Raw genomic sequence first — 125,434 nt, forward strand, 5'->3', positions numbered from 1 at the left:
TGTAAGCCTGAGAAGAATAGTTCCCTCAGGTTCGCTGATTGAGTAGAAAAGGTAGCGATCACGGCAGTTTGGAGCTTTGAGCACTGCCCAGTCAGTGTTCAGGATTGATCAGCAAGAACAAATTAAAGGGAGGCAGGGGCAGTTGGAGCGGCCACTGTTGGAACAGCTATCGTTGGAGTGGACAGGGTTAGACTGGGGACTTTGAGGCTTTAGCACTTTGAGGTTCAGCAAGGAAAGGCTTCCATCAGAGAAGGCAAAAAAGCTGTAGGTAGAGTTCCCCCACCCACTACCACCACAGTTTATTGTTATTCCTTCTTTATATTTGCTCAGTTAGAATAGTAGAGTTGCCAGACAGGATAGTTGAACGCTTCTCTTGTGGGACGTGAGAAGACAGGAAGATGTCCAGTATCCCTGACGACCTCAACTTCAAGAAGTGCATCCAGCTGCTTCTAACAATCTGTGTTTAAGGAGTTGGAGCTGGAACTGGATGAACTCCAGATCATTTGGGAGGCTGAGGGGGTGATAAGACAATACAGAGAGGTAGTTACACTGACACAGGTAACTGGGTGACAGCCAGGAAGGGGAAAGGGGTTAAACAGCCAGAGCAGAGTACCACTACGGCCACCCCCTCAACAACAAGTATACCACTTTGGATATTGTTGGGGAGAATGAACTAGCATAGGAAAGTCACGGCAGTCCGGTCTTTGGCACGGAGTCTGACTCCAGGATTCAGATGGGAAGGAGGGGGGAGAAGAGGCGAGCTGTTGTGATAGAGGATTAATTAGTGAGGGAAACAGAAAGGAGATTCTGTGGACGAGAATGAGATCCCCAGATGGTACGTTGCCTCCTAGGTACCAGGGGCCAGGACATTTCAGATTGAGTCCTCAGCATTCTTAAGCGGGAGGGTGAACAGCCAGAGGTCATGGCCATGTAGGTACCAATAACATAGGTAGGAAGAGTTACGACGTTCTGCAAAATGAGTTCAGCAAGTTAGCAGATAAGTTAAAAGGAAGGACCTCCAGGGCTGTGATCTCAGGATCCCTAATTATGTCACGTGCTAGTGAGGCTGGAAATTACACATTTCGACGGAGACATAATGGAAAGATTTTTTCTCCTCATGTATATGAATGATGTAAGAAATAAAGTAAATTCAGTTCAATGCAATTCAAATAAGATGATTATACATTTTAACACGTGGCTAAGGAGTTGGTTAAGGATGGAGGGCATAAAATTTTTGTATCATTAGGTTCTCTTCAAAGGAAGGTGGAGCCTATACAGAAGAGACGGTTTGCACCTAAACTGTAAGGGGACTAATATCCTAGCAGGATGGTTTGCTAGTGCTTGCATGGTGAGGTTTAAACTAGAGTTGCAGCGGGATGGGAGCCAGAGTGCTAGAACAGTTAGTAGAGAGGTTGTGGAGACAGACATTGTTGAGACTTCAAGCAACTTCAGGAACCAAAAGACTGAGCATGGAGCGACTAAAGTCCTGAGCTGCTTATATTTCAATGTATTGTAGGAAAGGCAGATGAGCTCAGGGCATGGATCAACACCTGGAATTATGATATTGTAGCCATTAGTGAAACTTGGTTGCAGCAGGAGCAGAACTGGCAGCTCAAAATTCCAGGGCTCCATTGTTTGAGATGCGACAGAGTGGGAGGGGTTAAAGGAGGAGGGGTGGCGTTACTAGTCAGGGAAAATGACACGGCATTGTGCAGTCAGGACAAATTGGGGAGCTGGTCTAATAAGGCACTATGGATGAAACTGAGAAATAAGAAAGTTATGACCATGTTAATAGGTCTATATTACAGACCACCCACTGGTCCCAGGGATTTAGAGGAACAAATTTGTAGAGGGATCGCAGACAGTTGCAAGAAACATAATGTTGTTATAGTAAGTGATTTTAGCTTTCCACATATTGATTGGGACTCCCATACTGTAAAAGGATTAGATGGGATAGAGTTTGTCAAATATGTTCAGGAAAGTTTCCTTAATCAATATGTAGAACTCCCATTGCGAGAGTGTATGATACTTGATCTGCTCTGAGGGAATGAATCAGGGCAGGTGACAGAAGTTTGTGTTGTGGAACACTTTGCATTAGTGATTACAATGTCATTAGCTTCGAAGTAAATATGCCAAAAGATAATGGTCTGTGGATTGAGATTCTAAATTGGAGAAAGGCTAAAGCAAGCATGGATTGGGACAGGCTGTTTTCTGGCAAAGGTGTACTTGGTAAGTGGAAGGTCTTCAAAAGTGAATTTTTGAGAGTACAAAGCCTTTTAGAATAAAAGGTAAAAATAATAGGTATAGGGAACATGGTTTTCAAGAGATATTGAGGCTCTAGTTAAGGAAAGAAAAAGGAGATGCCTAGCAGGTATTGACAGGTAGGAACAAACAGGGTACTTACAGAGTATAAGAAATGCAAGACAACACTCAAGAATGAAATTAGGAGAGCCAAAAGAACACATGAGGTTGCCCTAGCAGACAAGGTGAAGGAGAATCCTAAGGCATTCTTCAGATATGTTAAGAGCTAAAGGATTGCAGGGAACAAAATCTGGGAGATCAGAATGGTAATCCATGTGTGGAGGCAATAGAGATAGGGGAGATCTTAACTAAATTTTTTGTATCATATTTACTCAGGACATGGGCACAGGATCTATAGAAGTGAGGCAAAGCTGCATCGACTTCATGGACCCTACACAGATTACAGAGGAGGAAGTGTTTGTTGTCCTAAGGCAAATTAAGGTGGATAAATTCCCAGGACCTGACGAAGTGTTCCCTCAGACCCTGCAGGAGGCAAATGCAGAAATTGTCAGGGTCCTATCGGAGATACTTAAATAATCCCTTGCGACAGGTGAGGTACCAGAGAATTGGTAATGTTGTTCTAATGTTCAGGAAAGGTTCTATATATAAACCAGGAAAGTATCGGCCAATGAGCTTGACATCAGTAGTGGGAAAGTTATCGGAAGGTATTCTGGGGAAGTGGATATATAAGTATTTGGATAGACATGGACTGACTAAGGATAGTCAGCATGGTTTTATGCATGGTGTGTCATGTCTGACCAATATTCTAGAGTTTTTCAAGGAAGATACCAGGAACATTGATGAAAGCAAGGAAGTGGATGTTGTTTATACGGACTTTAGTAAGGCATTTGACAGAATGGATGATTGGTCAAGAAGGTTCAATTGCTCAACATTCAAGATGAGGTAGTAAATTGGATTAGACACTGGCTTTGTGGGAGAAGCCAGAGAGTGGTAGTAGGTGGTTACCTCTGTGACTGGAGGCCTGTGACTAATGGAGTGCCGCAGTGATCGGTGCTGGGTCCATTGTTGTTTATTATCTATATCAACAACATGGATGATAATGTGGTTAACTGGATCAGCAAATTTGCAGATGGCACCAAGAATGAGGGTGTAGTGGACAGCGAGAAAGGCTTGCAGAGGGATCTGGACCAGCTGGGACAATGGGCTGATAAATGACAGACGGAAATTTATGTGGACCCAAGTGCAAGGTGTTGCACTTTGGTAAGATCAACCAGGTTAGGTCTTGCGCAGTAAGCAGAAAGATACTGTTAGAACAAATGGATCCAGGAATACAGATCGTAATTTGTTGAAAGAGGTGTCACAAGTAGAACGGGTCGTAAAGAAAGCTCCCATCGCATTGGCCTTCATAAATCAAAGTATTGAGTACAGGAGATGGGATGATATGTTGAAATTGTATCAGATAATGGTGAGGCCTAATTTGGAGTATTGTGTGCATTTCTGGTCACCTACCTACAGGAAAGATGTAAATAATGTTGAAAGAGTACAGGGAAAATTTACAAGGATGTTGCTGGTTCTAGAGGACCAGATTTATAAGGAAAGATTGGATAGGTTCAGACTTTATTCCTTGAAATATAAAAAAATGGGAGGAGATTTGAAAGAGGTATACAAAATTATGAGAGAATAGATAGGGTAAATGCAATCAGCCTTTTTCCACTGAGGTTGGATGGGACTACAACCAGAGGTCATGGGTTAAGGGTGAAAGGTGAAACGTTTAAGCGAACATGAGGGGAATCTTCTTCACTCAGAAGGTCGTGAGAGTGTGGAACAAGCTGCCAGCACAAATGGTGCATGCAAGCTTGGTTTCAATGTTTAAGTTAAGTTTGGATAGGTCAATGATTTGGATGATGGAATTAATGCCTATTTGGCCAGGTTTGCAGTTTTGCAAAGATAGGTGGAGGAATAGGTAGTGTTGAGGAAGCAGGAAGTCTGCAGAAGGAACTAGATTGGGAGAATAGTTGAAGAAATGGCAGATGGAATATAGTGAAGGGACGTGTATGGTCATGCACTTTGGCAGAAAGAATAAAGGCATTAACAATTTTCTAAACGGAGAACATTTTTTGAAAAAACAGAGGTGCAAAGGGACAAGGTTAACTTGCAATAGTAAGGAATGTAAGAATTCATTTGAGAGGAATAGAATATAGGAGCATGGATGTGATGTTGAGGCTTTATAAGGCATTAGTCAGACTGCACTTGGAGTATTGTGAGCAGTTTTGGGCCCCTTACCTAAGAAAAGATGTGCTGGCATTGGAGAAGATCAGGAGGTGGTTCACAAAAATGATTCCATGAATGAAAGGGTTAACATATGAGAAGTGTTTGAATGGCTCTGGGCCTATACCCACTGGAGTTTAGGAGAATGAGAGGAATCTCATGGAAACCTATTGAATATTGAAAGGCCTGGAGAGAGTGGATGTGGAGAAGATTTTTCCTACAGTGGGTGAGTGTAAGACCAGAGGGTATAGCCTCAGAATAGAGGAGCGTCCATTTTGAACAGGGATGAGGAGGAATTTCTTTAGCCAGAGTGTGGGGAATCCATGGATTTCATTGTCATGGATGGTTGTGGAGGCTAAATCCTTGAGCATATATGAAGTGGAGGTTCATAAGTTCTTGATTAGTCAGGGCATCAAAGGTTATGGGGAGAAGGTAGGAGACTGCAGTTGAGAGGGATAATTAATCAATCATGATGAGATAGCAGGCCAAATGGCCTAATTCTGCTCCTTTGTCTTTTGGCCTTATGGATGAGCGAGGCAGTAATAGTATTTTCCCCAGGGTTGGGGAGTACAAAACAAGAGGGCACAGACACAAGGTAAGAGAGAGGGAATTTAAAAGGGACCTGAGAAGTAACTTTGTTTATGTAGAGGGTAGTGAGTACCTGTAGTGAGCTGCCAGAGGAAGTGGTTGAGGCGGGTGCAATTTCAAATTTTAAGGGGCCTTTGGATGGGTACATTGAGGGGATGGGCATTGAAGGACTACGGTCTCAAAATGGGCAACTGGGATGAGCAAGGTGATTGCTGTGGCACACATTGGACCAGTTGAGCGAAAGGACCTATGTCTGTGTTGTAATACTCTTTGACCCTATGACTCCAACTCTCTTTTCAAAATAAATATAAGTTCAAAGTAAATTTATTATCAAAGTACATAATGTATATATCACCATATACAACCTTGAGATTCATTTTCTTGCAGGCATACGCAATAAATCTCATAACCATAATAAAATTATTGAAGGACCTCACCAAAAGGGCGGACAACCAGTACCTGTGAACAATTTTTCCTTTAGCTCCTCCCACTTTCTCCAAACTCGAGGGGTAGCCACGGGCACTCGCATGGACCCAGCTATGCCTGCCTCTTCGTCGGCTATGTGGAACAGTCTATGTTCAAAGCCTTCCCTTGTTATACTTCCCAACTCTTCCTTTGCTGCATTGACATCCTGGAATGGAAAGCCATATTCTGGGAATAGATGCAGCGGAGGCGAATAAACTGAGAAAAGGGAGTAACATTTTTAGAGGAGATAGGGTGGTAAGGGGTATAGTCGAATTATTAGGTTTATAAAAGATGTCGGTTGACAGTTTGTCTCGAGAGATGGAGACAGAGAAATCAAGGAAGGGGAGGGAGATGTCAGAGATGGACCATGAATTTAAGGGCAGGGTGGAAGTTAGAGACCAAATTGATAAAATTGACAAGCTCACCACGGGTACATGAAGCAATGCCAATGCAGTCATCAAGGTGATCCTACCACTAAACATATCTTTACCTTCCCCCCACCACACAGGGTTTGCTCCCCCCACGATTCCCTTGTCCATTCATCCCTCCCCACTAATTTCCCTCCAGGCACTTATCCCTGCAAGCAGCCTTAGCACTATACCTCCTCCCTCACCTCCAGTAAAGTCCCCAAACTCTTCACAAGCGAATCTGCTAGGGTCATCTATTGTATCCGGTGCTCCCAAAGCGGTGTCCTCTACATTGATGAGATCCACTGTAAGTGGGGGACCACTTCGTCAAGCACCTCTGCACCATCCGCCACAAGCATGACTTCCTGGTGGCCAAACCTTTTAATTGCAATTCCCTTTCCCATTCTGATGTGTCAATTCATGGCCTCCTCTTGTGCCAAGCTGAGGCCACCATCAGGGTGAAGGAGCAACACCTACTATTCTGCCTGGGTACCCCCCAACCTGAAGGCAAGATTTCCCCTTTTGGTGAACATATTTCCCCCTCCTCCCTTCTTCTATTCTGTGCTCTGACCTTTCACTTCTTCTCACCTGTCTGTTACTTCCTCTTCCTTCCTTTTCTCCTATTGTCCACTTTCTTCTCCTTTCAGTTTCTTTCTTCTCCTGCCCTTGACCTTTCCTGTTTGGGGTGAAGAGATTTGTTTGTTTACAGGCAGTTGCAAAGTAAGGAACCCAAAAGAACCCAATTAAAAAAAAGTAAGACCAATCCCCATTGCCCACAGAGAAAGAGAGAAAAAAAACCAAACAAATCATGCAAACAACAGAAGCGAGCAACAACAACAACAGCATTCCAAACCTTAGATCCAAATCCCCAGGGCATGCTGGAGTAGGCCCAAAGCCTCCAGGCAAATTGCTACAAAATTCGCAGACACGAAACACAGCAGCTGAGGGCAGTCTCACAGCCTTAGTGTCGCAGAGAGAGGAGCCTCCATACTATCTGGGCCGATTTTTAAATTGTCTAAACTGTGTGCTAGGACCTGGCTGCTCAGTGGCAAGTCACTCCAGGCCTAGATTTCACTGCTGGAGAAGCTATTCTTGACCTCTCCAAATTAGCTCGGCACCCTGCCTTCCAGTCTATCTGGGCTGACAATTAGATTGTCCAAACAGCGGATTCTACCTCGCACTAGGACCCGGGCCTCACCTTGAACATGCCTTGAACATGCAGCCCAGCAATTCATTTCGGACCTGGATTTCACTGCCAAAAAAGCTGTTCTCGACCCCTCCAAATTGGCTCAGCGCTGATTCTTTGAATCTTTGTTGTTCCTGAATCTGCATGTGTGAATCCTGAGGCTTCTGGACCTTCTTCCTAATGGCAGCAGCAAAAAGAGAGCATGACCTGGGAGGTTAGGGTCCGTGGTGATGGATACCGCTTTCTTGTGACCATGCTGCATACAAATGTGCTAAATGGTGGGGAGGGCTTTACCTGTGATGGACTAGGCTGAATCCACTACTTATTGCAGGATTTTCCGTTCAAGGGCATTGGCTGTGATACAGCAGTACTCTCCACCACACAGCTATAGGAGTTTGTCAAAGTTTTACATGTCATGCCGTATCTTCGTACTTCCTATGGATGTAGAGGCACTACCGTGCTTTCTTCATAATTGCAATTGCGGGCTGGGCCCAGGACACTTCCTGTGAAGTTATAACACTGAAGAATTTAAAGTAAGATGATTGGAAAGAAGAGGATTTATTCCACCCCAGACATACCTTTTATGAACCCAACTGTTAGCATCCTCTCTCAGCTGGCACTACTACCACCAGTCACATTACTCAGTTTCTCCTAATCTCCACTCCATATTAATTTCTTATATTTCTGCCCTTCAGTTTTTTGTTTGCAATTTTTAACTTCCTCCACTTAGTCATAGAGTCACAGAGTTGTGGAGTAATAGAAAAGTACAGAACAGAAACAGGATCTTCGGCCCATATGGTTCATGTTGAACCATTTAAACTGCCTACTCCCGTTGACCTGCACTGGGACCATAGCCCTCCCTACCCCTACCATATGTAGGCCTATCCAAACTTCTCTTAAATGTTGAAATTGAGCTCATATACACCACTTGCAGAGGCAGCTTGTTCCACAATCTCACAGCCCTCTGAGTGAAGAAGTTCCCCCATCATGTTCACCTTAAAGTTTTCACTTTTCACCCTTAACCCATGATCTCTGGTTGTAGTCCCACCCAACCTCAGTGGAAAAAACCTGCTTACATATACCCTATCTATACTTCTGATAATTTTGTATTATTCTACGTTCCAAGGAATAAAGTCCTAACATTCAATCTTTCCTTATTACTCAGGTCCTCCAGACCCAGCAACATTCTTGTAAATTTTCTCTGTATACTCTAAAGCTTATTTACATCTTTCCTTTTGGCAGGTGACCAAAACTGCATACTATACTCCAAATTAGGCATCACAAATGTCTTATACAACTTAAGCATAACATCCCATCTCCTGTACACTTCTAACTTTTCCCTGTTCCTCATCCAGAAACATTAGTTAGGTTTCCTTAAGAAAGATACTGCTGATCCGAGGGCCAGCTTCTTCACGTTAAGAGTATTGGGCGCATAGAATTAGCTGCAGAGAAAGTGGTCCGAAAACTGTATTTAAAAGACACTTGGATGGATAAGTGGAGAGGCAAGTGTTGTGTATTTAATATTTCAGTAGTATTTGAGCAATGTTGTAAATATATTGTTTGATTAAGCATTCTTGTTTATTTAAATAATTCATTATGGGTAATATGTAAAATTAAGTGAATAGCATACATCGTGACCCTACCATGTCATGCGTGCACAGCTCACTTAATGTCAAAAAACAAAACTAAGATACATTATTCTTGGCTCCATGTTTTTGCTTTCAATTAGTTTAATATTTTAGAGTTACAAAACTTAACAGTGGTGATGACTAAGTTTTAAATAAACCTGAGATGACTAACTACCTGTTGAAGCCTAGCGAGATATTCAAATTTTTAAAAAAGCAGCACAGTGTGTGTCTCTTCAGAAAAGGAGACAGAGATGATGGAGTTAAAAAAAAGCAGAAAATGGCCGAATTCACAGGTTCATAAACAGTGAGTACTGGTTGATAATTATCATATATAAAAAAGAGCAGAATTGGCTGGTGACCGAGGAAAGACAGATGTGTTTGATTGCACAAAAGATAACAAATTAATCAGTATTTTGAAGCAAATGAAATGGGCAATAAGAAGCAAGTGTCAATTTTACTGAGTGCATTAGATTTAGAGGCATACAGTTTGCTTAGAAGTTCAACTGCTCCAACCAAACCAGCCGAAATGAGTTTTGTTGATATTGTGAAAGTAATGCAGGAACATTTAGAACCATTGTTGATTGCAGAACACTTTTGTTTTGATAATGGAATCGAAAGGAAGGGGCATCCAGTTCAGCATTCATAGCTGAAATGAAGGGATTTTCTGAGTTCATTAATGGGCTTAATAATGCTCTGAGAGATCATTTAGTTTGTAGACTCTTACAAGAAAGCATTCAAAAATGGCTCCTGACCAACACACAATTTACATTTAAAAGAGCAGTTTAAATAGTTGTATCAATGGAAACAGCAGACAGAGATGTAATTGAGTTGCAGTCATTATTACCATTGTGGCAAGGGCTCACATATAGCAGACCATTGTAGCTTTAAGGGAGAAACTTGCAGAAAGTGCAACAAAATAGGAGATATACAAACAGCATGTTGGGCAGACAAACCTAAATGGATTGCACAGGGGAGAGAAAAAGATAAAAAGTTAAGTTGCAGTTTCAAAAAGATCCCTGATCTGCATGCTGTTGATGAAAAATCTGATTATGGTGAGAGTGACACAAGACTGATTCAGCTTGAGATTTACAATGTAAAAAACTAACAACAGAGCAGCAATATGACTTACACCAGAAGTAAATGATAAATTAATTAAATTGAATTGGACACAGGTTTGGCAGTTTCACTCAATCCAGAAAATGAGTTTGAATGGCATTTCAAAGATACTGAGCTAAAGCCTACAGATATCCAGCTAAAAACTTATACTGGAGAAAGGATAATTCCCGTGGAAATGATATCTGTAACACTGAAATGCAATAACCAACAAGCCACCTTGGGCTTATATGTGGTAAAAATGGGAGGCCCAGAATTATGGGAGTGTGATTTGCTGAGAGAACTACAACTTGATTGAAGAACCATCCATCACTTGCATGCCACAATAATCCTCTCCAATAATCAACAAAATGAATTTAAAAAGATACTGGATTGCGCCACAGCAGTGTTCAAGGATGGCATTGGAAAATTCAAACATATCAAGGATGAAATCATGTTAAATGAAAATATCACACCCGGATTTTACAAAGCCCATCCAGTTCCTTGTCATCTCTGATAAAGTAGCCAATGAGCTACATCACATGGAGGCCAAAGGAATACTTTCCAAGGTTAAATGGAGTCAATGGGCAATGCCATTAGGCCTAGTAGCCAAGAAGAATGAGTCTGTCAAGATCTATGGTGATTTTAAGGTTATAATCAACCCAGTACTGAAAGTAGTTCAATACCCACTGCCCAGGATAGAGATATCTTTATAACAATTCTGAAAGAAAACACTTCAGCAAAGTGGATTTAGCTGAGGCCTCCCTACAGATTAAGATGGAAGAAGAGTCCAAGGTATTTCTCACCATCAACACACACAAAGGGCTTTATTGCTATAATAGGCTTATTTCAGAGTAGCACTGCACCTGCACTCTGACAGAAAGCTGTGGACCAGGTGCCGCAAGGCTGTCCAGGCTCTCAGTGTTACCTGGATGACACCATTGTTACCGGTAAGGATAACAAGGAATATCTCCAAAATCTCAAGACAGTGTTAAAGAGATTAGAAGATTATAGGCTCAGAGATTGATGCAACAAGTGTGAATTCTTTAAACCAAGCACAACAGATTCCTGCCAAACCTGTCTTCTGTGCTTCACCCCTGGAACTCATTACTACAGATCACAGAGAAAAGGCAATGGACAAAGCAGTGTGAGGTGGTTTTGAAAAAGGTAAAGGAAATGGTGACGTCAGACACTGTTTTGACACGTTATGATCCAGATCGTCCAGTGAAGCTTGCCTGTGATGCCTCACCTTCTGGTATTGGTGCAGTCATATCACATGTTCTGAGTGATGGAAGTGAACGCCCCATAGCCTTTGCGTCACGTTTCCACACCACTGCAGAGAAAAGTTATGCACAAGTTGACAGAGAGGCCTGGAGTCTACTTTGGGATGTAGAACATATCAACCAGTACTTATATGGGGGAGAGTTTATCCTCATTTCTGATGATCAATCACTGGTGTCCATTTTCAATCCACAGAAGGGTGTTACCCTAACAACAGCAGCACAAATGCAAAGACAAGCTCTGTTTCTTGGAGCACAGAACTACAAGATCGAATTCAAGAAACCATAATCATAGAAATGCAGATGAATTGTCCCGTTTACCCTTGGAAAACAAAATACCTGAAACATTTTCAGTTATTCCTGAAACATTTACAGAAGAGGACACTCCTCTTGAGGTATTCTCCCTAATGCAAATTTGAAGTCTTCCAAAGGGAAACAAGAAAAGACTCCACACTGTCTCAGGTCTACATGGCCACCCAAAATGGCTGGAATATGCAGCGAAAATTCCAGTTCCCCCAATTTTACCAGCACCAGGATGAGTTAAGATGTTACAGGAGCTACCTGCCAGACTTCTAGGTGTAGTCAAAATGAAAGCATTGGCCTGAGATTTTGTCTGGTGGCCTGGGATAGGTCTGCAGATTGAGCACTGTTTGGGATGCCAATGCGTCCAGAAGATGACAAAAACCTAGCACCTCTTCATCCCTAGGAATGGCCTACTTTGCTCCGGCAGAGGATTCATTTAAATTTTGCTGGACCATTCATGGGCACGTATTTCTTGGCAGTGGTGGATGCAACTACACAGTGGCTGTAAGTGTTCCCAATTACCTGCATTACAGCCTCACACTCTTGTCGATGTGTTGAGAAGCTTCTTCTCAAGGACTGGAGTTCCAGCACACTTAGTCAGTGACATTGAACCACAGTTTGTTGTGGAACAGCTTCAGTCATTGCTGAAAATGAATGGAATAAGATTATATTATATTTGAATATTGAATGTTATTCTATTAATACACCAACACACTTTTAATTCACTTGCTTTTAAGATGCTATGTTGCAGTATAACACATTTTCTATTGTATTTGTTAAGTTTAAAGAGAGTGTAAGAAATAAACCCTGGTATGTTTTATGGGAACATGGGAAGAGTGAAAGAGATTATGGTATCCACATCCAGTGAGCTGGATGAATGGGATTTCCAAATTCGAACATAATGACAATACCAAAAAGTAATATTCAAACTGGCCAGGCAACATTTATGTGGGTGGAAGAAGAATCATTGTTTCAGGTCTCTGCTCATTGTTAGAATTGTGGAAGACCAAACTCCCCAGGAAATGTAACTTTGTTCCTCTTGCCATTAGAAACATCCAGCTTGGTACGCACATTTCACATGTCAGGTACCTCCTATTTTTTGTTTTTCTGTCATTTTTATGGCAATCTGAATTCAGTGTTGATGTCTGCTCTGAATGTTTGCAGAGATTTTGTTGCCTATGTTGGGGTTGGAGGTCAAAAGATGAGACGAACATGGAAAGGACAACTAATATACTAGTCTTTGCATCAGAAACTCACTACATAGTCTTGATCCCAAAAATGTAAACAGACTTCCTTGTTCTTACTGAAGTATATCACACAAGCAGCACATTTAGCTCATCATGGCTTCCATTGGATTAGTCTCATCACTCCCATTCTCAGCTTCTTATTTCCCTGGAACCTATTCTTTTCAACACCCACTTGATTGTTTTTGCACCTCATCTTCTCTGAGGGATAAGTTACACAAGTTCAAAGTAAATTTATTTTCAAATTACATAATATGTCACCATATACAACTCTGAAATTCCTTTTCTAGTGGGCAGTCACAGTAAATACAAGAAAGACTTGAATCAATGAAAGAGAACAGCCAATGGGTGGACAACAACCAGTGTGCAATAAAGATAACAAACCGTGCAAATACGTAAAGAAATGGAAAGAAAACAAATAATAATAATTAAAACAATAAGTGAATAGATAGATAGATAGATAGATATGCCACAAATATTGAGAACATGAGATGATGAGTCCTCGAAAGTGGGTCCAGCACAGTGGGAACAATTCAGTGATGAGGTGAGTGAAATTATCCCCTCTGGTTCAAGAGCCTGATGGTTGAAGGGTAAGAAATGTTCCTGAGCCTGATGGTGTGGGTCCTGAGGCTCCTATACCTTCTTCCTGATGGCAGCAGTGGGAAGGGAGCAAGCCCTGGATGTTGGAGGTCCTTGATGATGGATGCTGATTTCCTGCATAAGTGCTCCATGTAGATATGCTCATTGGTGAGGAGGGTTTTATCCGTGATGGATTGGGCCACACCAACTATTTTATGTAGTTTTTTCCATTCAAGGCATTGGTGTTTCCAAAATGGGTCATGATGCGACCAATCAATCTACTCTTCACCACACATGTATTGAAGTTGTCAAAGTTTTAAAGGACATGCTGAATCTTTGCAAACTTCTAAGAAAGTAAAGGCACTGCCACTCTTTATTCATAATGACACTTTCGTGCTGGACCCAGGACAGAATCTCAGAAATGATAATACCAAGGAAGTTAAACTTGCTGACCCTCTCCACCTCTGATCCTCTGATCCTCTGATGAGGACTGGCTCATCGTCCTCCGGTTTCCTCCTCCCGAAGTCAATAATCATCTCCCTGGTCTTGCTGACATTGAGTGAGAGGTTGTTGTGGCATCACTCAGGCAAATTTTCAATCTCCCTCATGCAGCCAGCAATTTCTGCTCTTTTATTTTGTTTATTATTATTATCATCACCCAGTACTCACTTTTTTGAACCCATAAATTCATCCATTTTGTGCCTCTTTTTAAAACTCGAACGTCTTGCTGCCCCTTTCTTAAAAACTCGAATGTGTTGCTGTGCTTCAATAAGTAGGTAGTTGTCTTGGGTTCACTTAAGACTTGCTCATTGCCACTGCTATGTTCTGTAACTTCAAAACATGAAACTAATAAAAAGAAAAACAAGAGAGCCTTCGAGTTGTTTTTACTTCTAGTGAGGCAAGTGCATATGATGCTGTGGCCTGATGACGTATGCCATTCACATACTTTTATGTTCAACCTGTATTTAAACAAACAAGGATGCATACTGTATAAAAAACAATATATTTGCTATATTGCTCAAACATTACTGAAGTATTAAATACATACTGTAACACTTTTGCCAATGAATCGTTCACTACCAGAATACTGGTAAAACTGCATAAATGAAACTATTATTAATTCTGAATATGCCTTATTCAGCATCCATGTTCTCTGATTTGTTGACAATACTTATTTTCACAGCTGAAATGGGTAAATTGGTTTATTAATGTCACAGGTAATGAGATGCACATTTTGCTTCCATCCATACTGATCATTTCATCACATCAGTATATCGAGGTAATGTGCAGGAAAAGCGAAACATGCATGCACAATTGCAGTGTTGCAGTTACAGAGGAAGTGCAATGGAGGCAAGAAATAAGGTGCAAAGCCTCTACTTTCTTAGGAGACTAAAGAAATTTTTCATATGTACGTTGACCCTTACCAATTTTTATCAATCCACCATAGAAAACATTCTTTCTGGATGCATAATGGCTTGGTATGGCAACTACTTAGTGCATGATTGCAAGAAACTGTAGAGTTGTGGACATTGCTCAGCATGATTTGGAAACCAGCCTCCCCTCTTTCTCACAGCCTCAACCAGCAAAATCAAAGACCACACCCACCCTGGACATTATCTCTTCTCCCTCCTTCCATTGGGCAAAAGATACAAAAGCTTGAAAGTACTTACCACAGGCTCAAGGACAGCTCCTTTCCTGCTATAATAAGATTATTAAAAGGTTTGCTGGTTCGATAAGATGGAAACTTGACCTCACAATCTACTTTGTTATGATCTTGCACTTTACTGTTCACCTGCTCTGTACTTTCTCTACGGCTGTTACACTTTATTCTGCATTGTTCTTGTTTTACTTTGTTCTATTTCAATACGCTGCATGGTGAATTGAACTGCATGAATGGTGTGAAATTCAAACTTTTAACTGTATCTCAGTACGTGTGACAAAAATAAACCAATACCAATAACAATGATGAGGTAGATGTGAGGTCAAGAGTCAACCTTATCGTCCGAGAGGTTCATTCTTATAACAGTATGATAGAAACTGTCCTTTATCTTCTGCCTGATGGGAGGACCTTAGCCGGAGAAGAGAGGGTGGGTCTTTGATAACGTGGCTACTTTCTGAGGCAGTGAGTTGTGTAAGCAGAGTCCACGGAAGGGAGACTGGTTTCCGTGATGTGCTGAACTGTGGTAAAGCCAATGAAAATTTTTTAGTTGGACTCTACTGCTGTTGCCTAGTTGTTTGATGGCACAAATATTGGTGGTTGGTTGTCGTATCCACGATGCCGGGAAACTTCCGCGGGAGAGTTTTTAAAGTGGAAAAGCCATTGAACTGGGGCAGGTACACTCCCTTGACCTCAGAGGTCTGGGTCCAGTGCTACAAGTAGTCATCACAACTGGGGTCTTTCTTGGTTGCAGTAGAGGATCATGACTTCTTCTGTGCCTCACCATGCCCTTCGTTCTCCACAAAGTGGTGCAAGACTGCCTTCCTGGCCGTTGGATCTCATTGTTGATCTCATGCACCCAGTCCACCAGAGGTGACTTTGCATTCTAGGACAGACATGTCCCCTTCTCACTTGGGTTTGAGGTCCCCCCACTATCTTCATCTGGTTTAACTTGCCTGTCAAAGCGATGTATTGGTGGCTGGCCACTGTCACATGGAAGCCTCTGCTTGGAGCCACAGGTGAGAGCTGAGTGTTCAGAGGGGACCAAAATGAACACGGCAAGCTCCTTCACCAGAGGTGCTACCCCTCCCTGGACACCCATACACCCCACCACAAATATTACCTGCTACTTATCAGCCTATGCCTGAAAGTTGTTGAGGTCTTTTCATGCAGACTTTGCAGCTTTGTTTGCTGATGTGTTGTAAATGGAACTGAACATTGTACAAATGGTGGCAGCCATCACCACTTCTTAGCCTATGATATATGGAATATCATTGATTAAACGACTGAAGACAGTGGGCCAAAGAACTCCTGCTGTAATATTCTGAGAATGGAACGAATGACATGCAGTCAAGAGAGCCATCTTGATTTGTGAGAAAAGTGACTCCAACAAATGGTGTATCTTCCTTTTGATGCCTAGTGTTCCTTGATTTTACAATCAGTTAAATGCTGCTTTGTTGTGAGGGGCTGTCACTTTCACTTCACCTTTAGGATTCTGTTCTTTGGCCCAAGTTTGGATTAAGGTTGTGTTAAAGGCTTGGGTGGAAAGATCCAGGCAGAACTCAAACTGAGCACTGACAAATAAATCGTTAATGAATAAGTATTGCTTTATTGTACCCTTGATCACCCCTTTCCTCACTTTGCTGATGATTTAGAGTCAATTTATTGGGCCATGAACAGGGCATACCTGACAATTTCTCAACGTGTCATATTGATACCACTACTGTAACAATACCGGAACAGCTTGGTTAGTGATGCAGGTGGTTCTGGAGTTCAAATATTTAGTCCAATAGCTGGTTTGAAAGTAATCATCACATGTTTAAATATAAAAGGACAGAAACCACTGTGGTCTGCTTGACATCCCACAAGTTAATTTGTTGCTGTCAGAAAAATACCCTTTTATATTTAAACAACTTGGATGGAAGAGCTCTCGGTGGTGTTGATTCTGGTGTTATTGTGATTTAGTGGTTCAGGAGTCAAGAATGACGCATAAAACTTACTGCTTATGGATGTTTCATTAAGTATTACAAGAACAAAGAATGAACAAAGAAAAAGCAGAGAACAAAGAAATTGTGGTCAGCTCATACAAAAATTAGCTGACTAAAAAGATAAGAATATTCCAGAGATTAAAATTAACCTACAAAATACCAAGCAACCTACAGAAAATCTAAGAAGCTTCTAGAAAATTTCAGGAGCAGCTGTATTAGTGGAAAGTTCACTGAATGTTTCGTATAAAGTTTACTGTGTTTAGATACAAGCAAGCATAGGAAATTTAAACTACAAGAAAAATAATATTTCTATACCCTAATCCAATGTGAAAACAGTTATTCTCACTGCAGGTTGATCCATCAAAATACTGTGTTAGGTCTATACAGGTAGGCCCCTCCCAGTCTCCACCCAGCTAACAAGAGTCACCTGCTACTCATTTCTAACTCATTACCAGGAGTAGATTTAAACCCAGCTCACATCCCCAGTCCTTGTTCACTCAGTTGAACCAACCAGCTGCTCCCAGCCTCCAGTTACTTTGTTGCCTTGTTGTGTTAACGATCTATTCTCTCTTGACTTGTGGCCCCTCGTGGATTATTATTTTGTAGGTTATTATTAAAGTGGTTACTCACTGCTAAACCATCGCTGCTGCTCTGTGTTTCTGTCAAGCCTCCTCTACATATCAAGCTTTAGTTTGAATGAATATACAGGAACTGCATGCTTTTAGACTGCTTTTCATTGTTGATTTCAGGGAAAAAAATCATCTTCATTAAGTAGGAAAATATTTAAGATAGCATCCCAATTGTTTCTGCGTTACTTTACAGTTCAAAATACACAAGTGCCATTTTTGATGTGTTAAAATCTCATACTCAGGAAACTCAGAATTCAACACTAACTAGAAATAGACATGACCATTGTGGAAGTCTGGTGCTGATTTATTCAAATAAATGTTATTATTTGATAAAAGAAGACGGGAAAGTACAGGCAGTACAGAGAAATTTCAGGTCATAGAAAAACATTTGCCTGCGAGATAGGCTGCACAAGGTTTAAGAAGAGCTCTTTGTCTTTCGGGGCTTTTTGGTGGGTGTCAGTCTTTGCAAGTACTCACTTGTGGGAGAGGTACTGCAAGTTTAATAAGAGTTGGGGCCTTGTGTGACTTTTCAGCGGGCTTCAAACATAACGATCTATTAAGCATTTGGCAAAGGTCATTAAACAGAAGCGAGGTTTAAGTGGAGTGGCCAGTGTGACAAATATTCACAAAAAGCTACCATTTATGAGTGGGTGCAGTAAGAGTCCTAAAATGTTGACCAGAGAGCGCAAAGAACAATTGCTGGGATCACAAACAAAAGAAAATCTGCAGATGCTGGAAATCCGAGCAACACACTCAAAGTGCTGGAGGAATTCAGCTGGCCAGGCAGCATCTATGGGGGGAAAAAAAAGTACAGTTGAAGTTTTGGCCTGGCCTGCTGAGTTCCTCCAGCGTTTTGTGTGTAATTGCTGGAATCAAATGTGTAATGTGCGGGGGAAGGGTGACCAGGATGTTAGGTGACCAAGATAATGTCTGTGTAGACCTGAGCATGTCATGCCCAAGGCAATGGTCATGTGATGGGTCAGCCTGGACAAAGGATTGACCCAGGTAGGGATGAGGAGAAGTGACCAGGGTATAAAAGAATGAGCACACTGGTGATGAGGGCTGCTGGATTTGGGCTCACCACAGTTTGGGTCGTGACTGACACTCTGAACTGATTGGAACAGGGCACTTCAGTTAAGTGGGCTCAGGCATGCTTCTGAGAGAAGTAGTACTTGTTGTAACTTCGCAGTAAAGTGCGTTGTGTATAGCATTGTGTGTGCAAGGCTATTTCTATAGGATCTGCGAACAGTACTTAACTTTTGGCAGAACAGTAGGCCAGTGTTAGTGGTCAGGCTTTGGCTCACTTAGGTGAGGAGAGGTGAAGGTTATAGAGCCAGAGTTTAGTAAGTTTTTTTTTATTAGTACATAGCTAGTGCAATGAGAATGGGTCCAGTGTTAATGGCATGTTCTTTGTGTGAGATGTGGGAACTCTAGGAGACTTCCAATCTCTCTGATAACTCCAACTGCAAGAGGTGCATTGAGCTGCAGTTCCTTGCAATTTGCGTTTGGGTACTGGAAATGAAGCTGTATGATCTTCGGCTCATATGGGAGAATGAGTAGTAGAGTACAGCAACTAGGACTTGATGTTTCAATCCCTACGGTAAGTCAGCATTCTCGATGTTGGCAGTGAGCTTGGGGCGGTGACAAGGAGGGTAGGTATGTCATTGGGGTCATCAGGTGGGCACCTTCCTTCTTTGACATTTCGTTGATAAGCCCACGACGTCTCCAGAGGGCTCAACGGTGCTACCTGGCGTCCCAGATACACCCCCCTCAGTTCCATACCCTCCTGTCTTCATCTTGCAGCCCAGTTGTTGTGTTTCCTTTTAATCCAAATCCAATTGCTGCTTTCTTCTGCTGCATTTGACAAGGACTTGATGGCTTGTTGGAGGGAGTGACCCCTCACCCCCAACTTCTTCAATAGACTGGTCGTAGATGTAGCAACGAATCCCCTGCATCCCACTTCTACAGGGAAAATCTTGGTCTTCCAGCCACTCTGGGCAGCTTCAGTTGCCGGTTCAGAGTACTTGGTCTTTTTCCTCTCATAAGCTTCTTCGACACCATCTTCCCATGGTACTGTCAATTCCACAACACCACAGGACCATGTCTGGACTGAGTGTTGTAGCCGCAATGTCTGGGGGAAACACAAGCTTTTTTTTCCCGAAGTCCATGTCCATTTTCCAATCCTGAGCAACCTGCAGAATGCTTACATCTTTTGCTGTTATATGGTGCTCTGGAGGTTGGCCTGCTGGCACAAATCGTGTGACGTGGACATTTCCTGCCGATGTTTGTGGGAGAGCATTTGTGGTGATTCGCCTCTGTTCGAAGATTGATACTAGCTGTCTGAGAACTTGGTTATGCTGCCAAGTGTACCGCCCCTGGGTGAGGCTTGTGGTGCATCCAGTTAAAATGTACCATAGTGATCCAGGTGCTTGACAAAGAGAGCAAGCGGGGTCTTCTCCCCACCACTGGTTCAGGTTCTGGGGTGTGGGTAGGCGGTCATAAGTGGCTCTGATGACAAAACTTAGTCGAGATCCCTCTATCTCTCAGATGTCACGCCAGCTAAGTTTCCTCTTTTCCAGGCTCTCCCAATTAGTCCATTGGCCCTGCTTGGCCATTGAGACGGCCCTGGTGTTTCGCTCTGACTTCTCCTGTTTTCTCAACTCCTCCACCCGGAGCCATCTCTTCTGCACTGATGTTGCCTTGTGCCACTGAGGAGCTCTTGGGATGAGCCCAGCTCTCCTACGTTGGACTTGGCCAACCACATCCCTGAAGCGAACAGCAGACTTAGCACTCTGAACGGCTTCAGATGGGGTCCACTTCCTCCCCGTTACCACATGGGGGGGAGGGGCCACTGTTCAAATAACAGTATCCTCAGATTCAGTGAGGGTCATGACCAACCTTGCTTTGGTGCATTTGAATTCTTCCACAAGACTCGCAATTGGTAATTCCAATTTGCTGTTCCCGTACAGTCCAACAGGACTTAAGCATCGCAGAAGTCCAAGCCACTGTTTTACACGTGTGCTGATCATTGCTGATGGGGATTTCATACACTGTTGAAGGCCACATGGGTCTTGGGAGTATGCTGAACTGGAAGCACCACAGCTTGAGTTTTCCTGGCAGCCAGGTCTTGTTGATGTGAGCTATGAACATGATGGTATCCCTTTTTAGTTGTGTACACTGCTCAGTGTCCTTGAGCTTAGCATCATACCATCAGCCTAAGCTCTTCACTGGCATTTCTGAAACAGTTGGGACAGGTGTTCTGTCAATACGAAATCTTTTATCGATGACTTGACCTTTGACAACGGAGATGTTCCTGCACTTGCTGGGCTTGATCTTCATCTTCGCCCATGTGATGTTTTGATGAAGCTTTTCCAGAAGGCTCTTGGTGCAGGGGACAGTTGTCGGAGGTATAGTAGGAGCTACAGGGAGGAGTCACTTTTAAGGTGCAGGAAGCAGGTAGCTGGATGACTGTTGGGAGAGTAAAAGGGAATAGGCAGCCAGTGTCTATGATGGCATTCCCCTCAAGCTGCATTGACTCTGTGGCACTGAGTCTGGTGCTGTGACTCAGAAAAGAAGGGAGGAAAAGAGGAACGTAGTAGTGATCGGGAATTCCATAGTTAAAGGAGCAGACAGAAGATTCTGTGGGTGTGAAAGAGTCACCGATTGGTGTATTGCCTCCCAGGTGCCAGGGTCAGGGATGTCTTGGATCAGCTCCACTGTATTCAAAGGGGGAGGGTGAATAGATTGAAGTTGTCATACATATTGGTATTAACGACAGAGGAAGGAAAAAGGTCTTGAAGAGAGAATATAGGGGGTTAGGTAGAAAGCTGAAAAGCAAGACCTTAAAGGTAGTAATTGCTGGATTGCTGCTTGTGCCTGTACCTGTGTCAGTGAGGATAAGAATAGTATGATTCGGCAGATGAAAGCGTGGCTGAGGAATTGGTGCAGGAGCAGGGTGCAGTGAGGATTGTTTCAAATTGATGACTTGTAAGCAATAGTGTGCCACAGGGATCAGTGCTAGATTGCCTAATGTGTGATATATATGTATCTTAATGGTGAGGACATAGGTGGCGTGATTAAAACATTTGTGGATGGCACTAAAATTGGTGGTGTGATGTACAGTGAAGAAGGTTGTCAAAGGTTCCAATAGAATTTCAATCAACTGGGATAGTGGACAAAGGAATGGAAAATAGAATTTAACTTAAACAAGTGCAAAGTGGAATTCATTTTTGGAAGTTAAACCAGGCACGGACATAAACAGGATATCAAAGGGTCCAGGGGAGTGATGTAGGATTGAAAACCCTAGTGGCATAAATTGCATGCTTCCTTGAAAGTGGTGATACTGATGGACAAGGTGATGAAGAAGGCTTATGGTACACTTTGATCGGATGGGGCATTGAGTAAAAGAGTTGGGATGTCATATTACAACTGTACACATGGTGAAGGTTGAACTGGACAATAGACTATAAGATATAAAAGCAGAAGTAGGCCATTCGGCCCATTGAATCTGCTCCGCCATTCAATCATGGGCTGATCCAATTCTTCCGGCCATCCCCACTCCCCTGCCTTCTCCCTATATCCTTTGATGTCCTGGCTAATCAAGAACCTTTCTATCTCTGCCTTAAATGCACCCAATGGCTTGGCCTCCACAGCCGGACGTGGCAACAAATTCCACAGATTTACCACCCTCTGACTAAAGTAATTTCTCCACATCTCTGTTCTAAGTGGACGTCCTTCAATCCTGAAGTCGTGCCTTCTTGTCCGAGACTCCCCTACCATGGGAAATAACTTTGCCATATCTAATCTGTTCAGGCCTTTTACCATTTGGAATGTTTCTATGAGATCCCCCCTCATTTTCTTGAACTCCAGGAAATACAGCCCAAGAGCTGCCAGATGATTCTCATACAGTAACACTTTCATTCCTGCAATCATTCTTGTGAATTTTCTCTGAATCCGCTCTGATGTCAGTATATCCGTTCTAAAATAAGGATCCCAAAACTGCACACAATATTCCAAGTGTGATCTCATGAGTGCCTTACAGAGCCTCAACATCACATCCCTGCTGTTATATTCTATACCCCTAGAAATGAATGCCAATATTGCATTCACCTTCTTTATCACTGACTCAATCTGAAGGTTAACCTTTAGTATATCCTGTACAAGGACTCCCAAGTCCCTTTGCATCTCTGCATTTTGAATTCTCCCCCTTCTAAATAATAGTCTGCCTGTTTAAGTCTCTCTGCAGGCTCTCTGTTTCCACAAAACTACCTGCTCCTCCACCTATCTTTGTATCATCAGCAAATTTAGCCACAAATCCTTTAATCCCATCGTCCAAATCATTGACATACATCGTAGAAAGCAATGGTCCCAACACCAACCCCTGTGGAACTCCACTCGTAACCGGCAGCCAGCCAGAATAGGATTCCTTTATTCCCATGCTCTGTTTTCTGCCGATCAGCCAATACTCCAGCCATACTTGTAACTCTCCTGTAATTCCATGGCTCTTATCTTGCTAAGCAGCCTCATGTGCAGCATCGTGTCAAAGGCCTTCTGAAAATCCAAGTACACCACATCTACTGCATCTCCTTTGTCTACCCTGCTTGTAATTTCCTCAAAATACAGGTTTCCCCCGCCATCCGAAGGTAGAGCATTCCTATGAAACGGTTCATAAGCCGGAATGTTGTAAAGCGAAGAAGCAATTACCATTTATTTATATGGGAAAAATTTGTGAGCTTTCGCAGACCCAAAAATAACCTACCAAATCATGCCAAATAACACATAAAACCTAATATAACAGTAACATACAGTAAAAGCAGGAATGATATGATAAATACACAGCCTATATAAAGTAGAAATACTTCTCTACAACGATTGTCTGCACAGATCTCCATAGCGAAAATCTCACGCAAGTGCTGTTGGCAAAAACACTCTCTCCAATAACCTTTAAACTATGAAGCTGCCAAATCATACCAAATAACATAAAAATACACAGCCTATATAAAGTAGAAATAATGTATGTACAGTGTAGTATCAGTTACTGGAATTGGGACAGTGCCGAGCACACTGATGATGGTTTGTTAGGCTGAGTCGTCGCAGGTTGGGGTGGTGCAGTGGTCCCCACCCTCTGGGCCGCCGACTGATACGGATCCGCGAAGCATGCAGGGGTCCAGCAGTAGCCGGGACACATCCAGCAAATCTTTAAGAAAAAAGCCAAAATAAACAGTCGCTGCAATCGCCTCTGATCTGGGCCGACATTTACGTGCCGAGTGGCACCTAATTAATTAGTATCTTTATTTCGGCTTTTTTCTTAAAGATGTGCTGGGTGCCTCCCGGCTACCACTGCATTCTTCGCGAATCGGTATCTGTTCGCGGCCTGGGGATTGGGGTGGTGGGACATGGGGGTGTCATCTCATTGTCGATCAGGGCAGGCAGCTCATCTTCTCCTATGACTGCCTGCCTCAATGTCAAAGGTCGAGGTTCGTCATCTGCTGTGGCTGATGTGGAAGGCTTGCTTGACTGCTGAGCCTCACGCATTTTTCTATCACACAGTTCTTTGTAAGCACTCAAACCATCCTACAAATATGCCCTAAACCGACGTACCCTTTCAAAATTAAAGTTGTAATTTATCATTGCAGCGAAAATCTCACGCAGGTGCTTCACATTCAGTTTCTGGACGACGGTCCATTTACTGCTGTATTCAGTTTCAATTTTTATCCTTTCCTCTTGCAATTGCATCGGCTCTTCATCTATCAGTTCTTGGCCATGGGACACCAAAACCTCTTCAACATCATCTTCATAAAAGTTGCTGGTGAACGCAGCAGGCCAGGCAGCATCTCTAGGAAGAGGTGCAGTCCACGTTTCAGGCCGAGACCCTTCGTCAGGACTAACTGAAGGAAGAGTGAGTAAGGGATTTGAAAGTTGGAGGGGGAGGGGGAGATCCAAATTGATAGGAGAAGACAGGAGGGGGAGGGATGGAGCCAAGAGCTGGACAGGTGATTGGCAAAAGGGATATGAGAGGATCATGGGACAGGAGGTCCGGGAAGAAAGACAAGGGTGGGGGGGACCCAGAGGATGGACGAGGGGTATATTCAGAGGGACAGAGGGAGAAAAAGGAGAGTGAGAGAAAGAATGTGTGTATAAAAATAAGTAACAGATGGGGTACGAGGGGGAGGTGGGGCATTAGCGGAAGTTAGAGAAGTCGATGTTCATGCCATCAGGTTGGAGGCTACCCAGACGGAATATAAGGTGTTGTTCCTCCAACCTGAGTGTGGCTTCATCTTTACAGTAGAGGAGGCCATGGATAGACATGTCAGAATGGGAATGGGATGTGGAATTAAAATGTGTGGCCACTGGGAGATCCTGCTTTCTCTGGCGGACAGAGCATAGGTGTTCCTGTTGTCAACCTCATCTTCGTCAACTTCCACAAGCCAAACTCACTTTGTCCTTACTTCGTTCACCACGATCGAAACGCTTAATTATGTCTAGTTTTAGCTAAGTGTAACACTCTTACGAGCTCTTTCAGGCTTTTCCGATACCTTGGAACTCATCTTGCTAACGGATGCTCACAGGCACGTGTTTAAGCAATGCCAGCGAGAATGCCGTTCCGAATCCGGGGGAGAGCGGCTGCTCGGGGCGCGCGCTGCTTTTTTTTTCATGCGCTGCTTTTTCTCGTAACAGTGAAAACACCTGTTAGCGAAAACAGGGATCTAATGTAGGTCTTTCGTAACAGTGAGGTTTCGTAAAGCGAACGTTTGAAAAGCGGGGGACACCTGTATTGCAGTAGGTTGGTCAGGCAGGATTTTCCTTTCAGGAAACTATGCTGGCTTTGGCCTATCTAGTTACGTGCCTCCAGGTACTCCATAATCTCATCCTTAACAATCGATTCCAACAACTTTCCAATCACTGATGTCAGGCTAACAGTTCTATAGTTTCCTTTCTGTTGCCTCCCACCCTTCCTAAATAGCGGAGTAACATTTGCAATTTTCCAGTCATCTGGTACAATGCCAGAATCTATCGATTCTTGAAAGATCATTATTAATGCCTCCACAATCTCTGCACCTACTTCCTTCAAAACCAGAGGGTGCATTCCATCAGGTCCAGGAGATTTATCCACTCTCAGACCATTAAGCGTCCTGAGCACCTTCTCAGTCGTAATTTTCACTGCACATACTTCACTTCCCTGACACTCTTGAATGTCTGGTACACTGCAGATGTCTTCCACTGTGAAGACTGATGCAAAATATGCATTCAGTTCATCTGCCATCTCTGCATCTCTCATTACAATATTTCCAGCATCATTTTCTATTGGTCCAGTATTTACCCTCAACTCTCTTTTATCCTTTATATGCCTACTTTTAGTATCTACTTTGATATTAGTCACTAGCTTCCTTTCATAATTCATATTTTCCTCCCTGCTGACCTTCTTAGTTTCCTTCTGCAGGTTTTTAAAAGGTTCCCAATCCTCTATCTTCCCTCTAACTTTGGCTTCCTTGTATGCCCTCTCTTTTGCTTTTACTTTGGCTCTGACTTCATTTGTCAGCCACGCCAGTGTCCTCTTCCATTCGAAAATTTCTTCCTATTTGGTATATATCTGTCTTGCATGTCCCTTATTTTTCGCAGAAACTCCAGCCATTGCTGCTGTGCTGTCCTTCAAGTTGGTGTCCCTTTCCAGTCAACTTTGACCAGTTCCCCTCATGCCATTGTAATTTCCTTTATTCCACTGAAATCTGACACATTGGAATTTAGATTCTCCTTCTCAAATTTCAAAGTGAACTCGATCATATTGTGATCACTATTCCCTCAGGGTTCCTTAACCTTAAGCTCTTTTATCACCTCCGGATCATTGCATAACACCAGGACCACATAACATCGGGAGCTTGAAAACTTGGACTGCCAGATTTAGGAACAGTTTCTTTCCAACTGTGATAAGACTGCTGAACAGATCTTGACCCAGACCTGGGCTGTACCCTCCAAATATCTGGACCTGCCTCTCGTTTTTTTTGCACTACCCTACTTTCCCTTTTCTATTTTCTATTTATGATTTATTATTTAAATTTTTAATATTTACTATCGATTTGTACTCCAGGGAGCGCGAAGTGCAGAATCAAATATCACTGTGATGATTGTACGCTCTATTATCAATTGTTTGGCGACAATGAAGTATAAAGTATAACACCCAATCCAGCACAGCTGATCCCCTAGTGGGCTCAACAACAAGCTGTTCTAAAAAGCCATTCCTTAGACATTCGACAAATTCTCTCTCTTGAGGTGCAGAACTGGCCTGGTTTTTCCAATCCACTTTCATGTTAAAATCCCCAACGATTATCATGACATTGCCCCTCTGACATGCCTTTTCTATCTCCTGCTGTAATTTGTAATCCACATCCCGACTGCTGTTTGGTGGCCTGTATACAACTGCTATTAGGGTCCTTTTACCCTTACCATTCTTAACTCAACCTATAGAGACTCTACACCTTCCAATCCTATGTCATCCCTTTCTAATGATTTAATATTATTTCCTATACACAGGGGCACACCACCCCCTCTGCCTACTAACCTATCATTCTGAAACACTGTATATACTTGGATGTTCAGCTCCCAATGGCAGACATCCTGTTTAGCCAAGTTTCAGAGATGGCTACAATGTCATACTTGCCAATCTGTAGCTGAATTTCAAGATTGTCCATTTTATTTCTTATGCTGTGTGCATTCAAGTACAGGTCAACCTTCACTAATCTGGCACCATTGGGACCGGAGAAGTGCTGGATTTGTGAAAATGCTGAATTACAGAAGGATCACATTAAGTATAATCAGTGCCGGATTATCGAAGGAACCGGTTTACAGGTAGTCGGATCAGTGAAGGTCGACCTGTACAACACTTTTGGTCCAGTATTTATTGTTTTCTGTTTTAACTGCACCACACCTCCATTGCCCTGTAACTCATCCCATTGGCTGTGATTATGCCTCATCTCCTGCCTGTCCTTTCTATCACCTCTGTTGTACTCTGTCTCTGATTTATTCCTCTTTCCCCCTTCCTCAGCCCGATCAGTCCGGATCCCATCCCACTGCTGTGTCCATTTCATGTCCCCATATGAAAGGAAGGATGTCATTAAGCTTGAGAGTGTAGAAAACATTCATAAGGATGTTGCCATGACTGGAGGACTTGAATTATAAGGAGATACTGGGTAGGATGGGAATGTTTTACCTTGAGTAAAAGGGGCTAAATGGTGATTTTGTAGAGGTATATACAGTAAAATCATTGGGGCCATAAATAAGTTGGATGGTCACAGTCCTTTTCCCACACAAGAGGAGTCCAGAACTAGATGGGCATGTTTAAAGTGAGAGGGGGAAAAAAACTAAGGGAGCAACTTTTAGAAACAGAATATGGTGGGTATATGAAACAAGCTACCAGAGGTAGAAGTAGGCAAAATTGAAATGCTTAAAAGACACTTGAACACACTCACATGTAGGAAATGTTTAAAGAGATATGAGCCAAATGTAGGCAACGAGGACAAGCTCAGGACGGCACCTTTATTGGCATGGACAAATGGGGCAGAAGGGCCTATTTCCATGCAGTATAACTTTCACTTTTAATCGTGTATTAGGTATTCCACAAAGCTGTCACATAATCTGCTCTTAGTTTGTTCAATGTGTAGAAGACTGCATTGCGAGCACTGAATACACTGCACTAGATTGGAAGAAGTGCACCTGAAAGGATTGTTTGGGTCTCTGGGAGGTGGAAAGGGAAGGTGTAAAGTTGCAGTTGTTGCACTTTCTAGGGTTGCATAGGAGTGTGGCATAAGAAGTGGAGTGGCTGGTGAATGTACAACACCAGATCAGTGAGTTGTAAGGGGAATAATCACTTCTGAATGCTGGAAGGGAAGGGAGGCAAAGTTAAAAGAAATGTTCTGGGGGGGGGGGAATTCTCATTGATGATAAAAGAAATGTTGCCACCGTTCTGACCTGCATTTCACTGTTTGAACACATCCAATTACCTGATGTGATGCAGGGTTTTGAGCTAAAATGTTGACACCTTCTTCCCTACCACAGATGCTGCTCAACCTTTTGAGTTCCTCAAGCAAATTGTTTGTTGCTCCAGATTCCAGTGTTGGCAGTTTCTGGTTTCACTTATATTTGTTTTCTCTCTTTCTAACTGTTCTCATTAAAACATCAGTTGAACATCTTTGTCGACACTCTGGCCTCATCATGTCAGATATTTACATTTGCCCAATGACACCTTGACCAAATTTATAGAATATCGGAAAATTAAAACAGAACATTAAGTTAATAGGCTTTTATTCTTTAGGGTAAAGGAGACCGAGAGGTAATCTTATAGAGATGTGTCATAACATGAGGGCATAGATAGAGTGAATATTTTCAGTATTTTTCGCAGTTTCAGTGTCAAAAATTAGGGAACATTGATTTAGGGTGAGACTGGAAAGTTTTGAAGAACTTGAGGAACAACTTTTTTTTTACACAAAGGGTGGTATCTATGTAGAATCAGCTGCCAGCGTAAATGGTTGATGTAGGTAAAACAACTTTTAAGACAGATGGACATGTACATGGATTGGAAAGCTTCAGGTTACTGTATGTGCCAAACGCCGGGAAATGGAACCGGATTAGATGGGAGAATCTTGATCTATTTTTAAGATTCGAGGATGACACCCCGCACGAACCTGAGATTTATTAATCCACCGTCCCAACGATTTGCCCTATAGCACGTCACTAGTGATCGCATCGGAGCAAGGGCCAGTCCCCGAGTCTCATTTTGAAAGTGAGTGGCCGAGTGTAGGTTGTTCCGGGAGATGAAGCTTCCGCGTCAGGCCCCGCCCACACACCCTCGCTGCTCGGGGGGGGGGCACAGCGCATGCGCGGGCGTCTAATGTCCGCGGAGTCGCGTCGCCGACAGTCGACGAGTTTCGTGACCTCAGGAGGAGTGGGGGGGAGGGGGAAAAGAAAAGTTTCCCTAGAGTAGAAGGAAAAGAAATAAAGCTTAAGCGCACAGAAAGTACCGCGGAATTCCTCTTCATCAAATCTACACCGGCTTACCAATATGGAAAAGAAATTTGCGGAGATAGACAGGGAAAACCGCTGGCCTCAGTCTTATCTGGTAAGTTGGTGTGTGAGGGGAAAGTGAAACCGGGCCCAGGCGGTTCAACTTTCTGTCAGACGCTGCCGGCCTCGGTCAACCCGGCACCAGGTCCCGCTCTTTCTGCTCGTTAAACAGAACCGGGGCCTGGCTGGAGGCACGAGCTTCCCGCCGCAGTGCGTCTGCGTGTCGTTAAGCCTTTTACTCTTTGCTTGCTGATGATTAATTTGGATTTAAAGGGGAGGCGAGGCCGTGACTGCCTCAGGTTGTAATTTACTTCTGGAGACTACAGACGCTGGAACATAGAACAACAAAACATACTGCTCGGCGGGTCGAACAGCAGCTGGGGTGGGGGGAAACGGAGAAGGAGTTTCAACTCCAATACAGGGCTTGGAAACGAACCGGTGACAATTCCTTCTTCCCTCGACTTCCACTCACTCCCCGCATCATCCGCTGAAGCAGCCCTAGCAGATTTTTTGTTGTAGCCAGTTCGGCCGTCTGCCAGTTTCACTGAGTATGACCTTCACTTGCATCTTTGTATTTAAGCACTCAGAGCCAAAGCTTTCCACAAATGAAGGAAAGGGAGCAGTATTGTGTCCATCTCTGCCGTTTATAGGCGATTTTTGCATTATAAAAATACGAAATTAGCAGGCCAGGCAGCATCTGTGAAGAGTAAAGTTAATGTCTAAGCTTCAGAGGCACAAGTTCTAACAAAGGGTCCTGATATGAAACATTACCTGTTTTTCTTTTGACGGCGCTGCTCGACCAACTTTAGTATTACCATAATTTTCTGTTTTTATTTTGGATTTCCAGAATCTGCAGATATGTATATACACGCACGTTTAAGTGTTCTTGCAGTGCAGTTATCGTAGTTATTATTTCAGAGTTGATTGAGTTGTCTAGGTAATTTGTATTTTTTATGTCACAATGTATGTTCATACTGTTCTTGACCAAATGACAATATAGGACACTTCTGAAAGGGATGGTTGTACTTCAATCAATAGAGGGAGATTATTGCCTTAGTACATAGGCACAAACATATTTATCTGTTCTGCCTACCAGTCCCTGGGAACCTGTGTCCTGGTTGTGGCTCGCCTTACATTCCTTCACATTGTTCCAGTACTTGTGAGCGCAGACAACTTTGGGATTTTCCATCTTCATTCATTTATCTTAATGCTGCTTTTTCTTACTTCCTTAAATAAGACAAGACTAACAGTGTTATGGGAACACAATTTTCTCATCTTCTCAAAATTCTGTGTTGTTTGACTTTGTTCTACACTGTTCTTGTTCAATGGTCCTATGTTTTGGTCTGATGAAGGCTTTATGACTTAGCAGAATTTGCCCAGTGAGGGTACTCTCCCATTCTATCATGGCTGATTTATTATCCCCCTCAGCCTTTATTCTGCCTTCTCCCTGTAACCTTTGACACCCTTAATAATATAAGATGAAATAAGCTAGTGTGGTGGAGCAGAACAAGGTGAGAAACACCTACAACAGCCTGTACATTACACTACAACACTGCCTTTACACTAGGGTCTTTTTTTTATTTAGTGATACGGCATGGTAACAGGCTCTTCCAAGCCAATGAGCCCTCATTGATCAATTAACCTACTAACTCGTACGCCTTTGGAATGTGGGAGTAAACTGGAGCACCTGGAGGAAACTCGCAGTCAAGGAGGGAATGCACAAACTCCTTACAGACTGGTGGGAATTAAATCTGGTGCTGTAACAGCACCACACTAACCGCTATGCTACCATGTCTTGTTTTTGCAGGATTTCCTCTATTTCATCATTTTGAATGGCAGCATGATAGCATGGTGGGAAGCACAATTCTATCACAGCATCCGCGATCAGGGTTCAACTCCCATAAGGAGTTTGCATGTTTTCCCCACGACCATGCAGGCCTCCTCTCACAGTCCAAAGATGAGCCAGTTAGGATTAGCAAGTTGTGGGCATGCTATGTTGGCGCTGTAAGCATGGTGGCACTTGTAGTCTGCCTTCACTGCATTCATGTGGTGTTACTCTTTGGCATATTTCACAGTATGTTTTGATATTTTGACGTACGTGTGATAAAGCTAATCTTTGTGCAGTTTATATTCTGTGTTGTATCACGTAGGTGCAGTTTAAGTATATGATTCCAGCTGTATCTTGCTGTGCTTGTGCATGTGACAATAAACTTTACTTCATAAACCTGATAAAATCAAACGTGTGTACACTCAATACTTGCTTACAGATCAGAGTTATGGGAAATGGTATACCATACAACTTCCCTTTTTAAAAAAAAATTTCCAAGTCTTCAGTCCCAGAACAATCACTCACCCAGGCCCAAAATACATTCATCATATACTTGTAATATGACAAGTAATTTCTCCCATGGAGGGAGTGTTCAAAGCAAGAGGGCATAACTTTATGGATAGAAGTGTGAGATTTAAAAATAATATTGAGGACAGCTTCTTCACCACTGAATTTGTTTATCTATGTAGGTGGTCTTTATTTGGAATGAGCTGCCAGAAATAATGTTTTGTGGTTGACTCATCAGTATTTAAAATCCATCTAGATATGTCCATAGATAGAGGTTTGGAGGGCTATGGGCCAAATGTGTACAAATGGGACTGGCTAGCTGGGCAAAACAGTCAGCATGGATGAGATGAGACAAGACAAAGGGTCCATTTCAGTGCTGTATGACTATGATGACGCCTAAGTACTGAATTGCATCAGAGGTGGTGCATCTGTCTTAAAAGACTCTTGCCACCTGGGATATGCCCTCTTAGCATTACTGCCATCAGGGAGGAGGTACAGACACTGAAGATCCGCACTCAATGTTTTAACAGCTTCTAGCCTGTGCGATCAGGTTTTCTGAGCTGTCAAGTTTCTGAATGGTCCACGAACAGTGCTATTCCTCTTTCACACACTATATATATTTTGTAATATAGCAGTTTTTAATGTCTTGCACTGTACTGCCGCCACAATACAAATGTAATAACATGCGTCAGTGATACCTGTTGAATACTGAATAGCTTAGAAAGAGTGGATGTGGAGAAGGTGTTTCTTTTCGTGGGGCAGCCAAGGACTGAAGATCAGAGACTCTGGTTACAGAGTGTCCATTTTGAACAGATAAGGAAGGATTTCTTTAGCCAGAGGTTGGTGAATCTGTGGACTTCGTTGCTTCAGGCAGCTGTAGAGGCCAGGTCATTGAGTATATATAAAGCGGAAGGTCGATAGATTCTTGATTAGAATTTGTGTCAAAGGTTACGGGGAGAAGGTAGGAGAATAGAATTGTGAGGGATAATAAATCATTAATGATGGAATGGTAAAGCAAACTCAATGGGCCAAATGGTCTAATTCTTCTCCTATGTTTTACGATAAATGTGATTCTGGGCACCACTGACCAAGGACTGGCCAGTTGTTGTGTAATATTTTCTGTCTTTGCAGATCCTCCGTGATGTGCTGGGCATTTCCAGGAGTGCTGTTTCAGTTTCGCCAACTGCTTTGACCTGCCTTTCATAGTTTTAACATTTTCCTTTGTTTTATCATTCTCTAATTGCCCTAATTTAAATTGTAAACATCAGGATCATCTGAGAAATGACCTAATGTCACTTTACCAATGAAATTGCCTTATCTGTTCTTCCCCACCCTCTTCGCAATTTAGCACTAAACTGTTTTCTCAAATTTCTAATCCTGGCAAAGGGTGATTGACTTGAAAGGTTAAACTAATTTCTCCTTCCACACTTCTTGCCTGACCTTAGTGTTCTCTTGATTTCAGATATCCAGCATTTGCAATTTATCTAAATTTTCAATTTATTTCTTTTCCTGGCTGACCTATTTTGTTCCATTTGAGATTCTGACCATACCTCACACACCATTTGATTTTTATCTTGATGTCTTCCATCCTATCTTAACTTTGTAAATGAAATGCACAGCTGAGCTTTGTTGCTTTCAGATGAGATTCCATTAATTTTCCTAGCTGTTCACTCTTTAGTTTTATACGAAATTCATTGAAAATTCAACCTACCTTTTCTTTACACCAGGTAAACTTTTCCTTGCCCATCATTCTTATTTATCTGAACTGCATTTGAATCTATACTTTAAGTCATTCATTATTTTGTACATGTTTCCTTTGTCCTTGTTAGGCCATACCCTAAATTTATGTTCCTTTTAGTTTGGCCTGTGTATTGGTCTCGGACAATACTTTCAAATCTTTAAGAATAATGAAAAGTCGCATTCTATCCCTGCTCATTTCCTTCCGGATAGTGTCAATTTCTTTGGTTATACTTGTAAAGCAATTTAAGTTGTTTTCTACAGTGATATTTTGATTATCTTGCAATTATATAGATGCAGGTTAGTGCAGTTACTATGGTAAATTAATTTCTAACATCACTTAAAAGTTAATAACTTCAGAGGATCATAGTCTTCTCTCATGATGTTATTCTTGATGCTTCTATAGATGATTCTTCATCCTATGTTATTGTTTTCAGTTGTTCTTCTGCTTCTGTTCATCCACCATGATTGTATTTTTTTCTGATCTTGCATTTTAATGTCCCCATCCTTCATTTCTTTTTCTGAATTTGTTGTGTTGTACTCTTTAATCCATTTAGAACAGACAAGCAGTCCAGTCAAGCAGTTTCATCACTCAATCAGATCATACCTGATTTATTAACTAATTTCGTCAGCCCTCCTCTCCATATCTCTTAAAATCTTTGATTATTAACATTTCTATCAGTCTCCTATTTAAAATTAGGAATTGACTTTGCATGAATTGTTGCCATTGAAAGAAACCTACAGTTAATGTCATCTGTTTATAAAAATAGTGTTTTAACAATAATCCATTAGACATTTTTGGTACTTGCTGTTGGGATTGATATTTTAAAAAGAATTTAGAATGACTGCAATTGCAGGCATGCCATCCAAAAATACACTTCCGTGCAGTTGCTGATTTAACCTGCATTTGTATTTTTTTGGAAAAATAATTGGCAGCTTATGAGTGTTTCTTTTGCTTATTGAGCATATTACTTTTATGAAAGGTAGTAGGTGATTATGTCATGGTATGTGAGGTTCATGGAGTAGCAAACTGTACCCTATACATACAGGCACAATCTTCCCCACTATTGGTAGTATCTACAGGAGGTGCATCTTTCATCAAAGATGCCTACCATCTGGGCCTTGCCATACTTTTGTAGCTATTATCAGACAGGAGTCTGAAATCCAGCTGCCAAGTTCACGAACAGCTACTGTCCTTCAATTATTTGGTTCTTGAACCAACCAGCAAAACCCTAATCGTGACTGCCTAATCCATGACCATTTTGACTATCTTGCACTAAAATGGATTTTTTTCTGTTCTAATGTGTTCTTTAAAAAATGCATAATATTTTTGTCAATGATTTCTTGTGAATGATGCTCATATAACAGTATGTGCCCATGGTGTTGCTGCAAATGTTTTTCATTGCACCTGTGCATACATGTACTGTGCATATGACAATAAACTCAATATTGACATTGATTTGGCTATGCTTGGTGAGTATTGTAGAATTAACCAGTGCAAGACCAATGTACCACTGAAATGCCGAGATCCACAGTTCCTGTCAAATCAGTAAACATGCTTGATAGTCCTAGATGCAGATAATTTAAGTCTTGCTTTCTGAACCTGACTGTGCTTGCAGTTGTCTGAATTGGATTTGGAGATGTGATCTTGCTGACTGTGCACCCTGAAGATGGGCAGTGCACCTGTATCTGAACTGCACGGGTCCTGTCCCTGAACTGCCTTTGACAGAAGGCAAAGTTGGGACTGCTTATTGTCCTCTGTCAGAACAGTCACTGATTTAAAGTTTTTAAATGTTTCTGACATTAAAAGTTCAAAGTAAAATTTATTATTGGAGTACATACATGTCACCACATGCAACCCTGAGATTCTTTTTCTGCGGGCATACTTGGCAAATCTACAGAACAGTAATTGTAAACATCAGGAACTATAAACTGTAAACAAACTCTGCAAAATGCAGATATAAATAAATAGCAATAAATGACAATTCCTGTTGTTTATAGTTATCCCCCCTTTTTTTTTCAAGAGCCTGATGGTTGAAGGGGTAGTAACTGTTCTTGAACCTGGTTGTGCGAGTCCTGAGGCTCTTGTACCTTCTACCTGATGGCAGCAGTGAGAAAAGAGCATGGCCTGGGTGGTGAGGATCTTTGATGGATGTTCCTTTTCTATGACAATGTTTCATGTAAATGTGCTCATTGGTTGGGAGGGTTTTATCCACTACCTTTTGGAGGATTTTTAAAGGTATATTTAATGTCAGAGAAGTGTATACAATATACATCCTGAAATGCTTTTTCTTCGCAACCATCCACGAAAACAGAGGAGTGCCCCAAGAAATGAATGACAGTTAATGTTAGAACCTCAAACCCCCCCCCACATGTACGCAGCAGCAAAGCAACGACCCCCTTTCCCCCACCAGCAAAAAAGCATCAGCGCCCCTCCACCAAGCACTCAAGCGTGCAGCCAAGCATCAATAAAGACACAGGCTTGCCATACCCCAAAGACTACTTGTTCACCCGTTAATTCGACATGCCACAGGCGCTCTCTCTCTCACCCTAATAAGGGAAAAAGAGGTCTCCGTTGCACAGTGAGAGGGGAGACATAACAAACAACTTGCTGATTTACTATGTTATAAGTCTATTGTGTCACTTTTTATGAGCTCTGACGCTCCATGTAAAGTCATTGGTGTTCCCGTACAGGTCATAATGCAGCCAGTCATCACATCTAAAGATGTTTGCTAAAGACATGCCAAGTGTCCACAGATTCCGAAGGAAGTCGAGGCACTATCATGCTTTCTTTACAATAATATTTATGTGATGGGTCCAGGATAGGTCCAGTGAGATAGTGACACCCAGAAATTTAACATTATTGACCATCTCCTCCTCTGATCCTTGAATGGTTACTGGCTCATGGATTTCTGGTTTCCCTCTCTTGAAGTCTACATCAGTTCCTTCATTGAGTGAGAGCTATGCTAATTCATCACCCCCTTTAATATAGCCTACAACAGTGGTGTCGTCAGCAAACTTGTATATGGTGTTCAAACTGTATTTGACCACAGATTTATAGGTGTAACGCGAGTAGAGTAGGGGGCTAAGTACACATCCCTGCAGTGTTCCTGTGCTGATGGAGATTGTGGAAGAGATGTTTATGCCAATCTGAACTGACTGGGGTCTGCAAATGTGGAAATCCAGGATCCAGTTGCGCAAAGGGGTTGAGCTGTAATTGATAAAGACATCCTGACATATGCATCTTTGCTGTCCAGTTGTTCCAGGGCTGTGTGAAGAGCCATTGAGATAGTATCTGCTGTAGTCCTGATGCTTCGGTGGGTGGATTGGAGCAGATCCAAATCACCATTCTGACAGGAGCTGATATGCTTCAACACTAATCTCTCAAAACACTTCATCATTGTGGATGTAAGTGCCGCTGGGCATTAGTTGTTTAGACAAGTTACCACGCTCTTTTTGGGTTCTGGTACGATTGAAGCATGCTTGAAGCGGATAGGTACCATATATTGCCAGAGCAAGAGGTTGAAGATATTTGAATAAATCAGCCAGATGGTCGGTACAGGTCTTCAGTACTAGGCCAGGTACTCTGTCCGGATTGGATGCTTTTCTTGGATTCATTCTCTTGAAGGCAACCTGCCCATCATCTTTAGATATTGAGGCCAAAAGATCATCGGGAGACATGGTTCCTCCCTGCTCTGGTGGTCAAAGTGAACATAGATGGCATTGAGCTTATTTGGAAGTGAAGCTCTGCCATCCTGTCTGTTGTAAGGTTTAACTTTGTAGGAGGTTATGGCATTCAAACCCTGCCATAGCTGTCAAACATCCCTCGTTGATTTTAGTCTAGTCTGGAATCTTCACTTCACCTGAGAGATGGCTTTCCAGAGATCATATCTGCACCTGTTGTAGCATTCCTGATATTCAGACTTGAATGCTTCTGATCTGGCTCTCGGTGGGGTATGGATTTTGTATAACTAAAACATATTATTAGGGCAGTTTAAATGTTTGTTTTGTCACAGCAGTTTTTGCTAATTCTTCAGTTTTCATGGGAATTAAAAATTGTGCAGACTCCAGATCCTCTGAAACGAAACTGAACAGTTAAAGGAAACTGGAGACTGTCATCTGGTACAAAAAATAGGAGAGTTACATGACAAATAAGTACATGAATGAATGATAAGTGTTAGGGAAGGGCTTTTGGTCAGGTTAAGAGTAGGCACAAATATTGTAGAATATGGAATAAATTCAAGATAGAGCATGGCCATTTAGAAGTACAGGGCAGCTCTCACCTGTGGCTCCAAGCTGTAACACGTGCAGTGGCCACACCCCAGTAAACCAGTGGTCCCCAACCACCGGGCCGCAAAGCATGTGCTACTGGACCGCGGGGAAACGATATGATTTGGCGATAGGAGTCAGCTGCACCTTTCCTCATTCCCAGTCACGCCCACTGTTGAACTTGAATGCACACAAGGTCATTACACACGCGTCATCCATGTCAGCGCAGGAAGGAGATCAACTCCTCGAGCTTGCAAATGACGGCGGGCTGAAAAGCATGTTTGACATAACATCTCTGCCGGCATTCCGGATCAAAGTCAAGGCTAAATATCCTGAGATAGCCACGAAAGCACTGAAAACGTTGCTTCCATTTCCAACACACCTCTGCAATGAAAACTAAATTGCGGAATAGACTGGCCATAAGGAACCTCCTTCGAGTATCGCTGTCTCCCATCACCCCTCGATAGGACCGTCTCGTTGCAGGAAAACAAGCCCAGGGTTCCCACTGATTCAGTGATATTGGTGTGTTGCAATGATTTTATATGTTCATAGGGGGAAAATATGTGCTGTGTGTTTAATATCCAAACGTTACTTAAAATGTTATGATGCTATTGACTTGTATAACCATATAACAATTACAGCATGGAAACAGGCAATCTCTGCCCTTCTAGTCCGTGCCGAACGCTACTCTCACCTAGTCCCATGACCTGCACTCAGCCCATAGCCCTCCATTCCTTTCCTGTCTATATACCTATCCAATTTTTCTTTAAATGATAATACCAAACCTGCCCCTACCACTTCTACTGGAAGTTCATTCAACACTTGCTTCAAGCTCCCCTGATAATTGACTTATCGCTATATTCATGCGAGGAAAATATGTGCTGTGTGCTTAATATTAAATTAGTTAGGTAAGCCCTTTTAGAAATGAAATTGAGTGTATTAGCCACTTATCACCTATATTGCATTCGTGATTAACACCCCCCTGAACAGAATCGCCAAAAATGAATTTGTAGTAAAAAAAATTGGCATGTACATGCATGCGCACTGGTGCCCGTGCAAGGCTTCATGGTCATTGTGGTCTTTCTTGGGGTAAACCCAATGTATTCGGCTGCTACTCTTGTTCGTTGGCAACCCTACCCGCCGCCCCCCCCCAGTTGGCTGGTCCCCTGCAGTAAACTGTCTCGGCGGACGGGTCAAACCAGGTGAGGGTAGCTGATGGGTCTTCAACCCTCGGTGAGGTAGGGGATCTGTCTATCCCAGGGCCAGTGTGTGAAGTCTGGCCCTCGAAGATTGAGCGGAGGAGACCGATTAATAGTCCAACGGTCAAGAAGGCAGGCCCAGCAGGCATTGCGGAGTGCTAAGAGCACGACAAGACACTTGGATGTCCTGGTCATCCACTGCAGCAGGAGAGGTCTCCAGCCGTAATGGTTGTCTGTGCCACTGGATCAAGGTCTCTTCTGCCGAGAGAGAGGGATTGCCCCTGTGCAATGGCTGTTCCACTTAAAACTCCATCACACATAGGTTTCTGTGTCTTTGAATCCGTAGGACTACCACTATAATTAATATTAGTGCAGATATAAGAGCAAAAGATATCGGAGCAGAATTAGGCCATTTGGCCATCAAGTTTGCTCTGCCATTTCATCGTGGCTGATCCAGTTTTACTCTCAGTCCCAATTTGCCTTCTCCTCATATCCTGTCATGCCCTTACTAATCAAGAATGTATCATCCTCTGCCTTAAATATACATAAAAACTTAGCCTCCATTGCTGCCTGTGGCAAAGAAATCCATAGATTCACCACTCTCTGGCTAAAGAATTTCCTACTCAACTCCATTCTAAAAGGACGCCTCTCTATTCTAAGGCTGTGTCCTCTGGTCTTAGACTCTCCCACCATAGGAAACATCCTCTCCACATCCGCTCTATTGATGCTTTTCACTATTTGATAGGTTTCAATGAGGTCACCACTCATTCTTCTGAATTCCAGCGAATGCAGGCCCAGAGCCATCAAACGTTGATCATATGACAGCCCATTCAATCCTGGAATCGTTTTCGTGAACCTCCTTTGACCCTCTCCTGTTTCAGTGCATCCTTTCTCAGGTAAAGGGGCCAGAACTTCTCACAGTACTCTTAAGTGAAGCCTCACCAGTGCTTTATAATGTATCAACATTCTATCCTTGCTTTTATATTCTAGTTCTCTTGAAATGAATGCTAATACTGTATTTGCTTTCCTTACCACAGACTCGACTTGCAAATTAACCTTTAGGGAATCCTGCACAAGGACTCTGAAGTCCCTTTTACCTCCTCAGTTTTTTATATATTCTCTCCATTTAGAAAATAGCCCTTTTTTGTAATTTATTTTTTATTGAAATTCAACATCATACAAACATTTCCATCAGGTGTATTTCAGATACTGTATGTATACAGGTTTCCCCCGCCATCCGAAGGTAGAGCGTTCCTATGAAATGGTTTGTGAGCTGGAATGTGGTAAAGCGAAGAAGCGATTACCATTTATTAATATGGGAAAAATTTGTGAGCATTCGCAGACCCAAAAATAACCTACCAAATCATGCCAAGTAACACGTAAAACCTAAAATAACAGTAACATATAGTAAAAGCAGGAATGATATGATAAATACACAGCCTATATAAAGTAGAAATAGTTTTTCACAATCATTGCCACACTGTTCTCCGTAGCGAAAATTTCATGCACGTGCTCTCAGCAGAAACACTTTCTCTCCAGTAACCTTTAAGCTATGAAGCTGCCAAATCATACCAAATAACGCATAAAAATACACAGCCTATATAAAGTAGAAATAATGTATGTACAGTGTAGTATCAGTTACTGGAATCGAGAAGTCAGCGCCGAGCACACTGATGATGGTGTGTTAGGCTGAGTTGTCGGAGGTCGGGGTGGTGCAGTGGACCCCAACCTCCGGGCAGCGGACTGAAACCAATCCGTGAAGAATTTATGTTTGCCGCAAGTCTCCACATAGTATTTATCTGAAGTATACACTTATAGAAAAGAAAAGAAAGAACAAACAAAAGGAAAACTATGTACAAGTAGGGAGTGATTTTTTTTTCAACATACTCACTGATTTGTGAGAATAAAATCAGACTTATGGGGTGTTAGGTAGTTAAGCCATTTTTCCCAGTATGAATCAAATTGTTCCAATTTATGATTGACATTTTATAAATGTCCATTGTAATTTCCATCCACATGTTTAAAGTTGGGCTCTCCTGTGATAACCATTTCCTGGTAAGAGTCTTTTTACCAGCCATCAGCAGTTATAGTCATTAAATATTTATCTCTTTTCAACCATTCTTGAGGTATATACCCAAAATATATGGTCTTACTTTCTAACGGTATTTCACATTTAAAAATGTCTTGTGTATCCCACTCCAATAGTCTTTGATAACGGGGCAATCCCAGAAAATATGGTTTGCATTTCGATTTTCACAATTTCTCCAGCAAACAGGGAGGTTACTATCATAATGGGATTTCTGAGAGGGTGTAATAAAATATCTTATCAGGTTTTTCCACCCCAGACTTCCTCCATTTCTGTGCACTGGTACACTTCCATTGATACCTCCATATTATTGTCCATTCTTCCTCAGAAATAGTTATCCTTCTTTCCTTCTCCAATTTTGTTTTAATGTATGAAGTGGAGTGTGTTTTAAGATTTGAGAGACCCTTATACACGCTTGAAATGATTCTACTACCGTTATCTGAATTGTATGCTTTTCTAAACAGTTCTATCGAACATGTACTTGCCTCGGTTACATTTTTCACCCTCTTATTAACATAATGTCGCATCTGCAAATATCAATAAAAGTCTTGCTTTTCTAATAAGTGTTTCTCTTTAAGCATTTCAAAACTGAACAGTGTTCCTTCTTTCATTATATTGCATAGAACTGTTATACCTTTAGCTGTCCAGTCCTTAAATCTAGCATCCAGTTTATTTGGTGTAAAATCCGAGTCATATGCACACCATTTAAGAATTACAATATCTCCCTCTAGTTCATATTCTTTTATAATATTTTTCCATATTTTAAGAGTCCATTTCACCCATGGGTTATCAATAGTTTTTATATAACTTTGAAGGTTGTTATCAGCCAAAATTGCCTGTATGGGGACGGAAGGTATCTTCTCAATGTTTTTCCATTGAGCGTGCCCTTTCTTTTACCGAAGTGCATGACGATACACTTCCTGAGACTCTATTCCATCTGCTATTTCTTTGTCCATTCTCATAATTGATTGAAGTCCTTCTGTAGCCTCCCTTCTTCCTCAACTTGCCACACCACCTATCTTCATATTGTCTGCAAACTTTGCACCAAAACCATCGATTTCATCAACCAAATACAATTGACATGTAAGTTAAAAAGAATTGGTCCCAACACAGACCCCTGTGAAATACCACTAGTCATTGGCAGCCAACTAGAAAAGGCTCCCTTTACTTGCACTCTTTGCATCCTGCCACTACTTTATCCATGCTGCTAGAATCTTTCCTGTAATACCATGGGCTCGTAGCTTGTTAAGCAGCCTCGTGTGGCACCTTGTCGAAGGCTTTCTGAAAATCCAAGTACACAACATCCACTGATTCTCCTTTGTCTATCCTGCTTGTTATTTCTGTTTTTTCTTCAAAGAATTCCAACAGATTTGTCAGGCTAGTGAGTGAGGCTACTAAGAGACCTATGATAACTCTGGAGGAGTTACAAGCTTCAGTGACTGAGATGGGAGAGACTTTGTATACAACAGCTGTTGCCCAGGTGCTTCACCAGTCACAGCTTTATGGGAGAGTGGCAAACAGAAAGCTATTGGTGGGAAAAAAAAACTCACATGAAGTCTCAGCTAGAGTTTATCAGAAGGCATGTGGGAGACTCTAAGGTCAGCTGGAAGAAGGTTCTATGGTCTGATGAAACCAAAATTGAGGTTTTTGGTCATCAGACTAAACGCTATGATTGGTGTAAGCGAAACACCATACATCATCAAAGACACACGATCCCTACCATGAAACATGGTGATGGCTGCCTCATGCTGTCGGGATGCTTCACTGCAGCAGGCCCTGGAAGGTTTGTGGAGGGTAAAATGAATGCAGCAAAATACAGGGAAATCCTGGAGGAAGACCTGATGAAGTCTGCAAGAGAACTACAACTTGAGAGAGGACTTGTATTCCAGCAAGACAATGACCCCAAGTATAAAGCCAATGCTACACATGAATGGCTTAAAAACAACTAAGTTAATGTCCTGGAGTGGCCAAGTCAGAGTCCAGACCTCAATCCAAGTGAGAATTTGTGGTTGGACTTGAAAAGGGCTGTTCACTCATGATCCCCATGCAATCTTGAGCAGTTTAGTAAAGAAGAATGGGGAAAATATCCAGTGTCCAGATGTGCAGAGCTGATAGGGACCTATCCACACAGACTCAATGCTGTAATTGCTGCCAAAGGTGCATCTACTAAATACTGACTTGAAATGGGTACATATGCAAGCAATTATTTTGTATTTTACATTTGTAATGAATTTAGATCATTTTGTAGAGAACTGTTTTAATTTTGACATGAAGTATCTTTTTCTGTTGATCAGTGTCCAAAAAAAGCCAATTTAAATCCACTGTGATTCAGTGTTGTAAAGTAATAAAACATGAAGGCTTCCAAATGGGGTTGAATAGTTTTATAGACACAACAATTTATTTCCAATTTTGAAATGTTCCTCCAACATTAGCTAGTTTTGATTTCATGAAATGGTCTCAACTGTGAAAGCTTGTTTAATTTTGTGGAGTGTTGTAGAATAAAACTAATATGATCAACATGTTGGAAAACTATATTGTTATTCAAGGCAAATTCCTCAGGTGAAATGCCAAAAGATTATACTGTAAAGTTTTGTTAATCTGGCCTTTTTTAAGATTTTGGTGGGTTTTCTAGACTATTGTGCGTTACTCCTATTAAAAACCTCATAAAATAGCATAATATGTTTTTCCAGTGAACCTGTTAGGTTTAAAGGGAGCAGGAAACAGAATACTGGTGAATTTTTAAGGCAGTGGGAAATTGAATATTTTGAGTTTCAGCTTAATGAATCAAACAAACAAAATCCCTGTGCACTCTGGTTCCAACTTCACACGTTGCATGTTCCTGACCTAAGGAACCTCTTAGTCAATGTCAGCAAGCCCAAGGAACTGATTTTTGACTTGGGAGGAGGAACCGGAGGTCCATTAGCTAGTCGTCATCGGAGGATTAGAGCTGGAGATGGGTCTGCAACTTTAAATTCCTCTCTATTATCATTTCAGAGGATCTGCCCTAGGTCCAGCACACAAGTGCTATTAGAAAGGAAGCACAACAGCGCTTCTACTTTCTTAGAAGTTTGAAGATTCAGCATGTCATCAAAAACTTGGACAAACTTCTGTCGATTTGTGTGGAGAGTATATTGAATGGCTGCATCACAGTCTGGTATAGAAGTACTAATGCCCTTGAACGAAAAATCCTGCAATAAGTAGTGGATATGGCTCAGTCCATCACGGGTAAAACCCTCCCACCATTGAGCACGTATACATGGAGCATTGCTGCAGAAACGCAGCACCCATCATCAGGGGCTCCCACCACCTACGTCATGCACTCTTCTTGCTGCTGCATGTCATGGAGAATATCAGGGAGAAGGTACAGGAACCTCAGGACTCACACCACCAGGTTCACACTCTTCTACCATTAGAGAGGGAGAAGGGAAACTCGGAAGTGTCAGTATTACAGTTGAACAAAGGGAACTATGGTGCTATGAGGGGGGAGCTGGCCAAAGTTCAATGGAACAATACCCTAGCAGGGATGACAGTGGAACAGCAATGGCAAGTGTTTCTGGGAATAATCGGAAGGTGCAGGATCAGTTCATTCCAAAGAGGAAGGAAGATCCTAAGGGGAGTTAAGGGGAGGCCGTGGCTGACAAGGGAAGTAATGGACAGTATAGAAATAAAAGAGAAGTATAACATAGCAAAGACGAGTGGGAAGCCAGAGGACTGGGAAACTTTTAAAGAGCAACAGAAGGTAACTAAAAAGGAGAGAAAATGAGGTACGAAGGTAAACTAGCCAAGAATATAAAGGAGGATAGTAAAAGCTTCTTTAGGTATGTGAAAAGGCAAAAAATATTTAAGACCAAAATTGGGCCCTTGAAGACAGAAGCGGGTGAATTTATTACGGGGAACAAGGAAATGGCAGACGAGTTGAACAGGTACTTTGGATCTGTCTTCACTAGGGAAGACGCAACCAATTCAGATGTAATAGTGGCCAAAGGACCTAGGGTAATGGATGAATTGAAGGAAATTTATATTAGGCAGGGAATGGTGTTGGATAGGCTGTTGGGTCTGAAGGCTGATAAGTCCCCAGGACCTGATGGTCTGCATCCCAGGGTACTTAAGGAGGTGGCTTTCGAAATTGTGGATCCATAGGTAATCATTTTCCAATGTTCTATAGATTCAGGATCAGTTCCTGTGGATTGGAGGGTGGCTAATGTTGTCCCTCTCTTCAAGAAGGGAGGAAGAGAGAAAACAGGGAATTATATCCGGTTACCCTGACGTCGGTGGTGGGAAAGATGCTGGAATCAATTATAAAAGATGAAGTTACGATACATCTGGATAGTAGTAACAGGATTGGTCTGAGTCAGTATGGATTTACGAAGGGGAAGTCGTGCTTGACTAAGCTTCTGGAATTTTTTGAGGATGTAACGATGAAAATGGACAAGGGAGAGCCAGTGGATGTAGTGTACCTGGACTTTCAGAAAGCCTTTGATAAAGTCCCACATAGGAGATTAGTGGGCAAAATTAGGGCACATGGTATTGGGGGCAGAGTACTGACATGGATTGAAAATTGGCTGGCTGACAGAAAACAAAGAGTAGCAATTAACGGGTCCCTTTTGGAATGGCAGGCGGTGACCAGTGGGGTACCGCAGGGTTCAGTGCTGGGACTGCAGCTGTTTACAATATATATTAATGATTTAGATGAGGGAATTAAAAGTAACATTAGCAAATTTGCCGATGACACAAAGCTGGGTGGCAGTGTGAAATGTGAGGAGGATGTAATGAGAATGCAGGGTGACTTGGACAGGCTGGGTGAGTGGGCAGATGCATGGCAGATGCAGATTAATGTGGATAAATGTGAGGTTATCCACTTTGGTGGTAAGAACAGGAAGGCAGATTATTATCTAAATGGAGTCAAGTTAGGAAAAGGGGAAGCACAACGAGATCTAGGTGTTCTTGTACATCAGTCACTGAAAGCAAGCATGCAAGTACAGCAGGCCGTGAAGAAAGTTAATGGCATGCTGGCCTTCATAACAAGGGGAATTGAGTATAAGAACAAAGAAGCCCTTCTGCAGCTGTACAGGTCCCTGGTGAGACCACACCTGCAGTATTGTGTGCAGTTTTGGTCTCCAAATTTGAGGAAGGACATTCTTGCTATTGAGGGAGTGCAGCGTAGGTTCACAAGGTTAATTCCCGGGATGGCGGGACTGTCATATGTCGTAAGATTGGAGCGACAGGGCTTGTATACTCTGGAATTTAGAAGACTGAGAGGGGATCTTACTGAAATATATAAGATTATTAAGGGATTAGACACGCTGGAGGCAAAAAGCATGTTCCTGCTGATGGGTGAGTCCAGAACCAGAGGCCACAGTTTAAGAATTAGGGGTAGGCCATTTAGAATTGAGTTGAGGAAAAACCTTTTCACCCAGAGAGTGGTGGATATGTGGAATGCTGTGCCCCAGAAGGCTGTGGAGGCCAAGTCTCTGGATGCTTTCAAAAAAGAGATGGATAGAGCTCTTAAAGATAGCGGAATCAAAGGTTATGGGGATAAGGCAGGAACTGGATACTGATTGTGAATGATCAGCCATGATCACAGTGAATGGCAGTGCTGGCTCGAAGGGCCGAATGGCCTACTCCTGCACCTATTGTCTATTAGGCTCTTGACTCAGAGGGGTTAACTCCACTTGCCCCATCACTGAACTATTCCCACAACCTATGCACTCACTTTCTTCTCACATTCTCAATATTCGTTGCTTATTATTAATGCTTTTATTTGTATTTGCACAGTTGTTGTCTTTGCACACTGGTTGTCCGCCATCTTGGGTGCAATCTTTTCAACGATTCAATTATGCCTATTCAATTAATTGATATGCCTACAAGCAAATAAATCTTAGGGTTGTATAAGGTGACATACAAGTACGTTGATAATAAATTTATGTTGAACTTTGAGGTATTTTGAGCCCTGTCCATATACCCAGATTGCATTCTGGCACCCTCCCTCTTCTCTCCACCCCCCCCCGCACCCCAACCTGCTTTCACTCTGGATTAATGGGGGGCCAGATAATGAATCACTGGAATTTTCAAACAATCAGTACTGGATTATTTGAGTTTTAATGTAATTTGTATGAATTCAGTAGAGATTTAAAAGATGCATTAATTGTACATTGAGTTTCATCTGCCACTGTTAACAATTTTTGCTTTTGATTGTAGGAAATTCGAAACGAGTCCCAGGACTTTCCCTATAAAGTAGCTAAGTATCCAGAAAATCAGAATCGAAACAGATACAGGGATGTCAGCCCTTGTAAGTTGTTATGTAAATTTTCTCTTACTAATATTAATAGTAATACTGCCATCTGATCATCTGTTTCTGTTTTAGTGTATGCAGATGAAAAATAGTACATTTTTTAATGTGAAGTAGCAGAACTGGACTGCTGCAGGATTCAGAGATGTACCTTTCTGCTATTTTAAGAGCAACAATAATTTATTACCTATTTCAAATTCTGTGCAAATTTATAATGGAAATTGCAAATATTTACTTATCCTGTTACAAACACATCGTTCTGCTAGTGCTACACAGCAATGTGTTGTCCAAGGAGTTCGGATACATGGGAAGGTTCAATTTTAGTATGGAAATGGGAATTTAAAATGGAGAAACTTTAGATTATGAGAACACTCAGTCCTCTTTTATTGTCATTTAGAAATGCATACATGCATTAAGAAATGATACAATGTTTCTCCGGAGTGATAGCACAGAAAACAGGACAAACCAAAGCCTAACTCTTGACAGAACCACATAATTATAACATATAGTTACAACAGTGCAAAGCAATATCATGATTTGATGAAGAACAAACCATGGGCACGGTAAACAAAGTCTCAAAAGTCCCCGAGTCAATTGACTCCTGAATCCCCGATAGCAGGCGGCAAAAGGGAGAAACTGCCTGCCATAAACCTCCAGGCACCGTCAGCTTGCTAGTGCCTTGGAAACAGCCGACACTGAGTCTGTCTGAAAACTTCGAGTCCTGAGTGCCATTGTCTGCCGAGCGCCTTCGACCTAGCCCTGGCCGCTGAAACAAGCAAAGCCGAGGATTCGGGGCCTTCTGCTGTGGAGATTCCGGTTACCACACAGTAGCAGTGGCAGCGAAGCGGGCATTTCAGAAGTTTTCCAGACGTTCCTCCGTACTCTCATGTCCATCTCCATCAAATCAGAATTGTGCAAGGTCCCCTACTTGACAGATTACAGATATCATTCACCAGAGAGGCCGCATGCGCTGTCGTCGCGCCGCCATCTTCTCCTCCTCAGGTCCTTGTCAGGTAGTAGATGCAGGATGCTATATTATTATCAATAGTTCCTCATTCTTCAAATATTCTTGAATGTTAATATAGGTATGTAATCCAAACTCTGGACAGTGTTACACTGAGTTTTGTTCTGTCCCGGTTGGATGTAAGAGGGTTTGGCTACAATTTGAGCAAGAACAAGGAAACTCTCATCAAGTGTAATATTTATCCTTTAACTTCACTCGTAATTTATATTTTTTGTGTGGCATATTTGCATAAGTTGTTATCTAAGTGAAAAGTACTTTGTAATTATTTGTTTAATTAGCACTGAAGTATTTCTGACATTGTAAGTTCATGAGAGGTAGGATATAAATACCTTGCTCTTTCATTTGGATGTCCCTGAGCATTGTTGGGGAAATCATGTGCTGTCTGTGGTTTTTCGAAAGAAATTGGTGTTGGAAAAACTTGTCTTTGAGAATGTAGTTCTAGTGAACAAGTGGGAACCAATAGATGAATTTCTGGAAGGAAGAATAACATTGGGATATTGTTTTAAGTGCAGTGGTAGCTCAGAATCCTGCAGTATGGAGGTATCTGGATGGCCTACATAAAACAAAGTTAGTATACTGGTACAGCAAGTTATTCTGGAAGGCAAATAGAATATTGCGCTTCATTTCAAGGGTTTCCAGTATTAAAATACAACTCTGTACAGCCTAGGTGAAACTGTATCTATAGTATGTTGAAGCATTTTGGTCTCCCTATTTAAGTATAGATGTATTTTCATTAGAAGCAACTTGAAGAATGTTCATTAGGTTGATACCTGGGCTGGAGAGGCTTTCTTGTGAACAATAATAGGTGATTTTCAGCCTTTTTACATTATTCATGATATTCAGTAGAATGGAAGGTAATAATTTGGAAGCAAATGATTTTCAGGGGGCTTCAGTGAATAAATGTTGTTTCCCAAGATCCATAGTTTCAGCAGAAGGGAACCAACAGTTTAAATGGAAGGTGAAGATTTTTTCCTTTGAGCTCACGTGGCATATGATACGTGACTGTCTTAGGTCTTTGACAAAAGTCAAAATTTAGGGGAACCAGAAGTTCAGGGGAACAGACAGGAAAATGGAGATGGGGCCAAGCTCAGATCAGTCATAATCTTACTGAATCATAGACAGGCTCAAACACCTGTATGATCTACTTCTTTATTACTAATAACACTGTATTGATCCCAAAGGAAGTTATGGAGTCACAGTAGCATTATAAGTGCACAGGTATACAAATATTAGAAGAGAAGTAAGGAAGAATTTTTAAAAAAGTTACCTCAATTAGCCTAACAGGTGGGGGTTATCACTCTCCAACTATCGGTTGACTCATTAGAGAGCCTAATGGCCGAGGGTAAGAATGACCTTGTATAGCGCTCTTTGGAGTAGTGCTGTTGCTAAAACTAAAACTGCTCCTCTGTTCAGCCAAAGTGGCATGCAGAGGGTGAAAAACCTTGTCCAGAATTGCCAGGATTTTTCGTAGGATCCTTTGTTCTATCATAGCCTCCAGTGTGTCCAGTTTGACTTCTATAACAGAGCCAGCCTTTCTACTCAGCTTATTGAGCCTGTTGGCATCACCTGTGTTGATGCCATTGCCCCAGCACACCACACATAGAAGGTTGTACTGGTAGAACATGTTAAGGAGAGGCCTCTGTACTCCAAAGGACCTCAATCTCCTCAGGAAGTAGAGGCTACTCTGGCCCTTTTTGTACACAACCTCTGTATTGATGCTCCACTTGTCTTTCATCAGGTGCACCCCTGGGTACTTGTAGATCGTCACCATATCCATGTTCTTACCATGAATAGTTACGGAGCAGTGCAGGCTTAATCTTCCTAAAGTCCCTCACCATCTCCTTTGTCTTACTAATGTTGAGCTGCAGGTGATTCAGCTTGAACCATTTGATCAAATCCTCCCATCCTCCCTTTATATACCCAACTATTGCTGAGTCATCAGAGAATGTCTGCAGGTAACATGATTCAGTGTTGTGTCTGAAGTCCGAGATATACAGGGTAAACAGGAGGGGAGCCAATACAGTCTCCTGTGGGGTCCCAGTGTTGCTTATAGCCATGTCTGACACACAGCTCTGAAGCTGCGCAAACTGGTCTACTTGTCAGGTAGTCCATTATCCAGGATACAATGGAAATATCCTGCATTGAATGGAGCCTCCAGCAATGAGGGCTGTATGGCATGGAAGAAATAACAAAAAACATGATACTCATGTGGGTATTACTGACAAAACCATTTGTTTATTGTCCATCTGTCACTACCTTTTCAGGGAAGGTGCAATTAACATTTGTACACAGTTGAAATCACTTGAAGCAAATTTAATTTTCTTACAAAGTTTTGGGTGATCCAGCAAGTTTCTTAAGATCTTGTAGCTTTGACAATTCTTTTTAGTGATACTATCTTCTTATTATAGATTTAATTAATTACTTGAACTCTAATTCTCATGCTGCAGTGTGATTTGTGTCTCGCAACTGCTGTGGATATTAGTCTGAAACTCAACCACAATGTTGCTGCAACAATCTGAGAATTCTTGGTCATTCATATACAACCCTGAGATTCATTTTCTTGCAGACATAATCAATTCATAATAGAGTCAATGAAAGACTGCACCAACTTGGGCGTTCAATCAGTGTGCAAAAGACAACAAACTGCAAATGCAAAAGGAAAGAAATAATAATAAATAAGCAATAAATATCAAAAACATGAGACGAAGATTCCTTGAAAGTCAGTACATAGATTCTGGGAGTATTTCAATGATGGGGCAAGTGAAATTGAGTGAAGTTGATTGAAATTATCCCCTTTGGTTCAAGACCATGATGGTTGAGAAGTAATAATTGTTCCTAAGCCTGGTGGTATTGGTTCTGAGGCTCCTGTATCACTTTCCTGATGGTAGCACTGAGAAGAGAGTATGTCCTGGGTGGTCAGGATCAGATGATGCTTTCATTCAAGAACACTTCATGCGGATGTGCTCAGTATTGGGGAGGGTTTTACCTGCGATGGACTGGCATATCCAGTACTTTTTGTAGGATTTTCCATTCAGCAGCATTGGTGTTTCCATATCAGGCTGTGATATGGAATCAATATACTCTCCACCACATACTTTGTCAAAGTTTTAGATGTCATGCTGAATTTTGGCAAACTGGTGGAAGTAGAGATGTTGCTGTACTTCATAATTGCACTTGTGAGCTGGGCCCAGGACAAGTCCTCCAAAATGATAACACTGAGGAATTTAAAGTTGTTGACCATCTCCACCGCTGTTCCTCCGATGCGGACTGACTGATGGACCTCTGATTTCCTCTTCCTGAAGTCACTAATCAGCTCCTTGGTTTTGCTGACATTGTGTAAGAGGTTGTTGTTATGGCACCAACCGTGTTGAATTTGGCACTGGAGCTGTGTTTAGCCACACAGTTATAAGTGTAAAGTGGGTAGAGCAGGGGGGCTAAGCACACAGCCCTGTGCATCTGTACTAATGGAGATTGTGGATGAGATATTGTTGCCAAACTGAACTGACTGGGATCTGTAAGTGAGGAAACTGAGGATCCATTTGCACAAGGAGGTGTTGAGGCCAAGGGCTTGAAGCTTAGTGATTAGTTTTGAGGGAATGATGGTATTGAATGCTGAGCTGTAGTTGATTGCTGTAGCTGTCTTGATTTGTGCATCTTTGCTGTCCAGATATTCCAGGGTTGAGTGAAGAGCCAGTGCAGTGGGATTTACTGTGGACCTGTTGTGCTGGTAGGCAAATTGGATTGGTCTAATTTGCTTCTCAGGAAGGAGCTGATATGGTTCATCACCAACTTCTCAAAACACTTCATGTAAGTGCTACTGGACGGTAGTCATTGAGGCAGGTTACCATGGTTTTCTTAGGCACCGGTATAAGTGAAGTCTGGTTGAAGGCAGGTGGGTACCACAGACTGCCTGATCAAGAGGTTAAAGATTTCAGTGAGCACTCCAGCCAGTTGATCAGCACAGATATATAGTACTTGGCCTTGTATCCCATCTGGGCCCAATGCTTTATGTGGATTTACCCTCCTGAAGACTGCTCAAACGTCAGCCTCAGAAACTGAAATTCCAGGGTGCTGCTGGAGTTTGTGATAGCTCTTCAGTGTTTTAACAGTCAAAGCTAGCATAGAAGGTACTGAGCTCATCTGGAGTGAAATGAAGCCCTGTTGTCACTTATGTCGCTTCATTTCAATTCATGTAAGGTGATAGCATTTAAGCCTTGCCACAATTCTCATCCATCCTTCATTGATTCAAGTTTGTTTGGAATTTCCACTTCGCCCATAAGATGACTTTTTGGAGATTGTACCTGGACCTTTTGTAACTTTTTTGGTCACCAGCCTTGAATGCCTCTGACCTGGCCCCTAGTAGATTGTGGATCTCATGGTTCATCCAGGGCTTCTCTGATTTTGTGAGGACCGAGTCATCTACAACTGTTTAAATAAAGTCCACTACAAGCATGGTTTATTCATTCAGATTCATAGATTGAGCTTTTGAACAGGGCCCATTCCACCAACTCAAAGCAATCCCATAGCCCCCACTCTGGCTCCCACGACCACTTCTTTGTTGTCGTAATCTCTGAAGCTTAGCTCTTCAGCCGCTACCTGAATATAGGTAGAAGGACAGACGAGATCAGATTTACTGAAATGCAGTCTGGGCATTCTTTATCTTAGTATAAAAGTGGTCTAATATGTTGGGACTTCTGGTGCTACAGGTTATATGCTGATTGTAATTGGGAAGAGAGATCTTCAAAAAAACCTGGTTATGACTTTGATTTGAAATAATGCTTCGGAGTGGACGGTTTCTTGTTTGGTGACAGCACCCATGCAGTATCTTAAGCACTTGATGATAGTCGGCAGCTGGTGGTTTGTAAAATGCAGTCTGGATTATGGAGGAGATCTCCCTGGATAAATAGAATAGACAGTCTTTCACAGTTAGATGTTCCAAGTCAGGGGAATATGAGTTCATCAAAACCGCCACATCGGAGCACCACTGAGAGTTTATAAAGAAGCATATACTTCCAGCTTTTGCCGTTTCCGAATCAGCTGTTCGGTCCATCTTTTGAATTGAGAAGCCTCCGGGTTTGATCACTGTATCTTGTGTGCTGGGAGTAAGCCATGTCTCGGTTACAATTAGAAAACAACAGTCTCTTATTTCCCTCTGATCAGCCATCTTGCCCTCAGGTCTTCAATTTTGTTCTTCAGTGACTGCACATTTGCCAAGATGCTGGATAGAAGGGATCCTATTCCTCTCTATTTCAGCCTGGTTTGGAGTACACTCACCCCTCCTCTCTTCTCCCCCCCCCCCCGCCTGCTTCTGGCTACTTAAAGATGCCGTACCTGCTTGCTTGAGAGTTAAGCCTACCGAGTCCTTCAGAAGATTGTGAAATCTGTAGTTTATAAAGTCAATTTAAAAGTATATAGCTTAAAAAGAAATTACGTGCTGCCGATTGCAGTGAGAGTAATTCAAAGAGGTATATCTAGAAGTGTTGTATGTAGCCTGCAGAAGGTTGCTGTTGTTCACTGGTGCCATCTTGCACCACCAAAATCCAGCACCAAGTTTTTGGTGTATTAAGTTGCCAAAATTCCTGTCCAGTATTGTGTTGGAGATATGACCCTTGTAATCAATATGACAATGCACCTGGCAAGTTGTGAAAGAATCACGGACTTGGTTCATTGGTCATTTTTTGTTTGGTTATACTGATATCTTGTTTAGTTTGCTTTATGTTCCCAAGAGCAAGTGTTCATGGAATTAGTGCTTAAAGGGTTTGTGATAGCATTTTTTTAGATGTATAACAAAACCACTGTGCTGAGAATCTGGAATAACTGTAGCCATGAATCAATCCCTGGCTCAGTATGGAGAGTGTGCCTGTGAAGGGTGGTGTTGGTCAGGCAGGGGTGAGCAGTGTGGCCTTGCAGAGTTGAGATGGGCATGTAGAACTGTAGGGTGCACTTGGACAGCAGTCACTGAGCTTGTTACTATAGAGCAGTCCCCAGGCTGCGGTGAGGTGTGCAGTTCAACAGAGCGGTGGCAACAGATTCTATCATGTCCAACTGAGAATTGGGGAATTTATAAAGTGCCAGTTGGTGTTTCATTGTGGTAGTGCTTATCTCAAGCAAATGTCTTTTTAAGTGTACGTACCTTGTGAATGTTCTGACATTAGGACCAATAAAGTTACAAAGAATTGGGAGCCTACAAGGTAATGCTAAACAGAGCATTGATGGGTTGTTTAAAATCTTATTTTGCATATAGATTCCAGTTACTGAACTGACAAACCAGTGAACAAAATGTATTCAAACAGCATTTTGAATAATTCAGCAAGTTTAAGTAGCTCTAGCATTTATAGATGTAAAGTGTTGCCTCCAAAAGGGCTTTTTAAATTTTGGATAGAAGAACATGCCATGTGCAATATCTTCAAAGATTTTTCTATGCATAAATAATAGCATAGTATTTTTGCTTGTTATTTTGGTTTCACAATTGGAAATGAGAAAGAAAGAATCCACTACCCAGGCCATGCTGTCTTCTCACTACTGCCACCAGGAAGAAGGTAAAGGTGTCTCAGGATCCACACCACCAGGTTCAGGAACAGTTATTACCCCTCAGCCATCAGGCTTTTGAACCGGGGGGATAACTTCACAGAGGGGGAACACTTCACAACAACCTATGGATTCACCTCATGTTCTCGATATTTATTGCTTATTTTTTGTTTTTTTTTCCTTCTGTATTTGCCCAGTTTGTCTTTTTCACATTGGATGTTTGTCTGTCCTGTTGGGTGAGGTCTTTCATTTATTCTATTATGTTTTTTGAAGTTACTGAGTATGCCTGCAAGAAAACAAATCTTGGGGTTGTATATGGTGACATATACAATGTACTTTGATAATAAATTTACTTTGCACTTTGAAGAATCTGCTGCATTGCAGTGCTGCATAATATCTTAAGGAATATTTCCTGTTCTAACAAACTCTGTTCTTTCTGAAGACTCATCAGTCCCATGGTTGATTTAAATATTTGCTCGCTGGAATTTTTCAAACTAGGCATTCTTTTTTGTTTGTAGCATTGATGCTGCCTTCAAGTCTGGTGATGGAAGAGCTCTCAGAGCAGACAGGACAAGCCTCATGAGGGCAAAGGCCGCCTGCGCACAAACAATCAACAACACTTGTCCAATAATGATCCCCAGTGTACGTGGCTGGCCATTGAGGGCATTACTGACTACTCAAGGAAAAACAATGTCAACTGTATCAGTGATGCCTCACTCCCCAACACTAAACAACTTTCAATTTTCCCCCACCCCCCAATTCAGGTGAGCAGCCACTGTCTGTAATAGCAACAGATGTGAGACAGACTCTGCAGAGTGTCAGCCCCCTCTGGGGCTGCTGGGCTGGACAGCATCACAGGCCGAATATTCAGGGAGCATGCACACCTGCTTACTGACGTCTTCTAGGACATTGTCAACACTTTTCTCACATGCTTCAAATCAGCCACCATCACTATACCACCAAACTCTACGACTTCAAAACTAAACAATTACCTCCTGCTGGCACTGATGCCAATCATCATAAAATGCTTAGAATGGCTGGTAAAGTCACATATCAGAAATTCCATCCCAGCCACACTGGACATTCACTACTACGTTTACTGACAGAACTGCTCTATGACACATACCACGGCATCTGTCATACACCAGGCACTGACACACCTAGAAAACCTTGACGCTGGTGGTCTCATTACCAACAACGATGATTTAGCCTACAAAGAAGAGGTGGAAGACTCTGTGCTGTCTGGTAAATAAACTCTCCCTCAATGCCAACAGGACCAAGGAGATGGATATTGACTTGCACCACTCATACCCCTCTTTACATTGGCGGCACAGCAGTGGAAACTGCGAGCATTTTCAAAATCCTGGGAGTGCACGTCTTTCTTGCACAACCTCTCACGGTCTCAGAACACATCCTACACAATCAAGAAAGCTCACCAACGCCTCTAGTTTATGAGGAAGCCGAAGAGAGCTGGACTATGCACATCAGTACTCACAGCCTTCTACAAATGCACAGTAGAGAGCATCGGAGGATCCTGCATCACTGCATGGCATGGAAACTGGATTGTGGTGGACAGGAAGGCTTTACTATGGGTCGTCAAAACTGTCTCAACACATCAGTAACATGAGCCTACCCACCATCAAAGACATGTATCCAGAAAAATCCCAGAAGAAGACCATCAATATCATGAAGGATTCCGCCCATCCTGCTATTGGACTTTGTCCCAGTCCTATCAGCGAGGATGCGTAGTATCCATGTCAGGACCAGCAGACTCAAAGGCAAGTTACTTCCCTCAAGCAGTAAGGCTGGTCAACTCCTCTACTCACTAACCCACTCCTCCACAATCCCCACTACCCCTACTTTATCATTTCTTGTCAGTCACCTTATGTACAGACACTCCAGTAAAGCGTCACTTTATGTACATGTAATCAATCTATGTATATAAGCTATCTTATGTATTGTTTTTATTTTAGTGTTCTTTATCTTGTACACTTTTTATATGCTGCATCAGATCCGGAGCAACAGTTATTTTGTTCTCTTTTATAGTGGAAATGACACTAAACAGTTTTGAATGTTGAATCTTGTACTGTGGTGCACTGTTCTGTTTTATGGACTCAAAAATGCATTTTAGTTAACATATTGTTAACATTATCAGAACAGCACAGGAACAAGTCTTTGATGTATGTTAAGCTAATGACATCACATGGTCCATATCACTCCATTCTCTGTGTATTCATCTGCCTATCTGCGAGCCTTTTAAGTCCCTTTATCAAATCTATTATTAAAAATGGCAAAAAGTAATCTGAAATGCTTTTCCAGCCACTTCTGCAGGCATCTGCTGCTATGTGGGAATTTGTTTCTTGGCTGCATTTCCAACTTGCAAACTGGGAACCCTGTGGTAACCTGGGGAGAACCTGCAACTTGACTAACAGTGCATTCAACCAATTGCTTACCAGATCAATAATTTTTCTTCAGTTCAATGAGCTTCAATGTTTTTCGATGGTCTTGATAAAGAATTGCATCAAATAACTTCTAGAAGTTCTGAATCATACGTAGATACTCCGCTGACTACACTGCACATAGTCTGATAGCATTTTGAGGTAAATGGATGACTTAATTCACTTTTTGCAGCAGTCATTGGGCCAATTGTGCTTGGGAATTCTGTGAAAAGCAGAAACTAAGATGTAATTAGACCTGTAACATCAGCCAAAACTCTTGCCAATCAAATTGTCTGAAGCCAGCAATTAACTCAGTGTAAGTGCTGAAAGGATCACAGACTTGGTTCATTGCTCATATTTTGCTTTGTAATTTGAGGAACAATGTGTAGGACATAAAACTACAGCAGAGGAACAGACCATTTGGCCAGTGATGTCTGTGCCGAGCATGATATGATATCAAACTAATACCTTCTGCGGCTCGTGATGCATATCCCTTCATTCCCTGTATATTTATGAATCTATCTTGCACTTGCATGGGAATGTAGAAATTGTTTGAAACGTAATTTAACTATCAATACATCTCAGCCATCTATATCCAAATCTAGATCAATACTTCATGCTTCTAAGTGATCTGTCAAAATAGATGTCTTCTTGTTTAAAGAATCTTCTTGTAACTTGATCCACATGGTACACAAGTAAAGCCATTGATCTCAATGCACATAATTGTTAGGCTTCTGTATGAATATAAGAGAATAAGATGAAACAAAATACAAATAGCACAAGTTTGGGATGTGCATAATATTTTCCTTGAGGAATCTGAAAATTGTGCCTCTAGTTTAAATTGATTGATTGAGCCAGAAGTGCCATTGATTTTGCCAGAAGAAACACTAATAGTAAGGTTATTCTTAGTTTTTTTTCTGTCACTTGTAATTTTTAAAAATAAAGTCAAATGATTTATCATTTGTGTTGTTACCTCCCTGTCAGATTTCAAGTTGCAGGTGTGCAACATTGCACTTAATTAAACTTAAGCAATACTGAAGTCTGGTGTTATGTTTTGTAACTCCAGAAATGATTGGAAGAAAAACAGAGGTCTGGGATCTTGTCTTAATCTTTCTTTAGTAAGGCGCTCACATGCGGTTTGGTGGCATAATGACGTATGCCATGCATGTACTACTTGCGTATAATCCTCAATGAAATTATGTTAACAAACAAAGAATGCTGAATGAAACAATACATTTACAATCTTAATTGTATGGCTGAAATTTTAAATGCACTATACTCCTCCCTGCGTGGCTATGAACTCCAACTCAATATAGAATGCACTCGACTCAAATATGTAATGTATTGCTGTCTGGAACTCAGCATCTGTGTAAAAGAGTACAGTTGACGTTTTAGGCCAAGACTCTTTAGCAGGGCTGGAGAAAAAAAGATGAGTTGAGTTAAAGGGGAGGGGAGGGAGAAACACAAGGTGATAGGTGATACCAGGGGGTGGGGGAAGAACAGGTGAAGTAAAGAGCTGGGAAGTTGATTGGTGAAAGAAATACAGGGCTGGAGAAGGCGGGGGGGGGGCAGAAGAGGACAGAAGGCCATTGAAGAAAAGAGGGGGGGAAGAGTACCAGAAGAAAGTGATGGGCAGGCGAGGAGATAAGGTGAGAGAGGGAAAAGGAGATGGGGAGTGGTGGGGGGGGGGGGGGCGGTTGGTATCCATTACCGGAAGTTTGAGAAATCAGTGTTTATGCCATCAAGTTGGAGGCTACCCAGACAGAATGTTAGGTGTTGTTCCTCCAACCTGAGTGTGGCCTCATCATGACAGTAGAGGAGGCCATGGATAGACACATTGAAATGGGAACGGGAAGTAGAATTAAAATGGGTGGCCACTGGGAGATCTCACTTTTTCTGGCAGATGGAGTGTAGCTGCCCAGAGAAGCAGTCTCTCAGTTTACGTTGGGTCTCACCGATATACAGGAGGCCACACTGGGAGCATCAGGCACAGTATATAATCCCAACAGATTCACAGGTGAAGTATCACCTCACCTGGAAGGACTGTTTGGGACCCTGAATCGCAGTGAGGGAGGAGTTGTAGGGGCAGGTGTAGCAGCTGTTCTGCTTGCAAGGATGAGTGCCAGGAGGGAGATCAGTGAGGAGGGATGAATGGACAAGGGAGTCGCCTAGGGAGTGATCCCTCAACAAAGCAGAAAGTGGAGGAGGGAAAGATGTGCTTGGTGGTGGAATCCCGTTTGAGATTGTGGAAGTTTCAGAGAATTATGTGCTGGACGTGGAGGCTGGTGGGGTGGTAGGTGAGGACAAGTGGAACCCTATCCCTGGTAGGGTTGCGGGAGGATGGGGTGAGAACAGAGGCAGTGGACTACCTATGCTCCGTCCACCAGAAAAAGTGGGATCACCCAGTGGCCATCCATTTTAATTCCACTTCCCATTCAGATATGTCTATCCATAGATTCTGCTAATGTGATGAAACCACACTCAGGTTGGACAAACAACACCTTGTATTCCGCCTGACTAGCCTCCAACCTGATGGCATGAACTTTGATTTCTTGGACTTTTGGTAATGCCCACCCACCCCCTTCAACATTCCTCATCCCCTTTTCCCTCTCTCACTTTATCTCCCTACCTGCCCATCACCTCCTGGTGCTCCTCACCCTTTCTTCCATGGCCTCCCATCCTTTCCTATTAGATTTCCCCCTTTTACAGCCCTGTATCCCTTTCACCAATCAACTTCTCAGCTCTTTACTTCACCCCTCTCCCTCCTGGTTTCACCTATCACCTTGTGTTTCTCCCACCCCTCCCTCTCCTTTTAACTCTACTCCTCATCTTTTTTTCACCAGTCCTGCTTGAAGGTTCTTGGCCTGAAATGTTGATTGTACTCTTTTCCATGGATGCTGCCTGGGCTGCTGATTTCCTCCAGCATTTTGTGTGTTGCTTGGATCACCAGCATGTGCAGATTTTCCCTTGTTTATGTACGCTCTTTCATTTTATTTATTGACTCTGCTCTCCTCGATGTATCGTCCTGAGATGACATCACCTTTGATCTCCTCTTTAGTCCCTTGTCAGGACTGCTTGTCCAGGTGTGAAACAATGAACTTCCTTGTTAGAGAAGCCAACAATTTGTCTCAACTGTTTCTTCTGTACACTCCTGAGATTGGGTTTGAGGAGATCCAAGCATGAACGCATGGATGAAGCAGGGACGGCACAGTTGTTGGTTGTAGATTGTGCTGCATTGCGGTATGCAAGGAGGAAATTGGTGAGCTTCTGATTCGGTGTCAGTGTAGTGTGTTCTGCTGACATTGCTTGCAGGGCGTTCTTTACACTCTGGGCAAACCTGTCTGTTAGATAGTACAGTGTAGATGTAAAATGTCTTATTCCATTGGTTTTCAGGAATGACAGAAACTGTTCCACAACAAAATGTGGTCCATTGTCACTAAGCGTCTGGAACACCAGTCCTTGAGAAGAGGCTTCTTAACACATCCACAGTGTGCCAGACTGTAGTGGAGGCTATTGGGGAACACTTCTGGCCAATTAGTAGCTGTATCCATTGCTACCAAAAAATTTGTGTGCATGAATGGTCTGGCAAAATCCATATGAATCCTCCACCAGGGTAATGCAGGTCATTCCGAGCGAAGGAGAGGCACTTCTCTTGGCATCTTCTGGATGTTTTGGCATCCCAAATAGAGCTGCCAACTGTGCGATCTGGCAAGCTGCTCAATCCCAGGCCTGCACACAAAGCTTCAAGCCGATGTTTTTATTTTGACTACGCCCAGACATCCAGCCTTTAGGTCCTCTAATACCTTACTCTCAGTTTAGATGGTACAACACCTCTTAATCCCTACATAAGGCGACCCCCATCAAGGGCAAGTTCATCTGATGTTGGTAAAAGTGATGGAACTAGGATTTCTGCTGCACATTCTAGCCATTGTGAGTAGCCATGTAGACCTGAGACAGTATGGGGTCTTTTCTGGTGTCCTTTTTGATAATCTCTGCCATAATAGGGAAACTTTCAATACGCATTCGGGTGAATACATCAAAAGGAATGTCCTCTTTGTTCATTTTTCAGTTATTATCTTTCCAAGGGTAAATGGGACAATTCATCAGCATTTCCATGATTAATTGTGCTCTTGAATTTGATCTTGTAATTGTGTCTTCCAAGAAACAGAGCCCATCTCTGCTGCTGCTGCTGTTAGTGGCTCACCCTTCTGTGGATTGAAAATGGCCATGAGTAGTTGGTGATTAGTTATGAAGGTAAAGTCTCTTCCATGCAGATACTGGTTGAAATGTTTTACACCCCAAACCAGACTCGAGGCCTCTCTGTCAAGCTGTGCATAATTTTTCTCTGCAGTGGTGTTGGAATGTGATGCAAAGATGGGGTGTTCACTTCCTACACTCAAAATGTGACATGACTACACCTATACCATAAGGCAAAGCATAGCAGGCAAGCAGCTGATGCTATTTGGCTTGAATACACTGAGCAAAGAAACTCCGCAGTGATCTCCTAGAGCTTGGGCTGTTTGGCAGCTAACAGTCATCCTTGTCTACCTTTTGATAAGATGCAATTTCAACTGAAGTATTTTTCTAATAATATACACAAATTGCTGGAGGAACTCTTCAGGCCTTATAGCATCTATGGAAAAGAGTAAACGGTTGATGTTTTGGGTCGAGACCCTTCATCAGGACTGAGGGGGAAGAGAGATCAACAGTCAGAGTAAGAAGGTGGAGGAAAAAGATGAAGAAGTCCAAGTCAGTAGATGATGGGTGAAACCAGGAGATTTGGGGGGGGGGGTTGAATTAAAGAGCTGGGAAGTTGATTGGTGAAAGAGATAAAGGGCTGGAGAAGGGGGAATCTGACAGGAGAGGACAGATAAGTATTTTCCCGTTTGTCTTGATGCAATGTTCAGTCAAATGCTACCTTGATGTAAAAGAGAGACTCCCATTTGGGAGTTGATTGATTGTGAGTTAGTGAACTATTATTTTACCATATCTTTTGTACTGGACTTACTACATTTTATATGTCAGTTTTATGACTGTAAAGAACAGCTCGGCTGGAGAGTAGCTAATTTTGAAGTATAGCCTTCAGTGTGAGAGTTTTTTTTGTTGTTTTTTTAGTTTTTCTGGCTTTTGCCGCAAACAGTGCTTCTTTCCATTTTTTATTATCATTTGGAGTCAATTTAATTGACTCAAGACTGGCTTCTTGATTGTGGCTTTTGAGGGGCATCTTGTGTAGATTGTCCTCACCATTTCTCAGTGATGATGCTTGTTATACTTTGGTTTTGGTAGATTATTCTCACAGGTACCAATGTACAGTGAAAAGCTTGTCTCGCATACTGTTTAGGCAGATCAAACATTACACAGCACATTGAGCTTTAATAAAGTAAAATAATAACAATGCAGAATAAAGTGTAAAAGCTACCAAAAGAATGCAGAGCAGGTAAAGATAAAGTGCAAGATCATAAAGAGGTGGATTTGGAGGCCCAGAGTCCACCTTCGTATATGATTGGCCTGATAATCATAGGCCTAAGAGTCTGATAACAGTGGGAAAGAAGCTGTCCTTGAGCTGTACATACTTCCAGGCTTTTGTGTTGCTGCCTGATGGGAGAGGGGAGAATGTCCAAGGTGGGTGAGATCTTTGTTTATTGTAGCTAAGCATTTCTCCATTCCACTTGCTAATGTTAACTGACCATTCTGATTGTATTCTGGCTGATATTCCATCAGGAAGCATCCAGTTAAAAAATACATAAACCTGCTACCTACTGGCCATAGTTGTGTAGCAATTTGTATAACACTTAACAGCAACAGTGATCACCGATCAGGATTCAATTCCAGCTGCTGTATGTGGGGTTTTTTTTGTACGTTCTCTCTGTGATCATGTAGATTGCCTCCAGCTACTCTGGTTTCCTCCCACATTCAAAGACCTACAGTTGAGGTTAGTGAGTTGTAGGTATGCTATGTTGGTGCTGGAAGTGTGGCGACACTTGTAGGCTGCCCCCAGCAAAATTCTCAGATGTGTTGGTCATAGGCGCAAACAACACATTTCACTGTATGTTTTGATGTGCATGTGACAAATAAAGCTAATCTTTAATCTCCTTCACTAAGAATGAGAGAAGGGTAGATGGAGTCCATAGAGGGGAGGCTGGTTCCTGTGATATGCTGAGCTGTGTCCACGACTTACTGCAATTTCTTGTAGTCAAGCACAGAGCAATTGCCATGCCAAGCCTTTGTGCATCTAGACAGAATGCTTTCTGTGGTGCATTGATTAAAAATTGGTAAGTGTTGACAGGGACATGCTGAATTTCTTTAGCCTCGTTGATGAGCTTTGTTGGCCAAGACATCAATGTAGTTGGATCTAGACAGGCCGTTGACGTTCACATGCAGATATACGTGGCTCTCAGCCCTCTCAACTTCAACCGCATTGATGTCGACAGAAACATGTGCACCAGTCCCTTTCTGAAGTCGTGGATCAGCTCTGTTGTTGACGTTGAGGGGCTGAGCACATCTTCAGTGCCATATTCAAGTTTGCTGATGGGCCAAATCACAGGTAGTGACGAATTGGCATACAGAAGGGAAATTGAAAATCTGGCTGAGTGGTGCCACAACAACAGCTGAATGTTAGCAAGGCCAAGAAGCTGATTATTGACTTCAGGAGGAGGAAACCAGAGGTCCATGAGCCAGTCTTCATTGGAAGATCAGAGATGGAGAAGGTCAGCAACTTTAAATTCCTTGGTGTTATTATTTTGGAGAACCTGGCTTGGGTCCTGCATGTAAGTGCAATTACGAGGAAAGCACTGCAGTGCCTCTGTTTCCTTTGGAGTTTGCTACGATTTGGCATGACATTTAAAACTTTGATAAACTATAGATGTGGAGTGGGGAGTATATTGAGTGGCTGCATCACAGCCTGGTGTGGAAACACCAATGCCCTTGAATAGAAAATCCTATAAAAAGTGGATACAACCCAGTCCATCATATGTAAAAACCCTTCCCAAGTTTCTGCGTTGTCGCAGGAAAGCAGCATCCGTCTTCAAGGGCCACCACCATCCAGGGCATGCTGTCTTCTCGCTGCTGCGCTCAGGAGGAAGGTACAGGAGCCTCTAGACTCACACGACCAAGTTCGGGAACAATTCAACTTTACTTGCGTCATCGTTGAAATGTTCCACCGACCAATGGACTCATTTTCAAGGATTCTTCATCTCGTTCTAGATATTTATTGCTTATTTTATTTATTATTATTTCTTTTTGTATTTTCACATTTGTCTTTTGCACACTAGGTAAACACCCAAGTTGGTGTGGTCTCTCCTTGATTCTATTATAAGTATTATTCTATTATGGATTTATTGAATATACCCACAAGAAAATGAATCTCAGGGTTCTATGTGGTGACACGTACTGCTCGTATTTTGATAAATTTACTTCGAACTTTGAAGGTGGCTATCATGACAACATGTCACTAAGTTCTATATCTCTGTATTCCGACTCATCGTTAGTTGAGATGTGGCTCCTTATAGTGACATCCTCTATAAACTTTTAGATGGAGTTAGAGCAGAACCTGGCCATGAGGAGTGTACAGGGAGTAGAATAATTGTGGTGGATGTGTTGCTGACTATCCTTACTAGTTACGGTGTGTTGGATACTTCGGTCTTCTCTGTACCGCTCAGCTGCTATGTTTTCCGTGGTGAATATTCTTGGGGCTTCCCCATTCTGTTAGTTGCTTAAATGTCCACCATCATTACTGATGTCCAATGCAAATTAGAGCAACAGCACTTTGTATTCTGCCTGGATGCTCTAAGACCCAATGATATGAACGTTTCAATATTCCAGTTTCATTTCAATTTTCCAATTTCAGGTAGCCCTCAACCTCTGTTTTTATCTCCCTCCCTCCATTGCCACACTATTCTCTTTTTCCTTCCAATCCTTCTCCATTCCACCCATTTCATCCCCCTTCTGAATGCTAAAAAGAGGGCGTTTAGAGATGGAACTGAGGGCAATACAGAGGGACCTGAAAGCCAGGATCAGGGAGGCTAAAGACAGGTACAGGAGGAAGCTTGAGTGGAAACTCCAGCAGAACAACATGAGAGAGGTCTGGAGGGGGATGAGAACCATCACTGGGTTCCGGCAAACTAGCAACAGAGGAGCTGAGGGCAGTGTGGACAGGGCCAACGAACTTAATCTGTTCTTTAACAGATTTGACATTGTGACCACTACCCATCTCCTACATGAACCATCTGTTGTCGGCCCCCAATCAACACATGTTCCACTCTCCCCTCCTACCCCTCCTCACAGTCCCCCACCCTGCTCTCATGACTATACCCCTCCCCCACACAAAACCACCACAGTGGGCTTCACGGCTGAACAGGTGAGAAGACAGCTGAAACGTCTCAGCCCAAGCAAGGCTGCAGGACCGAATGGTGTCAGTACCAGGGTGCTCAAAGCCTGTGCCCCTCAGCTATGTGGAGTACTTCGCCATGTATTCAACCTGAGCCTGAGGCTCCGGAGGGTTCCTGTACTGTGGAAAACGACCTGCCTCGTCCCTGTGCCGAAGATGCCACGCCTCAGTGGCCTCAATGACTACAGACCGGTGGCATTGACCTCCCACATCATGAAGACCCTGGAGAGACTTGTTCTGGAGCTGCTCCGGCCTATGGTCAGGCCACACTTAGATCCCCTCCAGTTCGCCTACCAGCCCCGACTAGGAATTGAGGATGCCATCGTCTACCTGCTGAACTGTGTCTACGCCCACCTGGACAAGCCAGCGAGCACTGTGAGGGTCATGTTTTTTTGACTTCTCCAGTGCATTCAACACCATCCGCCCTGCTCTGCTGGGGGAGAAGCTGACAGCGATGCAGGTGGATGCTCCCCTGGTGTCATGGATTCTTGATTACCTGACTGGCAGACCACAGTACGTGTGCTTGCAACACTGTGTGTCCGACAGAGTGATCAGCAACACTGGGGCTCCACAGGGGACTGTCTTGTCTCCCTTTCTCTTCACCATTTACACCTCAACTACTCCACAGAGTCTTGTCATCTTCAGAAGTTTTCAGATGACTCTGCCATAGTTGGATGCATCAGCAAGGGAGATGAGGTTGAGTACAGGGCTATTGTAGGAAACTTTGTCACATGGTGTGAGCAGAATTATCTGCAGCTTAATGTGAAAAAGACTAAGGAGCTGGTGGTAGACCTGAGGAGAGCTAAGGTACCGGTGACCCCTGTTTCCATCCAGGGGGTCAGTGTGGACATGGTGGAGGATTACAAATACCTGGGGATACGAATTGACGATAAACTGGACTGGTCAAAGAACACTGAGGCTGTCTACAAGAAGGGTCAGAGCCGATTCTATTTCCTGAGGAGACTGAGGTCCTTTAACATCTGCCGGATGATGCTGAGGATGTTTTACGAGTCTGTGGTGGCCAGTGCGATCATGTTTGCTGTTGTGTGCTGGGGCAGCAGGCTGAGGGTAGCAGACACCAACAGACTCAACAAACTCATTCGTAAAGTCAGTGATGTTGTGGGGATGGAACTGGACTCTCTGACGGTGGTGTCTGAAAAGAGGATGCTGTCCAAGTTGCATGCCATCTTGGACAATGTCTCCCATCCACTACATAATGTACTGGGTGGGCACAGGAGTACATTCAGCCAGAGGCTCATTCCTCCAAGATGCAACACAGAGCATCATAGGAAGTCATTCCTGCCTGTGGTCATCAAACTTTACAACTCCTCCCTCAGAGGGTCAGACACCCTGAGCCAATAGGCTGGTCCTGGGCTTATTTCATAATTTACTGGCATAATTTACATATTACTATTTAACTATTTATGATTCTATTACTATTTATTATTTATGGTGCAACTGTAACGAAAACCAATTTCCCCCTGGGATCAATAAAGTATGACTATTCTCCCAGCTACCTGCACCTACCCTATCCACACACTTGGCTCTTTGCTTTCTCTGCCCCCCCCCCCCGCCCAACATCTGTTCCTGCTTCCATTGCTTTCACCTCATCCCTACAAATGTCCATTCTACCTTAAAGCAGGTAAGTGAGTATGACATCTATGTATCTTGACATTATTTAAGAGTACTTTGGGGTGGTGTTGTAGTGAATAAAGAGTCTTGTGTTTCTTTTGCTCTTGGGGATGAACCTGGAGTTATGGGTATTTAATATGATAAATGAAGCAAGTATAGGTAAGTAATGCGTAAATCCTGCTTCCTATGACAATTGTAGTTTAAATAGCGAAACTGTTGTTATGCCAGCAGGGACTTTCCGCAGTGACTCACATAGTTAAAAAGAACAGTAATGAAAGTAATGGCAATTTCACTATTAATAAAGTTGAATCATGTTGTGATAAAGCATAGAAGCAGGGCCTTCAGCCTACCCTGTGCACACTGATTATGAAATGTCCATCTAACACTTTTTCCGTAGCCTTTTATGCCTTCGTGATTAAAGCACACCTTTAGATATTTAAATGTTGTGGGAGTTTCAGTCTCCACCACCACTCACACCACTTACAAACTCCAACCACCTTTTGAGTGAAAAAGATGTCATCTGCAGACTCACTAAACAGCCCACCTACATTTCTGTCCATATCGTCACTGACCCCCGTGGAACCTAACTGGTCACCGATCTCTAGTCAGTCCTACGCTCTAACTTATATGGCTAATCCTGTTTTAAATCATATCTACAAAGTCCTTGTGATCCCATGTGTCTTCACCTTCTGGATCTGCCTACCATGAGGAACCTTGTTGAATATTTTATTAAAGTCCATGTGGACCTTTACTACCCTACCATCATGATTCATTTCTGTCACCTTTTCAAAATGAGAGATGTTTACATGATGGTCTCTCCACAAAACCATGTTGATTAAGGGTAAGATGAGGGAACACACTCCAATTCTCAGAGGGATCAGAAGTGAGAGAGTGAGCAATTTCAAGTTCCTGGGTGTCAATATCTCTGAGGACCTAATCTGGTCCCAACATATCCATGCAGCTATAAAGAAGACAAGACAGCAGCTATATTTCTTTGAGTTTGAGGAGATTTGGTATGTCACCTAAAATTTCTACAGATTCTACATAGAAGGCATTCTTACAGGCTGCATTGCTGTCTGGTAGCGGGGTGGGCTACTGCATAGGATCGCAAGAAGCTACTGCAAGTTGTAAACTTAGCTCCATCATGGGTACTAGCCTCTGTAGTATTCAAGACATCTTTAAGGAGGGATGCCTCAGAAATGTGGCATCCATTATTAAGGATCCTTATCACCCAGGACGTGCCCTCTTCTCATTGCTACCGTCAGGAAGGAGGTATACACTCAGTGATTCAGGAACAGCTGCTTCTCCTCTGCCATCCAATTTCTGAATGACCATTGAACCCATGAACACCACCTCACTACTTTTTTATTTCTGTTTTTGCACGACTTATTTAACTATTAGATATACATTTATATTTGCTGTAATTCAGTTTTTTTTCTATATTATTGCATTGTACTGCTGCCACAAAGTTAACAAATTTCATGATATATGCATATGATATTAAATCAGATTCTGATTTTGATTACATTATGTACTTTGACTGATGAAGCCGAGTGTCCTGTATGTTGCCTTTGTCACTGTCTTCTACACTGCTACCTTGAGATTTTTTTTATCTTATCAAGGTCCCTCCGCTTTTCAGTTCTCCTTAGGGCTGAACTATTCATTATGTGCATAATACTTTATTAATTTCCCAAATTTAACTTAACTTTGTTTTAATAATTCACTTCTGATTATTTCCAATTTTCCAGTGTTCTATTTTCTTGTGCCATTAAGACTATCATTGTGGTACTGGTTGTACCATAATGTACTGGTTGGGCACAGGAGTACATTCAGCCAGAGACCCATTCCACCAAGATGCAACACTGAGCGTCATAGCAAGTCATTCCTGCCTGTGGCTATCAAACTTTACAACTCCTTCCTTGGAGGGTCAGACACCCTGAGCCAATAGGCTGGTCCTGGACTTACTTCTACCGGGCATAATTTACATATTAATTATTTATGGTTTTATATTGCTATATTTATACTCTATTCTTGGTTGGTGCAACTGTAACGAAACCCAATTTCCCTCGGGATCAATAAAGTATGTCTATCTATCTATTGTTTTATTAGTTGGACTGTTCTTTGCTCCAAAGTTAATTAATTGTATTAAATACATTTTTTAAAGGTCTATCTTTTTTTAAGATCTAGGGCAATTTGGTTTGCATTTTGGCAGATAACTTTTGAAAGATATCTGAAATGTTTGAGTGGTGTAATGATTCCCTCAACTATAAAGTGGACAAAGCAATAAATCCAGTAAACAACTCTAGTAACTGAGATTGCTGATACTTCTGTTATGGCTACAAGGATGGACAATAGACCAAGTATGTGGCAAGTTTTTCTTGCAACACTTAATTTTTTGTGTTGGGAGCAGGGACTTGGGAGTATAAGAGCATATTTAATTGAAAGCGGTGGTGAAGGTGTTTGGCATGCTGGGCTTCATCAGCCTGAGCACTGAGTTTAGAAGTTAAGATTTGTTGCAGTTATACAAGTTGGTGAGACTGCACTTGGAGTATTGCATACAGTTTTGGCCACCCTGCTTCCTGCTTTCGGACATTATCAAGCTAGAAAGGGGGCTGAAGAGATTTATGAGGATGCCATCTGGACTTGAGTTACAGGAAAGGTTGGCCACGTTGGGTTGTTATTCTGTGGAGCACAAGAGAATGAGAGGTAACCTCACAGATGATAAAATCAAGTGTATGGATAAGGAAACTGTCATAGTCTTTTCTCCATTGTTGGGGAGTCCAAAGCTAGGGGACACAGATACAAGATAAGTAGAGAGATTTAAGAGACCTTAGAGCTAACCTCTTTACATAGAAGGTAGTGAGTACTTGTAAAGAGCTGCTGGTGGAAGTGGTTCAGACTGATACAATGGCAACAATCAAGAGGCATTTGGGTCAGTACATGGAAAGGTAGGGCTTGGAGGGTTACAGGATTGCAGTGAGGATGCTGTGGTCAGCATGACCAGTTGGACCAAAGTGTCTGTTTGTATGCTGTATTACTCTGACTCTGGTTTACTTTTAAGCACGGAGGATGGAAAATAAATGATTTGGAGAACAAAAACAGTATTTAAGTAAACTTTTAGAGAATATTATATTGGTCTGTTAGCCCCTGTGGTTAGAAAGCGGGGAAATTCATATTAAGAAACTGCGAAATGTCAGCCTAATTAAACAAGTACTGTGTTTTTTTTTATTCTTAAGAGAAGCGGATGCAAATAACTTCACAGAAATGTTAGACTCTTGGTTCCTTAACAAAGGCAATGCCCTAAAGAAAATTCACATCTTTAAGAAAATAGTACTTGAGAAATTAGTGGCAAGAAATGTGCCTGAATTTGCATTACAGGATATTAAAAAAATAGCTAACCTTTGAAATAATGATTGCACTGCAATTTTTCTAATTCTGTGGCTTATTAAAATAGATCTGGCATATTGGAGGATGGCAAATGTAACCCCATCTTCTTTTGAAAATGGGAAACTGAAGATTATTTAGTCTTATCACAAAGAAGAGAAAATCTGCAGATGCTGGAAATCTAAGCCACAGGCACAAAATGCTGGAGGAACTCAGCAGGTCAGGTAGCAAATATAGTTAAAAAAAAAAGTGCAGTCAACGTTTCAGGCTGAAACCCCTTGACAGGACTGGAGGAAAAAAGCTGAGGAGGAGATTTAAAAGGTGGGGGGAGGGGAGAGAGAAACAAGGTGATAGGTGAAACCTGAAAGGGGAGGGCTGAAGAGCCAGGAAGTTGATTGGTGAAAGAGACAGAAGGCTATGGAAGAAAGAAAAGTGGGAAAGAGCATGAGACGGAAGCGATGGGCAGGCAAGGAGATGAGGTGAAAGAGGGAAAGGGGGGATGAGAAATGGTGAAGGAGAGGGGGTGGGGGGCATTACCGGTAGTTCGAGAAATCAATGTTTGTGCCATTAGGTTGGAGGCTACCCAGGTGGAATATAAGGTTTGTTCCTCCAATCGAACTGTGGCCTCATCACAACAGTGGAGAAGACCATCGAGAGCCATATCAGAATGGGAAATGGAATTAAAATGGGTGGCCGCTGGGAGATACTGCTTTTTCTGGCAGAGGGAGCACAGATGCTTGATGAAGTGGTGTCACTGTTACAGAAGGCCACACTGGGAGCACTGGACACAGTGTATGACCCCAACAGTCTCACAGGTACCTCACCTGGAAGGACTTTTTAGGGCCCTGATGATAGGGAGGTGGTGTAGGGGCAGGTGTAGCACTTGTTCCACTTGCAAGGATAAGTGCCAGGAGGGAGATCAGTGGGGAGGGACGAATGAAGGGAGGCATGTAAGGAGCGATCCCTGCAAAAGCAGAAAGTGGGGGTAGGGAAAGATGTGCTTGGTGGTGGGATTCCGTTGGAGATGGCGGAAGTTTTGGAGAATTATGTGCTGAACATGGAGCCTGGTGGGGTGGTAGGTGAAGACGAGGAACTCTATCCCTGCTAGGGTGGTGAGAAGATGAGATGAGAGCAGGCGTGAGTGAAATGGAAGAGATGCGGTTGAGGGCAGCGTTGATGGTAGAGGAAGAGAAGCCCCTTCCTTTGAAAAAGGAGGACATGTCCTTCGTTCTAGAATGAAAAGCCTCATCCTAAGAGCAGATGCAGTGGAGACAGAGGAATTGAGAGAAGGAGATAGTGTTTTTACAAGAAAAACAGGGGGAGAAGAGGTATAGTCTAGGTAGCTGTGAGAGTCCTTGGGTTTATAACAGACATCAAGTGAAAAGCTGTCTCCAGAGATGGAGACAGTGAGATAGAGACCATTTGTCTTATTTACTAAATTGAGAAAATGAGAAGAGATTTAATGGAATTCTGTCACAGCTAGACATTTTGAATGTGAAGATGTGTCGAATGAAGAATCACAGTTTCATGTCAGAGGCAAGAGGTTTTAAGAGGTGAAGTTCACTCGTTATGTGGTAAACCTGTGGAATTCTCTAACAGGATGCCTATAGAGACCAATTTTCTAAATATTTTTAAAAAAGGTAAATTTCCAGATACAAAGGGTATGTATGAAGGGAACAGGAATAGGATGTTGAAAGGGAAAACTGGCCATGATCCTATTGAATGTCACAGCAGTATCCAAAGGCCAACCGGCCTACTCTGTTCATATTTTCTGTGGTTTCAAAGTAGATGATTTAAGCACTGCCTGATGATCAGGACTATACACAGTCCTCAATGAGAATAGCCACAGGATATGTACTTGATTTAGTGATGATTAAAATGCATTAAATCTTTTGACTAACAATTTTTAAGGAAGTTATTCAAATTCATGAATGTGCTGTGTAGCCATGAAACAGTTAAATATATGTGTTCATGTGTAGGTTGCATCAGGAACTATTCATAGTATTACATTAGTTCGTTTTTTTAAGGAGTGATGTCATCTTTCCGAGAACACCAGAGCTTCAATTTACCAGAAAGTGTAGAACTTTTCCTGTCGACATCTGCAATGTAACCTTTGTAAACATGATTATGGAAATTTTATTGGCCTCTTAATGTATACTTTTTGTAAAACATAGGCTTAATTTATTTGGAAACAATAGATTATTTATGTAACTGGAGTATTGCTGTTTCATTTATAAAAACAACCTTTTTGTATAGTAAACAATGCTTAATAATTTTGTATTCTGCATTTAAAATAGGAAAACTTCCTTTTAAACTTAGTTTTGTAAGTATGTTCAAAATAAAATGAAAGAAAATATTACTTTTTTTCTGGAGTGGAAGCTAGCATAAGTATTTACGTAAATTCACTGAGAATCCAGTTTAAAGAAAATTGTTAAAGAGTATTCAGGTACTTATTCAAAATGAATTTCTGTTCAAGGAACTTGTTTACAGTGACCAATCATTTTTGACTTTGGGTAGAAAGATTCAATCTTTCTGTTTTCAACTTCATTTTGATTTTTTATTTTGCAAGGAAGTATATAATATAAAATGTATTTTGTTAGTTGCTTTTGTTAATTATAAAGTCAACTTTTGAGCTCCTATGTGTAATTGTTATTCATTGTGCACTCCATTAGTCCATTCAAGTCTATGTGTTCTAACAAGTTTTGGGATTTTCGCCAAATTAATTTTTCAGTTTTTATTCTGGTGGGATTGCTGATTTTGAGTTCAGACTTATTCTGTTTTCAAAATATTTTCAGTCTGGATTGTGTGTGTGTTTAGACAGATCCAGATGTCTGGAATAGGAAGTTAGCTTTTAGGGTTTTGTAATATGTTTTTAAGGGTGATACAGAATTCTGATAAATAAGTATTTGCTTAAGCAGGACCTGAGTGCAGAGGAATTATTGATGACGCGTCCCGCTTGCAAGTTCAAACCCATTTATGGACACTAAAATTATTCAAGATTTCATACGATGTTTCTATTGTCTATGCTGAAATTTTAATACAGTTATCCAGGAGTGTTGTATTGTTAAAAGCTCCACTTTCCAGTTTAGTTGGATGTATTTAGTGTTTATTGTTCACATTATGTGTTTGTTGGGTAGCAGTGCATTTTTAAAAAAAATAATCCCTGATAGTAAAGCATACACTTACTGTGAAATACCCTTTCTCCTTTGAATAACAGGAGAAAAAACTTGCAGTTTGGAGATAGCATCTGCAAATGTGAAATAACTCTTATTTTCTAATTTGTAGAAACTATCAAGTTGAGTGCACTTTAGTTGGGGATATATTTTGAGGACACCTGAATGATGGAGTGATTATGTCACTTGGCTCATTAACTGTAGCTAATCAAGTATCCTTGGATTGATGTTGAATGGAATGCTTGTCTCTTAATATGTAAATTGGATCTTGTGATGTGCACACAATATAGTTTATCATTTTAGGATTGTACCTCTGTGGTTTCTGCTGTATTAACTGAATATGTTAATACAGTTAACATATTCAAAAAGGATGCAGAGCAACTTTTCTGTACAATGGACTCAGGTTAGTTTGGTCATTGGTTAATGGGGACAGCTGCTGTTTGGGACAATGTTTAAAGAACAAAAACTAATGGTGAAAGTAGCCAGGATCCCCTTAGTTTATTTGGGACACTGATTGGGACAGGAAGCTTGCTAAACAGTTTCCAATTGGTGTCAGTTGCGTCCGCCTGTGTTCAAAAAGCAGTGATTGTCACTGATGGTTGGCGAGAAATAAGCAGAAAGACATTTCAGGACTGTTTTGCTTACTATGGTTTCAAGCATTGAGGCTTGGAGATGCCAGAAATGGCCAGGAGTGGAAATGAAATAATTTTATTAATTTAAATTAGGAACTACGAAGAATTTGAAGGTATCTGCAATCACCTTCAAGGTTACAATGAAGATGTGGAGGATTCATTCATTGAAAGCATTGTATAAAGGCAGTCCAATATCATCTGCACTAGATGTCTGCACTGAGTTTGTTCATTTACAGTCAAATAAAAGAACATGGCAGTGTACACTGGGTGAATACCTCCATCAATAATTATTAGGAAGTAATACACAGCTTTATAGTACTGTAGTAGTATTACTAGTGTTCTAATTTGTTCTGTATTTCATTTAAATATATATTTTGTTATTCAGTTAAACACTAGTTTATCATTTTTATACTTTTTAAACTATTTTCATGAAACTTTGCTTAATTGAGCCAGAATGTCCTGGTCCTGATGTGTTCCAATTAACTGGAAATCACAGTACCTTGACATCACTGAGATAGTGAGAGGTGCTCACTTAAGCTACTGGATTTCTTCAGCCAATACAATATTGTGGCTGCCAGAGCTTACTGATACCTTGGGAAGTCTAATTTTGCTTATCAACCCACTGGCTTAATACTACTACCAAATGGGTCAGACTTTTGGAACAATCAAGCAAGAGTCAGGAGTGGGACTGGTAGCTACTCAGTCTGTCTGAGGAATTCTAACTTGTGTTAAGTTCATGTAAATGTTTTATTTCCAATTCCTTATTCATGTTGAATTAATGAGAACTAAACATTTTCCTATTTTAGACAGCTTGTTTTAAGAACCCATAGATATTATCCAAAACTGGAATAGGTATATTCTGAATGAAGCCATTGATCTGAGATTGCTCAGTTGCTTCTATTTACTTCCATTTGCTGCCTGTTGAGAAAAGAAATTTTCAATTCATTAGTTGATCCAGATTCCAGTCCTGATCCACAAGTATTTCTAAGTTTTAATAATATCCAACAGTAATATTCAGTAGAAAATAGCATGGTCCACAATGTTAATTTTGGTTTGACATCTGTTAATTTTGTTTTACTTTTTAATTGTAGTTGACCACAGCCGTGTTAAGCTTCAGAAAGCAGATAATGATTATATCAATGCAAGTCTAATTATCATGGAAGAGGCCCAGAGAAACTACATTTTAACCCAGGTAGGTAGACACAGATAAGCCACAAAGTGTCTGTTGTCTGGTGTGATTGAGAATATTGAATTTTTTGCTGTTGGATTATGTGTGGGGTGGTGGAAATGTGTTCGTATACAATTATGTAACCTGTACCCCAAATGAACAGGCAAAATAGACCTAACCAGTTCCCTTCCACCACCACTCTGCTCCGTCTAGCGGAATTAGTCCTTACTCTTAATAATTTCTCCTTTGGCTCCTCCCACTTCCTCCAAACTAAAGGTGTAGCTATGGGCACCCGAATGGGTCCTAGCTATGCCTACCTTTTTGTTGGCTTTGTGGAACAATCTATGTTCCAAACCTGTTCTGGTATCTGTCCCCCACTTTTCCTTCGCTACGTCGACGACTGCATTGGCGCTGCTTCCTGCACGCATGCTGAGCTCGTTGACTTCATTAACTTTGCCTCCAACTTTCACCCTGCCCTCAAGTTTACCTGGTCCATTTCTGACACCTCCCTCTCCTTTCTAGATCTTTCTGTCTCTATCTCTGGAGACAGCTTATCTACTGATGTCTACTATAAGCCTACTGACTCTCACTGCTATCTGGACTATCCTCTTCTCACCCTGTCTCTTGCAAAAATGCCATCCCCTTCTCGCAATTCCTCCGTCTCCGCCGCATCTGCTCTCAGGATGAGGCTTTTCATTCCAGGACGAGGGAGATGTCGTCCTTCTTTTAAAGAAAGGGGCTTCCCTTCCTCCACCATCAACTCTGCTCTCAAACGCATCTCCCCCGTTTCACGCACATCTGCTCTCACTCCATTCTCCCGCTACCCCACTAGGAATAGGGTTCCCCTGGTCCTCACCTACCACCCCACCAGCCTCCGGGTCCAACATAATATTCTCTGAAACTTCCGCCACCTCCAACGGGATCCCACCACCAAGCACATTTCCCCCCCCCCCGCTTTCCGCAGGGATCGCTCCCTACGCGACTCCCTTGTCCATTCGCCCCACCAATCTCCCTCCTGGCACTTACCCTTGTAAGTGGAACAAGTGCTGCACATGCCCTTACACTTCCTCCCTTACCACCATTCAGGGCCCTAGACAGTCCTTCCAGGTGAGGCGACACTTCACCTGTGAGTCAGCTGGGGTGATATACTGTGTCCGGTGCTCCCGATGTGGCCTTCTATATATTGGTGAGATCTGACGCAGACTGGGAGATCGTTGTGCTGAACACCTATGCTCTGTCCGCCAGAGAAAGCATCTCCCAGTGGCCACACGTTTTAATTCCACATCTCATTCCCATTCTGATATGTCTATCCACAGACTCCTCTACTGTAAAGATGAAGCCACACTCAGGTTGGAAGAACAACACCTTATATTCTGTCTGGGTAGCCTCCAACCTGATGGCATGAAGATTGACTTCTTTAACTTCTGCTAATGCCCCACCCCCCCCCCTCGTACCCCATCCATTACTTATGTATATACACACATTCTTTTTCTTTTTCTCTCTCTCCTTTTTCTCCCTCTGTCCCTCTGACTATACCCCTTGCCCATCCTCTGGTGGATTTCCCCCCTCCCCCTTTTGTTTCTCACTAGGCCTCCTGTCCCATGATCCTCTCATATCCCTTTTGCCAATCAACTGTCCAGCTGTTGGCTCCATCCCTCCCCCTCCTGTCTTCTCCTATCATTTTGGATCTCCCCCTCCCCTCCACTTTCAAATCTCTTACTAACTCTTCTTTCAGTTAGTCCTGACGAAAGGTCTCAGCCCGAAACGTTGACTGTACCTTTTCCTAGAGATGCTGCCTGGCCTGCTGCGTTCACCAGCAACTGATGTATGTTGCTTGAATTTCCGGCATCTGCAGATTTCCTCGTGTTTGCGAGGCAAAATACAGTGTTACTTGTAAGATTATAATGCCAAACAAGCTTTTGCCTATGGCAGATCTTTATGCCCTGCTTGGGCAGGATATTTAATTTCTTGGTATTTATGTGTGGGGAGATTGGCTTCACTTTCAAGTTTCAAACATTGCAAACACACTGTTCCTGAAATTTGGTTATTTTTCATGATTGACTGAGATCTTTGTAACCTCATCAATTTGTCTCTTCACTTTGGTTAAAGTAATTAGTTCAAATTGGAGTACTATTCTATTGCATTTAATAAAGGGCACTTTTCTGATTTTTGATTTGTCTCTCTGCTCCTTTTAGGTTATTATGTTTTTATTGGAATGCATAATTTGGTTTTAGTTTGGTAACACTGGCAAGATGGTAATCTATGCCCTTGAGGTGATGGTAATCCACCTTGAACTAATGTGTAGACAACAAAAAAAAGACGAGGTAGTATTGTGATTGGTGGAGAAGAGAATGATAGATTACAGTGAGTACATTTAGGTAGACTGAATGGATGCTGTTTACTTTGGAGAAGTGAGTGATGATGCATCTTTAGAAAGATTGAGGAGAAGCAATATAGAATTAAGAATATTATTCTAATATCACTGGAGGATTAGTGGTATCTGGGGTATGGATTGCATACACAGATTACATGGAATACACAGCATGCTCTTTATGTCAAACCAGACCACCGAGACCATTTATACTCCACTCAAGCCTCCTTCCTTTCTTCATCAAAGTGTATCAGAACATCCAAATGTGAATGTACTTAAAATCATTAGAAGTAGCAGGGTGGATTGTGAAAACTTAATAAGGCAGAGCTAGTAACTGAAGTTGTCAATAGAGCTGTTCATGATAAATTCAGTTTTTTATAATAAAGAAGTGAGGCATTTGAGTGTCCAGAAGAATGGTTTCTGGAATGAAAATAATATATGTAATAGATTTAGGAGGTAGGGACTGTTTTGGTGAAAAAATGATAAGTGACTTGATCAAAGTATACAAAGTAATGAGGTGACTAAGAAGTAAGAGGCACTTTTTCCATTGGAGCAGCTGGTGACCAGAGATCATAGAAAGAAAACACTGGCCATTCCCAGGTTATGAAAGCCTGACTAATAGGCATCCTTTATATTTGAACAAGCTTCTATAATATTAAGTTCAAAAGTTTGATGTATTTGAGCAACAGAACTAATTTCCTTTCTAATTCTGATTCTCTCGCTGCTTTTAGTCATTGCTCTTTCTTATTAATCTGATTTTTCTGATGCCATTTATTATAATGCTGTGGAGATGTGGTTACCATATAGTGATTTTTTTTTGTGCATTTTCCAATTTGAGGATAAAATTAATGGACGTCTATAAAAACAGAAGCCATTTGTTATTGAGGACGGCCTGCAAAAGAGAAGACAATTGAGTGATTAGAGGAAAGATTCCCTCTGATTTGTGCGTAGAAAGTGCTAGCTGCAAATATGGTAATAGCAGGATGCATTGCAGCTTTTGAGAGAGAATTGTATAGATGAATGATGGAAAAGAAATTGGAAGAAATATAGAATTGGTCAGGTCAAGAGCTAGCACAGATATAATGAGGCCCAGTAACCACCTCTTGTGCGATATCCATCCCATAATTCTGATTTATTTGTTTAGCCACTGTGCCATTGATTGAATTGATGAATGATTTGTGTGGTGAGTTGTGTGCCATTCAGATGGAGTGCTTTATTTCTGGGTGGTGTTGAGGTGCTTGATGAACGCAGCTCCAGAAATACTCAAGGCAAATGGAGTGCATTCTTTCATGCTCCTGACTTTTTGATAGATATTAGAAAGGCTTTGGTCATCAAGGGGTGAATCATTCATTGCAATATACCCAGTGCCTGACTTTCTTATCAAAGAATGTCAAGTTAGAGTTGGTTAGAGGCTGTCAGGTTAGTAATTGTTTCCTTTATTCCATTATGTGGCAATTGATGTTTGATTGTACTTGAGGTCTTGATGTATAGCTGGTTCATTTGTTGATGAATTCAAAATGGAAGTAAATATCTGTGAAGATCCTTTACTCCTGATGTTGAAAGGAGGACCATTGAAGCAGTTAAATTGGTTGGGGTTACCACACTGCCCTGAGGTACTCATGAATAAATTTTCATTTCTGAAATTCAACTCGTGTTTCCAAGTTTAGATCAAGGTTGTGAAGATGTTTGGTGATAAGTGGTCCTGGCGAAACACAAGACCATAAGAGATGGGAGCAGAATTAGGCCATTTGGCCCATCGAATCTGCTCTGCCATTTCATCATGGCTGATCCATTTTTTCCTCTCAGCCCCAATCTCTTGCATCCTTCCCCCCCCACCCCGTATTCTTTTATAACATGACCAATAAAGAATCTACCATATACTAAACATCAATGGATAATTTACTGGCAATTTAAGAGCTTCTTGAAAGCACTTTCAGTGATACCCTGCATCACCTTGTTGCTGGACTGAACAGTGATTATCTGGATTGGATTCTTTTTGACATGGTGTACCTTAACAATTGTCCACTTGGTTGCATGCTTGCCGGTTTTCAAGTTGTACTGGATCAGTTTGGCTGGATGTGCAATTGCTTGTGGTATAGGCATGTTCAGTTTTATAACTTGGATATTGTCTATTCCCACCACTTCCAGTGTCCCAGCAATTTAGTTATTACTGACACATGGATGGAGTTATATTGGCTCAAGGTAGTTTTATGTGATGATGGGGATCTATAAAGTAAGTTGAAATAGATCATTCATTCAGAATGAAGTTACCAATACTTAGCTCTCCATTTTAGCAATCAAAGTCATGCTCTTGTTGAAGAGTCATTTTTCCTCTTCCTATTACCTGTTCAGTTGTCTTTCGCCATTCTTGACTGGCTGTGGGAAAACTGCAGAGCTTTGTGTTCAGTTGGCTCAGGGAATACGTTTCCTTGCTGGATTGTTTTTTTCTTGTTTTTGTATGCCTCTCTTGCAGCTTTATGGCTGGCTCATCAGTGTAAATGTTGCCTTGAATTTTGATGGGCCTGGGTTTGAATCTCTCCTCGGGTGCTGTATGTGTGAAGTTTGCATGTCCACCCTATGACTGCATAGGTTTCTGGTTGTTCCAGTTTTCTTGTAGGCCAATGAGCCACTTAATGTTGATAAATAATTTTGAAAAGCACGTGAAAAAAAATTAGCCTACAGAGAAGGAGGGAGCATGGGAGGTTTCTTTTCTCAAGTTTGTTTAGCTGCCATAGATCTTCGATGCTAAAGATTCCAGCATTACAGTACTGGTAGCACATGTCCTGGTGGACATAATTTACATCAAAATCATCCAACTGATCAACTGACTGGTGTGTTCACGGAGATGTTTAACCTCTCATTTCAGCAATGTGTGGTACCCACCTGCTTCAAGCAGGATTCAATTATACCAGTGCCCAAGAAGAGCTTGTTGACCTGCCTCACCCAGTAATACTTGCATCTACAGTGATGAAGTGCTTTGAGAGATTGGTGATGAAACATATCAACTACTGCCTGAGAAATGACTTAGATATACTCCAATATGCCTACTACAGCAGCAGGTCTGTAGCAAATGCTATTTCATTGGCTATTCACTCAACCCTGGAACATGTGGACAGCAAAGGTGCAAACATCAGGATGCTCTTTATCGACTACAGCTCAGTATTCGATACCATCACCGCCTCGAAATTAATCAATAAGCTTCAAGACTTTGGCCTTAATACCTCCTTGTGCAATTGGATCCTGGATGTCCTCATTTGCAGACCCCAGTCAGTTAACATTGGCAACAGCATCTCCTCCACAATCTCCATTAGTACAGGTATACCACAAGGCTGTGAGCTTAGCCCTCTGCGCTACCCACTTTACACTTATGACTGTGTGGCCAAACACAGCTCCAAGTTCACTGTCGTAGGCCGACTCAAAGGTGGTGACAAATCAACATATAGGAGGGAGATTGAAAACTGGCTCAGTGGTGCCACAGCAACAACCTTTTACACAATGTTAGTAAGAGCTGATTATTGACTTCAGGAGGTAGAAACCAGAGGTCCATGAACCGGTCCTCATCGGAGGAACGGAGGTGGAGAGTGTCAGCAACTTTAAATTCCTCGGTGTTATTATTTTGGAGGAATTGTCCTGGGCCTAGCACGTAAGTGCAATTACGAAGAAAGCACAGGAGTGCCTCTACTTCCTGATGAGCTTTTGGAGATTCGGCATGACATCTAAAAATTTGACAAACTTCTATGGATGTGTTGTGGAGAATATATCGACTGGCTGCATCACAGCCTGATATGAAAACACCATACTCTCTTCTAGCTGCTGCTACCAGAAAGAAGGTACAAGAGTCTCAGGGCTTGCACCACCAGGTTTAGGAACAGTTATTACCCCTCAACCATCAGGCTCTTGAACCAAAGGGGATAACTTCACTCAACCTCACTTGTCCCATCATTGAGATGTTCCAACAACCAATGGACTCGCTTTCGAAGACTCTCCATCTCACATTCTCGATACTGCTGATTTATTTATTATTATTACTACTTTTTGTATTTGCACAATTGTCTACAGTACTCTAGTTGAATGCCCTAGTTGGGTGGTCTTTCATTGATTCTGTTATGGTTATTATTCTGTAGATTTACTGAGCATGCTCGCAAGAAAATGAATCTGATTTGTATATGGTGACATATATGTACTTTAACAATAAAATTTACTGACATACGTGGTGAAATTTGTTGTTTTGTGGCAGCTGGCACAATGGCACAAGATTTTGTGGTAATGTGATTTCATGACTACTCCCAAGACTGGTTTTGTTTTAATTTCCAGCTGATTTGATTAACTGAATTCAAGTCCCACAACTGTCATAGTAGGATTTAGACTTGCTTCTTGGAATATTTAATCTGGGCATTGGATATCTCGTCCAGTGATTTAACCACTGTGCCAAACTATACCTAACATACTACTAAATAACGCAGTTCTCTGAAGATGTAAGCAGGAGATCAAATTAGTTGAAAGAAAGGAAACCCGCCTGGACCAAGACCTGTTCTGAAAGAGATTGCAAGTATTTTGCAGCATTGCCTGGTTCCATTGTTAAATGTGTATGTCAATGATTTGAGTTTAGGACTAGAGGCATTTGTGTCCAAATCATAAATGATCTAAAAACTAAATATAGGTAAGATCCAAGGAAGTCGCAAGGAAATACTGTAAGGTGGTCATACAGGCATGGTGATGACAAATGGAATTACAGGTTAGCAATTCTGAAATTGTATGGCTTGTGCTTGTTTTTTAAAAAATAAAAGTAGTAATTTTACTTCATTATAAAACCAGTGCAGAATTTTACAAGACATTGAAAAAAATTTTTAAACATAGAATTAGTGTCGGTGGTTGATTGATAGTTGTTATGGACCTAAAGGCCTGCTGCGGTGCTATGTGAGCTGCCTTAATGACTGTCGCCCAGTAGCACTCACATCTACAGTGATGAAATGCTTTGAGAGGTTGGTCATGACTAGACTGAACTCCTGCCTCAGCAAGGACCTGGACCCATTGCAATTTGCCTATTGCCACAATAGGTCAACAGCAGATGCAATCTCAATGGCTCTTCACAGGGCTTTAGACCACCTGGATAACACAAACACCTATTTCAGGATGCTTTTCATCGATTATAGCTCAGCATTTAATACCATCATTCCCAAAGTCCTGATTGAGAAGTTACACTGGGCTTCTGTACCACCTCCTGGAATTGAACCCTTGACTTCCCAACTGGAAGACCACAATCCCTGCAGATTGGTGATAGCATCTCCTCAGTGGCGATCAACACTGGTGCTCAGCCCACTGCTCTACTCTCTCTATACCCATGACTATGTGGCTAGGCATGGCTCAAATACCATCTATAAATTTGCTGATGGTACAACCATTGTTGGTAGAATCTCAGATGGTGACGAGAGGGTGTACAGGAGTGAGATATGCCAACTAGTGAAGTGGTGTTGCAGCAACAACCTGGCACACAATGTCAGTAACACAAAAGAGCTGATTGTGGACTTCAGGAAGGGTAAGACAAAGGAACACCTACCAATCCTCATAGAGGGATCAGAAGTGGAGAGAGTGAGCAGTTTCAAGTTCCTGGGTGTCAAGATCTCTGAGGATCTAACCTGGTCCCAACATATCGATGCAGTTATAAAGAAGGCAAGACAGCGACTATACTTCATTGGGAGTTTGAAGAGATTTGGTATGTCAGCAAATACACTCAAAAACTTCTATAGATATACCATGGAGATCATTCTGACAGGCTGCATCACTGTCTGGTATGGGGATGGGGGCTACTGCACAGGACCGAAAGAAACTGCAGAAGGTTGTAAATTTAGTCGGCTCCATCTTGGGTACTAGCCTACAAAGTACCTAGGGCATCTTCAAGGAGTGGTGTCTCAGAAAGGCAGTGTCCACTATTAAGGATCTCCAGCACCCAGGGCATGTCTTTTTTTGCACTGTTACCATCAGGTAGGAGATACAGAAGCCTGAAGACACACACTCAGCGATTCAGGAACAGCTTCTTCCCCTCTGCCATCTGATTCCTAATTGGACATTGAACCCTTGAACACTACCTCACTTTTTTAAAATACATTGTTTTTTACATGATTTTTAATCTATTCAATATATGTATACTGTAATTGATTTATTGTTTATTATTATTATTTTACTTTGTTTTTTTCTTCTGTATTATGTATTGCGTTGAACTGCTGCTGCTAAGTTAGCAAGTTTCACGATACATGCGGGTGATAATAAACCTGGTTCTGATGTGTCTCTGTCTTTAAAGGCACTTTAGCCCTTCTTACATTTCATTCCATTTAGCCAGTTCATCGTTCAATTCCATGATATTTTCCTGCACTAACTCCATACCCCTTCATTTCCTGGTGCTTCAAAAATCTATCAACTTTTTTTTTTAAAAAATGTTTATTTGGGGCAGAGCAAGAGATCTGATTCAAAAGTTGAGGTGCTGTTTAATAAATTATTATTCAAGCACAGTAGTGCAGTATTGAGGTGATGTAGAAAACCTGGTGTGAAGAAATATAAATTCACTAATTCTCATCAAAGAAGTATTGAAGTCTATTTTTATGTCATGCCTTACATACAGACCTTAAGTGTGCGGAATTCTGTACAACAATAAAATGTTAAGTGTGTGGCCTGCGATGGCAATGGGAGAAGACTGTATGCTTGCCACACAATAAAACTTTCATGTGTTAATTGTCCCGTATTAAAGTGAAGATGTTCTCCTTATCAGGTACATTACCAATTAACTAAACTTTGCAATTGTTTTTGAAGTTCTCTCTTGAGGATAGCCTTGAAACTAAATTATATTTACTTTCCATTTTTTAAATATAATTTTCCCTATGGAAAATGAATAGAAGAATTGGAATAAGTGAAGCCTGAAGAAGAATTGCAGATGTTAGTTTTGATTCTTCATTCTCTGGATGTGGTTTACTGAAGCATGACAATATCTTTTCGAGCTGAAGGAATCTGAATTGTTTCTATAATGCTTTCTTCTTTAAAAAATACTGAAGTGAGGTCCTAAGGGTGTCAATCCATTGATTTACTGCAAGGCCGTGTGTATTAGTGTATCTGCACCTTGTGTGAAGGTCAGATTGACTTATACATACTGCCAAGCTGGTACCCTAACCAGACTGTCTTGCTGAAAATGGCAACTAGTCTTATTACACTTTGCCATTTTTGTCTGTGTGTGTGTGTCAGAGAGAAATGCAGACTCCCTGATGAATAACAGATGAGGGTATCAAGTTTTACAAAATGGAAGATGTGGCATTTTATTGTAGTTCTATTTGGAGTTAGTTAATTTCAACTATGAAGCCATTTGAAGCATTACAGTGGACCTTTGTGTTAGCAGGACAATGAAGGGAAAATTCAATGGAGGTTTCCAACCTTATGTTATTTTGTGACACAATCCCATTTGTGTGTGTGTAGGTTTTACACAGATCAAGTTGACAGTGATAGTCTCTGCCTTTACATAACTGACCTTTTCATAGCCATTTGCAACAGTTTAAAGGTGAGCAGCTTTCATTGTAGCGCAGTTCAATAAGACGAGACAGAAGAAAAGAAAAAAGATGAAACGTAGTTGCCAGATAAATTCCCATAATTATGTTGGAGCTTGTTTAAATTTCAAGTTTGAAGTTATCCTGAGCACTTGTTTTGAAAGTATTAAAAATGTCCATTTTCATTTCATTCCTTCTCCTATCTCTAATATTTCTTGGTTTCTTGGTAAATTTATTGAATTTTACACAGTAAGTCTGAAGTTTTGGTAGTTTGGGCAGTGCCTTCTTAGATTAATTCAGGTCTTAGTGGCTGTAATGAAACTGAAGAAACCTGCCATCCACGGGACTGATCTTGTCAGGACTGGGATTTGAACTCCATTTGACAGGTTAATACTGCATCAATAAATCAACTGTACTGCACTGAAATCCAGCATATTGACCTTCACTGTCTTTGCTTTGTTGGTAACTTTAAGGACACAATTATGGTATAGAAGTATTACAACTTATATTTTGAGATGCTTGCGCTCTGGTGTTAACACTGACAGTCTTAATGTGGTATCATTTTTAGCACTGCTGATTAGCTCTAAATAGCAGAATAGCAATTTTTTAAAATTTGAAAATGTGTTAAACAACAGGTTACCTTGTCTTAAGATTTCTTAAGTTTTCTCTGAATAGAAAGTCATACTTTATCAGACTTTTACAATCTTTAGAAGCTCTTTGTATTATCAATTTGTTCCACTACATTAAAAAAGTTGCCTGTAGCCTGTGGGGCCCACTGAATGGTGCAGTAGGGGTTGTTGATTTGGACTTGCATGTTATTTTGATTAGTATTGTATTATGTTACATGTAATGTATAATATATTAATACTTACGTATAGCTGAACAGATTGATTAAATATAATTTGCTGCCTAAAACCAGGCTACTCTTGAATAAATAGTTACTGTACTGCTGCAAGTGCTATTAAATAAATGTTTCTGAAGCATCAATTTCGAGGGCATCACTGATCCAAGTTATTTGTAGTTTCAAAGTTTCTTTACAGGTATAAGTATTTTGTCAAAGAAACAAGGACCAGTTCATATTTCAGATTAAACTTGCATCATGTATGGGAATTAATTATGCAAATACAATTAAGTTTTTGCTGTTCTCAAGTTTTTAAGAAGGGAAGGGGGAATAGTTAGCTGAGGTATACAAAACTGAGATGCACAGAGGCCCTATTTCCCTTAGCAAAGAGGTCACTGGCTTTTTGGGCATCATTTTAAATTAATTGGTAAATTATATAGAGACTTAAGAACAGGAGGTTGTCACCTGACCTTTCAGCCTGCTCTGCATTTCATTAAGATCATGTCTGAGCTTCTAACGTATTGCTATTCTCCTGCTCTATCCTATATCCCACTATTCCCTTAAAATCCTGGATTGTATTTACCTGTTTTTAATGGAATCTATAACTAAGCCTCCACAATCCTCAGAATGAATACTAAAAATGCCACACTCATTGAGTGAAGAAATTTCTCATAATTGTAGCAGGTTTACCCTTTATTCTAAGCTTGTTACCTTTTGTTTCTCACCCCCACCCCCACCAAGGGTAAGTTACCTTCCAGCATTCACATTGCAAAGAGATCATCTCATTTCTTAGAAAAATGAAGGACTACTGTATCGAAATCCTCATTATATGGCAAACCTGCCTTCTTAAAAACTAGTCTAGTGAATATCTTCATTATCCTTTATTAAATTCACATGATGACGTCTATATCTGTTTGTAGATAAGAGAGCCAAAACTTCCTAATATACTCTCAGATGCATTTTCCCAAGCCCTAAATAATGGCAGTAAAATGTTTTTATTCCTCTACTCAAACCTTTTTGCTATAGAAAACAATACTTTTGTGCTCCTAAGTTTTGTTATACGTATGCTGATTTCAGTGACTCATGTATAAGATCCTTTTGAATAGTTCTCAGTTCCTTAATGTGTTTAAAACTGCTGTGTTCTCTGGCAAAAGTTCATGATTTTCATTGTTCCATCTTATAGCTTACTCAATTTGGCTTCAAGACAATGCACACAGGGAGAACTTCATCTATTACCTTGCATATTTGGATCCCAGCTTGGGGTGGGGGGAGGAGTGATTGAGAAATAACAGATACCAAATTAAAGGAATGCACACGAAATGCTGGAAAAGCTCAACAGGTCAGGCAACGTCTATAGAAATGAATAAACAGTTGATGTTTTGGGCTGAGGCCCTTCTTCAAGACTGGAAAGGATGAAGGAAGACACCAGAATAAAAAACTGTGGGGGGGGGGAGAAAGGAATTCAGCTAGAATATGATAGGTGAAGACAGGTGGGTAGGAAAAAATAAAGGGCTTGAGGGGAAGGATTAAAGGGAATATTTGAAAAGAGATTTAAAACCAATTTAAAGAAGTGTTTTAAAATCTAATGATGTTTGACACCAGGTTTCTACTTGTTATTGTTTGACAAGTGGTCTCGCCTTGTTACTTTTTTTGTTGGAGTAACAGAAGAAGCAGGATTTGCCTGTGGAAATATTTTCAAATGTACTGAAAATTAAAAGAAATAGCAATGTCTGAAAGAGTTTATCATTTAAAACTAAACCTTCCAAAAAGTAACTGAAAGCATTTCTATTGAACTAATATAGTTTATTTTTCTACCATATACTCTGTTCTGTTACAGGAAGCTGAAGATGCTAGAATCTGGTGCAAATCACAAAATGCTGGAGAAACTCACCAGGTCAGGCCATATCTATGGAGGAAAATGGACAATAATGCTTCGGGTCATGGTCCTTCATCTGTTGACTGTTCACCTGACCTGCTGAGTTCTTTCAGCAATTTGTGTGTTATTGTTCTGTTGCAACCTTATTACTGCAGCAATTGCCAAATTTTGTAGCCAACCTGGATAGAAGCTGAAAACACCCTTTGTTTCTGTGCTGAAACTTTTAATTTTTGTTAATTGGTGCTTCAGTAAAATATTGAATTTTAAAGTATTTACTGTGATTGGAAAATGAAAACTCCAGGTTCATAGGTAAGGATTACTATGATAATATATGATTACTATATAGGTAAGCATTGTACTTGTGTTACTTTTTAAAAATAATCTCAATTCCATTGTTTGTGTTCTTATAACAGGGTCCACTTCCCAATTCATGTGGACATTTCTGGCAAATGGCCTGGGAACAAAAAAGTAGAGCAATTGTGATGCTCAATCGTGTAATTGAAAAGGGATCAGTAAGTGAAAGAAATTAATATTTGTAATTTAATTTTATATAACTAGCAACTTGCTGTTTCCATTTGTATCACAGTGTGAATAGGAGCGTTTTAGTCTATCATCCTGCTTAGATGAACAGGTTAATTGGCGTATGAGGCTGTTTAACAAGATAAGAGCCCATGATATTACAGGAAAGACTAGCATGGAGAGCAGTTGGGTTGACTGGCAGTAGGCAAAGAGTGGGAATAAAGGGGGCCAATTGTGGCTGGTTGCTGGTGACTAGTAGTGTTCCGCAAGGTCTGAGTTTGGGACTGCTTTTCACGTTATCTGTCAGTGATTTGAATGACAGAAGAGATGGCTCAGTAGCCAAGTTTGCAGACAATATAAAGATGGGTGGAGGGGAAGGTAATGTTGAGGAAGCAGGGAGTCTGCAGAAGGACTTGGACAGAATGGGAGAATCAGCAAAGAAGTGGCAAATTGCATGTAGTGTAGGGAAGTGTATGGCCATGCACTTTGATAGAAGGAATAAAGACATAGGCTAGTTTATAAATGGAGAGAAACTCTAAAAATCAGAGGTACAAAGGGACTTGCAAGTTGACTTGGTGGTAAGGAAGGCAAATGCAATGTTAGCATTCATGTTGCGAGGACTAGAACATAAAAACAAGGATGTTATGCTGAGGCTTTATAAGGCATTGGTCAGACCACCCTTGGAGTATGGTGAGCAGTTTTGAGCCCCTTATCTAAGAAAAGATGTGCTGGCGTTGGAGAAGATCCAGGGAAAGTTCACGAGAATGATTCTGGGAATGAAAGGGTTAAGATATGTGGAGTGTTTGATGTTCTGCACTCGTACTCGCTGGAGTTTTGAAGAATGGGGGGAGGGTGGGGGAGATCTCATTGAAATCTATCAAATATTGAAAGGCCTGGATAGAGTGGCTGTGAGAGGATGTTTCCTATAGTAGGTGAGTCTATGACCAGAGGGTACAGCCTCCGAATCGAGGGACGTCCATTTAGAGCAGATATGAGGAGGAATTTCTTTAGCCAGAGAGTGTGAATTTGTGTAACTCTCTACCAGGGATGGCTGCAGAAGCCAGTTCATTGAGTATATTCAAAGTGCAGGTTAATAGGTTTTTCATTAGTCAGGGTGTCAAAGGTTATGGGAAGAAGACAGGAGAAGGGTTGAGAGGCATAATAAATTAGTTATGATAGAATGGTGGAGCAGACTTGATGAGCTGAGAGGCATAATTCTGCTCCTATGTCTTATGATGTTATATGTGATATCACTTTCTCTTTCAAAGTTGTTTAGGAAGCTTTTATAATCTACTTATTTGTTTGCTGCAACTTTCTGCTCGTTGTCTACTTTTTCCTCTTTTAATGTGTTTCCCTTGCGAAAGCTGAATTGCTCCCAATGCTCAAGTTTGTTGCTTTGTCTAGCAATTGAGTATAACTTTGGATATTATACCATTTTAAATTTTTGTTAACTATGGTTGTAATCTATCTGTACTGTCTTTTGGCCTTAACAGTCACATACTTAGAGATACTGATTGCAAGTTTCAGCTGTAAACCCTACTGTATTCCTCAGGCACAAGTTAGTCAAATAATAAGTCCCCCTAGAGACACCTCCTTACATAACCTCTCAAGTGAACAGAGCGTTGGTGGGGCTTGATCCTGATTGATCACCTTTTATTCTTTTGGTTTTATACCAAATCTATTACATTTCCTGCACTCATTATTTACTGTCAGCCATTGGCTATCTAATGCCACAACTACGAATGAAGCTCTCCAGTTGCTTCAGATCCCATACAACAGAATTTTTAGTGACCATCTATTCATTGCACAATACTCGGTCTAGGATAGCCTGTTCCCTGCTCATCTGCTGAACATATTGATCCAAAAAGCTAAACAAAATTAAATCAGCGCTAATAGTGCTCAGAAATTCTTCAATGTTGTGTCAAACTCAACATTGAATTAAACAATTTCTTCTGCCTGTATGTGATCCATATTCTTCCATATTCATGGGTCCATGTAAAATCCTTTTAAACACTACAATTGTGTTTGGTTTCACTACTACCCCTGGCAGCCTACCCCTGTCTATTTGGTTATAATTTTATAGATTATTATTAATTAGATTGCTATCATTCGATATAACTGTTTTACCCTTTTTGCATGCAACTTTAATTTCTAGTGTTACCAAATGCTCTCCATTATGTCTTGGGAAGTCTGTAGGCAATTGTCAATATCTTCTGGTCCTTTTGCACCACTGAGCTCCATCCAGACTCATTACACTTCATTTTATGAACTAATGTTTCTGACTAATCCTTTAATTAGCCATCCATTTCCTCTTTTTCCATTTTGCATGTGCTTCCTAACTATTTAATGTCCTTGGATATTCAACTCCAGCTTTGATTATCCTCCAACCATGTCTCTATAATGAAAATCATATTTTGTTTGTTGCTCTCTGTTTGTTCACCTTATTTATGCTTTTTTGGGTTTTTAATGTTTTTAAACATTTAATCACTTCACAGGATTTTTCCATTGAAATCTATCATCTTGTTGCAGATCTCAAGAAACCTACTGACAACTTTACACTCATGGGCTTTGTGGGGCATTTTTGCCCTATATCAAATACAGGATTGCTCCTGATGAAGGGCTTTCAGCCCAAAACGTTTTTTTTTAATTCCTTTCCACGGTGCTGCTTGACCTGCTGAGTTCTTTCAGCAATACATGTTCTCAAATAATGCAGACTATTTTAAATAAAAGTTTGTCTTGAACGTACATTGGGCAGAACCATAGGTTGGGAATCTAGGTCTGTTGAAACTTTAAATGATAAGGTAGTAAAGCTTCTTAATCAAAATACTGGTAGAAATGTTCCTGCTTGTCCAGGTAACAGCTTTGCTTATTAAGGGATATGCTTGTAAGGCAATCTAGATTTCAGTAAGATAAATACCTGTGAAAATGTTGCCATATGATGGAGTAGGAGAAGATAAGAGAATTACTTTTTTCCTATTGTTTTGAAAATTTTAGCAATACTGAAGCAAGTAATCAGCTGCTCAACCTGTTTTCATAAATTGTATATTGAAAATGTTTATGTGAAAGCACATAACTACAGTTGACTTCCTACAATCACTCACTAAATGTATTTACTGCAATATGGTTCCACAGGAATCCACCTGCCTTCTATTTACCTTACTCCTTTGATCAGTTTTTATTTCTGACCCAAAATAATACATTTTTCAGCTATTTGTACCATACTCACAACAAAATTTCTTTCAGATGCATTAATAATTTTAAAATATATTGTATGTTGTTATTCTAGAGTTTGGCTTTGTAGAGTTTCTCCAAACTTAGAGAATTAGGGCCATCACTTAATTATTGGAAAGAGCGTGGCATAACCTTCCTGATAATTTGTCCCATGAGATAGCACTAAAACTTAAAAATGTAGGCATTGTAATTAAATTTATCTTCTGCTATCAGTGTTAGTATGCAACAAGCAGCACACAGTATTATACAGATCTCTCTCCATTTATGATTGGATAACATTGTTAATGAATTTTCCATTTTTCTTCCCTGTGGAACTGACAAGCAAAATATTGAATACAAATTGACTTCATCTAAATTCAATATCGTTAATGTAGCTGTACCATAATAACTATTTATAGCTTTTGAAATGAGTGGTTTATTGGAAAATGGAACTGAAATGTAATCTTTTGCATTGCAGGTAAAATGTGAAAAGTATTGGCCGAGCACGAAAGATGAAACAATGTCATATGAAGACACTGGGTTCAATCTAAGATTGTTATGTGAAGATATAAAATCATACTACACTGTGCGGCAGTTGGAATTGCAGAGAACCTCTGTAAGGAGATTTTTAACTGAAGTGATGGAAGTGATATTTTAAGGGTTTGATTTCGTAGAAGCATAAAATCTACAGCATGGAAACAGGCTATTTGACCCAACTCCTCACTGACCAGTGGGCACCTTTCAATATCAATTCTATTTTCTGGTACTGGCAATTCAAGTGCTTATTTGCCGAAATGCTGTCAGTGACCCAACTTCAACCACTCTGGTAGGCAATTAATTTGAGATGCTGTCCACTCTCTAGATGAGCAAGTTTTTATAAATTTAAACCATAACATCCCCACTTCATTGTCCTGACCAGTGAAAACTAGTACTCTAATATGCCTCCCTAACTTTATTATCTATCTCTTTTGCCACCTGCAAGGATCTGTGGATTTGTATGCAAAGGTCTCTTTGTCTCTCAGTACCCTTCGAAATCCTATCATTCATTAGTGTATTTCCTACCCTCAAGTACTCCCAAAGATGCATCAATTCACATTTGCCTGGCTTAACTACCACCTGCCATTTTTCAGCCCATTTCACTAACACATTTGTATCGCTCAGCAGCCTAAAGCCTGCTGCTGCCACCTGTATGAAGTTTGTATCTTCTTCCCATGTCTGCGTGGGTTTCCTCCGGGTGCAATGGTTTCCCCTCACAGTCCAAAGACGTACCGGTTGGTAGGTTAATTGGTCATAGTAAATTGTCCTGTGATTAGGCTAGGATTAATAGTCATAGTCATACTTTATTGATCCCAGGGGGAAATTGGTTTTCACTACAGTTGCACCATAAATAATAAACAGTAATAGAACCATAAATAGTTAATTAGTAATATGTAAATTATGCCAGTAAATTATGAAATAAGTCCAGGACCAGCCTATCGGCACAGGGTGTCTGACCCTCCAAGGGAGGAGTTGTAAAGTTTGATGACCACAGGCAGGAATGACTTCCTATGACGCTCTGTGCTGCATCTTGGAGGAATGAGTCTCTGGCTGAATGTACTCCTGTGCCCACCCAGTACATTATTTAGTGGATGAGAGACATTGTCCAAGATAGCATGCAACTTGGACAGCATCCTCTTTTCAGACACCACCGTCAGAGAGTCCAGTTCCATCCCCACAACATCACTGGCCTTACGAATGAGCTTGTTGATTCTGTTGGTGTCTGCTACCCTCAGCCTGCTGCCCCAGCACACAACAGCAAACATGATAGCACTGGCCACCACAGACTCGTAGACCATCCTCAGCATCGTCCGGCAGATGTTAAAGGACCTCAGTCTCCTCAGGAAATAGAGACGGCTCTGTCCCTTGTAGACAGCCTCAGTGTTCTTTGACCAGTCCAGTTTATTGTCAATTCGTATCCCCAGGTATTTGTAATCCTCCACCATGTCCACACTGACCCCCTGGATGGAAACAGGGGGTCACCAGTACCTTAGCTCTCCTCAGACTAAATTGTGGGATTGCTGGGCAGTGTGACTCAGAGCTCGATGGGCCTATTCTGCACTGTATCTTAATAAATAAAAACTACTGTAGTGGTTACTCCAACAAACCAAAACCACTTGGAGACTAAGTAGGGTTGATCCTGTATGACACACTATCTAATCCAGTAACAAAGTTCCAAAGTCGAAGAATACGATCAATCTTTTATTAAGAAACTAGCAAAACAAACCATCTTGAAGCGATTTAAAAACTAATGAAGCTGGCATTAGCACTATAACAAAATAAAGTCTTGGCCTATTACTTAAGCCAAGCATTCTTAAATGTATTCAAGAATATTCATATGTAGTTAAGCAATATTAAGTATAATTAAGCAGTCAACAAAAAAGATAACACCCCTAGTTCACTCCTTAGCTTTACCTAAACTAGACTGACCCCAAAGACAAAGCATGAATACATAACTAAGCTCTTCACTTCTACCATGCTGCAACCCACGTGACTAACTACCATAATGAACATAATAAACACACAACACAAAATATAATATAGATAGAAAATAGTTAAGTGGCTCCTACATCCCAGCCCCTTAATTATTATACTATAATTCCAACTACATACTGATAAATATCAGGAGACGTGAAATCTTAAGTCATGCATACAAATATCCTCTTTCTTTTTCCAGACAAGTCATCTTGGCCAGAGGTTACGAGCACTTAGCCCAGTACAGAGTGACCTTTACCACCACTGTCTGAGAAGACAGATTAATGAAGCTTTCAAGGCTGTAGCTCCTCAAACCTCTGCCTTCTGTAAAAGACCGATTTTGGTTAAAGGCCAATCCAAGCAGCTAGTCTTGGTCATGATCTTTTGTCTGGAAAGACTAGAATGATTCTTCCCATGATCCATGAGTTTCAAGGCGCAGTATCGTTAGCCATAAGCACAATATTTCCTGGGAGGAAATTGTGTCTTGCACTTGACCATTTCTGACATTCCTGTAGCTGTGTTAAATACCCCTTGAGCCACCGTTTCCCAAACAAGTTTGACAGATGGGCATGCTTCCATCTATGATGAATATAAACGTCTTACTTTTGGAACACTCCTGGTGGTAAGTATGTGAGGTCTTTAGAAGCAACAGATGGTTGCTGTTAACATTTCCAAATCATTGGGATTGGATGATGTTTTAGTAATCAGACAACCATTGATAATAACCTGTACTTCACAAAGAACTGTGTGAAGATCCACTTCATCAAGATTCTGCACCTTCATGGTAGAATTGAGAGCCTTTCTTACCGACGTGATCAATCTCTCCAATGTTCCTCATAATGTGAGCCAGCCGGGAGGTGGGGGGTGTTAAAAATCCACTTCATTTCTTTCTGAAGAAGTACATTATTGATCTGTGAATGATTCCACTTCTCAATGGCTTCTCTCAATTCTAACAAAGTTTGTCACATTATCAGAGCGTAGTTCATGAACCTGTCCTTGTCTTGCTATAAAGCATCGGAAGTGCATTAACAAAAGAATCTGTGTCCAAAGAAGATGCCAGTTCAATATGAATAGCTCATATAGCTAGACAGGTAAATATAACCTCGTATCTCTTCACTGTACTCCTGCTTTTCACTTCAAAAGGTCCAAAGTAGGCCACTCCTACACGTGTGAACAACGGTTCATCTGGAGAGACCTTGTCCAGAGGTAGATCTGCCATGTGTTGACATCCTGGAATTGCATGTGACTGTCAACAAACAATAGACAATAGGTGCAGGAGTAGGCCATTCAGCCCTTTGAGCCAGCACCACCATTCACTGTGATCATGGCTGATCATCCACAATCAGTACCCTTTTCCTGCCTTCTCCCCGTATCCCTTCACTCCACTATCTTTAAGAGCTCTATCTAACTCTTTTTTGAAAGAATCCAGAGAATTGGCCTCTACTGCCTTCTGAGGCAGAGCATTCCACAGAACCACAACCCTCTGTGTGAAAAAGTTTTTCCTCAACTCCGTTCTAAATGGTCTACCCCTTATTCTTAAACTGTGGCCTCTGGTTCTAGACCCCCCCAACATCGGGAACATGTTTCCTGCCTCTAGCATGTCCAATCCCTTAATAATCTTATATGTTTCAATCAGATCCCCTCTCATCCTTCTAAATTCCAGTGTATACAACCCCAGTTGCTCCAATCTTTCAACATATGACAGTCCCGCCATCCCGGGAATTAACAAACAAACAACACACTTAGACAAGATTCTTCGTATAGCTGTACTAGCACTGGAAATACAATATTTTTGGGAAAACCTCGATAACGTGTGCTGATGGTCACCATCAGGCCACCAAAGAAACCTTAGTAGATCCACATCTTCTGCTGGTTCTTCAACCTGATGAAACATTAATTTAATATCCGCCATAATCACCACTGGTTCTTTTCTGAATCTGGTTGTGACTTCAATCATTGAACTAGTAAGATCTGCATGTAACAGTTGAGCATTAAGTGATATTCCCTGGAAAGTCATTCCACAAACAAACACAATACTAAGTTTCTCTTTTCTGGGGTGATAAATACCATGATGTGGAATATACCAGACTTTCCCATCGTTGTGTTTCAGATCCTCTGCTGGCACTATCTTTTTGGCGTAACCTTTGGAGATGATATCCTTCATGAAAGCTGAGTAGTCAGTGTGAAATGACAAATTCTTCTTAAATCTCTTCCTTGGATTCAGAGCATACTGTTCAGCAATCTTCTCATTATTAGGCACGTTTACATTATTCTTTAAGGTAAACTAATCTCGTGGTGAATATCCATCAGCTTTGCAGAATTTGCCACCAGCTCCATGAACTTGTGATCTTCTCTTGTCAAACCAGGTTGATCACCCTGACTGCATTTAGGGAAATCTGCCTTGAGTTGCTGCTGATCTCATCCATGTTCAAAACTGAAATCCTGTTAACTGTCAGCTCTGGCTGAGCATAGTCTCTTCAGTCACCATGGTCTCCTTTCTGTGGTCCATCACCAGTCCAACCAAACATTGATCTAATTGTGTAGTGTCCATCATAACAATGCAAGTCACTCCAATGCTTCAGGCTCAATTTCTAATCAATCTCAGGCAAACAATTATATTTCAGGTGAGACCATTCCTGTAGATCTCTCAGAAGAGGAACTTTCCCTTTGTGGACAGGCATACTTCCCTGCATATAGATATTAGACAGTTCCCTGTGAATGAGGAGCAGCATGCTTCGACCAGATGGGTCGCACAGTGGAAACCCTCGTCAAGGAGCACGGGGTGTATAAACTTGAGTTACCGAGAGAAATCAGTGATAGCAGGACAAGCATTTGCAATGGCCATAGGATCGACTTTGGCACAAAACTACAGTGCCGTGCCAAAGGCTTTTGGGACCACCCAGTGATGGAAACCATTGAAATAAAACTAGAGGAAAAGAATTTTCACAAAGATGAAGGTCTCGCTCTAAGTAAGAACTAGGATTTGATTGTAAACATGATGGGACAGTAGAAACCTGATTGGATGAGGACTAACCAATCAGGACAGGTGGATAGCTGGGGTTTAAATACCACTGGACTAGACATGCTTAGGCATGATTCCTAATGAAGATAGCAGATTTTGTAATCAAAACATCGGTTAACATTGATACTTGTACCCAGTTGGAAGACTGAGAAGAGTTTATTTAGTTCACAATAGATTTCACTATCCACTTCTAATCCTGAAACAACTTGGCTATTCACAATCTTTCCTTGACCCATGGTGCACAAGAGAATACGTGTCCTTTTTTTCCTGTGAGGTTGACCTTGTTCCCGAGGCTCACTGTGCAGAACACTACTGTACTTCCTTGATCTAGGACAGCATAAGTAGCTACTGTCTTGTTACCCTTATTTAACTTCATCAGTATTGGAATTATTGGAAGTTTACATTAATGATCGCCAGCTCCCTAAGACCATTAGATACCGGGGTGTTACTCACTGCTGTGTCCGATTCTTTCAGAGCTTGTTTCAAATCTGCACCCTTTTTATCCGAGTGAATACAAAGTATGCTTGGATGTTTGCCACTGCATTCCTTGCACGAAAGGCACTTCCTGCAATCCATGATTATGTCTCCCGTATACATACAAACAAAGCAGACAACATTTTCTTTTAGCAAGACAGTTGTCTCATTATGAGCATTTTTCTCCAGCTGAGGGCATGGATCCAATAGGTTTACCCTCACAGATCAGACAAACCCTTTTGGCTGATGAGACCATTTCCCTTTCATTAGTTCCAGGCTGAGATTTTAGCTTTATTGCTCATAGTGGCCACAGTAGTGGTGAAACTGCTTCCATTAGCCTAGAAATTGTGGCTTAGTTTTGTTCACACCTTTTGCTTACTGCCAGTGATGTAGTATCCTGCATATTTACATAGACCAGGTATGTAGAAATCCTCACTTGACTTTCAATAAACTCAACAAGGTGGGTGAAAGTAGCCTCATGGTTGTGCTTATCTAGTAGTTTACAGGTCACCCTTCTCCATAGATCCCTAAGCATGTAAGGCAATTTCCTTACAACAATCAATAGATTGGCAGGCATGTCCAGCTCTTGCAGGTACTGAACTTCTTTCATTGCGTCACAACAATCTCTAAGAAAAAGACTGTAGTCTTGAAGAGCCCTCGTGCCTTGGAATTTGATAGATGGTCAAGAAAGAACCTTTTGCTGGTGCAGTGTTCTGTTCAGATATCCTTCCTCCAGGTTAACAGGCTGGCAACTTCTGACAGCCTCTCTGAGGCAACCTCCGGTGTACTGTTCAAGGGAGTAGAGGCAGTCACCATAAGCGTCAGTCTTGCCTTCAACACTATTCTTGAAAGCCCTCATGAATGCATAATATTGTGATGGATTGCCATCAAAGATTTGAATCTCTTTTAGGTAGAGATGCAATGCATTGTTGTGGTACAAATAAGGTTGTTATATCATTTTGCCTCCTTATGACATCCATCGTACAATTCAGACGACTGTCATCTGAAAAACGAGTGTTTTCCTATTTTAAGTTAATGTCCCCAAAAGCACCTTGAGCTGTTGTATCTGACATTAGTTCAGAGTGCCTCCTTAATGCCGGTTGAGAGTGAACATCCTGAACTACTTTTTGTGATCCTAACTCTTGGCTCATAAACATTTGAGGAGCAAATGTACCCATTGGTGTGTTGGGTTTTCTCTGTGCCATATCAACCTAGGAAGTCACACCATAAAACTATCCTACTGAAGCACTTTTAGCACCCACAGCACTTGAAGCCTTTAGCGCTGTAGCTTTGGCCATCTCTGCAGTAATTTCATCCTGCAACTTAAGATCCTTCTTCGTATCTGCTCCTTTTCTTTCCAAAGCTGTTCCTCCATCTGCTCTTGTTCTTCCAATGCAAGTATGTTTGTTGCTGTGCGAATAATGGAGTTAAATCTGCCTCCATTTTAATGCATGCTGTGGTGGTATCAGATGCATCGGATTTTCTGCTAGCAACATAACTTACAGTACGCACATCTGAAGCACTGTCATCTGGGTGTACATCATCCTGTGGATCCTCAGCTTTATACATAATCAAAATGTGTTAGATTTTGAGAAGACTTTTTGCTTGTTTCAGCAACATGACCTTCAACATCGCATGTTTGTTTCAGTATTTTGCTAGGACTATTAACAAGAATCTCAATATTTGCAGATCTTTCAACTTATCACTATGGAATAGAAATTAAAGATAACCGATAATGTTGCTTAGCAACAACTTCAAGGAGAATATGCAAGTCTTTAATGTGAGACTCCACTTGTGAGACATTTTCTGATTCTCATATAAGACCTGTAATTTTATGATATTAAACCTTTAATTTTCCTCATAATTTTCTTAAATTCCTTTTGAGAACTATTGATTCTGTTCGCTAAAAATTTCCCAGTAAGTTTAACTCTTTTAGCCCCGACTTCAAGGTCACTGACTTCAGCTCCACTCATGTTGCTTTTTCAGCTGCGCATACCAGACCAAACAAAATGCTTTCATTTCAAATGCTGAACCAGAATACTTCAGCATTTCAATAGAACCATTCTTCTGCTCCATTCCTGTAGCTACATAGTCACCTAATCTGTGTCTATTCTTATGTTTACTAGTTTGTGGCACTGGAAACAATTACCTTTCAGGTCCTGCTCTTTAAACGGCTATTTAGTTCTTTATGCTCATGTTACAGCGCCTTATCCTTTCTACTAAGTGATTGATACCGCTGGCTATTCACCCTGTTTTTCAGATTGTCCTGCAGCAAGTCCACAATATCCTTAACCCTAGCACCATGGAGACAAATACAAGTGTACTTTTTAGCAAGGGGAATAACTACAGAGTCTCCAGCACTGTCTCTGACTGGTATTCCTGATGGTCACTCATGTCCTCTCTTTCTGTACCTCCCGGGTCAGCCATAGCACAACTGATTAGTGTCCTACCAGACCTGAACCTGTTTTAGAGTGTCAAAGTAACATCATGGCCTAATAGCCTAATACTTACTATTTCACAGCATTGGAACCTTAGTTGGGTAGTAATGATGTTTTGTTCAGCAGCTAGAGACTTTGATATTGGCACATACAGTGGCATGCAAAAGTTTGGGCACCTCTGGTCAAAATTTCTAGTTACTGTGAATAGCTAAGTGAGTAAAAGATGACCTGATTTTCAAAAGGCATAAAGTTAAAGATGACACATTTCTTTAATATTTTGAGCAAGATTACTTTTTTATTTCTGTCTTTTACAGTTTCAAAATAACAAAAAAGGAAAAGGGCCTGAAGCAAAAGTTTGGGCACCCTCCATGGTCAGTACTTAGTAACACCCCCTTTGGCAAGTATCACAGCTTGTAAACGCTTTCTGTAGCCAGCTAAGAGTCTTTCAATTCTTGTTTGAGGAATTTTTGCCTATTCTTCCTTGCAAAAGGCTTCTAGTTCTGTGAGATTCTTGGGCCGTCTTGCATGCACTGCTCTTTTGAGGTTTATCCGCAGATTTTCGATGATGGTTAGGTCAGGGGACTGTGAGGGCCATGGAAAAACCTTCAGCTTGCGCCTCTTGACATAGTCCAGTGTGGATTTTGAGGTGTGTTTAGGATCATTATCCTGTTGTAGAAGCCATCCTCTTTTTATCTTCAGCTTTTTTACAGACTTGTTTGCTTCCAAAATTTGCTGGTATCTAATTTAATTCATTCTTCCCTCTACCAGTGAAATGTTCCCCGTGCCACTGGCTGCAACACAAGCCCAAAGCATGATCAATCCACCCCCATGCTTAAGAGTTGGAGAGGGGTTCTTTTCATGAAATTCTGCACCCTTCTTTCCTCCAAACATACCTTTGCTCATTGCAGCCAAAAAGTTCTGTTTTAACTTCATCATTCCACAGGACTTGTTTCCAAAATGTATCAGGCTTGTTTAGATATTCCTTTGCAAACTTCTGACGCTGAATTTTGTGGTGAGGATGCAGGAAAGGTTTTCTTCTGATGACTCTTCCATGAAGGTCATATTTGTGCAGGTGTTGCTGCACAGTAGAACAGTGCACCACCACTCCAGAGTCTGCTAAATCTTCCTGAAGGTCTTTTGCAGTCAAATGGGGTTTTGATTTGCCTTTTTCAGCAATCCTATGAGCAGTTCTCTTGGAAAGTTTTCTTGGTCTTCCAGACCTCAACTTGACTTCCACTGTTCCTGTTAACTGCCATTTCTTAATTATATTACAAACTGAGGAAAAAACTACCTGAAAACACTTTGCCATCTTCTTATAGCCTTCTCCTGTGGGCATCATTTATTTTAATTTTCAGAGTGCTAGGCAGCTACTTAGAGGAGCCCATGGCTGCTGATGGTTGGGTCAAGATTTGAGGAGTCAGGGTATTCATAAGACTTTGAAATTTGCATCACCTGGTCTTTCCTTACGATGATTGTGAACAAGCCATAGCCCTAACAAGCTAATTAAGGTCTGAGACCTTGGTAAAAGTTATCTGAGAGCTCAAATCTCTTGGGGTGCCCAAACTTTTGCATGGTGCTCCTTTCCTTTTTTTTCCTACTCTAAAATTATACAAAACAAAAATAATACACTAATCTTGCTTAAAATGTTGAGAAGAATGTTTCATCTTTTAAGTTTATGACTTTTGGAGATCAGTTCATCTTCCACTCACTTAACTATTCACAGTAATAGAAATTTTGACCAGGGATGCCCAAACTTTTGCATGCCACTGTAGCCAAAAAGCATCCATTTCCAATTCTGATTGTACTTTTCCAGAAAACGTTCAGTTTCTCTGGTTTTAATTTTGATCCTCCTGGAGCCTTGAATCTGAAAAGACACTGTTCCATTCAGATTTCTGCAAGTTGGTGATCTAGTTGAAACCACACCCATTTTTGTTTGTTGCAAGCAACTGGTCTGTTTTCAAGTAAAGTCCTGAAAATGAGTAAGTTATAGGAATTTCACTGATAATTGGCGAGAGAACTCCAATCATCTGATATCCTACTCTTTGGCAATCCCTGATAGATTGACATTTGACTCATTGGGTCTTGTTTCCCCATGCTTCCTTTAAACTCACTGGTTCCCTGGTCTCTGAGCGCATTTAATCTCAGAGATTCCTTGAAAGTTATTGTCCGGTATATTTTTACTTAAAGTATATTATAAGTGTGTTCGGGTATTCATAGGGGAATAACGTGCAGTAGTTCTACATGACCATAGTGCTGAGCAAAGAGTGTTTTACTGTGCCAAGAACTATATATTTTTTAAAGTAGCAAAAGGAGATTTAATGAGTGAGTTGTCAATTGTTGGTCAAGTTGTGTTTGGTTTTGGTTTATCACGGTCAATCTGCCAAGACTGAACAGCTTGCACTGTTTATACAGATCAACTCATTACACAGTGCACGGAACTAGAATAAGGTAAAATAATAACAATGCTGAATAAAGTGTCAAAGCTACTGATAAAGTGCAAGATCATACGAGGTAGATTGTGAAACCAAGAGTCCATCTTTATTATACAGGGGATCATTTTATCATCTTATAACAGCTGGTTAACAGCTGTCCTTGGGTCTCGTCATATGTGCTCTCAGCTTTTGTATCTTCTACCCAAAAAAAAAGGGCATCTGGTCTGGGTGGTGTCTTTGATTATGATGGATGCTTTACTGGGAAAGCGAGAAGCATAGACAGATCTATAGAGAGGAGTCTGGTTCCTGTTATGGGCTGTGATGTGTCCACAACCTTGCAGTTACTTGTGGTCACATGCAGAGTAGTTGCCAAACGAAGCAGTGATGCATCCAGATAGGATACTTTCGATGGTGCATCGTTAAAAATTGCTCAGGAACTTGAAGCTTCTCAATCCTCTACTTCAGCACCATTGATGTAGACAGAAGCATGTGAACCATCTCCCTTTCTGAACTCAATGACTAGCTCTTTTGTTCATGCTGAAAGAAAAGTTGCAGTCTTGACATCATACAGCTAAGTTCACTTTTTTTTACTGTACACTGACTCATTGTTATTTGAGATGTGACCCACAGCAGTGGTATCAGCAAACTTATAAATGGAATTAGAGCAGAATCTAGCCAAGCAGTCATGAGTGTGTGGGGGCTGAGGATGCTTAGAATAATCAAAGCAGGGGTGTTGCTGACTATCCTTACTGATTGCAGTCTGTTGGTCAGAAAGTCTGAATCTTTAAGCTAGAAACTTAGAGATTGGGTAATGGGTTTCAAATTAGAAATGCTGGCTGGTGGTGTAGTGGCATTCACATCGGACTATGAGGTGAGTGGTCCTGGATTTGAATCCAGCTGGCTCCTTGCACATTTTCTATCTGTACTGGGCTGAGTGTCGAGCTAGCAACTTGGTGACAAATGCTAAAGAAATGGAAACAACAGGAATTCTGCAGATGCTGGAAATTCAAGCAACATACATCAAAGTTGCTGGTGAACGCAGCAGGCCAAGCAGCATCTATAGGAAGAGGCGCAGTCGACGTTTCAGGCCGAGACCCTTCGTCAGGACTAACTGAAGGAAGAGTGAGTAAGGGATTTGAAAGCTGGAGGGGGAGGGGGAGATGCAAAATGATAGGAGAAGACAGGAGGGGGAGGGATAGAGCCGAGAGCTGGACAGGTGATAGGCAAAAGGGGATACGAGAGGATCATGGGACAGGAGGCCTAGGGAGAAAGACGGGGGGGGGGAGTGACCCAGAGGATGGGCAAGAGGTATATTCAGAGGGACAGAGGGAGAAAAAGGAGAGTGAGAGAAAGAATGTGTGCATAAAAATGAGTAACAGCTGGGGTACGAGGGGGAGGTGGGGCCTAGCGGAAGTTAGAGAAGTCAATGTTCGTGCCATCAGGTTGGAGGCTACCCAGACGGAATATAAGGTGTTGTTCCTCCAACCTGAGTGTGGCTTCATCTTTACAGTAGAGGAGGCCGTGGATAGACATGTCAGAATGGGAATGGGATGTGGAATTAAAATGTGTGGCCACTGGGAGATCACTTAGAGAAAGCAGGATCTCCCAGTGGCCACACATTTTAATTCTACATCCCATTCCCATTCTGACATGTCTATCCACGGCCTCCTCTACTGTAAAGATGAAGCCACACTCAGGTTGGAGGAACAACACCTTATATTCCGTCTGGGTAGCCTCCAACCTGATGGCACGAACATTGACTTCTCTAACTTCCGCTAGGCCCCACCTCCCCCTCGTACCCCAGCTGTTACTCATTTTTATGCACACATTCTTTCTCTCACTCTCCTTTTTCTCCCTCTGTCCCTCTGAATATACCTCTTGCCCATCCTCTGGGTCACTCCCCCCCCCCCCCCGTCTTTCTCCCTAGGCCTCCTGTCCCATGATCCTCTCGTATCCCCTTTTGCCTATCACCTGTCCAGCTCTCGGCTCTATCCCTCCCCCTCCTGTCTTCTCCTATCATTTTGCATCTCCCCCTCCCCCTCCAGCTTTCAAATCCCTTACTCACTCTTCCTTCAGTTAGTCCTGACGAAGGGTCTCGGCCTGAAACGTCGACTGCGCCTCTTCCTATAGATGCTGCTTGGCCTGCTGCGTTCACCAGCAACTTTGATGTATGTTGCTAAAGAAATGGCAAGGTTGCCACCTGATGCACCAGAAGGTGCATTTGTAGCATTTTGCTTCCAAGTCAATATTATAATACAATGGATTCTGGTGAATTGAGCCATCGGTTAATCTGGGCAGCCACTTATTTGTGACAACTCCTATAAAAACAAAAACTAAATGCCCAGGATTCCCTTTGTTTAATTGGCCCTTAACTGGGGCAGGAGGCTATTGCCAAACGGTTTCTAACTAGCATCAGTTAGACACCACACCATGCTTAGAGCAAACCGTTTTTAAATAGCATCAGTTGTATGTATATGTGTTTGTGTTCAAAAAGCAGTGATTTTTGTCACTGATGGTTGGTGAGAAACAAGCAATAAGACAATTCATTGTGGTTTCAAGCATTCAGGCTTGGAGATGCCAGAAATGACCAGGAGTGAAAATGAAACTATTTCACTTCCTCAACAAGTTAGGACCTACAAAGAAATTGAAAGTATTGACACTCATTGAATGTTATAATGAAATGAATGTTTGGAGGATGCAAATGCCAAAAGTATTATATGAAGACAATTCATTATCTGCACTAGGTGTATGCACTGATTTTGTTCATTTATAGTCAGCTAAAAGAACACAGCCATGTACTCTGGATGAATTTCTTTGTTGGTAAATATTAGGAATTAATACACAGTTTTATAGTACTGTCGTGATATTGGTAGTGTTCTAAATTGTTCTGTAATTCATTTGAATACATAACTTGTTACTTAGTTAACTGTAGTTTGTCTTTTTTATATCTTTATAACTATTTCAATGAAACTTTGGCTAACTGGGGCAAAATGTATTGGTCCCATTGTGCCCCAGTTAACTGGAATCCTCTGTATGGGATTGGAATAAATTTTTATAAATTGATTTTTGTTTCTACGCTGTTAGTTTCTGAAGCTCATTTAATGGGATGTAGGAAGTCTTAAAGTTTAAGTATTTGTTTTCCTGGAAGTTAGAACTTTCTAAATTTATATCTTAAAATAAATTGAAACTTTTATGTAATTGTCCTGAAGAAACTTTTATAGTTTGAGAGTTTTCTTTTATTCTTGACTTAAGTTTTCATTTTGGAAGTTTAAAGGTGGTAAACCACATATTTGATTTATCTGTGTTTCTTGTTCTTTTTGTACCACTAGACTGGAGAAACCAGAGAAATCTACCACTTCCATTACACCACTTGGCCTGACTTTGGAGTACCTGAATCCCCTGCTTCATTCCTTAATTTTTTGTTCAAAGTGAGGGAGTCTGGCTGCTTGAACTCAGATTGTGGACCTACTGTTGTTCACTGCAGTGCAGGCATTGGAAGATCTGGTACTTTCTCTTTGGTTGATACATGCCTTGTTTTGGTGAGTGGTCATAAAGTTAATTAATTACTGAAAGTAGCACCTGGTTGCCTCACTCTGAAATATGATTTTATATCCTATTATTTTTGCATGTCATGTAAAATTAAGATTGATTAATATTCAGGCCAATTCAACAAATAGTTGAATCATAATAAAAGATTTGGGTGTGGGGGGCAAGTTTGTTCATTTTGACTTTATAGTCTGATAAGTAGTTGATTTCACTGGCAATTCATCTGCTATCATGACCTTTTTAATGCAAATCACTTATTGTACCAACATCAGTGTTAATCACATGATCGTTCCTTGTAATGCTCCTTCGCTGTGTAGACGGGTTGCTTTTCCATTCACCGTCCCTTTCCATGCAGAACCCAAGTAATGCTGGAAATTTGAATGTGGTTTGCCAAGAAAAGCAACTCTATACGCTATACTTTGTAGGTGTCTGTAATGATTATGGTCACTGTGCAGATAAACACATGTAGATTTTTTTTAAACCTGTCAGCTGAGGAGGATATATTTCTTGCAGATGGAAAAATGCAAAGATCCATCTTCTGTGGACATCAGAGAAGTACTATTAGAAATGAGAAAATACCGGATGGGACTCATACAAACTCCAGATCAGTTGAGATTTTCATACATGGCAGTTATAGAGGGAGCGAAATATATCATGGGAGACTCATCAGTGCAGGTAAAAGCTGTTTATTCTCCTCCATGATATTTCTGTCTAATTGATAGACCATTTATCATAAAGTTGGACAGTACAGAAACACACCCTATCCTATGTCACCTGTCACCAAGCCGGTTTTGGATGCAATTACACAGCTTGCCATGGATCTCATGTTCCTTAATCTTCTGGATCAGCCAAACTGCAGGGTCTTGTTAAATGCCTTTACTAAATCATTATCAATGATATCTGCTCTGTCTTTTGCAATATTAGGTAGCTCTTCAAAAGAACTTGATCAAATTAGTGAAGGAGGATTTCCCCTGCACAAAGCTATGCTAACAATCCATTATCAACTTCCACTTTTCCAAGAGTACATTAATCTATCCCATAAGATTTTCTTCAATGCTTTTCCTACAACTGAGAGAAGTTTCACTAGCCTGTAGTTGTCTGGCTTATTCCTGCTGCCCTTTAATAAAGGAACAACTTTTGCTATCATCTGGTCTTCTGACAGCTCATCTGTAGCTAAGGAAAGTGCAAAAAATACCTGTCATAGCTCCAGCAATCCCCCTCTTCCCCCCCCCCGCCCTGCTTTCCATAGCAGCCCGAGTTAGACCACAAGACGTAGGAGCTGAATTAGTGTATTCAGCCCATTAAGTCTGTTCTGCCATTTGATCATGGCTGATCCATTTTCCCCTCAACCCTAATCTTCTGCCTTCTCCCCGTATCCTTTAATGCCTGACCAATCAAGAGCATCAACTTCTGCAATAAATACACCCAATGACCTGTCCTCCACAGCCACCTCTGGCAATGAATACCACAGAATCACTACCCCTGGCTAAAGAAATTCCTCCTAATCTCTGTTCTAAATGAATGTTCCCCTATTTTGTGATTGTACCTCTGATCCTAGGCTCCCCTCTATTGGAAATAATCCTCTACATATCCACTCTATATAGGCCTTTCAACATTCAATAGGTTTAAATGAGATTTCCGCCTCTCCCCGCCCCATCATTATTCTTAATTCCATTGAGTACTGGTCCTGAGTCATCAAAATTTCCTCATATGATAAGCCTTTCATTCTTGGAATTATTTTCATGAACCTCCTTTGAACCCTCTCCAACGTCAGCATATCCTTTCTTAGTTAAGGGGCCCAGAACTGCTCACAGTACTCACTAGTGCTTTGTAAAGCCTCAGTGTTACATCCTTGCTTTTATATTTTAGTTCTCTTGAAGTGAATGCTAACATTGCAGTTCTGTACCTCACCACTAACTTAACCTGCAGGTTAACCTTTAGGGAATCCTGCAAAAGGACTCCCAAGTCCCTTTGCTCCACAGATTTTGAATTTTCTCCCCGTTTAGAAAATAGTCTATGCTTTTATTCTTTCTACAAAAGTACATGACCTTGCATTTCCTGACATTGAGTTCCATCTGCCACTTCTTTGCCCATTCTCCTAATCAGTCGAAGATCTCCTGCAGCCTCCCTCCTTCCTCAACACTACCTGCCCCTCCACCTATCTTTCTATCATTCACAAACTTGGCCACAGAGCCATCAATGCCATCATCCAGATCATTGACATACAATACAAGAAGAAGTGGTCTCAACCGAGATGGCTGCAGAACACTACTGGTCACTGGCAGCCAATCAAAACGACTCCCTCTTTCCCACTCTGCCTCCTGCAAATCAGCCAGTGCTCTATCCATGCTGGTATCTTTCTTGTAATACCATGGGCTCTTATGCTAAGCAGCCTCATCTGCAGCACCTTGTCAAAGGCCTTCTGAAAATCTAAGTACACAAAATCCACCAATTCTCCTTTGTCCATCCTGCTTATTATTTCCTTAAACAATTCCAACAGATTTGTCAGACAAGATTTTCACTTAAGGAAGCCATGCCAACTTCAGCCTGTTTTACCATGTGCCTCCAAGTACCCTGAAACTCTGTCTTGCACAGTGAAGACTGACGCAAAATACTTATTATACCATTTCTTTATCGTCCTTTTCTACCTCTCCAGCATCATTTTCCAGTGGTCCAATTTCTACTCGTAGCTCTCTTTTACTCTTTGTTTACCGGAAAAAAACTTTTTGTATCCTCTTTTGATATTATTAGTTAGCGTACCTTCATATCTCATCTTTTCACTTCTGTTTTTTTAGTTGATGTCTAGGTTTTTAAAAGCTTCCCACCATTTTTTTTGCTCTATTATATGCCCTCCTTTTTGCTTTTATATTGGCTGCAGAATCAAAAAGGGTAACAGATACATTACTCAAAGTGTTATGTCTCAATTCACGTAGTATAAGAAATAAGTGGATAATTGTGTTGCACTATTACAGATTGTCAGGTATGATGTTGTGGCCATCACTGAATCGTGGTTGAAGGATGGTTGTAGTTGGGAGCTGAATGTCCAAGTTTACACGTTGTATTGGAGGGACAGGAAAGTAGGCAGAGGGAGTGGCATGGCTCTGCTGTTAAAGAACAGCATCAAATCGGCGGAAAGGTGTGACATAGGATCAGAAGATGATGAATCCTTGTTAGGAATTGAAAGGGTAAAAGGACCCTGATGTGGACCACAGATTACAACAGGAAATAGAAGAGGTGTGTCAAAAGGGGCAATGCTATGAAAGTCGTGGGAGATTTTAACATGGAAGTCAATTGAGAAAATCTGGTTGGAAATGGATCTCAAGAGAGTGAGTTTGTTGAATGCCTACGAGATGGTTTTTTTAGAACAGTTTATCGTTGAGCCTACCAGGGGATCAGCTATACTGGGTTGGGTGTTATGTACAGACATCCCACCTCTCCCGGAAGGCCCGGGAGTCTCCCGCAAATTAATAGTGGCTCCCTGATGCCCGCAAATTATATGCAATGTCCCAGAAATTGATTTTTTTTGAGAGCACATGAGAGAGCGAGTGCAAGAGCGAGAAAGCGAGCGTGAGTGAGAGCGAGCGAGAGCACGCGCGATAGAGCAAGAGCGAGAGAGTTCCAAAAAAAGTCAGAGTGGCAATGTTCCAAAAAAAGAAAATATAAAACGTACGTCACCCCAGACGTGTACCCCTGCCTAATAGGGGTCAAAATAATGACAGTGTTGCTGGCTGCACTGTTTGCAACAGTGACTTTTCTATTGCCCATGGTGGGTTAAAATGTAAAAGACATGTTGAGGTGAGTTTAACAGGTGTCATTCATTCATTAGCATAGCTAACGTTATTTAAATAGCTGGCTGGCGGCTAAGGAGCTACTCTATTGCAAACATCCAGAACTCCCGGAAGTCTCCCGCAAATTGATGGTGCTACCTCCTTGAAATGAGTTTTTGCAGGGTGGGATGTCTGTTATGTAATGAACCGCAGATGATTAGGGAGCTAAAGGTAAAGGAACCCTTAGAGGGCAGTGATCAAACAAAATAATACTGAGTTCAACTTGAAATTTGATAAGGAGAAAGTAAAGTCTGTTGTAGCAGTATTTCAGTGGAGTAAAGGAAATTACAGTCGTATGAGAGGAGTTGGCCAAATTAAATTGGAAGGAGATGCCGGCAGGGAGGACAGCAAAGCAACAATGATGTGAATCTCTGTGAAAAATAAGGAAGGTGCAAGATAGATGTATCCCAAAAACAAAGAAATAGTCAAATGGAACGACAGTACAACTGTGGCTGACAAGGGAAGTCAAAGCTAATGTAAAAGCAAAAGAGAAGGGCATAAAACAAAAACAAAATTAGCAGGAAGATAGAGGATTGTGAAGCTTTTAAAAACATACAGAGAGCAACTAAAAGAATCATTAGGAGGGAAAAGATGAAATATAAAAGCAAGCTCGCAAACAATGTTAAAGTGGATAGCAGAAGCTTTCAAGTATGTTTAAAAAAAAGAGATGAGAGTGGATTATAGGCCCTCTAGAAAATGAGGCCAGAGAAGTAGTAATGGGGGACCAGGAGATGGCTAATGAACTAATTGAGTATTTTACATCAGTCTTCACTGTGGAAGACACTAGCAGTGTGCCAGATGTTGAAGGGTGTGAGGGAAGAGAAGTGACTATTACAAGGGACGAAGTGCTCGAAAAGCTGAAAGACCTAAGGATATATAAGTCACCTAGACCAGATGAACTGCACCCTAGGGCTCTGAAAAAGGTAGTATTAGAGATTGCATTAGTAATGATCTTTCAAAACTCATTGAACTCTGGCATGGTGCCAGAGGACTAGAAAATCGAAAATGTCAATCCACTCTAAGAAAGGAGGAAGGCAGCAGAAAGGAAATTATAGACCAGTTAGCCTGAACTCAGTGGTTGGGAAGATGTTGGAGTCAATTGTTAAGGATGAGGTTATGGAGTACTTGGTGACACAGGATACAACACTTGGCGGCACGGGAGGTCGTTCCTGCCTGTGGCCATCGAACGTGCAGCTCCTCCTGTGGAGGGTCGGACACCCTGAGCAGATGGACTGGTCCTGGACTTATTTTCCATCTGGCATAGTTTTGCATTTTGTTGTTTGACTGTTGGGGTTTTTTGTATTGCTATACTTACACTCTATTCTTGGTTGGTGCGGCTGTAACGAAACCAAATTTCCCTCGGGATTAATAAAGTATATCTATCTATCTAGGACAAGGTCAGCATGGTTTCCTTAAGGGAAAATCTTGCCTGACAAGCCTGTTGGAATTCTTTGAGGAGATTACAAGTAGGAGGGATAAAGGGGATGCAGTGGATGTTGTTTATTTGGACTTTCAGAAGGCCTTTGATGAGGTGCTGCACATGAGGCTGCTTACCAAGTTAAGAACCCATGGTGTTACAGGAAAGTTACTGGCATGGTTAACACATTGGCTAATTGGTAGGAGGCAGCAAGTGGGAATAGGAAGGATCCTTTTCTGGTTGGCTGTCAGTGACTGGTGGTGTTCCGCAGGGTTCGGTGTTGGGACTGCGTTTTATGCTGTATATCAGTGACTTTGATAACGAAATACATGCCTTTGTTGCCAAGTTTCCCGATGATACGAAGATTGGTGAAGGGGCAGGTAGTGTTGTGGAAACAGGGAGGCGGCAGCAGGAGTTAGACAGATGAGAATGGGCAAGAGTGCAAATGAAATACAATATTGGAAAATGTGTGGTCATGCACTTTGATTGTAGAAATAAATGTGCAGACTATTTTCTAAGTGGGGAGAAAATCTGTAAGTCAGAGGTGCAAAGGAACTTGGGGGTCCTTGTGCAGAACATCCTAAAAGTTAACTTGGTGGTAGAGTCAGTGGTGTGGAAGGCAAATGTAATGTTCGCATTCATTTCAAGTGGTTTAGAGTACAAGAGCAGAGATGTGTTGCTGAGGCTTTATAAGACACTGTTGAGGCCTCACCTTGAGCATTGTGCACAGTTTTGGGCTCCTCATCTAAAAAAGATTTTCTGGCATTGGAGAAGGTTCAGAGGAGTTTCACAAGGATGATTCTGGGAAAGAAAGGGTTATACGAGGAACATTTGATAGCTCTGGGTTTATACTTGCTGGAACTTAGGAGGATGAGGGGAGATCTCATTGAAACTTTTCAAATGTTGAAAGGCCTAGATAGAGTAGATGTGGAAAGGATGTTTCCCATGTTGGGGGAGACTAGAACAAGAGGACACTGCCTCAGGATAGAGCGGTGTCCATTTAAAACAGAAATATAGAGAAATTTCTTTAAGCAGAGGGTGGTGAATTTCTGGAATTTGTTGCCACAGGCAGCTGTGGAGGCCGGGGTATTGGATATATTTAAAGTAAAGATTGATAGGTTCTTGATTGGACATAACATCAAAGGTTACAGGGAGAAGACCAGGGGAATGGGGCTGATGAGGGTAAAAAGAATGAGCCACAACTGAATAAAGGAGCAGACTTGATTGGCCAAATGCTCCCATGTCTTATGGTCTTTTTTGAAGTAGTGTTCTTGGGTTCATGTCCATTCAGAAATCTGATGGCAGAGGGGAGGAAGCTATTCCTGAAACGTGTGTGTCTTCAGATTCCTGTCACCTTGTTCCTGGGTGATGGGGTTACTTAATGATGGATGCAGCCTTTTGAAGGTTACAACTTCCTGCACCTTCTTCCAATCCTGTACAGTGGCCCCTCTGTACCAAATCGTGATTCAAGTTCTCCATGATACATCTGTAGAAATTTGCACGAGATTTTGACACCCAGGAACTTGAAGCTGCTCACCCTTTCCATTGCTGATCCCTCGATGAGTACTGGTGTGTGTTCCCTTGACTTCCCCCTTCCTGAGGTCCACAATCAATTCCTTGCTCCTACTGATGTTGAATGCAAGGTTGTTGTTTTGACAACAGTCAACCAGCTGATCTGTCTCACTCCTGTACACCTCTTCATAACCATCTGAAACTCTGACAATAGTACTTCAGCTAATTCATAATGGCATTTGAACTGTGCTTAGCCACACAGAAATGGGGTTACAGGGAGTGGAACAGAGGGCTAAGCACACATCCTTGAGGTGTGCCAGTGTTGATTGTCAGTGAGGAGGAGATGTTATTTCTAATTTGCTCTGGCAGGGTTTGCAGGCTTTTACTTCTTACAAGGTAAATTCTTAACATCAAAAGGTGGTCTGTGGTGCTTCACTCTCAGATAGCTCAACGTCTTTTATCAGAATTCCAGATGGTGAGGAGGAGGTGTACAGAAGTGAGATCAATCATCTGGTTGAGTGCTGTCACAACAGTAACCTTCCACTCATCGTAAGGTCAAGGAATTGATTGTAGATTCAGAAAGGGGAAGTCAAAGGAACACACACCAGTCCTCATTGAGGGATCAGCAGTAGGAAGAGTGAACAATTTTAAGTTCCTGGGTGTCAGGATCTTTGAAGATCTATCTTGGCCCAACATATTGGTGCAATTACAAAGAAAGTATGACAGTGGCTATATTTCATTCAGAGTCTGAGGATATTTAGTATGTCACCAAAGACTTTCGCCAATTTCTACAGATATACTGTGGAGAACATTGTAGCTGGTTGCATCGCCGCCTGGTATGGAGGGGCCATTGTTCAGGATTGAGAAAGTTGCAAACTCAGCTGAGTTCCGTCATGGGCACTAGCCTCACTAGTACCAAGGATATCTTCAAAAGGAGATGCATTCAAAAGGTGGCATGCCTCATCAAGAATCCCTATCACCCAGGACGTGCCCTCTTCTCATTGCTACCATCAGGGAGAAGGTATAGGAGCCTGAAGACACACACTCAACATTTAAGAAACAGCTCTTCCCCAACCCCCACCATCAAATTTCTGAATGGACAATGAACCCGTGTATACTACCTACTTTCTGTGCTTTTTTGCACTAATTTAAATTATGTATAAAAATGTATGCATTTCTTAATGTAATTCAGTTTTGTTTTGCAATGTATTCCACTGTACTGTTGCCAGTAATATTAAACCTCATTCTAATTCTGAAATACTTGCTGTTGTCTAACTGGGTGAGGGATTGTCAAAACCTTTGTAAGATGAAAAGGTTTTTTTAAGATTTGCTTCTTTACTTTGAGGCTTAGCAAGTTGTTTTTGTGCTCATCTTATTGAACAAACAATGATTTTTTTTTTGCCTGTTAACAGAAAAGATGGAAAGAGCTTTCCAATGAAGACCAGGAGCCGATACCAGGCAATGCTTCTCCACCACCCCAGCCTCCAAAACGAGCCCTTCCACGGCATAATGAGAATAAGGCGCCTCATTTGTCAGTAGGCGAAGCAACTGATGCAGCAAACAACATTTCCACGGAAGAAAATTCTGTACAAGAGAAAGAGATCAAAGCAAAGTATGTGAAGTGAGTCTGTTTTTTTAAAAAAATTAAATGTCACCCTGTTCTTTCTCTACCTGTTTTGTATCTCAGGCTCTGAACTTCTGAACTCCTTTATGGCTTGAGAGGTTTTGTGTGTGGTTCTTGCACTGGCCCTTGTTTCAATTAACTGTTTTCATAGAACATAGAACAGTACAGCACAGTACAGGCCCTTCGGCCCACAATGTTGTGCCGACCCTTAAACCCTGCCTCCCACATAACACCCCCACCTTAAATTCCTCCATATACCTGTCTAGTAGTCTCTTAAATTTCACTAGTGTATCTGCCTCCACCACTGACTCAGGCAGTGCATTCCACGCACCAACCACTCTCTGAGTAAAAAACCTTCCTCTAATATCCCCCTTGAACTTCCCACCCCTTACCTTAAAGCCATGTCCTCTTGTATTGAGCAGTGGTGCCCTGGGGAAGAGGTGCTGGCTATCCACTCTATCTATTCCTCTTAATATCTTGTACTCCTCTATCATGTCTCCTCTCATCCTCCTTCTCTCCAGAGAGTAAAGCCCTAGCTCCCTTAATCTCTGATCATAATACATACTCTCTAAACCAGGCAGCATCCTGGTAAATCTTCTCTCTACCCTTTCCTATGCTTCCACATCCTTCCGACAGTGAGGCGACCAGAACTGGACACAATACTCCAAGTGTGGCCTAACCAGAGTTTTATAGAGCTGCATCATGACTCTTAAACTCTATCCCTCGACTTATGAAAGCTAACACTCCATAAACTTTCTTAACTACCCTATCTACCTGTGAGGCAACTTTCAGGGATCTATGGACATGTACCCCCAGATCCTTCTGCTTCTCCACACTTCCAAGTATCCTGCCATTCTATGTCTTGTAGCTTCCCATCTTATGCTGATATGATTGACAGTCTAACCTGGGAAATTATAATTTGAACCTGATCCTCTTTTTGTAACTTTACAGATTAATGCAAGTAATACCTAATTTCTTTTTTAGAATCCATCTTTCCGATCAAGTGCAGGTTTATTTTTTTGCTTGGGAAAGTGAGGTATTCTATAACATCAAAAGAGTATTTTTAATTTCCACTGTTTAATGCATGGAAAATGGAAACACTGTTTACTATGCTGGCTTGACCATTTTTATTTCATTGAAATGCAGCTTTTGAAGAAATAGTGCTATAGACCTTTTGTGTTTACTGTGCTGTTACTTGTATATTCAATCAATGTCAACTTTCCTCATTTAGGAATTAATGAGGTTTAAAATTAAAACTTAGAGTAAGGGAGGCTACTGACTGATGGAAATCAATTTTCACAAGTTTTTAGAAAAAGTATGTTTGCAAGTGAATTTTAAATTCTTCCCTCAAACCACTAGAATTATGTTTGTTATTGTTCTATCAATAAATGAAACTGTTCTGGAATGACTAATCATATCTACATGAAGAAGACCTGATAACTGTTTTAAAAGATTTTGTGGGGGAATATGCTTCTAAAGGATTAATCAATTTATCAATTATATGATTTGTCATTGAAATACAGCTTTGCTGCATTAGAACTTGCTTTGTACCTGTTTTTTATGTTTCTTTCCTATCAGATGTTGTATCATCTTTGGGTTTCCTGGAACTCCACAGATATTGCTCTGAGTTGGTAACTAGGAAATGTATGATTAGCCTTGGGTATTAAGACTTTGGTATGCACCACATTGCAGTTGCAGAGTAGCAGGTTGCCTTTTCAGTGTTCCAACTTGACCATGATCAGGGAGTTGGTCATAAAATTGTTGCAACAAAGGAAGCTCATTGAGTCCTTTTGTGGAGCAATCAAATTGGTACCAGTCACATGCTTTTTATAGAACTGCAAATGAATGTCTCTTGTGCTTATCATGGGTGTCTGTGTCACTGTAAGTCTGCGGCTGTATATTGTACCCTTTGTGTATTAAAAAACTGCATTCAACTTTTTTCTTAAACTCTATATGTGATCACTATCACTTTCTTGTTTGCTTTCCAGTAATATTCGTAAGCGACATCGTGAGGATAGGATAGCGGGTACAGCGCAGAAAGTACAGCGAATGAAACAGAAGCTTAATGAAACTGAGGTGAAACGAAAAAGGTGGTTATATTGGAAACCTATTCTCATTAACATTGCTGCAGTTACTACTCTTGCAATTGGAGCTATTGTTTGCTGCTCTATGTATTTTCAGTGATCAATTTGTAACTTCATTTAATGGCACATGGTAGCATATTGCATCTGAGATTTCAGATGCTGAGGAATGATATCTCCCCTGCACAAGAACTTTGTTTTTCAAGATTGACAGAGAAAAATGCAGTAGGGTGGAGCTGTTTGGTTTTACTCAAAATTTGCAATATAGAATCTCAGGTTCTTGTACTGTCAGATGTTTGAATAAACAAAACCACCAGACACAAAAATTCTGTTGTAAATAAATTATCAGATCTGTACTACAATAAACATTTGGTTAAAAGTTGTGCTTCCATTAAAAGCAGTTTTTCTCCTTTTCTTGAGATGTCCAAAAGGATGTTTATATTTTATTCTGTTTCGCCTAGTAGCCTGGGCATTATGAAAAGCACATTTATTTTGGTAGGAAGATTTAATTATCCATGTCCATAAATATTAAACCAGTAAGGAATGGAAGCCAACCTCTTTGCATGTCTTGGGTTCTACTTTACTGGTTTAGCCAACTGATGTCCTGCATTTTTAAGTTTTCCCCCCCTTTTTTTTCTTAGCAGAATTACAGCACATTTAAAACATATGTGCTTGGATTAAAAAGGTCACTTAAAAAGATAATTATTTTAGGTTAAATATTTTTTCCATTTTGTTGTTTATTGGCCTGTATATAGAGTTCAGTTATTTTTTTGGCAGAGAGATTTGGAAGCCTTTTCAAAATACAGTTTTAAGCAGTCTGAGTGTTGTTATCATTGTGAATGTCTAAAATACTAGTTAATTCCTTAACCCATAGAGGTTTCCAAAAAAAAAACAGTGCCATTCTTATTTTCTATCACCAGAATTTTCATTTTCATAGTCCTATGATGTATATTTCTCAAATTTTACCTTAAAATTTTCGGTTCAATTTCTTGCATAGTTTACCGGGATATCTTTAAGGATAAATCATGCCTTTAATACACCAAAGTACTCATTCCATGTGTACAGATTGATATATAAATGCTGGTAAGACATCCAAAGTTGCTTCTGTGGGTTAAAGAGTTGAGAAGTGTTTCTAGTTAGTGCTGGTTAATGATGTGATTATCCTGAAATGAAACGATTATTCTTGTGTTTTGGGCAGGAAGGAGTAACTTGTTGAAAATAGCATCAGATGACACTTAAAATTTGTTACAGCTTTACATTCCAGAAAGACCAGCTAAATAAAATCTGCTTTTAATTAGTATCTTATTGTATATCTTTGTTGGAGATGATGCATCATACTATAAGATAAAGATTCTTGTAAGCTATGTCAGAATCTAAAGATGTAAATTATGTCCAATCTGCAGTGTACTGTTATATTATTGAATCACTGCCACTTGATATGATTAGTGAGCTTTGTAAATAGATCATAGTGATGGAAATCAGGTATTGCATATTACAATTTATTATTTATTAATGTGTCCTTGCATTTCAGAATACTTATGCATGCCTTCAAATGAGAAAATTCTGATCCTTGATCCAGTTTTCTCTCCAAACCTAAGGCGGGATGGGGGTGCACTAATGGTAGGGAAGAGGATCTATGCCTCAAATAATACACTGATGCTGAAAATAGCTTGGATCAAAGTTATAAGCAGGGTATATTGCATTAAGAATATCCTGCACTGTTCTCTGCATTGAAGCCAAGTATTTTACACCTCCATTTCATGAATGTGACAGGAGATATATTATTGGGCAATACTTGATTTTCATGTATTCGGTAATCAATCATTTCTTTCTTGTTCATGACTCGGGATAAAATCTCTTTAACAGAGCTTGAGGTTAATGTACTTTATATCAGACATGTGTTTGCAAGTTTATTACTTAATCAGCCAGTGGCTAGAATTCTTAGAAACTTGCACTTGGCACTTACCCTGTTGGTTTGACCCTAGAGCTCTTATCTACAATAAAATCAAAGTTACTGGGAATAACATTAGTGATGTGTATTTGATGTGAAATGTCACAGTTCATTTCTTTAGTTAGGTATGTTCCCAGCTCTTAAAGTTTGGAAGACTTGCTTCCTTAACTTAAACTCATTCTGTTTAAAAAGAAATTAGAGCCTAGTAGTTACCGGGATGATCATGAGAAGGCCAGTATTAGCAAATTTAAATTAAAATGTAAGCTTGGGATACAGTATTTTTAACTCTGAAGATGACTGTTGGGGAAGTTCCAGATATATATTGTAGGTTAAATAGAGCACAATTTGGGTATGTGGCCTGAAAAGAAAATGAAATGACACAGTAGTTCAAGCTGGCCCGAAGTAAATTGGGCATATTGCCTGAATGTAATGAGGTATAGTGGAAAAACTTGCCATTAATGCTATCCATACAGATCAATTCCCTTACAACAGTGCTTTTGGGTAGTACAAGGTAAAGCAATGATGCAGAATAAAGTGTTACAGTTACAAAGTGCAGTTCAGGTAGACAAAAAGGTCCAAGGTCATAATGAGGTGAATTTTGGAGTCAATAATCCATCTTATTGTATTAGGGGACCATTCAGGAAATATCCAACAGGAGCCTTTAAAATCTTTAAAGATATTAAGAAATGTAATTATCAGTTACCATGAAGGGGACAAATGGACATTGTTTATTAGTTGATATGTTGAATTAATGTACTGAATTGTTAGATTGACCAACAAAAAAAGGCATAATTCACATGTTGAGGTAAGCTTTTTCCACTATAATTTACACACACATTTTCATCAAAACTGCCAGTTTATATTGTTCAACATTAATCAATTAAGATATGATCCACAATAATATGTCATACCAGTGGACAGGAGGTTTGTCAAACCTAATTTTAAAATGTAGACTTTGATTCCAGTTTGCAACAATACAAGATTGAATTCAAATCTGTATAGAACTATATTTCTTCTCATAAATCCATGTAATAAAACACCACTTGAAAAGCAAAATACTTCTCTTCAACTGCAAGTCCAACCTGAGGAAAGATGAAGAAAATTAAAACTTTTAAATCACATTTAAGTGAAGGGCGCAGCTTTTAATTTTAAGTATGATCATGTTCCTAATGTATTTTGGAATTATACTTACTAAATAATTTAAATTAAAAGCTTAGATTTCTTGCGCAACATTTGAATTAATTCATATCCCCTTTAGAAATCATTTTGCATACCTTGGACATGAGAACTTTAAACACCTTTGATATGGTTAATGCCAGGAATGTTCTCATGCAAAAAGTAATCCTCATCTAATGCCTAAAGCTCATCGGGGCATTGCAGGTGCGTTTAACAAACCTTTGGAAACTCTGATGGACAAGACTTTTTGGAAGGATAGGCTTCATGGGCTTTCTTATCCCTTCCTGTCTTTTGATTCAAGGGATCTTGTTCTGGCTTGTGTCAAGTCACTGTGTTGGCTTAATTAACTGACTTAGTCAATATCTGTGCTTAAATATATCCCCTTAATGGTGTATAAGAATGGGAACTGGCAGAAAATAGATTAATGCAAATATTCTGGATTGACTTCACTGTGAAACAAAATAACTGAATATCTTCAGGTGCACTAATTTACTGTTTCTCCCAAATATATTATTTAAGCATAATTAATAAAAGATGTACACTATTACAAAAGATGATTAAAATTATTTGAAAATTGTAGTTTATCTCTTTTATTAAACCATTCCTTTACATCAGGCTCCTTATTTGTATTCATCTCATTGCATTGTGACCCTGTGATGAAAGGGAATGCTGATTATGAGACTCCCGCAGTCTGACTAACTCAACTGATGGCAACATAATTGAATAAAGCACTTAGCATGAATTGGGAATAAATTCGAGCTGCTACAAATTGTGAACCATATGCTAACAATTAATACAACTGTTCTTCCAAGCTATCTAGATGTCAAGTTACATAAGTCAGCTATTCTACTCAGAGATCATCTGAAAGAATTTGAAATCAATAACTTGTTATCCAGAGACCAGGATTTTTTTTCCCATTGGTTTCTTAACTGCAGTGCCTGTGAAGTACTTATTAATGTGTCGATAAAGTAGAACTGTTGCATTGAGTAAATGTTTTATGTTCTGTATTGTATGTCATAGGCTAAAGACTGTCTGACTGCTAACTCCACACAACAGATGCCACATTCTGCACCTATTTTTATCAACCGTGGAAAATAAGAAAAATACCGCTCAAGGATAGTGAGGTCTGCTGTGCAGGAGACCTCACATGTAACTGTTTACAGCGTAAACTACTAGATGCAGGAGACAAAACACAAACCTGACCCCACGAGACTTCTGCAGAGGGTGGACTTCATGTATTATCACATGTTTTATAATGCTTATAGTCTGCGCCTTGCAAAAAAAAAAGTTTTAAAGAAGCTTTGTACTTTAGTCATTTCACTGTGTTGTATTTTTATACCTTTTGATCTGCATTAAATGTTCTGAAAGAAAATAAATGTGGCTGGTTTTTTTTGGAAACTTAAGGATTCATAATATGTTTTATCTCAAGCTACCTTTTAATCATTTTAATAGTAAGAGTACCTAAGTACATAAATCAGTTTTATTTTCCTGCAGTTAGTTTCCCCTATGAAGCCAATTGTATATAGAAATTTTTAAATCATATTGGTAATTGCTTGAATTGTTATAATCTTTGTTGTCAGTGCTCCCCCAAAGACATTAGGTGGCATAGTAGTACTGGCGACCCGGGTTCAGTTCCTGCCGCAGCCTGTAAGGAAATTGTACATGCTCTCATGGGTTTCCTCCCACAGTCCAAAGTTGTACTGGTTGATAGGTAAATTGGTCATTCTAAATTGTTCTGTGATTAGGCTAGCACTAAATGGGGTAATTGCTGGCCAGTGTGGCTCGAAGGGCTGGAAGGGCCTATTCCATTCTGTATCTCAATAATGAATAAATATTTTCTAGAGCAATAATGGGCCCACTATGAGAGTAAAGGGTGATTTGGATGTGTACACTATGAAAGTAAAGGGTGATTTGGATGCGATGAGAATGCTGAAAATCGACAGGCTTGGAGTTGTAGTTGGTAAGTTCCCAAATGAATCCATGAATTAGAGTCGTAAAGCAGAAAAATGGACCCTTTATTCAACTGTGATCGCCAATATTAAACCTGAAACAGAGGAGCGGGTAGCTGGTCCAATAGCAGAAATTAAAGCAGACTACTCTATCCTAATGTGTTTTCAAGCAATTTTTCCATCACATTCTTAAATTGAGTGGAAACCATGGTGGGGAGGCTTTGTGATTGTGAGCCATCTGTTGTAGAATACCTCATCTCTATATAGGTTCCTTGATAGAATTGGAGTTTGTAGGGTTTATAACCACTATAGTAGTCTGAATACCATGGCAATAAACTTCATCTTTGCTGTTCCCTATTACCACCACCTCCACAGCCATGTAGTCTAGAATACAAAAAGTAATTGGGGAAACACACCAAAATTCGTGGCTACCTATTACATACAATCAAGATCCCTCCTGGTGATTATAAATGCATTATGGAAAAATACATCTCTGAACTGGTGAAGGTGCTGGAATGCTTGCAATGATTAGTTTTGTTTGACTCATACATCAAATCATCCAGTGAAATGTCATTTTTGGAATAATGATTAACACATCCACAAGGATGGCTGGGACCATGCTTCCTGTGCCAACATAGCATGCCTACACTTTACTAACCCTAACCTGCACAGTTTGTCTTTGGAATGTAGGAGCAAACTAGAGCACCCATGTGGTCATGAGAATGGACAAACTTCTTGGACAGCTAAATAGGAGTTGAACCTGGATTACTTGTACTCCTAATTATTAGAAGACTATTGATCAGCCTCTTGGCAATATCTTTTGATGCATTTTTGTATTTATTTCTTTTTTCCAGCATTTGCAATTCCTTGATTTTCATTTGTGGAAGGGATAAGTCCAGTACTGAATTTTCCATTTGACTCCCATTTCTAGAGTTCATTCTTTTTGTATTATTATGTGCAATCGTGAACAGTAGCCAGATCAGAAATGCTGATAGGCCAATCAGATGGTTCACTGCTGCTCAGTGATAGTTCCAGACTTCATGCTGGAATCTGTTACCCTGAGTTCTCTTATATTACATTATATCTACCTGGATTAAGGTTTAATTGGATTTTGTACAATGCATACTGAGTTTTGAAAGCAAGATTATTGGTGAGTCCTGTTCTTTGATGTTAAACAATCAATATCACTGACTTGTCACAAAATTTGTAGTGCAAAAATTCTATAACTTACAGTGAGATTTATATAATTAAATAGTGCAAAAAGAGTAAAAATAGTGAGGTTCATGGGTTTGTGTATTGTCTGTTCAGAAATCTGATGGCAGAGGGGAAGAAGCTGTGCTTCATTGAGTGTATCTTCAGGCTCCTGTGTCTCCTCTCTGATGGTAGTAATAAGAAGAGAACATGTCCTGCAGTCTGTAGAAATTTATCAAGAGTCTTTGGTGACATGCCAAAACTTCCAATGAAAAATAACTTGATGTGCCTTGTTCATAATTGCATTAATATGTTAGACCCAGAATAGATCTTCAGAGATACTGATACCCAGGAACTTGAAACTGCTCATCTTTTCTGAAATCTACAATCAGTTCTTGGTTTTACTGATGGTGAGTGCAAGGTGGTTGTTGCGACACCACTCAACCAGCAGATCTATCTCGCAACTGTATGTTCCCTCGTCACCATCTGCTAACAACAGTTGTGTGTGCCATCAGTAAATTCATAGATAATGTTTGAGCTGTGCCTAGCCACAAAGGCATGGGTGTAGAGAAAGTAGAGCAGTGGGCTAAGCACACATCTATGAGGTGTGCTTGTGTTGATTATCAGCAAGGAGGAAGTATTTCCATTCTGCATTGAGTATGGTCTTTCAATGAGGAGGTCAAGCATTCAGTTGCAGGGGGAGGTTTTGAAGCTTATTTTGCAGAATTTGAGGTTCTGAAGCATATAAAGACCAAAAAATTAAAGGAATTTATGCAGCCTAAAAGAGCATCATGAGTGAATTTTAACCCTTTCTGAAGGTAATGAAAGAGTAAAATGGACCTCAGTGGTCAGCTGCTAGCTGTGAAACCACAGTTCATTGAAAGAAAATATATGAACTAACCAAACTTTGTACTATTTCTTGGGTATTCATTCAAAAGCAGGAGTCCTTCCAAACAAATGAATTTAATTGACAGAATATTCAGCTGGCCTTCTCTTGCAACACTTGTAACGAAGTGCTGTTATTCTCTGTTTAAACTGGAGAATCAACTTCAAATACTTGTGACCAGGTTGTTTACAGTTGTGTAAATGTTTTTAATACTGGTAATTCCCAAAAGTCAGTAGGCAATTTTACAGGAAGGGGGAAACAGTACAAACAAAATAAACATTTTTTTTTAAACAACCAAGTTTGTAGACTACCATTTTTTTTCTATACATCCCTGGTGCAACACGGTACATCTTGGTATGTGACTGGTTTGGTTCACAGGCTCTGCATTAGGTCTGGGATTGGTTAGACAAACAGGCAATGCGATGTTAGCTTTCATTTCAAGAGGAGTAGAGTATAAAAGCAAGGATGTAATGTTGAGACTTTATAAGGCCTCTCCGTGTATTGTGAGCAGTTTGGGCCCCTTTATCTTAAAAAGGATGTGCTGAAACTGGAGAGGGTTCAAAGGAGGTTCATGAAAATGATTCCAGGATTGAATGGCTTCTCATATAGTAATATAGAAAACCTGTGCACAATACAGGCCCTTTGGCCCACAATGCTGTGCTGAATGTGTACAGTGTTTGATGGCTCTAGGCCTGTATTTACTAGAATACAGAAGGGGGAGGGGGGTGATCTAATTGAACCCTATTGAATGGTGAAAGATCCTGATAGAGTGGACATGGAGAGGATGTTTCCTATGTGTGAGAGTCTAAGACCAGAGGTTATAGCCTCAGACTAGAGGGGCATTCAATTAGAATGGAGATGAGGAATTTCTTTAGCTAGAGAGTGGTGAATCTGTGGAATTGGTTGCCACAGGCAGCTGTGGAGGCCAAATCTTTATGTATATTTAAGGCACAGGTTGACAAATTCTTGATTGGTTAGGGCATGAAGGGATCTGGGGAGAAGGCAGGAGAATGGGGCTGAGGATAATTGGATCTACCATGAACAAATGGCAGACCACACTCAAAGGGCCAAATGGCCTAATTCTGCTCCTATATCGTATGGTCTTGTGGGAAGACAATGCAAAGATGCCAGAAATCATCTGACC

The 125,434-nt window shown here is 41.1% G+C and overlaps 1 protein-coding gene across 6 annotated transcripts; it reads left to right on the forward strand.

Annotated features, from left to right (window-relative positions):
• Positions 1-29,485: 29,485 nt before the first annotated feature.
• ptpn2b (protein tyrosine phosphatase non-receptor type 2b) lies at positions 29,486-121,640 on the forward strand. 6 transcript variants are annotated; one of them, XM_063059731.1, is made up of 11 exons: positions 29,492-29,685; positions 47,455-47,545; positions 75,834-75,934; positions 88,938-89,036; positions 92,732-92,869; positions 101,013-101,069; positions 106,460-106,669; positions 107,190-107,351; positions 114,845-115,053; positions 117,045-117,146; positions 121,285-121,640. In XM_063059731.1, exons 1-11 carry the CDS (start codon positions 29,629-29,631, stop codon positions 121,298-121,300), a joined length of 1,242 nt encoding a protein of 413 aa, XP_062915801.1. In that variant the 5' UTR covers positions 29,492-29,628; the 3' UTR covers positions 121,301-121,640. The 6 variants fall into 6 exon arrangements, with proteins under 6 accessions (XP_062915806.1, XP_062915796.1, XP_062915797.1 ...); XM_063059734.1 differs by having other exon boundaries at positions 114,845-115,044; XM_063059726.1 differs by lacking the exon at positions 121,285-121,640 and having other exon boundaries at positions 29,491-29,685; positions 117,045-118,226.
• Positions 121,641-125,434: the final 3,794 nt, after the last annotated feature.

Source organism: Mobula hypostoma, chromosome 1, assembly GCF_963921235.1.
Source record: "Mobula hypostoma chromosome 1, sMobHyp1.1, whole genome shotgun sequence".
NCBI classification, from domain to species: Eukaryota; Metazoa; Chordata; class Chondrichthyes; order Myliobatiformes; family Myliobatidae; genus Mobula; species Mobula hypostoma.

Bases quoted from the DNA above. Each gene is read 5' to 3' on its own strand.
- ptpn2b (XM_063059726.1), top strand. From the start codon at position 29,629: ATGGAAAAGAAATTTGCGGAGATAGACAGGGAAAACCGCTGGCCTCAG. The intron at 29,686-47,454 runs GTAAGTTGGTGT...TTTTGATTGTAG, and splicing joins GCTGGCCTCAGTCTTATCTG to GAAATTCGAAACGAGTCCCA. The intron at 106,670-107,189 runs GTGAGTGGTCAT...TATTTCTTGCAG, and splicing joins TTGATACATGCCTTGTTTTG to ATGGAAAAATGCAAAGATCC.